General features: G+C 36.5%; 18 protein-coding genes and 3 pseudogenes across 22 annotated transcripts; 8 read left to right on the forward strand and 13 right to left on the reverse strand.

The window, feature by feature from the left end:
* The first annotated feature begins 11,503 nt into the window (after window positions 1-11,503).
* Window positions 11,504-13,384, forward strand: LOC121780375 (trimethyltridecatetraene synthase-like). Its single transcript, XM_042177966.1, has 2 exons — window positions 11,504-12,557; window positions 12,629-13,384. Exons 1-2 carry the CDS (start codon window positions 11,661-11,663, stop codon window positions 13,250-13,252), a joined length of 1,521 nt encoding a protein of 506 aa, XP_042033900.1. The 5' UTR covers window positions 11,504-11,660; the 3' UTR covers window positions 13,253-13,384.
* Window positions 13,385-14,357: 973 nt separating this feature from the next.
* Window positions 14,358-15,483, forward strand: LOC121780225 (glucuronoxylan 4-O-methyltransferase 1-like). The gene has a single exon (XM_042177761.1). It carries the CDS (start codon window positions 14,457-14,459, stop codon window positions 15,321-15,323), a length of 867 nt encoding a protein of 288 aa, XP_042033695.1. The 5' UTR covers window positions 14,358-14,456; the 3' UTR covers window positions 15,324-15,483.
* A 505-nt stretch (window positions 15,484-15,988) lies between these two features.
* Window positions 15,989-17,512, forward strand: LOC121780226. Its single transcript, XM_042177762.1, has 3 exons — window positions 15,989-16,286; window positions 16,830-16,944; window positions 17,243-17,512. Exons 1-3 carry the CDS (start codon window positions 16,056-16,058, stop codon window positions 17,314-17,316), a joined length of 420 nt encoding a protein of 139 aa, XP_042033696.1. The 5' UTR covers window positions 15,989-16,055; the 3' UTR covers window positions 17,317-17,512.
* Window positions 17,513-17,792: 280 nt separating this feature from the next.
* On the reverse strand, window positions 17,793-19,411 carry LOC121780063 (annotated as a pseudogene).
* Window positions 19,412-21,005: 1,594 nt separating this feature from the next.
* Window positions 21,006-23,607, reverse strand: LOC121778431 (agamous-like MADS-box protein AGL12). The gene is made up of 7 exons (XM_042175781.1): window positions 23,245-23,607; window positions 22,823-22,913; window positions 22,208-22,269; window positions 21,984-22,086; window positions 21,713-21,754; window positions 21,446-21,487; window positions 21,006-21,321 (listed from the first exon to the last, which is right to left on the reverse strand). The coding sequence occupies exons 1-7, from the start codon at window positions 23,424-23,426 to the stop codon at window positions 21,199-21,201; spliced, it is 645 nt and encodes a 214-aa protein (XP_042031715.1). The 5' UTR covers window positions 23,427-23,607; the 3' UTR covers window positions 21,006-21,198.
* A 7,254-nt stretch (window positions 23,608-30,861) lies between these two features.
* Window positions 30,862-33,865, reverse strand: LOC121779811 (elongation factor 1-gamma-like). Its single transcript, XM_042177248.1, has 8 exons — window positions 33,763-33,865; window positions 33,558-33,609; window positions 32,714-32,860; window positions 32,553-32,613; window positions 32,424-32,476; window positions 32,205-32,306; window positions 31,596-32,091; window positions 30,862-31,468 (listed from the first exon to the last, which is right to left on the reverse strand). The coding sequence occupies exons 2-8, from the start codon at window positions 33,564-33,566 to the stop codon at window positions 31,089-31,091; spliced, it is 1,248 nt and encodes a 415-aa protein (XP_042033182.1). The 5' UTR covers window positions 33,567-33,609; window positions 33,763-33,865; the 3' UTR covers window positions 30,862-31,088.
* A 3,490-nt stretch (window positions 33,866-37,355) lies between these two features.
* On the forward strand, window positions 37,356-39,684 carry LOC121780290. The gene is made up of 2 exons (XM_042177838.1): window positions 37,356-37,762; window positions 39,243-39,684. The coding sequence occupies exons 1-2, from the start codon at window positions 37,684-37,686 to the stop codon at window positions 39,485-39,487; spliced, it is 324 nt and encodes a 107-aa protein (XP_042033772.1). The 5' UTR covers window positions 37,356-37,683; the 3' UTR covers window positions 39,488-39,684.
* A 2,294-nt stretch (window positions 39,685-41,978) lies between these two features.
* On the forward strand, window positions 41,979-46,374 carry LOC121778496 (agamous-like MADS-box protein AGL11). The gene is made up of 9 exons (XM_042175855.1): window positions 41,979-42,114; window positions 42,773-42,978; window positions 44,507-44,591; window positions 44,688-44,749; window positions 45,049-45,148; window positions 45,635-45,676; window positions 45,776-45,817; window positions 45,910-46,070; window positions 46,171-46,374. The coding sequence occupies exons 2-9, from the start codon at window positions 42,797-42,799 to the stop codon at window positions 46,175-46,177; spliced, it is 681 nt and encodes a 226-aa protein (XP_042031789.1). The 5' UTR covers window positions 41,979-42,114; window positions 42,773-42,796; the 3' UTR covers window positions 46,178-46,374.
* A 750-nt stretch (window positions 46,375-47,124) lies between these two features.
* Window positions 47,125-52,958, reverse strand: LOC121780064. The gene is made up of 10 exons (XM_042177589.1): window positions 52,480-52,958; window positions 52,123-52,400; window positions 51,863-52,027; window positions 50,222-50,320; window positions 49,902-50,114; window positions 48,310-48,520; window positions 47,968-48,239; window positions 47,712-47,876; window positions 47,498-47,566; window positions 47,125-47,421 (listed from the first exon to the last, which is right to left on the reverse strand). Exons 1-10 carry the CDS (start codon window positions 52,955-52,957, stop codon window positions 47,206-47,208), a joined length of 2,166 nt encoding a protein of 721 aa, XP_042033523.1. The 5' UTR covers window position 52,958; the 3' UTR covers window positions 47,125-47,205.
* A 6,458-nt stretch (window positions 52,959-59,416) lies between these two features.
* Window positions 59,417-60,494, forward strand: LOC121780065 (annotated as a pseudogene).
* Window positions 60,495-62,178: 1,684 nt separating this feature from the next.
* LOC121778669 (putative methylesterase 12, chloroplastic) lies at window positions 62,179-65,075 on the reverse strand. The gene is made up of 5 exons (XM_042176060.1): window positions 64,613-65,075; window positions 63,576-63,815; window positions 63,348-63,491; window positions 63,125-63,259; window positions 62,179-62,548 (listed from the first exon to the last, which is right to left on the reverse strand). The coding sequence occupies exons 1-5, from the start codon at window positions 64,877-64,879 to the stop codon at window positions 62,276-62,278; spliced, it is 1,059 nt and encodes a 352-aa protein (XP_042031994.1). The 5' UTR covers window positions 64,880-65,075; the 3' UTR covers window positions 62,179-62,275.
* A 2,752-nt stretch (window positions 65,076-67,827) lies between these two features.
* Window positions 67,828-74,385, reverse strand: LOC121778099 (DNA mismatch repair protein MLH1-like). Of its 3 annotated transcripts, none has more exons than XM_042175382.1 (17): window positions 74,006-74,385; window positions 73,515-73,577; window positions 73,241-73,413; window positions 72,593-72,665; window positions 72,177-72,311; window positions 71,894-72,101; window positions 71,399-71,547; window positions 71,202-71,300; window positions 70,864-70,930; window positions 70,628-70,763; window positions 70,179-70,273; window positions 69,993-70,101; window positions 69,457-69,622; window positions 69,022-69,183; window positions 68,603-68,771; window positions 68,201-68,358; window positions 67,828-68,075 (listed from the first exon to the last, which is right to left on the reverse strand). In XM_042175382.1, the coding sequence occupies exons 1-17, from the start codon at window positions 74,270-74,272 to the stop codon at window positions 68,031-68,033; spliced, it is 2,274 nt and encodes a 757-aa protein (XP_042031316.1). In that variant the 5' UTR covers window positions 74,273-74,385; the 3' UTR covers window positions 67,828-68,030. The 3 variants fall into 3 exon arrangements, with proteins under 3 accessions (XP_042031316.1, XP_042031317.1, XP_042031318.1); XM_042175383.1 differs by having other exon boundaries at window positions 73,515-73,574; window positions 74,006-74,384; XM_042175384.1 differs by lacking the exon at window positions 73,515-73,577 and having other exon boundaries at window positions 74,006-74,384.
* A 535-nt stretch (window positions 74,386-74,920) lies between these two features.
* On the reverse strand, window positions 74,921-77,841 carry LOC121780470 (nuclear cap-binding protein subunit 2-like). The gene is made up of 8 exons (XM_042178108.1): window positions 77,712-77,841; window positions 77,230-77,453; window positions 76,805-76,943; window positions 76,704-76,737; window positions 76,356-76,466; window positions 75,882-75,932; window positions 75,697-75,803; window positions 74,921-75,210 (listed from the first exon to the last, which is right to left on the reverse strand). Exons 1-8 carry the CDS (start codon window positions 77,727-77,729, stop codon window positions 75,136-75,138), a joined length of 759 nt encoding a protein of 252 aa, XP_042034042.1. The 5' UTR covers window positions 77,730-77,841; the 3' UTR covers window positions 74,921-75,135.
* Window positions 77,842-79,284: 1,443 nt separating this feature from the next.
* Window positions 79,285-82,419, reverse strand: LOC121778216 (2Fe-2S ferredoxin-like). Its single transcript, XM_042175527.1, has 7 exons — window positions 82,180-82,419; window positions 81,672-81,727; window positions 80,679-80,746; window positions 80,113-80,219; window positions 79,926-79,975; window positions 79,753-79,835; window positions 79,285-79,684 (listed from the first exon to the last, which is right to left on the reverse strand). The coding sequence occupies exons 1-7, from the start codon at window positions 82,361-82,363 to the stop codon at window positions 79,606-79,608; spliced, it is 627 nt and encodes a 208-aa protein (XP_042031461.1). The 5' UTR covers window positions 82,364-82,419; the 3' UTR covers window positions 79,285-79,605.
* Window positions 82,420-85,489: 3,070 nt separating this feature from the next.
* On the forward strand, window positions 85,490-88,728 carry LOC121778734 (probable polygalacturonase At1g80170). The gene is made up of 9 exons (XM_042176140.1): window positions 85,490-85,794; window positions 86,223-86,354; window positions 86,517-86,687; window positions 86,783-86,803; window positions 87,067-87,274; window positions 87,387-87,468; window positions 87,998-88,106; window positions 88,182-88,298; window positions 88,394-88,728. Exons 1-9 carry the CDS (start codon window positions 85,546-85,548, stop codon window positions 88,685-88,687), a joined length of 1,383 nt encoding a protein of 460 aa, XP_042032074.1. The 5' UTR covers window positions 85,490-85,545; the 3' UTR covers window positions 88,688-88,728.
* An 878-nt stretch (window positions 88,729-89,606) lies between these two features.
* On the forward strand, window positions 89,607-97,732 carry LOC121779880. Its single transcript, XM_042177331.1, has 7 exons — window positions 89,607-89,849; window positions 90,351-90,419; window positions 91,003-91,122; window positions 91,205-91,279; window positions 96,075-96,209; window positions 96,837-96,978; window positions 97,485-97,732. The coding sequence occupies exons 1-7, from the start codon at window positions 89,691-89,693 to the stop codon at window positions 97,643-97,645; spliced, it is 861 nt and encodes a 286-aa protein (XP_042033265.1). The 5' UTR covers window positions 89,607-89,690; the 3' UTR covers window positions 97,646-97,732.
* A 5,687-nt stretch (window positions 97,733-103,419) lies between these two features.
* On the reverse strand, window positions 103,420-105,442 carry LOC121780197 (60S ribosomal protein L6-like). The gene is made up of 4 exons (XM_042177720.1): window positions 105,138-105,442; window positions 104,948-105,054; window positions 103,831-104,012; window positions 103,420-103,742 (listed from the first exon to the last, which is right to left on the reverse strand). Exons 1-4 carry the CDS (start codon window positions 105,380-105,382, stop codon window positions 103,587-103,589), a joined length of 690 nt encoding a protein of 229 aa, XP_042033654.1. The 5' UTR covers window positions 105,383-105,442; the 3' UTR covers window positions 103,420-103,586.
* A 442-nt stretch (window positions 105,443-105,884) lies between these two features.
* On the reverse strand, window positions 105,885-108,055 carry LOC121780198. Of its 2 annotated transcripts, none has more exons than XM_042177721.1 (3): window positions 107,750-108,055; window positions 107,170-107,309; window positions 105,885-106,327 (listed from the first exon to the last, which is right to left on the reverse strand). In XM_042177721.1, exons 1-3 carry the CDS (start codon window positions 107,880-107,882, stop codon window positions 106,274-106,276), a joined length of 327 nt encoding a protein of 108 aa, XP_042033655.1. In that variant the 5' UTR covers window positions 107,883-108,055; the 3' UTR covers window positions 105,885-106,273. The 2 variants fall into 2 exon arrangements, with proteins under 2 accessions (XP_042033655.1, XP_042033656.1); XM_042177722.1 differs by having other exon boundaries at window positions 105,885-106,494.
* A 6,776-nt stretch (window positions 108,056-114,831) lies between these two features.
* Window positions 114,832-117,562, reverse strand: LOC121779991 (patellin-3-like). Its single transcript, XM_042177505.1, has 4 exons — window positions 116,147-117,562; window positions 115,646-115,770; window positions 115,418-115,559; window positions 114,832-115,343 (listed from the first exon to the last, which is right to left on the reverse strand). Exons 1-4 carry the CDS (start codon window positions 117,377-117,379, stop codon window positions 115,092-115,094), a joined length of 1,752 nt encoding a protein of 583 aa, XP_042033439.1. The 5' UTR covers window positions 117,380-117,562; the 3' UTR covers window positions 114,832-115,091.
* A 6,731-nt stretch (window positions 117,563-124,293) lies between these two features.
* On the reverse strand, window positions 124,294-126,706 carry LOC121779720 (protein NRT1/ PTR FAMILY 5.10-like). Of its 2 annotated transcripts, none has more exons than XM_042177111.1 (4): window positions 126,468-126,706; window positions 125,840-126,057; window positions 125,238-125,689; window positions 124,294-125,152 (listed from the first exon to the last, which is right to left on the reverse strand). In XM_042177111.1, the coding sequence occupies exons 1-4, from the start codon at window positions 126,622-126,624 to the stop codon at window positions 124,366-124,368; spliced, it is 1,614 nt and encodes a 537-aa protein (XP_042033045.1). In that variant the 5' UTR covers window positions 126,625-126,706; the 3' UTR covers window positions 124,294-124,365. The 2 variants fall into 2 exon arrangements, with proteins under 2 accessions (XP_042033045.1, XP_042033044.1); XM_042177110.1 differs by having other exon boundaries at window positions 125,238-125,737; window positions 126,468-126,704.
* A 1,271-nt stretch (window positions 126,707-127,977) lies between these two features.
* LOC121779721 lies at window positions 127,978-129,938 on the reverse strand (annotated as a pseudogene).
* Between the last annotated feature and the right edge of the window lie 3,144 nt (window positions 129,939-133,082).

Raw genomic sequence — 133,082 nt, forward strand, 5'->3', positions numbered from 1 at the left:
AGGCAGTCTGCCAGCATGTCCTTTGATTCTGTTTACCTTTTGTCTAGTCATTTTTAGTAAGTTTTGTCTAGTAGCTTCTCAAATACACACTCGTACCCTAATTTACACACGCACGTTAATTTCTCTTAGCACGCAGCATTTAGAGCCCACCCTGACCTACTGGTCAGGAGGGGTATAGGTTCCATTTCATTTTCCGACTAGGTAAAACTCAACCCCAAAAAGCGTGGTAGCTAACCAACCGCTCCCAGAATGTCATCGCAAGTGTATCTCGCCTACATCCATCTCTGTGGGATTCGACCCTTACTCCACTATACTAGCCAGTAGAAGTGGGTTGAGGTATTTTTTTGTTGATAGGGAAGATAGACATAGACCCAACGACACAGCTAGGTCTAGGTACCCTCCTGGCCAGCTGACACACACACACAGAGTCATAGTCTCATCTTTTCCCTCCTATCACACAGCCTCAACAACCAGAATCTGAAGTTGAAGGCAGTTGGAAGTTGGCTCGGGACAGAGTAAGAAGAAATGTGAAGCCTTCTACAAGATATTCAGATGCAGAGTACCTATTTTTCTGTCTATTTGCTGTTGAGGAAGTTGAGTGCTCTGAGCCAAACACCTATGAAGAGGCAGTTGCCAGCAGAGAATCTGAGAAGTGGAGGCAAGCTATGATTGATGAAATTGATTCATTGTTGAAGAATGGTACAAAGCGCGGGAAATAAATAATAAACAAAATGGAAACCCGGAATACTTATAATTTCGGATTTGGATGGGGAGTTCAATATTACGTCTGTAGTGCCTGCTCGTGATATTCCAATATAAGCTTGTATTAAATTGTGGGTTCAATTTAATTAGTAAAAAGCTAATTGGGGGAGCCCATATCCAAAACCTTCCATAGATCCCTGACTGGGCCAAATATGAACTATTATAAATAGGAGAATAAAAGAGACAGAAATAACAATTTTTTTAGTGAAATTTTCGTCCACTCTAAATTGAGAGAGGGGGATGATTTTTCTTAAGGAATTTCTCCTCCGTGAGATTTTCAGCTCCTCCTCCGTGAGAAAGTTCTGTCTTCTTTATTCGAGTCCTAGTGTTTCGATAAGATCAGCCCACCCTGATGTCGGAATACAGTTCGGGACACCAGTCAGAAGATCTGTGGTCTAGTATTGAAGATCATCGTGGAGAAGGCGCGAGCAATCAACGATTCTTTGGAGAATCAACGAGGTAAATTGGCTAACTCCGTAGCAAGCGGAAGCGTGCGGACAAAACGGATCACACGAATTTGATCTATTTAGCAGATTATTTAGACAAAATCTATTCGCGTAATTATCACATGTATCATGCTCATAACTTGAATTAAAACATGCTTTAGCACATAAAATTCCTAAAATATGCTTACTACGGAATTAGCCAATTTACCTCGTTGATTCAATCAAGAATCGATGATGGCTTGCTCCGTCTCCACGTGAAGATCTTCAATACAAGACCTCGGATCTTCTGACTAATGTCCCGGACTATACGCTGATATTTGTGTGGGCAAATCTCACCAACGTACTAGGACTCGAATAATGGAAGACAGAACTCAGCTCACGGAGGGAGCACAATTTTCGAAAATTCTCTCAAGGAGGGGGCGAAAATTTTTTGCAATTAATTGTTGTGTTTTCTGTCTCCTTTATTCTCCTATTTATATAAGTCACATATTGGGCCCAGTCAGGGATCTAAGGAAGAATCTGGAACAGGCCTCACCCAATTAGCTTTTTACTAATTAAATTGAACCCACAATTTAATATAAGCTTATATTGGAATATTACGAGCAGCTACTACAGAAGTAATATTGCACTGCCTTCCAAATCCGAAATTACAAGTATTCCGAGTTTCCTTTAATTGTATTTGATTTATTTCCCGCGCTTAAGATGGAAACATCCATTAATTAATTAATGTCTGCTATAGACTTAATTAATTAACATATTTCGAATTCCAAGAGTGGACTTAGCAAGAAACTCTTGTTTATTATTCATAGAGTAATCAAACTCCAACTAGCTAGGTTCCGAATAATAAAACCTCGTTTCGAGCTCCTCTTGTGGATGTTATCAAACGAGACTTTCCTCGCGCACGTTTCAACATAATAGCAATCCTAGCACCTCTAGATAATGATCACCACTACCCAATATACCTGGATCGTTGGGTTACGAAAAACCCGCACCTTTGGTAAGTCAAAGTAGTGGATACTCAATATCGTATGCTCAATGCTAACGTACATTGATTAAAAAATTAATTATCAAGACCTCGTCTTTCAGTAGATAGCATAAAGACTCGTCTTGCTGTTAGATCCATTCAGTGCTATACCACACCAACGTCATCTTATTTCAATAAGGTTTAGAAATAATCGGACTGACATTGCAACCTTTCGCGATAGGTAGTCTAGGCCTATCTAGGTTGTGAAATTCTTATTTTTCTTTGTTTAGAACTGACCGTGTTACCTTAAATTGGACGACGCCCACAACCGGTCTACTAAAACAAAGACTTAGACTTTGTTACGTTTGCTCATACATTTAAATATGCAATAAACAACCATTAAATGTAAAACATAACAACATTATGACAAAAATAATCTGTTGCATTTATTGGAAAATAACCATTAGAGTTTTACAGTATCCAATCACTCGAAAGGTGATTTCTAGTATACAAAACCCTAACAAAAGCATGTATGTAATTCAAGTTATGAGCATGATACATGTGATAATTACGCGAATAGATTTTGTCTAAATAATCTGCTAAATAGATCCGTATTATGTGATCCGTTAGAACGCACGCTTCTGCTGCCAACCCCTTCAATTGGTATCAGAGCCAGTCTTTGGCTCTGATTATTTGGATTTAAATTTCGCGAAATTCATGTATGCATGCGTTAATTGATTGCGAAGCATGTTCTTGGTGTTTTGTTTAATATTTATGCATGATGAACTCAAGAACTATCGAATCAAGGAACTTGAATTTTTCGATCGTACGAGACGTGCGATCCGTCGGCATTCGCGCCGAGGCGGATCGCGCCACGCGCGATTGAAATAGGGATGTCGAGACAGTGGGAGCAGGGGACCTACGATCACGGGACGACGCGCAGACGAGTGAGGGCTTGTGCGCGCCACCGGCCGAGACCGCACGCCCCAGACGAACCCGCGTCGAGATCGACACGGAGGCTGGCACGGTGCGGCGGTTCGACCGAGAACTGGCCGAGACACCGAGGCGCCGAGAGACCAAACCCTAGGCGGAAGGCCGAGACGAAGCTCCAAGCCACTGGTCGAGACGTGCGCGCCGACTGGCGCGACGTGTGCCGCATGAGTGGGAGCATCGTGGCTCGGGAGAGCCGAGAAGGCGACAAGCTGATGGCCGAGAGGAGCTGCGCCACCGCGGAAGCTCCTGGCCGAGAGCACGCGTCGCCCGACGAGCTAGATAGGCCGAGACGGGTAGCGAGGCGCTGGCGGAGAGCCAGCGCCATCCGTCGAGACGCCTGGCTAGATACGTCGGCACCCGATGGTCGAGACGGCCGAGAGCATCTGCGCCTTGTGCGCGACGCTGGCCACAGACGGAGGCAACGGGCTGGCCGAGTAACCGAGCCACCCGACGCGTCACCTGGCCGAGACGCTAGCGCGCCCCCTGCGCGTTGGTGCCGAGACGCTGGGTGCGTTGTGATCTGACGACGAACTCGTCGGACTTTCGTCGTTCATCGTTCGTGCGAACCTCGTACGATGAGATAACGATGGAGAATTATTTTAATGATTATTTAATTATTTTATTAAAAGATATCATTAAAATATTATTATTTAAGGGAAATAAAATCTTTTTGGAAGATTTGCCTAGATTTTAGGAATATTTATATTATTATCTATATCTATGGAAATTAATAATATTATTTTATTCCTAGATGATATGGATGAGAATAATTTAATAGTTTCCTAATATTCATCTAGATTCCAGATAAATATGGTGATAAGATTTGAATATATCTTTTGTGAATTATATATATTATATGAGATTTGATTTAATATCAAATCATGGATTAATTAGATTCTTTCCTTATTTATTGGATTTATATGGATTTTATTCTTGGATAAAATCCTAGTTATATTTGGAAAATAATAATCTAATCATTTATCTATATCCTATGGATTAATATGGATTTATTCCTAGATATTTCCTAGATGGATTTAGATAATGATAATATTATTTTATTCTTATCCTATGAATTTATACGAGATTTTAGGAATATTTATATTATTATCTATATCTATGGAAATTAATAATATTATTTTATTCCTAGATGATATGGATGAGAATAATTTAATAGTTTCCTAATATTCATCTAGATTCAAGATAAATATGGTGATAAGATTGGAATATATCTTTTGTGAATTATATATATTATATGAGATTTGATTTAATATCAAATCATGGATTAATTAGATTCTTTCCTTATTTATTGGATTTATATGGATTTTATTCTTGGATAAAATCCTAGTTATATTTGGAAAATAATAATCTAATCATTTATCTATATCCTATGGATTAATATGGATTTATTCCTAGATATTTCCTAGATGGATTTAGATAATGATAATATTATTTTATTCTTATCCTATGAATTTATATGAATTTATTCATAGATAAATTCTAGTTGGATTTGGATAGTGATAATATAATATTTTATTCTTATCATATAGATTTGTATGGATTTGTTCCTAGATAAATCTAAGATAGATATGAATAATTATAATATAATATTATCTAATTCTTTGGATTTATATGGATTAATTTCAAGAATAAATCCTAGATGGATTAGGATTAATATTTATATTAATTTATTTTATCCTATAGATTTGAATAGATTTAATTCTATTAAGACAAATCTTAGATGGATTAAAATAAACATTAATCCAAGATATCCTTATCTTATGGATTATATCCTAGATAGATTGGGATAAACATAATATATGAGAAAATCCTTATTTAATTGGATTTAGATAAACTTATTTGTCTAAGAAATCCTAAGTAATGTTTGATATATTCTAGACATCTATTCTAAATAGAATTAAAGATTTGTATAAATCTAGGTTGATTGGATTTTATTCATCGTATGGATTATGATGGAATCGATTCTATCTAGTAATATCCTAGAACGATTTAAATAATGATAATCCTAGATCAACATTATCTTGAGTTGAAGGATTAGATTTTATCGAAATAAAATCTAGAATAATCCTAAGTGGATTTAGGTAGTCAACACTATGTTGATAAATCCTAATTGAATCTCCCTTGAATAGATTAAATAATGTCGTTAATTATCCAGTGTGTTTAAATGCCATGCATTAAATGGATTTATCTGTTTATTTGGTGTTTATCATTTTAAGTGGATTATCTGTCTTATCTGCTTATATGATAATTATGCAAAAACCATATAAAATATCTAAGCGATAATTACAACAAGTGCGTTGTATATGGTCTCCATCAATTGGTCTGCAATTTATGAAGCTTTTTCTAATATTATCGCCACCTGCTCTGTGGGGACAATAATCCTAAGAAATAGCGAGTTCATGAGGGCGGATTTCTCGAAGATAAATAGTATGAACTAGAATGTGGTTTCCAATATTATCGCCACCTGCTCTGTGGGGACAATAATCCTAAGAAACTGCGAGATTCAGAAGTTCACACAGAATTTATGAGATAGCTTGATCTTGTTAGCAACACATGAGCATTGTTATGGAAGTGTGTTGTAGAAATGAGACTCTGTAATGCTAAATTCGATGGTCGTGCTTAGGCAACATTTGGCGGCCATGCCATGCTGCGGTCTCTGGACTATTCGTCGGTGTTGTGACCAGTAAAATTGTAAAATTTTAATGCGTAACTTCCTATGGAGGGTACAAAATTTTAATTTTACAGTTGCAAGATACATAATTGTTTTGTGGTTATTTGCGATTATGTATTGAGCATAAGTATGTGATAATAAGTTTATTTGCCAAATCTTCATTATGTCATTCATATTTTGTCTCCGATCTTTAAAGAAATAAACTCGAATGCCAAAATTATGTAGACTGAAAATGTAAATGGATAAGATTCTCATCGCTAAAACTTGGAGTTTATACTCAATGATTCATGTCCTCTATCTCCTTGACATAATTCCACGAAGATTGTTCGAGAATGCATTTTGCATGTACTTGACGAGTTCTTTAAGGATTAAGGTCAAGCTATTTTCTTTTAAGTAGCATGACAAGTCTTGGTTAGTGACGATGAAAGAAGGATATCAATAGAATCTGTCAAGATGATTCGATTGGAATATCCTAGATGGACAGAATATTTTGAGGAATCTTTTGATCACTCAAATAGTTTCTGACTCAAGTCATCACTTTGAGTAATAAGAAATGACTAAAACAAGGTTTAACCGAAAAGTAGAAAACCTTCAGAATATTAGTCATTATATTGCTGTTGGAGGAAAGTAACATGATAGATGACGACTTCGTATAGGCTATATTTTTCCTATGTCCTAGTTCATTTGAACAAAAGACAAGATATGGAAATGGGAGAGCCTGAATTGTCATCAAAGTTTGTTTAAAGCGAGTGAAGATGCTTTGTAAGTTAGATTGACCTCTTTACAAAAAGACAATGACTTACTTGAAAATGCACTTCTAAGTAAGAGATCTTGATCCAGTTAGGCTCTTTGTTGCAGTGGGAGCTGTTAATGCTCGATTATTGTTTTATGGTTGATGTTTAAGGCATCATAGTATTGAAACAATATAGATGCAACAAAATTGAGTATTAAACAACACATCAACTTCTTAAACAATGAATGATAAAGTATTTATGGCTCTTAGTCTTAAGGCCAAGAAAATACTTAGTTATTGTTCAAACTGATCTAGACTATCAAGATTTTAACAATTTGTTAAATAGCTTGAAAGTCGAAAATGTCTGTCTGATGCACTATGAGTTAGGGTCATTTGACTCAGTTATGATCAGTAGTGGGAGTCCAATCTCCTTTGACGAATCCAAGCATTCTTCTAAAGAATGAGATAGTAATGTAAGAAGGAATCGAAGTCTTTCTAAGACAAGTTTGATTAAGTGATGAGCTGTACTCATGAAAATCTTATCATTGATGGAATAAACGTTAGATATAACGAGATACACCTTAAAGAAACTACCATCATCAGTACCTTCTACAAAACACGAGTTGTGGACTAGAGCGACTCTAGTCTAGTACATCTCAAGGTGTAATGTTGTTCCAACGCATGTTGGAAAGGTATCCAAGTAATTGGAGTTGAGTACTGAGGTATGTTTTAAGGTTGTCCCAAATGATGTAAGATTATGAGTTCTGTAATCTTCAAAGATACAATTCTTGTATGAAGATCAAGAGATGAACTACAAGCCTAACAATGTGATAATTCTCAAGATAAAAAGAGAGATATCAGATTTTCCATATTTCCAAAGAGTCATACCATTAGAAACTTTTGCACTAATAAAATCAACTTCAACACCTAATATTGTGAGAACCATGTCGTAGTGGGAGTGTTCCCAGGAACATAACAAGTTCATGGGTCTAAGAGTGTCGCAAGACTCGGTCTTAGATTAACTTGAACATATTCCCTTTAACTACTATGTAGAATTGGTTCATTTGGATATTCATCCTTGGAAAGGTGATAGATTCCAAACTACAATCTTAGATAGACAACATGTTTTACAAGACTTGCAATACTACCTACAGGTTGTGTCAGTCAGTGGGAGCTAGTGCATTTGCAAGTGTAAATGTGGATCTCAAATGGCTAGACAATGACAATGGGCTATGCCCATTGAGAAATATCATCTTCTCGCTGTCGTTGTGCCAAGATTTGTTTGATCCTATTGTCTATCAGTACTCACATAATTAGAATGTATGTATCATGATTGTCAAGACAGCTTTCTACTAATAGAAGTCTTAAAGAAATCATCTACATGGAACATCCTATTAGGTATGTAATAGAGGGCAAGAAACACATGATTGGAGACTTAAGAAGACCTTTGTGGTCTTAGGCAAGCATCTAAATCAGAGATAAATGTTTGCAAGCACAAGGAAGTTGAAAGTGCATTAAATATGGTATTATTGGTACTCTACGATGATGAAATCTACAAAAGTTGCAAACAACTAAGATTGGCATCTAGCGTAGGAAACTGGTTGTCTACCCAGTTTAAGATAAAGGATTTAAGAGAAACTAATTACATTCTAAGCATCTAAGTCTTTAAGATTGCTAGAAAGAATGTTGAAATTCTCTTAGGAATCCTATATCTACACATAGCTTGGAACATTTTAGCATTAGAATTTCCATGCAAAGGTTTTTACCTTTCAAGATGGAATTGTCTTGTCTCTAGTCAAGTGTCGTTTGACGCTTAGTAAGAACAAGAATTATGAGACTAGTTCTGCAGATAGATGTCTCATGTATGCTATGATGTGTACTAAGTTTGATATTAGTTGTGCTCTTGCATAGCAAGTATATATCATATTAACCATGGCAAAGGACTTTGATTGAGGTAATGAATATACCATAGTACTTGAGAAAGACTAATCGCTATATTCTAGTTTACCAGTCATTCATGTAATGTCCTTAGGGTTACACTGACTAAGTCTTATGACTAATCAGTGATCGAGTAAGTCATCCTCAGTTTATGTGTTTACATTAGGAGTATACTCCTAGTAGCTTTGATCGTAAGTTTGAGTATACCTATGAGTATTTTTACCCTAGCAAAGGTTAACTCAAGAGGAACACGAGATCATAAGCTAAGCAATCACATAGAGAGATGAAATTAATTAAAGATCAAGTACGCAACAAAGACATAGTGGTTGAAAAGATATTATCAGAAAACAACCAAGCAGATTTTTCACAGAAATTGCCTTTGTGGCAACATGTTTGAAACATGATGTGAAATGAGTGGTAGTTCGATATATCTAGCTTCAATACCTGCTTTGTGTATAAGTGGGAGAGTTTTTGGCAGTGGGTATACTCGAAAGCATGTTTTGAGTATAAGTGGGAGATTGTTAGGGTTAGTATACTGAAAAGCATGTTTCGAGCGAGAGTTCGCACGAATAGAACGTTGCATGTATACGTAAAAACTCTACAATCCACTTTTGACCCGATTCAGTATTATTCGAGCATTTCGCACGAATAGAATCAGTATATTATTACATTGTGTTTGCTTGTGCTTTAAGAGATGTTTTATAAACATTTAAATGCATAAGAAGTAAACAAAGCCTAAGTCTTTTGCTTAGTAGACTGGTTGTGGGCGTCGTCCACTTTAAGGTAACTACAGTCGGTTCTATGCAATGCTTTGCAAAAGAAAAAGAAGAATTTCACAACCTAGATAGGCTTTGGCTACCTATCGTGAAAGGTTGTAATGTCAGTCTGATTATTTCTAAGCCTTATTGAAATAAGATGACGTTGGTGTGGTATAGCACTGAATGGATCTAACAGCAAGACGTGTCTTTATGCTATCTACTGAAAGACGGTGTCTTCATAAATATTTAGTTCTTAATCAATGTACTTTAGCATTGAGCATACGATATTGAGTATCTACTACTTTGACTTACCAAAGGTGCGGGTTTTTCATCACCCAACGATCCAGGTATATTGGGTTGTGGTGATCATTATCTAGCGGTGCTAGGATTGCTATTATGTTGAATCGCGCACGAGGTGAGTCTCGTTTGATAATGTCCTCAAGAGGAGCTTGAACAAGGTTTTATTATTCGGAAACTTGCCAGTTGGAGTTTTATTATTCTATGAATAATAAATAAGTGTTTCTTGCTAAGTCTACTCTTGGAATTAATAAGATGTTAATTAATTAAGTCCATAGCAGACTTTAATTAATTAATGGACATTTCTATCTTAAGCGCGGGAAATAAATAATAAACAAAATGGAAACCCGGAATACTTATAATTTCAGATTTGGATGGGGAGTTCAATATTACGTCTGTCGTGGCTGCTCGTGATATTCCAATATAAGCTTGTATTAAATTGTGGGTTCAATTTAATTAGTAAAAAGCTAATTGGGGGAGCCCATATCCAAAACCTTCCATAGATCCCTGACTGGGCCCAATATGAACTATTATAAATAGGAGAATAAAAGAGACAGAAATAACAATTTTTTGAGTGAAATTTTTGTCCACTCTAAATTGAGAGAGGGGGACGATTTTTCTTAAGGAATTTCTCCTCCGTGAGATTTTCAGCTCCTCCTCCGTGAGAAAGTTCTGTCTTCTTTATTCGAGTCCTAGTGTTTCGATGAGATCAGCCCACCCTGATGTCGGAATACAGTTCGGGACACCAGTCAGAAGATCTGTGGTCTAGTATTGAAGATCATCGTGGAGAAGGCGCGAGCAATCGACGATTCTTTGGAGAATCAACGAGATAAATTGGCTAACTCCGTAGCAAGCATGTTTTAGAGATTTTTGTGCTAAAGCATGTATGTAATTCAAGTTATGAGCATGATACATGTGATAATTACGCGAATAGATTTTGTTTAAATAATCTGCTAAATAGATCCGTATTATGTGATCCGTTAGAACGCACGCTTCCGCTGCCAACCCCTTCATTATCCACAAAGTAATCATCCATTAGACGCTGGTGCGCACCGACGTGGTCTCGTGGGATTGTCCGCCGATGAGTAATGGCACGAGGGATCGCATCCTCCGCATTCTCCGCCTCCTCCGCCAAACGGGCCGCTTCCTCCTGGGCGGCCTGGTGTTGCACCTGTTGAATCAGAGCATTCCAGTTGTCTCTCTACAAATTATTCATTTCCGACCCCAAATTGTAGTGAGAGAAATTTTTATAGATGTAGAGTTGAAATGGTGTGAAAATAATGAATGGAGTGGGGTGTATTTATAGGTGAATTAAAATGTAAGAAAAAATTAAAATCGGCTATAGCCGCGGCGGTCGGTGTCGCCACTCTAGGCGCCGCGCCTATAGCCGTGTCCGCCCCCATTTCCCCGCGTCCTCGCCCCGGAGTCGGCTGAAGCCCGTCTGCCCCCTACCTCCCCCATTTCGCCCTTCGGGCAAAACATTTACGACTCTTTGCAATATGTTGACAAAAATTATGTACTTAATCAAGATTTAGTGGGATGAATCTCTAGTGATGAGGTTTTTTTTTTTCTCTAGTGATGAGGTTAGAAGTCCAAGTTCTGCCATAAATTAATTGTGTTGGGAAAATAGTGATAGTTATCAAATTGTATACAGCACCACCATAACAATTCTTTTTTCTTATTTAAGTTATTTTTCCTTTAATACAAACACAGAAATTGAGTTGATATTTTTCTACAAATTCAAGCGCAACCATTCAAAACTCACCAAACATTTATTGCAATTATTATCACCACATTACAACCTTGATAACGAAAACATGTGATATATATATGATGCATTGCCTCAGAATAGTACAATAGGACTGCGACAAATTAAACGTTCTAGTGCATCAGTCCACGTCTATTCACGTGACAAAATTTATCGCATTGTGTATAAACAAATTCATTAAATTAATAGTATAAAAAATATAAAGAAGGTCGAAGTTGAATCCTACCTAGCATGTTACATATACAGAAGCTTAATTTAATCTTTATATACAGGTAAAATTTTCACCTCCAAAACAACAAATTCCACAGCCAAATGGATAGTTCTTGGATTCTTTTTGCCTTACTATATGCAGTTGTAATAGCCTTTGCCTCAAAACTAATCCGAACCAAACCAAACCGGAAAATCCCACCAGGTCCAAAACCATGGCCTATCATAGGAAACTTGAACCTTATTGGCCCAGTCCCACATCAATCCTTTCACCTCTTATCCCGAAAATACGGCGACATTATGCAGCTCAAGTTCGGAAAATATCCGGTTGTGGTTGCATCATCGCCCGAGATGGCCAAACAGTTCCTGAGGGTTCATGATGCGAGCTTCGCCTCCAGACCCTCACTTGCAGCTGGCAAATACACCAGCTACAACTACAAGGACCTAGCATGGGCCCCACATGGCCCATACTGGCGCCAGACTCGGAGGATTTACTCCAATGAAGTCTTCAACAATAAGAAGGTCCAGCTCTATGAGCAAGTACGTATTGCTGAGAGGCAATATTTCTATTCAAACATACGGGCCCTCGCTGGCAAGCCTGTCGTGCTGAAAGACCACTTGTCGCGCTATAGTTTGACAACTACATGGAAGATGCTATCAAGAGATGAGTATTTTAGTGAGGAAAATCCTGTCTTAAATATGGATGAATTGCACAAGATGGTTGATGAGTGGTTTTTGCTTTCTGGAGTTTTTAACGTTGGAGATTGGATTCCATGGCTCAGTCCATTTGATTTGCAAGGATATGTCAAGAAAATGAAGGCCTTGAACAAGAAAATGGATAAGTTTTACAACTATGTGATTGATGATCATTTAGCCAGAAGAGTTGCGGAGAAAGAGGAAGTTGCCCCTATAGATTTTGTGGATACTCTATTGCAACTAGCTAAGGATGGTAATAAGGTTGAAGTTGAGCTCACAAGGGATTGTGTCAAGGCATTGATACAGGTACAATAATTTTGAGTTTATTAACTTTGCCTTTTTTTTTTTTAATTTACAAAAGTTTTGTATAATTGTAGAATTTGATAGTGGGATCCATGGATACATCTGCCACAACGATCGAATGGGCTATACATGAAATTCTAAGACAACCACGTATAATTGAGAAGGCGAAAGCAGAGCTGGACAAAGTGATTGGAAGAGAGAGATGGGTAGAAGAGGACGACATCTCTCAATTGCCCTACTTGGATGCCATTGTGACGGAGACATTCCGGCTTCACGCGGTGGGCACAATGTTAGCCCCCCATTACGCGATGCAAGACTGTAACGTTGCAGGCTACGACATATCAAAGGGGACAACTGTCTTTGTCAACGTGTGGAGCATAGGTAGGGACCCCAGGTCGTGGGACTCCCCAGATGAGTTCCTTCCTGAGAGGTTTCTAGGTAAGGAACCTGAAGCGTGGGGGAGCAACTTCGCGTTGCTCCCCTTTGGCTCGGGTAGGCGGGTATGCCCTGGAATTAACCTCGGACTTAAGGTCGTTCGAACCATGCTGGCTAATTTGTTGCATGGATTTGACCTAAAATTGGTCAATGGCATGAGGCCTGAAGATGTATCTCTCGAAGAGGAGTACGGACTCAGCACACATCCTAAACATCGACTTTCCCTACTCATGGAACCTACTTTGCCATCGCGTCTTTATTGAATTATATGTTATTTCTCGATGAGTGTATCAAATGGTCTAGTTGGTAGAATGGACGAGTATTATATGTTATGCGAAATGTATATTATTTAAAATTTTGTGATTTATAAATATCGAAATGTATATTATTTAAAATTATGTGATTTATAAATATAGAATTAAACTATTAAATTTATTTTTCAAAAGCACAATTTTGATGGTCAATAAAATTATGGGCCATATTTTCAGCCCATAGTTTTAGTAGCCCAAAATACAAAATGAACCTTTTAAAGCAAGATATTTAACTAATATCATTATTTTTCTTTGTTTATATAGAAACTTATATGCATTATTTAAGGATTCACCCATTTATAATCAAAACATATAGACAACTCAGTATTTAAAGATCGATATAGACATTTTTGTGTATAGATGACCGGTTTATGTTGTCTTCTGCCAGTTGTGTTCGCAGGTGCTGAAGTTCTTGTGTATTGGTAGAACTCCCATGGAAAAATATTATCGTGAATACTATATATATATATGTAATCTCTAATTTTTTGGAAATAATCTTATAATTTTTCATGACCTCCTTATATTAATATATTGCTATTTTGTGTTTTGAATTTGAGGATGCCATAACAAAGGAAATTTTCGTGTTATGTTTTGATGATAGTGAAATACTAAATATTGATGATTTGACGATTTTTCTTATAAAAATGAATATAATTATTGAAGAGGAATAAGCATGACATCTCTCATATAAAGAGTGAGATTAATAGTTTAAACATTGTCATCTTACCACCTAATAGTTGCTGAAAGCGTTATGTTAACTAACTAAATACTTTATAAAATTATGTAGCCTGAAGCACCATCCAATTCTCTAATTGTAACATATAGTACTACTTAATATCTAACAATACAACAATATTTTAACACTAGGACTATATAACCTTCGAAGTCACTTGTTAGATAAGAAATAACAACCTCAATGCCATCTAATACCCCACCTAATTAACATAACATCAACCAATCATTATAAGTTCACATGTCCCAATCAACCCACAACAACTCATTGCTTCAACTCCAAGACTAAATAAAGCAAAACCAAAAATCACCCATAAAAATCATATCCTTCTTGTTTCCCCACCAATTAATCTACAAACTCCCACCTTCAAATCTTCTCCCACTTTTTCAATTACTTGATTTTGGTCCAATTTAACCACTAGACATGAGAGGTAAACCATGCTACCCTTACAATCTCAAGACAATCCTGATATGTTTCTTCTTCCTCCTCTTCCTCTTCTTGATCCTCCGATCAACATTCCCCTACCCCCAACCCACCCCCTCCACTCCGGCAACCCTCAGCCTCTCGAATTCATCGCAGAGCTGCCCTTCCCTCTCCAACCCCCCACCATCATGCACCAAAATCCCACCTTCCCTAGCCCACTCACTAGTCCACTATGCAACCCTAAACTTCACCCCACAACAAACACTAAAAGAAATCTCCATTTCCCTCAAAATCCTCGAAAAAAAATCACCATGCAACTTCCTAGTCTTCGGATTGGGCCACGACAGCCTGATGTGGACGTCCCTTAACTATGGCGGCCGGACCGTCTTCCTAGAAGAGGACAAGGAGTGGATCGCACAAATCAAGGAACAGATCCCGTCCCTCAAGGCATACCACGTGACCTATGACACAAAAGTGTCCCAGGCCGACGAGCTTCTGGAGGTGGCCTCCAGAGAAGAATGTAGGGTCGTGAGTGACCCTAGATTCTCCAAGTGTCAGCTAGCGCTGTCTGGATTTCCGAGTGAGGTTTACGACGTGGAGTGGGACCTGATCATGGTGGACGCCCCGACCGGGTACTTTGATGGGGCGCCCGGGCGGATGAGCGCAATCTACACGGCCGGGTTGATGGCGAGGAATAGAGAGAGTGGGGAGAGTGATGTGTTTGTGCATGATGTGGATAGGGTTGTGGAAGATAGGTTTTCAAAGGAATTGTTGTGTGAGGGATACTTGGTTGAGCAAGAAGGGAGAATTAGGCATTTCAATATCCCTAGTCATAGGACTATTTCGGGTAGACCTTTTTGTCCATAAACATAAACTTGGTCGCATTATTATACGTGTGTGACAAACTATATTTTGTGTTTCTTAATTTTTTATTTTTTGAATTTATGGATTCGTATTGATTGTACGAGATTTTCTGGATAATATATCATGAAATTATTAAAGTATAGCATATTCATCATTTTGATTATGGCATGCCTATTTCAATTTTATTACATTTTCCAACCTGTTTTGATTTCATTGGAAGGATTAGTGATTGAATAATATATCATGACTTTTAGGGATTATATCATTTTTATTTAAACCTTTATAATTTATAATTATGTCCCAATTTGTAGCAATTAATTAATGTGTTAATTATATTCCAATATCCCAACTTATTTCCAACTCATTTTCATAATTTTGTCAATTTTAGTTGTGCCATGATGCAAATTGATTAAACAAGTCTAAAAAATGAGGATAAATAAGTTGGGAAGATTGAAATTGAATAGATACAATTTGTTAAATAAGTATTGGAATAAAAGTAATAAGATCATTAATACCGAGATTAGTTTTATATTGGAAAATGAAATTTGAGAAGCAAAAAAAATAAGTTAGTGAGATATCCTAAATTATGAAGAACCTGAAGGGCAAATTTGCAAAAATCTCTGAGAGAACACTAAACGGCGTCGTATAACCCCACTATTCTATCCATATCTTCTTCTTCTTCAAATTCACGACTGCACAAACCAAAGAAACGAACAGCTGTAATCAATCGCAATCATGGCGCAAAAGAAGAAAGAGCTGCTGTCATCAGCGCCATGGAGGATGGGCCCACAAGAAGACGACAAATTCAAGGACGCAAAGTTGAAGGTGTCGTCACAGCCCGGTGCAACACCCAAAATGCACGTCCCCGGAAAGAAGACGTTCGGTTCCAAAAACGACGCCGTTGGGGAGGATTCTCTCACTGAAATCGACCCTGAACTTCGCTACAGCTTCCAGCGCAATTTCCAGGTGAATTGAAATCTTATCCATTTTTACGTTTTGATTTTTCAACTAGTTGTTGTGTGCATTTTGCAATCTCTCCTCTGATTTTAGGTCTGTGTTTTGGAGATTAGGTTTTTATTTGAGTATAGAGTGAGTTATAGCAATGCGCCCGTGGTGTTTGAGAAAATGCCTCTCTTATGTTTGAGAGCAGCTAAAAATGTTAACTAGTTTTTGATGAAAATGTGTTTGCGGAGATGTTTAACATTGAAAATGCTCTCCATTGATGATGATAATTGAATAGGTCTCATTTGCTTTAGTTTTTTGAAGAAGTGAGTTATCAAATAGTCGATGCTGTTGATCGGAATTCATGATTCTAATATGCCAAGAAATGATATCTTGCTTTTAAGATAATTTGTGGCCAAGATGTTTGATATTGAAAATGCTCTTCATTGATGATGTTAAAGTCTCATTTGCTTTTGTTTTTCTTGTTTTTTGGAGGATTGAAAGATTAGTTGATTAATTATGCTTTGATATGCTTGCTGTTTAATGCCAAATGTTGTGTTTTTGCAGTTCCTTCAAAACGTCTTCAGCATTGATACGATTGTGAAGCCCCTTCCTCCAACAATGGCATACAATGTCTCGCGCAATTTATCCTTCTTCACAAGGATCTTCACACAGTTCTTTGGTGAGTTCTTCTTCTTCTTCTTCTTCACACTATCACTTTTCCTAGTTCTATTCCATTTGTTTTATGCATCTATCGCGATTAAAATGATTCATGATTAATCCTGTTTGCCTCCTCCAACCATAGGCGAAAGCTTTAGAAAAAAGAAAACACTATGCTGGCTTGAACTATTTTTTTGTAACAAACTTACAATTCACAAACTGGATGACTCAAACCCCGACCTAATGGTTTGAGGAGATGCTTCTTATCAATTGAGTTATGTGTCATCATGTTTTTAACTTCGTGCCATTTTCTTGCGCAGACCCCGATGGTATAGCGGATGCGCAGAAATCACTTGGATTAGGTCAGGAGGAGAAAGCTCGTAAGGTTCGTTAAAACAACAATACGCTTTTTGGTAGAATGCTTGGCCATAGAGAAAGAGTTCTTGTTTCCTTGTATTCATCTGAATTATTGTACAATTGCTTCAGTTTCAAGGAGTTTTTAAATGATTTAGACACTCACGAATCTGAGCTCTCATATATCTAAATCAATTGTTTATTTTTAAATAAAAATTGAGTATTATTTCTGCAAATTTGGTAAGAAAATATGTGTAATGCTGACCTCCTGAACTTATATGCTAGTATTAAAATACAATGAAGCGCTTCTTAGGTGGCAAGACACGAATATATTGGAGTTCAAGAACCACATGACACATTCAATTGTGAACTGCTTTTCGTCTTAAATCGAAGCGAAAATGTCTAAACCCACACATTCATTAATCAGAAATCAATTAAGCTACTTAACAAATATGACCAAAATAGAAACAACCATCTTCTCTTCTTACAAATTAATTGGCCCTAGAGCCCTGAACTTCATAGGCGAGCAAGTTGCTCTATATTAAACGGATAAGCCACAATACATCAGTGCCCCCATTGAAGGCTTTCCTCCCAAACAAGGCGTTCACAGCCTCTGTCGGGTGAAAAGCGTCCCAGAAAATGTATCGGTTCCTATTAGGGCACGGCGTCTGCATCGGCAAACAACTTATCTGGCCTCTGTTCCTCCCAATTCCACAGCACCCGCGGTTCACCACGCTGAAACCTAATCAATCATTCAATCAAATTTAGTGCCAGACTCTTGAGTCAAAATAGAATCTTGATCAATTCAGGGTACCTACCATATGATCTAGCATTAGCCAGGAGATCTTGGAACATGTTGTGGATGTCAATGTAGGAGAACTGGATTCCGGGAAGATTACAGATGAGGTTGTTTATCATGACCTTCGTGTTCGTGTTGAACGGGACAATTAGCTGGTTAACCTCCTTGGAGCACACACCGTTCCTACTCTGAGCTTGGATGCTTGGAATGCAGCCCAATAGCCCTAATCCGGCGATCACAAACTTCCTAGCTCCGAGATTGTACAGTCTCTGCAGTGGAGGACTCATTGTAATCAAAATCAAAATAACTTAAATAAAATTTTCTTAAATTCAAAATTAGAAAATACTGTATATATTCCACTAGTAATGTTTTTTTTTCACTTACAGTGAGTTGTTGTGAGTTTTGTCGGACTAGAAGATCTGCATATTGTTGGGCATTGTAGTGATTCTTGGTGTCGTAGTTGGGCATGAGGTAGTCGTTGCTGCCCATACCGACGAAGAAAATGCACCTCGAGGGCTCGGAGACGATCCGTGAGCTGGTCGAGTGTGTTCTCAAAGTTTTTGATCTGTTGATTGAATGGGATTCGAGTCACCTGCCCACATGACATTGTCACATTTCTATTAGTAAGTCGAAGCAATTAATTCTATGTACTACTTCTAATCAATATTCGATTGATTGCTACGACAGAATATAAAAGAAATGAATTTGTAAAATCAATTTTTTAAGAATATTTAATCATAATAACAAATACGGAGTATATCAAATTGTCTTTAATTTCTACCTACCTAACATTTTTATTTTTGAACCACTCAATTTTATTTGCATGGTAACAATTAAAAAACTCACAAAATTTCTGCCTGTGAATTCCAGAAGCAGCAGACGCATAATTAACTCCATATATATCTACTCTGATTGCCGGAAGCCTCAGCTGCACGTACAATCCAATGATGCATGAATAAAAAAATGAGTGATTGATAACAATTAGGCACGTACCGAAGGTGTGAAGTTAATATGCAGCCAATATTTTATTTACTTCTTATTCACTCTTGCTTTGTGTGCATCTTATTCTTCTCACTTATCAAATTTAGTCAATCATTTTTAATTTTAAGATGCATGTTTCTGGATTTATATTTTTACTGTTTAAATAGTGTGTCTTCATTGACTACATTAATCTGGAATGGAATGGAGTATTGTATTGTGTGTAAAAACAATTAAACAAATTTGAAATAAATACTTGTTGCTTCCCTTATTAATTTGAACGAATCCTTCAGATCAATCCCATAATTTACTGTACAATCCTATCAATGGAGAAAGTTTGGAAATTCTTAGTGTGCATTTTGTCTCATAAAAGAATGATTCGAAACTCACCACCTCTCCAACTAGTTATGTTCAAGTAACATATTTCTTCAGAAAAATACTTCATTTATCTATAAAAATAGTCGCATTGGTCGAAGATACGGATTTTATGCGAAACTGAAAAATAATAAGAGAAATAGACATTTTGAATAAAATAGCAAACAAAAAGATTTTTATATATATATATATGGGATTTCAAGTTATAGCATTAGATTAATTTTGATAGACAGACTAAACTCTAAAATAGACTGAGATTAATTTTTTAATAGATGGAAGTCAAATATTAACAGCTTCATGGCCTCTATACTTTAATCTTTATTACTATTATTTAACGGTTCAACCTTCATAAATTAAAAATTGAAATATCTTAATTCGTTCATATATTTTTTTGGTAGAACTTTTTAGTGTTTAAAATCAATTTTAATATTTTCTAGGGTATTTTTCTATTTGTTGAGAAACTATAAGATTGAATCAAACTAAAATCGCTATGATTTAATTTTATGAAGAAGTTGTTTGTAAAAATTTTCTAACTAATATTTTTAAAAATATGTATATATCTCAAGACCGTTGAAATTAATAAAAAAAAATCTCTAATTTAGATTTGTAGATGATGTCACGGTTCACCTTTTCATCAAATTTAGTTCGAATAAAACATATGCAATGCTTGTGGTTGATTAAGCCTTAATGAACTAGTAGATTTATTATTAGTAATATGTATAATTTGAATAAAGTTGTGCCACTGCCACCATCTTTTTCTGCATCCACCTATAGGCTACACTGCCTGTTCTGCTTAAGAAAAAAAGTTAAATAGAAGGATTATTATATTATTTTTCATTTTATTAAATTCTGGTGTGGGTGGTTTGGGGATTGTTGAGTTAATAGCCAACTGCGTTTGACATGAATTCGCAACGAATTCCAAAGATGGGCACGCGTTTCCAGTATTTAATTGCATGAAAACAAATACAGAATTTTTTCTAATACAGTCATGAACTTTATCACATACTCCTCTACTTTAATGGTGCATGAATACAATTTATAAATACAGTAGGGAATACTTCGGTTTGCAAGATTATATCCCAGATTAAATATATAGTGTGTTTGGTTAATGAGATTCATTATTTTGGCCATTTTAACCAAGACATTGTGACATGTCTCTTCAAACCAAGACAACATCGTTTTGGCCATTTTAACCAAGACATTGTGACATGTCTCTTCAAACCAAGACAACATCGTTTTGGCCATTTTAACATGTTATCGTAGACTAAATTTGGGTAAACTTTGACTGTTGAAAACTAGTTACACGCTAATATTTTTTTTCACTATATTCAAAATTGATGGTAAAGACCAGAATTAATCTGTGTATTTTCCGGCTATTAACCCTTAACATAACAATAAAAACAGTACTCCTACATTTTTTAAAACTATAACACCCCATTTTGATATAAATATATCTTAAACACAAAGGGTTAATCTAGATTCACAAATTCAAACTATATTCAAATTAAAAAGATACTTTAAGAACGAACAAACTAACACAAACTTGTCATTACATAAAGTGAATTAAAATCTTCGAATAACGGAAAAATAAAAACATGCCATTACATAACATCACAAGTACAAGTTTCACATACACCCATATAATTCCATCACTCACCAACTAAGTCTAGTCAAAGCGAGTGAAAACACCAATTTTATTTTCTTACATCGAACCTTACAATAATATGCCCAAATTAAAAGTAATAAATATATGGGCATATATTTGCTAATTTAAAACTGGTATATCTCTTGATTTGGTATAGTTAGTGGGTACTGATTAATGTTAGTGGTTAGTGGGTATTGAATGTTAGTCAGCATTGGTGTCAGTTCAATCATCCCATATTGCTCATCTATCTGCACAAAATTAAATTAGTTATTAATAAAACTTCTAAATTTTGTGTTTAATACTATATACTCCATAACCACCATATATGAGCACATATATATTTTTATGAATGTGATTTGAAATTACATATACCTTCTCTTGCAGGTGGTTGTATGCTGCTTGAAGAATTCCTTCCTACATTAGACAAGATAAATATAAAGTTCAATTTCAGTTTTGTACTAGAAAATAATGTGATAATAAAAAAAATGCAGATAATTGAATACTTAATTATATTTATATATAAGTATGTGCGAAGGATTAAAAATGAACTAATCATCCAATAATAATTGCATACTTATATTTATATATTATAAATATATCGCAAAAAAATCTAATAAATAATTTTGTAATCAGTCTAACCTTATTCTTCAGCAGCTGGATTTCTTGAGCCATAATATCCATCTGTACCAAAATGTTTATTGTAAAATAGTAATAAAAGTACTACTCCAGTATTAAATAGATAAAGTTACAAAAAGTGTGAGAATATTATTCCATGCATGATTCATGCATGTGTTAAAACAAGTCAATTGTTCTCCTATTTCATTTTATCAATACATGTTATATGTAATTCGAATAACAATGAAATAAAATAAGAGATAAATAATATTGTTTGGGCGTATAAAAAACGTACCTTAGCAGAGCGAACCTGATAAATCCATGTCTCAAGATGTTTCTCAAGAACACTCAGCTCATTCAAAGTCATCGCACCAGGAGCTCCCCCTCCAGAAATATACCTAAAAATTAAGTAATTTTCAAAATTATTCCTTTTTTTTCTAAATAAATCAAAGCAAAATTCATGAATTTGTAGTGTTTGATTATGTCAATAATTGGAAAATATGTATATATATAATTTACCTTATTCCTTTCTGGAGAATCTCTGTCTCGTTCTTCAGCAGGTTAATCTCTTCTTTCAGATCCTAAATGGAAAATGCATTTGACTACTTTAAAATAGTTTTAAGATATTTACAAATATTATTAACACCCTATAAAATTCTTGTAATTTTTTTTATGTCTATCTGATATGAAAAGAGAGTGTATACAATATATGATTTGCATGTTAGTATATTTATATTATATATTTAATCTATGTTAATTTTTTAATTCAAAATTAATTATGTAATAATATATATCGAGTTTAAAAGTACATAAAGGTTCGCAAAAAGGTAATTAATTTATTAAAGTTTTATTTGATTGATCTAAATGGAGTAATATATTCTCATGTTGCCCATGTAGTTTTGTCTCCAAAAAGCAAGAATAACTGAATAAGCGGTCACTTATTTGACAGCTTTGCATTTATTTAATACTCCTAATTACTGTATCTTTTGATCAACACCAGAAAAGGCACCAGATTCTGTCTTACTTATATATATATTCTATTTTTTGGGGTAATTAATTAAGACTAAAACGATCAGAATCTTAGATCTTGTACGTAGAAATATAATTAAGGGTTTTTCTGTTGTGTTCACGTACCATAAATTCGTTAGCTTGCTTCTCTTTGGGTTCCTCAGCTGTGAATTCCTTGCTATACTTTGTATATTTGTCAATCAAGCTTTTCATGCTTCTGCAATTTAATTATAAACAAGAACAAATTTGAAACATGCATGTATATATACAAAACAATTTAATTAATTCATTTGTTGGCAGAATTATGTTTTGGATGACCTAAAATCGAATTTTTCCGACTACCAGCATCATTTGTGAGCATGCGTTTGCTACTTTGTTTCATCTACATAGTTTAACACTAAAAGCTGGATTTGTTATTTTATTCAGAGAAAATAAATAGATCAATTTTTTATTCTTAAGTAATTTATTTAATTAATGACTTCTATAAAATATATAAATAAACAAATAACATAGTAATACATATAGAGAGAGAGAGAGAGATGAAATACCCGTTGGTGGCAAGTTCATAGAGCTTTCCATGGGCAGATAAAATAAAGAGTCCAATCTCAGCATCACAAAGCACAGACAGCTCCTTGGCCTTCTTAAGCAGCCCCGCCCGCCTCTTGCAGAAGGTCACCTGCCGGTGCACCGGATTCTCGATCCTCTTCATCTGCGTCTTCCCCCGAGCCATAACAACACCACACCCAAAAAAACAAATCTCCCTAAGTCACCAAATAATATATTTATATCAACAATTTTTTTAAAAAACTTTGATGAGTGGTGTAATTAAGCTTGCAGACAAGCAGCTCCCACTAGTTTGAACTAGCTTCGAGACTGTTGCCTTTCTCTCACTAAACTCCTCCTAGTACTTCACCAAAAACATACACTCCTCACACAACCTTATATACACACACATATTCTCTCCCAATAAACAAATATTTAAAAAGATATTATAATAATAGTATAAATTAACTCTATCATTTTCATGGTTTAATAACTTAATTACACACGACCTTTTTAGGCTTATTTAGTTTAACACCTTAATTATATATCCATCATTTGACACTTGTTTCTCTTGATAATGATTTGTGCTACCTAAAGACATCACACTGCTTTTGGTGAGAGTGATAAGACGAAGAAGCCCTCGGGCCATTGTGGCGTTCAACGATTGGGCTGACGTGGCGAATGCTCACATGGAGCTGATCAACACATAGTTTTTTTTTTATTATTGTCATTTTAGTTTTGTGGTGGAATATATTTGAAACAAGATCCTTAAAGTTATAGTGTAGTGGGATTAACATTATAGTAGTACAAGTGGCCATCAACAAATGTTGAACTACCAGCTTTTTGCACCCCACAAATAGATCTTGTGATAAAAAGAATTAGTTTAGGAGAATCCATAGTCTCTATTTTTTATGCACGCTGAGTAAAATCAAATTATTGTAGCGATAGCAAAAAATATACTACATGTTGATAATTCACATATGAAGTATCAAACCTTAGATTTTTAGCCTTATATCGATCATTGATGCATGTACTCATTTAATGAGTCGGGTCTCTTTGCCCCTTAATGAGACCTTGTTTTAAGTTTTAACAACATAATTGTATTCGAAACATCATTTTTCGGATAGTTATGATTGCATTTTTGTGAACGAGTCAAAAGTTTTGTTTAATTCGAAACTAAGATGCGTGAAAATGGTTATGTTTATGGACAAGTAAATATATGCTTGCATATACTACTCAAGCATATCTAAAATATTCTAATATCTATAGAGGTCCTATCATGACACTTGAAATTAATTTGAGCTTTCTCAACTTTTAAGTATTAATTAAATATATTGAGAATGTACAGTTCAGACCCTCTAATAATCCAATTATATTCTTAACTTTGAAGCTAAGAATCTTCTCAAATCAAATTTGAAGTTCAATGGATTTAAATTATTTAAAGAACTCATACTCCTTTTCCCTTTCTCTTTCACATCTATTGCATCTTGATCATTGGTTGCATGGCTTTGTTTCGCACGTTGATTTCCTCACCACGTGTCAACATGAACGCCGTTCGTGTCACACAATATAATTCAATTTTATTTAGATTCAAATTTAATACAATATAATATTACTTAGTTTTTATAGTACTCTGTTTAGTAAAAAATCATGACTCTACAGATGGGTGAAATTTGAACGTATTTATGTCTCTCTGTTCAAATAAATTTCAAATTTTAATTCTTCTAATTATGATCGTGTAACACGAGACTCCTCCTTACCCAAAACAAAAGACATCACTTTTGTGAGTAAAATAATCCCTAATTCCAAAGGCAAAAATCTCTTTAATTTGATTGCAATTTCTTAATGTAAAAGGTGCTTCTTTCCCAATCACAACGCATGAAGAAGAAACCAAGTTGCAATATATTTTATTATCAGGCAAAGAAAAATATTTATTGGTGTCAAAATATTCTAGGCATATGAAATAGAAGAAATTAAAAACAAAAATACTTTCGTATCGAAAAAAGATTATTCCGTCTAATTTCTTATTCGTTTCTGCGTGTGGGTGGATTGAATCCCATTTCCATTAAATATATACTCCTGTGTATATAATGTATTATATCAAATAATGCTAACCGTGGACTAAACTATATGAAATACTATAACATAAGACCATCCGCATCCGTGTCTCAATACCGTCTGTTAATCATTTCATTCCTTCATTATTTATGGACCTCACTGCACTTTTTATCTCATCTCTTAACTAAGAGACAGCACATGCATCCATCCATTTCTTAACTATCTCATCTCTTAACTATTCATTCAATTTTATTTTTTATTTTTATTTCCAACAAATTCAATTAATAAAAACACACTTCATTAAATAAAAGAAAATTACAATTTAAAATCCTAAAAAAATATATAAAAATAAAAACCATAATTAAAATCCTAAAAATAAAAAAAACACATAATTAAAATCCTAAAAAAATAAAAAAGACATAATTTAAAAAATGGTGGGGGAAAGAAAGATGGTGTTTGTGAGAGTGTAGTGTTTGTGTGTGGAAAAATGGTGGGAGAATTGGGTTATTTATAGATGAATGTGGGAAAAAAAGAAAAAAAATTCAAAAAAATGGCAGAAAAAAAAGTTAATTTTTTTTTATTCAGATTTTTTTAAAAAAATAATTAAAAATAGCAAAAGCGACGAGACGGAGTTTCTGCAGCGGCATCCCGCTGCGGTCTCGTCTCACCGGGACGAGACCGAGCCCGCAGCGAGATGCCGCTGCGGATGCTCTAATATGGGTGGTTCCAATGAGAATTTTTTTGAAACCATCTCTTAGCATAATATCTTTATATATGTAAATTTATTCTTAAAAAGTTTTTATATGGAAAAGAGAAAATACAGGGACTATTCTTGTTCACTTGCTATTGCACTTTTTCAGTTTTTAGTTATAAAAAATATCTAGTAAGCTGTATACATTAATAATTGGTACCAACAAGCTGTATTAGAATAGACATATTTAAAATTGTTCCCTAAAATATTTATTCTTTAATGAGTACCAACAATTTTTATTAGAAATAGACATATTTAACGTAGTTCCCTAGAAAAAAATATTTTCAATATTTTCTGTGAATTGATGTGCAAAAACCCTTATTATCATGGCAAAACATGGGATTGTTTCAAAATGTAGAATATATAGTCTCTATCAAAATAAATTTTTATGTTAGTCCGCCATGATAATTAAGGTATATATTATTATTTGACCTTATTACTGTTATGACGAAACATATAACTATTTTAAAATGTACTCTATTAAAATAAATTTTTACGTTCCTCCGCCGTGATCAAGGTATACATTTTTATTTGATTTAATTATTAGATCCTATAATAAATTGACGTAATAATTTCACGAATCTTTTTATGCAACTTTTAGACTATTTTAGAGCATTCACGTGGGTTTGGAATTTAAACATGGTCCTCTATCCGATTATTCTAATTATTTCGCAAATGTTTATTTTTTAATTTCGTCAATTTACTCCTCCATTTTTGAATTCTGTATTTAGCACTTTTAACTTATTTTTTTCGTATATAAAACTAGTGAGTTGGGACTAATTAAGGTTGAGTTTGATAGATATATAAATAGCACCGGTTGATGGATCGATTCATTGGAAAGTATTATGTATAGTTCAACTTCAAAATAAAATAAGATAAAGCTCTTTTTTAGGAGTATTAAATTTTCGTCAAATCATAGTGGTGTAGCGCGGAAGCGTAATTTTGATTTTGTCTTCTTATTTTCCTCTCTAAACTTTTGTTTGGTAATACAAATTCTATCTCGCTGTTGTTTTAGATCGAACATTTCATTTAATAAAAAAACACTTACAAAATAAGGGTGTCATATATGAGTGTTACACAAATAAATTGATAAAACGCTTCTCCATAGTAGTATTTTTGCTACCTCTTAAGCATTGTTATATTGTTTAGGGTTTTAAAAAAGATTTTGTCTGTAGAAATCATGGAATAATATATGCTCGGTCAATGGATTTTGACCAAATAATAAAAGTGACGAGACATCTAATTTTGTGAAATTAAATGATATAGCGTCGATCTACATTTTACGTAGATAAATGTAGTATATTCATATTCTCAAATCCGATTTCCGGTGAGTGAGAAATAGTGGATTAAAGTTGGGCATAATTACATTTTAATTAAAGCTTGGAGTTTGAGCTTAGGGAATAATTAACTAGTATTAATTATCCCACATAGGAGAAGTGACACATCTTTTAATGTGTTTAAATTAAGTGACTTTATGTTACTTAATAATTATAGTGGACCAAGATGGGTGAAAGAGCTCACACGCACGCGCGCGCCGCCGCCGCCCGCCTGCCCGCCCGTGCTCGCTGTCTCAGGCCCGGTCTCGGTCTCGGCACGGCTGCCACGTGAGAAATCCACACGCTGCACACGCGTAAGGCACACTCCTGCCACAAGCTCGTAACCGCCGACGGTTACGAATGCGCCATGATGAGCCTTCATGGCTTGGTTGACCCTGCATGGTGGCTTGGCCTATAAATAGGCTAGTCATTCCACTGCATTAGACACATTATTCACAAGCATAACATCATAAGCCCTCTCACTCTCTCTGCATTGTTTTTCTGTCGAAAGCTCTGCCCTCTCCTCCATCCAGTTCGCCGGAGCTCTGTTGATTGCGGTGTTGCTTCACCAGAGACGTAGCCGTTTTATCTTTGGGGACGAAACGCCAACCGAAGAGCACTACCGAGGCGTATCTCGTCTTGCGGAAAGAGGACTCCTCGACTCAGCTAACAAATTTCACGGTTTAGTTGTTTCGATTTTTCAGTTGTAATTTCAGTTCAGTTTTCATTTGTATTCCTTCTTTTGGATTGTATTACGCCCGGTTGTATCTCTTGTAATCCTAGAAACCAACATTGTCTTTCTTATTTTGCTCCCTAAACTTAATTTGCTTTGTATCCCGAATTCAATCTTGTCGTTCTTTTGGCTCGAGTCCTTCATTTTATTAAAAAAAATGTAGGAATCAAGGGTGTCACGTATGAGTGTAGATGCAACTGAATTTATACAACACTTCTCCTTATAGTATTTTTACTACCTCTTAATCATTGTTCTATTGTTTTAGATTTTTTTATCAGAATTTTGTCTTCTTATTTTTGCTACCTCTTAATCATTGTTCCAATGTTGGTTTTTTATTAGGATGTAAGTGTATTTATTTTGCCCTTTTAACTTTTTATTTGTGTAATGAATTTTGTCTCGCCGTTCTTTTGATTCGAGACCTTCATTTTATAAAAAACACTTAGGAAACAAGGGTGTCATGTAGGAGTGTTGAAGTGGTCCAAACCAACCAATTATAAATTAATTTACAAATATCTTTGTAGAATAATATACTACTATGACAATAAGAATATTGGAATTCGATTCAATGCAGTCTAATCCTAAACCAAGAACATTAATAGTAGTACTACTTATTATACATTAGGACAACTAATTAAATAATTATGCTATTGAAGAAGAGAGAGGTACCAATACCTTTAAATAAGTAAGATTCATAAGACAAATCAATCTTGCAGGGGAGCGGTTTAATTAAAGTAAATTATCTTTATTATCCAGCATTACTTAAACAAAAAGTAGTCGTTCTAAGATTTTGATATAGTACCACTAACACTTAAAAATTTGTAAGATAAACCCACTTCAATTTATATGCATTAGTTAGGGATTTCTATTTAACTTTAGTCAATAAGATGATTTTACAAATATCAGTATAATTTGAACTCGTGACATTTTTAATGACACTAACATTTAGGTGACAAGAAATTACATGATTAAACAATCAATAGAATGTTTGGGGTGTGTTATATTGCTAACTTCCTTCTAAATTGCTAATTACAACTATATGATAAACATTAGATCATTAAATTAAGGTACAAGATTATTCATAAGGATTCTAACGAGATCTCACTTGCATATGTTCCGATGTCAAAATTTGATTTTTTTTTAAAATTTTCGTATTTTTTACGTCAAAATATGTCAATATACTATGTATATAATGTCTATGAAAAATTGTTGACATATTCAATGAATCACATTGATATTTTTAATTTACTATATTGACATTTTATCCAAAACCCTAGATTTGGTCATTCTTCTAATCTATTTAAATTTAAATATTAATAAAAGGAAATAACACATAACAATTTATAGGCCACTAGATCTCTGAAAATCTTATGAACTTAAATTAATTGTAGTTAGCAATTAAGAGATGAATTAGCAATTGATCACTCCCCTTGGATTTCTATATATAATTTTAGAATCTTTTTTATTAAAAAATTATACCTTTTCTTCTTTGCTTGTCAGTATCATGTTCATTGTCTAGCCATAAAAGTAATTATACTAGTAATATCTTAAAATGGGATTCTTAGTCTTTGAAAGGATAGGTTGATTCTACAACACCTAAAGCCTCAATTGTTATTAAGAAATGCCCCAATTATCATTAAAGTAAAATTTTTATTTGTATTCAAGTTAAACTCAATTGTTTTTTTTAATGTTAAATCTCATATTTTAAGAAGTTTGTGTTATAGTATAAGGCTAGAGGCCTAGAGCTGTTCAAAATCTCGTGACAGCCCAAGCCCACTGGTCTGATCCAACATATATAGTTACTCAAATATTTTTTAAAGAATGTTAAAATCCAAGAAATTTTAAACTAATTTGAGTACATTTTGACTAGCCCAAATTTGTATTTTGATGATCAAAGATTATACACTTGGCATTGCTTTGAAGACAAGTATCAATTATTGTTAGTTACAGTTTGTTTACTTCACCACTCCACTTTGCAACAAAACTGCACCTCAAATTCCAGTTCAAGTTAAGAAACAAACAGGGAATCATCTGAATCCAACAAAGCAAAGCAAAAAAAATGATGGGTTTTTTATCTCTGCTGATTGTTGTTGTTCACATTCTTGAATTTGGGCAGAGCGAATCATCAGAAGAATATTCTTATGCATGATCCTGCTATGAATTCAAGATTTGCCTTGGAATTTCTGCAATGAAGTTGGATTTGAGGCCCCCAAAATGGGCAGCCCAAGAATGGCTGATTGTGCTGCCCTAAAATTGCAGGTTTTTGCATTTTTAATGTTCCAATATAAATACACTTTGTGTTTTGTTAGACAATAATTTGCACAAATAATTTGATATTTTAAAAGGATATAAATAATGTTTTGTAGATTATTAAATTTGTTGATTTGTTTTTTGTAGTATAACGCATTGCATAGGCAAAGGGGATATTTATGAGATTGTGTATGATGTGATTAGATACACGTGGCGTGGGGCGTGCATGTTTGAAATGAATCCATAACATATTTTTGGGGCGTGCATGTTTGAAATGAATCCATAACATATGTTTGGGTGTTATTTATGAAATAAAAAAAATGTATAAATAAATCACACCTCGTAAAAATAGAAATTTTCTAAAATAAAAAATTTATATTTATAAAAAACAGAGGGTATATTACTCAAATCCTTTTATATGACGAGAGTCATAGATGGAGCCACATGGCAGTTAAGTGGGTAAATAGCAACGAAAATGCCAATTAAGAAACATGCAGCAGCATAACATAAAGCAATATGCATGAAAAGTATATTTCCAAATCATCAATAAAATCAACAATGATTGAAATAAGTCATATCAAACTCGAGGTTTCAAAAAGACAAGCTACAAGACTGGAAAGCAGTCGCTAAATATAGTAAAACATTCCTTAAATCCAAGGATAGAAAATTCTGAGCCTGGAAAGACACAAGTACAGAGATGTAAAGTGAGTTGTGAGTTGTTTACAGTCCTATCGTATCGATCCCTCACTTGAAGCACTTGGCATCCAACAAAGGCTCGCCCTCGAATGGCTCAGCATCTTCAATCATCTGGCTCACGCGCTCCTTCTGTGCCTCGTCGCTGATGTCAACCTTCCTCCACTCGAAAAGTTCCATGTCGTAGCACTCATCCATGACAAACTGAGGGATCTCACGCCCCCGGAACACCCACAAACCCTTCACCTTAAACGGAGGCTCTGCACCAATGATCAACATCTTTCCAAAAGCATACTTCCGGGCCAAGTCCATACGCTGAAGAAAACCTCCCACTTTGTTCATGGTGACAAACGATACCATGTTTTCATCATTGTATTTGTAGTCACAGAACCAAAGGGAGTATCCTTCTGGGTCGTACATGTCCCAGAAACCTACAAAATGGAGCAAATGTAGTTTAGACGCAAGCCAATTACTATAACAAAATCATGCATTCGATAAGGTCATGCACATTTTCCAATGTAAGATTAAAAAAAGGCAATGCCTCAGCCCGGTCCATACCTTTGATAGCAACCTCACGGAAGTTGGTTTTCGTATTAGAGTAGAGTCTCTTCCAGTCATCAAGAACCATCTTACTAGGAGGTAAGAGATCCAAAGGATTTTTCGCCTTTGGCTTAGGTGCTTCTTCTTCCTCCACTACAGCCTTGGGTTCTTCTTTCTTGGCCTCCTTCTTTGGTTCTGCCTTAGGTTTCGCAGCTTCTTTGGGCTGTCCGTGTTTCTTGGTTGAAACAGGTGGAACAGATTTGGCTTGTTCGATGTCACCCAACACTTTCTTGAACTTTGGCTGGTTAACCAAGGTCCAAAAGTACCTCTCAACATGTGGGAACTCTGAGGTGAAGCTCTTTATCAAGATTGCCTTGATTCCATTAGCCAGAATAGACACTGAGATGATATCAGCTAGAGTGACACCATGTCCAACCAAGTAGGTGTTAGATGCAAGATGGGTGTTCAAAGCTGTCAAGCCTCTCTTCAGAGAAGCAATGGCAGCCTCCTCAGCCTGTGCATAAATAAAAATATATACACAACTTCAGTCAAACAGTAACCAGAATATCAAGGAGCTACTGAGCTGAGGTATTTATGATCATTGCAAATGAGTGTAAGTAGTAATACCGGAGGAAGATGCGTACGGATACCAAGTCTGGGGTAGAGCCAGGCTGCAATATGAGCATCAATCTCATTAGTAGAAAAATCAATCCATTGCTCAATTTGACCCTGTGGAATCCAATAAACCAAACAAAAAAACATAAGAATGGGACAAATTATTAAACATATGAAAATTAATAAAAGCAAGACTACTCCATGTCCAGAAGCCAAACAACAGTCCCTTACGTATTCAATAGAGGAAGAGCCAAACAGGTTGTTGTCGGGGTTTAACCGAGCCACTGCACAACAGAAGCAAGAATCAGGACAGGGCAAATAAGCTTTCACAGTCAACACATCTAACAATAAGTTACTTACCATAGCGTGCAATAGCATTGCTCTCAAATATCGGACCATCAGATGTTTCAAGAACAGGAATCTACACAAGAAAAATGTTGAAATAAGGACAAAACTAAAAAGAAAAGGCAAAGATATTGATCATCCATAAACTAAATATTCTGAATCATATCCGAACATACCTTTCCAATGGGATTCATCTTGATGAATTCTGGTGTCTTATTTGTGAGACCCATCTGAAAATCCTTAGCTAGTTCGACCTTTACACCATTGAACTCAGACACAATAAGTGTCTTGTTTGCATTTTTGTTTGCTGTAGAATGCAAAACCTGAATAACACATCAAATAATGTTAACAATCAGTCTAAAACCATAAAGAATGCAAGAAACACTAATAAAATTTAAGGATTTGGTTCAAAAACTTCGCCATTTTAGATTAAAGAGCCTTCTTAAAATTAGGTACATCTTCCCAAAGTGAATATACTTGACAGCCAAATGTCCATTTATGAAATAAAGATAATTTAGCTTATAATCATGAAATAAAATGATACAATACAATAAATTCAAGCAAACATCAAGCATCACAGTATCAACATATGGAAATATTTTTATTTTATGTATAATCTAATTTTTCTTAAAAAATTTAATCAATCTTTCTATTCCAGGAAAAATTTTGACTAGTGAGGGGTTTGCCAATGAACAGATGTGAGATGGCTATAAAAAACATAATTTCCAGTAAACAGTGAGCAATCCATAGTTAACATGTAGCTGAACATCACCTCCTTATTTCTCAATATTATTTAATAGTACATGGTTAACTCAATTACCCAATAATGATTGTATTTCCAGTTTACAATGAAAAGAGTAAACAACAGCAAATGAACATCACAATTATCATTTCTGATCGATCTCAACGCAATCTCAATCACGAAATCCAAATGCAAGCAGTTAACCAGCTCAACACATCACTAGCATTCATCACAAAAGTCAAAGTAAAAAAAATCAACAAAAGAAGCAGTTCACTCACCAGAGCCATGGCTTCACAGGATCCAATTACTCACTCTCTCAATTCAAACAATCTGGAAAAAAAAAGCAATAACAGAAACTAAATTACTACAAATCAATTTTTAAAAAATGAACAAAATCAAGGAGCGCTAGAATCGTGAATTCAGATGATGAATACAGTAGATCCAAAAAGGATTTAGAGAGATAAAAGAGAAGGAAGGGTTTACCAACAGAGTGAGATGAAATGAATCACAGCGCAGCAAAGGATTTAGCGAGAGAGGGGAGGTTTAGGGTTTCTTTTGCTATATATAGTTTGAAATACTTATGGTGCTCCAGGGGTACCCATTTTGCTAGAGAATATGCCGTATATATTTACGATTTCATGGGTATTTTAGGGATTTGAGTTAAGATCGTTTCTTTTTTGTTTTTATTTTGTTTTTTTTTCAAAACTTCATTAAATTGGCAACTTATCTTGTCTCGCAAATCGTGTCGACATAATAAAGACACGATTATATAAACTTAAACTAAAAATACTATTTCTTAAAAATACCATCTACATGAGCCGCTTCATAAGAACTAACTTGCACACGACACAATGAAGACTTAATAATACAAATAAAAACTCAGTTTTACACAATGCAATACACTTACGAGATATAAAATTTTGCAAATTTAAAGACTAACATTCAAATGAAGTATAAATAGTAAACAAAGAATTAAAATATTCATTCTGTCCGGTTCTTCTTGTCATATTTAGAAACAATAATCACCCCTCCTTATTTACATAAATTTTAAAAATGCCATTAAAAACAACCCAAATCAATTCCTTGTCATACTCTTGTCTTTTCACTCATTTGCGCAAATTCAATCTCATTCTTCCCTTCTCTCGCCATCTTTCTTTGGAACCCTAATCATCAGCCACCTCCACGTCCTTCGTATCTAGCCGCATCCTCTCTCTTAAATGGAACACAATCTAGGACTTGTCCCCTATCTTTCTTGGTGAACCCTAATCATTTTCCTCTCCCTCCTACCCTTTGGCGACAATGTTGTTTTGATTCATTTATAAGCTTTAGTGTCTTGTTTATATTTTGTCTGATTTGTGAAATTAATTGTTGTACTAAGTGATATTTTTAGTTGTTAATTTTGCAAAACTTGCTCTTGTGGCCTCTTTGCGCTTTTACTCTCTTGGTCAAATTCAGTGCCATTTTGATTCATTAATCTTGTCTTTTGAATTCAAGTAATAGTGGATTTAAATTGAAATGCGGATTTCGCATTGCGTGTTGTGTTCTACTCAAATCTGATTATAAATTGGTTTTGCTCTTAGGCACCCGCAATGGGGCGCATGATGGCGGCCATTGTTCTCGGGCGCGGACGATGCCTCCATTGTGGGTGCCCGCCATCGTCCGCGCCCTACGCCCACGCCCGATGCATCGTCCGCGGAAGAAGCGCGGGCGATGGTCTATCGTCCGCGCCATTGTGGGCTCGGCGGACAATGGTCTATCATCCGCGCCATCATCCGCTCCATTGTGGACTCGGCGGACGATGGCACACGTTTTTTATTTTATTTTTGTCTATTTAAACCTCGTTTCTCATTCACTTGTTCATACGAACATCTCGCCTCTCTCATTTCGCTCATCTTTCACATACAAAAATGAACCACGACGATGAAGCCACTAGTTCTAGCTCCTCGGAGTCGGGTAGTTTGACCTCGGAAGCCTTGGATGCAGCCGTTGAAGAGGCAATGGTGGAATGCTTAGCCCAAATGCAGCGCGAGGAGGCGGCAGCGGCGGCGGCGGAGCCGATCCACAGACCTAATCGACGTCGGAGGTCTGTCCGACGAGACCACGCGGCAGCTCACCAACGTCTGGTTGCAGACTATTTTGCCGATCAACCACGGTGGGGACCGACTGTCTTCCGCCGTCGATTTAGAATGTTGCGTTACCTTTTTCTCAGCATTGTCCGGACGTTGTCATCACATGATGAGTACTTCACGTATCGGGAAGACGGCGTCGGCAGACCCAGCCTTACACCGTTGCAGAAGTGCACGGCTGCACTCCGTCAGTTGGCCTACGGCACCACGACGGACATTTTCGACGAGTACCTCCACGTCGGGGAGACAACCGGCCGGGAGTACCTGAGAAGGTTTTGTAGGGGAATTGTGGAGGCATACGGTGACATATATTTGCGCAAGCCGACTGCCACTGATTGCCTGGGGCTGATGAAGATTCACGAGACGGGGCACGGCTTTCTTGGAATGCTAGGGAGCATCGACTGTATGCACTGGCAGTGGAAGAATTGTCCGACGTCGTGGAGAGGCCAATTCACTAGTGGATACAAGGGCAGCCACCTGACGATGATCCTCGAAGTCGTCGCTGACCATCGGCTCTGAATCTGGCATGCTTACTTCGGCGTAGCCGGGTCGAACAACGACATTAATATCCTCAACTCAACCACCCTCTTCACTGAGCAATGCAATGGCAATGGCCCGGCCATCGAGTTCACTGCCAACAGGCGCCAATACCACATGGGGTACTACTTGGCCGATGGCATATACCCACGATGGCCTATTTTTGTGAAGATGATCAGCTGTCCAATTGGTGAGAAGAGGGTTTTATTTGCGCAAAAGTAGGAGTCGGCGCGGAAGGATGTCCAGTGGGCATTTGATGTGCTCCAAGCACGGTGGGCAATTGTGAAAGGGCCGAGGAGTCTTTGGTTCAAGTAACTCCTCGCCGATGTCATGTATGCGTGTATAATTGAGTATGAAGGTGGGAGCATCACCGACTGGAACGATGATGACGGTGCATCTAGCTCGTCCAGCACGGCGACCGAGCCCCCCGCTAGAGGATTACCGTCGGGCTTCAGTGAGGTTCTATCTAGACATGCATCAATACGCAACCAACAAGACCATGCTCAGCTCATGAACGACATGATTGAAGAAGTGTGGGCCCGTAACTGTCGTCGCTGAGTTTGTGACGTTTTTTTTAATTCGTATTGTAATGTATTAATTTTTATAAATGAAATGAAGTTTTTTCCCAATTTTTGTACTTATTTAAATATTCAAATAAATGAAAATACATAGGGCGCGCCTTAGGGCGCCACATTGCAGGTGGGGATAAGAGGATATAACTGATGACGTGGGCGTTTTACGGCGTCCCATTGCTAATGGACTTAGTGTTTAGTTCTCTAAATTTGTACATGACTGCAATTGGCGTCAGTTGTGCTTGTTGATTGTGCAATACTGTATAATTTAAAATTTAAAATTTTAAAATAGTAATAAAAAAATTATTAAGGTATAAAAGCTGAAATTATAAATCAAACACTTTACTTGGACCCAAAATCCGTTGTCGCATTCCAATATTACACGCTTAAATTAATTTTTAAAATTGAGCGCATATTTATTCCGAATGGATGGATGGAGTATATAATTAAACTAATACTATATTCATTTTTTTTTATTTGTCCTATTTTGATTTGCATAGATTTGAAAAATTGATACATTTATATTTAAATTTTATAATAAGAGATACTACAATACGAGATATTTTTATCAAAGATAATAAAGTTTAAATAACATTAATATAAAATGCCCAAAAATTAATAAGTGAAATACATGATAAATCGCGAATGAAATAATATTATTGATATTAGTAATAGTTACATAAACCTTAACACATAATACAATATAAACACTTGAATTAAGATTTAAATATCGTGTATATTGCGTCGGTGCTTAGAATAAACAAGTATTGTCTCATTTGGGCAATTTATAATTATTAATATTGCATGAAAATATTATTTTAGTAAAGTCGAATCAATAAAAATCACTTCTAAACCAAATCTGGTCGATAATTCGATTACAAGCAATCAAGAACAAAAGAAATCGAGGAGGCAATAACGACGAAAGATCTAATTCCCATCGCCGGACTGTTTCAGACGAATGGAATGAAACACCAATAAATAAATAAACGGAATTATTTTCGGTAGATAAGTGGGAAGAGAGCTGAAATTACAAGTTGTTGAAGGTCGCATTCAACTCCTCCCAATTGCAGCCCAACGATCCCAATTAGCCCCACCAAATTAATTCGGTGATAGGATTCGTGTAAACGCAGAAGAAGACGAAAAGGGGAGATTTTGATAAGCTTATTGAGATGATAAAGATCATAGATCGGAGCTCTCTGCTGTTTCTCTCCTGTTTATTCTCTTCCTTTTCAGTTCTGTTTATTACAGGTATGCCCTTTTTTTTTACTTTTTGTTTTGAGATTAAAAAAAGTTGTGATTTTGCAGTTTTGTGTAGCTAATTCTTTAGGCAGTTCATGAAAAATTTAGGATTTTGTTTGGGAAGGCATTTTTTGAGGTTAGATTTGTGAGCCTTTTTGTGGGATTGAGAGAACTTAGGGATTGAGTTGATTTTTTGGGAAGAATATGTGTAATTGAAAAGGGGAAATTGGGATTTTGATGGCAATAGCTCATATTCTCTTGAGATTTGTTGTTCATTTAACTGTTGTTGTGTCTCTGTTCCATGTTTGATTGTAAATGTTTTTGTTGAGCTAGTTTAAAGTCGGTGAGGTTGAACCAAATATCAAAATCTTGGGCTTATGGTGTGGATTTTTGATCATTTAGTTCAAGAATAGTGTTTTAATGCTAATCTAAGCATGCTCGTGTATTTCGGGGAAGTGTGTCTGTTGGTCGAGTATTGTTGCTCGATGAGCTGGATTTTTGGTGAAGATGATGATTTGTTTCTGGAATGCTTGTTAGATTTAGCTGGGAATGAGTGAAAACCCGATTTAATCATGCGTCGATCCTAGTTGGCATGAGCCCTACATTGGCTTTGCAGGCTAGCTCAGAACGAGTAAAAGGCTCGATCTAATCGTTGTTGCTTTTAGTTGGCACTTGGCATGAGCTCAACGGTGGCTTTCTGCGAGCTTGGTGGATGCCATTAGTTGTTGTATATGGCGATTTAGTTCTTGAATGTCAGTATGGCTAGCTGAGACATAGTAAAAGTTGGACTAGATCATGCGTTGCTCTTAGTTGGAGTCGAGATCGGCATTGGCTTCGTAAGATTTTGGTAGAGATTGCTACTGTTTAAACGTCTATGAGATTAGCTCAGTCATAGTATAACCTAGATATGATTGTGTGTTGGTTTTACTTGGAGCTGAGCTCGATGTTTGTTTCATAACAGCTTGGTAAAGATCGTTAGTTCTTTTGCCTTACATGCGTTTGTTAGGCTAGCCCAGATCTAATAAACAATGTATAGAATTAACCCGTATTTTTTAAAGTTGTAGTCGAGCCCAGTGTTGGCTTCATAAAAGTTTGCTAAAGATCTTAGTTATCTTACTATATCATGCTTGAACATGAAAGTGGTGCGGACTACGTTTTCCAAAATTTATACCTACTCGTATAATTGATGTGGGGATTTTGCAATTTGCACAAAATTCAGATAAATTTTAAAATCATATAAGGGAAAAAAATTAAAAGTAGGTTTGGTGGGGGCTTAAGGCCCCCTCTTCGCTCCAATGTGTGTTCGCCTGTATTTACGTGGCTAAGCTCAGCGCTGGTTTAACAAGAGTTGATCCTAGGCAATATCTTTCGTCCTGCGTTCCATCTACACTCCCTATTCGTTTCTTCATCAATATGATTTTCTGTGCATTAATCGTCCTTAGTTGGGATCGGTTGTTTCTTTTCTTGAATGTAACTGTTGTCTGTGTAGGATTGGCGGACACCTCGGCAGCATCAAATTCTTCTGACCAGAAGGATTCGAGCAAGAAGTCGTCTGGAGGTTCCACGTGGCAGGAAGTCCTCCTCATATGCCTCGGTCTTGTAGCCGTAGGGGCGTTTTCTGTCTTCTTATTCAAGCTGTGGCAAAGAAAGAAGCGGGAGGAGCAACACGCTCGCCTCCTGAGGCTCTTTGAGCAGGATGACGAGCTTGAAGTCGAACTTGGCATCCGGGATTGAGCTTCGATCTTTCCTCCTGGGTGTCGGAAAGACCCGAGAACGATCACAGCTGTCGCTCGACCTCTCTTTTTATACTCGGAACATAGTGATTATTATCTGTGTCTTGATTCTTGAGGTGTGATTGTCAAATAATAACATTTGTAGCATTTTCATTCTTGATTTTGATATTTATACAGTGATTTATTATGATTTTCAAAGCTGCTGGAATTTCATTGTGGTGATAGTTGATGAAATGAAATACTACGAGATTATAGAATCAGTTTGGTTGGTGAAATGAAAATGCTGCATTGATTGATGGAATAAAATACGAGATTATAACTTAATGACTTTAATGATTCGAGTAATATTACCCGATTTTGGCTGATTTTGACTGCAAAATTGCAATTTGATTGTCGAGTTAAGTCTTGTGATGAAAGATCAGCCCGACTCACTTGACAACTCAATTCGAAATACTAACGGCTAATACGATACATTTCTTGGGTTAATATAAAACTTGGCCCAAAATTTGTAGTGGGCTGACTTATCAAGGCCAAGCCCAACCTAGATGAAATTATAATTTTTGGGAAAATCTTTATTACAGGATATAATTACTCAATTAGGATTCAAGCTTCGACCTTAATTAAAAATCTTATTTAATTCCAGTTTCACATTCATATATTTCTGTGATTCTAATGATTTCTGAGATTATATTAATTCCCTTTACTACGTGGAATTTAAATATTTAGTATAATTTTTATACTTAAGGTTATGAGTGTAATATTACTAGTATTTCTTAATTTCATAGTTAGCATAATTGTTTTAGCTGGATGAGCAATAGTTAATGTTATTGAAATTGAAATTATATAAAATAACTCAGTGAACCGATCGAAAACCTTTTTAATCTAATTAAACTCCCAAGTTCAACAAAACATATTTATCAAATAAAAGTAAAAAAATAGCAGTAACAAGGAAAGTAAAAAAATTGGTTTGAAATTAATCGTTTCAAATATCATATTCACATGGTAGAAATGAACTCGAAAGTGATATTTGAAAACGACAATGAAAATTACACATAACTTCAGTCCACATTAGGACCACAAAGCCACTATTCTATTAATGGTATCAAACTTGAATTAGTGAATAATGTACCAATTTGGAGTTTTGATTTCGATTTTGATTTTCTCTATTTTATATTTGTATTAAATCATTTTAAATTATAATTTGTTAAGCTTTATTAGTCCATATATGGAGTAAATATTTCGATAGCCACGGAAGGTCATATGTTTCAATATTTTAACCAAATAATTTTGAAATCGAACTTACTCAATTATTGGTCTCTCTTGTGTGTTTCACTTTCAATTTATTTAATTTCAAAATTGTTGTGTTTTTTGTTTTAATTCTTATTGTTCAGCACATTTTAAATAAGCTGGATATAATTTTGAGTTTATGGTGATATTTATTCTGAATAAAAGTTGAATATAAGATCAAGGGTTTTAGTATCTAGAGAAACAAGTCACACAACCTAAAAAATATGAATCCTTATTTTGTGGACATATATTTTGAAATATTTATAGTGCAAAGTAATGCTTTTCCATTATTTCTCTGCACCTGGTCAGGACATATATTCTTTTTTCTTATCAAATACTTCCAATAATCTAAAAGCAGGCCATTAATTCAATCACTATTTCCAAACTTGATAGGAAAATAATGGTACCCTACGAAAGATAAATAATAACTAAATTGGAAAAACTCAATCGGCAATATCTCCTAGTATAATGAATACTTTGATTTTGTCACTTTTTCTTCAAATTTCATGTCTGAATCCTCATACTGTGAGATTTTGTCATAGTGTCATAGTCCAGTCAAACTACTTCACTACTTTTTTTACAGTAATACTTTTAGAAACTATTTTAAATGTAAACTTTATGATAACACTAGTGGCACACACTTTATATTGATGAGATTTTAATTTATATTATTATTTCAAAATAATTTTAAAATTTTCAATCAAAATTGACTGAAATAAATTTAACCCAATATAGTAAATCAAACATATAAAAATGGTAATCATAACATGAAGATTTGAGATTAATTTCCTATTAGTAGTCCACGGACTTTGTGATATAAGAAATCCACTCAATAATGCAATTAGCTGAATAATTATAATTAAATATTGTGTCTGTCACGTGGAGTGCATCAAACCCTAATGCGCTTGATTTAATAATTAATAGTCTCATTTCACTTCTTTTACTATGAAGAAACCATCATTAACTATAAGTATTGATCATTAGCATGCAATAATGATTTTAAAAATCCGACACACGCACTTTCAAATTCTTCTTTATTTCATTAAAAATATAAATAAAAAAAGTCTCCTCCATTGCCATTTTTGGTGAATTTGTTGCTGCAGAGCTGATATTCATCACCAAGCCACAATTTCACGCTTGATGTTTATATAGTAAGCATGTCCTTTTCATGCTCAGCTCTCTCTCTCTCATTTACAATTTACAAACAAAGAAAGAGGTATATATGTATGATGATTTCATTTAATAGCCTTAGTTAAAGAGGTTTTTTCAAGGGATTGTTGGAACTCGTGTAAGCTTTTGCCAAACCGAAGCTTTCGCCGGAAAATAGCAATTGTTTTCCAGGTTTGTAGAATTTTGCTTATATTTTCTCTCCATGCATTTGACACAGTTTCCAAACGTTTTATTTATTTATTTTTTCTTAGCTAATTTAGCATTTCCTGAGATAGATCTGCAGCTCAAACTAAATAAATCGTGTTGTTTTTACATTACTTAATTTTTCATCCTTTTTTTCTGTGAATAGAAGAATCTCTCTCTAGAGGAACTGGTTTGAAAGAATTTATGAAAATTTGTGATGTTGTTGAAACAGCTTGGATTTAATTTGTTTACTTCAATTTGTGTGATTTTTGCCTTTTTTTTTCAAATAACAACTCATTTTTCAGATAAGAGAGCTAGATTTACTGTTTTATTAGAAAAACAGTACATGTTTTTGTTAATTTGTGTGTGAAGATCTGAAATCAGCCTCTCATCTTTTAGTTTTTTTTACGTGATCAAATAACAAAAAGTTTCTCAAAGCTAATTTCTCCATGGAGAAATCTAACTCTGTGTGTGTGTGTGTTTACCTAAAAATGTATAAACGCACACATATACATACCTAGATTTCAAAAAAATTGTTGTGATTTTAGGACTAAGATCTTAAATTCAACTGAGCAAAGAGCATGTCTGGATTTGAGCAATTATTTACAATTTTATTTTGTTTTCTCTCTTTCTCTCCCAATTACAGGGAGGTAGCTAGGGTTGTTGAGAGATGGGGAGGGGTAAAATCGAGATAAAGAGGATCGAGAACAACACGAGTCGACAGGTGACCTTCTGCAAGCGTAGGAATGGCCTTTTGAAGAAGGCTTATGAGCTCTCCGTTCTCTGCGATGCAGAAGTTGCCCTCATCGTCTTCTCCAGCCGCGGTCGCCTCTACGAATACGCTAACAACAAGTAAATTATAACCTCTTGCAACCTTCTTCAACATATATTTGAATTTGATTTTCTTTTGGCCTAGGTTAATTCACCTCTCTCTTTTTTCTTTTTTTTTACTGTATGATTTAGCTAAATTGGCTGTCCTGAAAGAGATTGTAAGTATGCAACCAATTGATAGTAAAGGGAACTTAATTTCAAGTATGTTTTAAAATATTTAGAAAGTATAAGAGATAAGTAAACCCAATAATGATCAATTTTAGAAGAAAATAAAAGTGTTCATATATATTTATCCAAGACAGCTAGGTTTATCATAATAAAAGAATCTGACACCATCACAGCAGGCAAATAAGTAGTGGTAAAAACAAGTAGTTTATGATTCTTTCACAAATTTGTTGTTCAGGACTTCCAGTTTTGCTTTCTGCAGGGTTTTGGTTTCCAAGGTTTTCTCATTCTATCATTACATAAATCTCCACAATATTTTGGTGATTCTTGTATCAAATTAACTGAAAATTTTGTCCAGTAGTACTGCTGCAGTGTTTCAAGATTAATACATGAACATCTCTATTGTCTTAGGTTGTTTGTCTCTCCAATTCTGGGACACACAAAGATAGAAAATAAAGTACCATAAGAAAAAAGGAAATTTGGATAGGGCTTGTGTAGATATCTCCTGGTCTTGTTAGATCATATAAATATAGGAGTAGCTTTTAATAATTAGTACTCCTATTGGATAATTTAGTTATGCACTTGAGGATTAATTGTATGTCTTGAACAATTTGTTTTTACTATTTAAGTAACTAGTAGAAAATAAATATGGAGAAAGTGAATCATAAGAGTAGTGTATTTCTGCATATAATTCTTGTATTACTATGAAATATAATTATAGTAATTAAATATTCCTATTCATATTGCACTGTTTGTTAATATAAATGTAAATTAATTTTTCATTTTTATAATTTTGTATGTGGAGACATGAATATGTTGAGAATGAAATTGTATACATTCTTGAAATGAATTTGCTGTCACACGTAGTATGTGTAGTCATGTCTTGTTGCTTCAACATTCCTAGAATCAATAGCAATTTATTCCTTTTCACATATTTATCTTTTCCATTTTCAGCTTACATGATTTCACCTTCTGATTTCACATAATGTGTGTGGATCTTTTCCAGCAATTCACATATAAATTCTAACTGTTCACTTCTCATTTTCCACTTCTAGTTTTCAAGATTTTATCTTTTTCTCTCTCTTGCCTTTAGGGATGAAGTGTTAGAAAATTTACATGAACTTGTGTTACACTTTTTACATGCATGAACGTGCAAGTGAATTAATTACAAAGACACTGCTTTTGGAATATCTTGATATACCATGTGTTGAAGAATGGTGTAGCTAGGAGTGTTCTATTTATTAGTTTATTTTTTAATTAGTTTTTATAAATTATGTCCTTTGTTTTAGTATTTATTAGTTTTTTTTAATATTTTTTGCAACACCATATTAAAATGGAGACTGCATTTGAAAATTATTTAATTAGTGCTTATATATAATTGTAGCTGCATTAGATCAATCATTGAGAGATACAAGAAAGCAACTATAGATGGTTCAAATGGTTGCACTACTCAAGAAAGCAATACCCAAGTAAGATTCTTTACTAATACTAGTATTAAACTAAGCAAAATATAACAGAAATTAATACATGAAGAAATACGTTTAACTTTTCCTGCGTTGTTGCAGTTTTACCAACAAGAGTCCAGGAAGCTGAGCCAGCAAATACAGATGCTCCAGGACACAAACAGGTAATAAATATTTACTTGAAAAGACAGCAATTTGCATGCAAATGGTGCAACACCAAGAACTGATGTCCGAATATTGAGGAACCACCTTTGTGAAACCTTATAAGTTCTCCAATTTACCCAAATTTGCTATTATATCTTATAAACTGCTAATAGTTACTATGAAAATATTCCACCCATCAACAAAAAATTATTAGATAACACTAGTTTGAAGTAATGATCTCCTTTAAATTTTAAAATAACTGAAATTTGTAAAATTTCTTAGAACTAATAGTTGATTAAATATGGTTTAATTTCTGCAGGCATCTAAGGGGTGAAGGGTTGAGCTCTTTAAATGTGAAGGAGTTGAAGCAGCTGGAGAGTAGGCTTGAGAGAGGCATCTCAAGAATCAGGGGCAAGAAGGTAAATTCACCATTATATAATAAATTAATTAATAAATAGATGAACTACTAGTAGATAATCTCATAGTAACATCTAAACCTTCTTATGTCACACTACCTTCTATTGAAAATACATATCATTCTGGAGTTTTTCAATTTGTTGAAAATTAATATGGTATTGGACTTTTTTCCTCTCTTAATTTCATTAGCTCACCTCAATCTCCACATTTCTCAATCTTCATTAATTACAAATTCATACTATTATATTAGGGATAACTTTTGGCAAAAATATATTTATGTATGCACAAGGTAGAATGACATACAATATATTTAATTGTTATATAAATATTGATTCCAATTCCTCCATTAAGGAACCTAAGGTCTACATGTGATCCAGTTTGTTAGCATTTCTTTGTTTGAGTAATAAAAAAGTAGTATTTATTTTGTTGCTGTGATTATACATATAGCATTTGATAATTGTACTGAGTTTTTACAATGTTGAGCACAGCATGAACTGATCCTTGAAGAAACTGAGTGTCTGCTGAAAAGGGTAAAGTTCTTACACTACAACCAGCCAAATTATAACACAAAATCTATGCTTTTCCTTGACTCTTTCAAAGATTCTATCACGGCCTTATTTTTACTGCAGGAAGCTCAGCTCGAGCAGGAAAATGCATCCCTCAGAGCCAAGGTAAGTGACTTGAGCGTCGCAAAATAAGACTTCTAATAGGGTACGGAGGTAATGTACGTAAATGACACATGTGATTTGTTGATGATTTACAGATTCAAGAAAATGAGAAGCTTCAGCAACTGAGCATGATGCCAGGTGGGCAAGACTTTGCCTTACAGGCATACTATGCAAGAAATATGCTGCAACTCAACATGATGGAGAGTGGATCTGGCTATGAAGCAGCTTCTTCAGACAGGAAAACCGTTCATCTTGGGTACATACTTACATATTCTCTACTTTTTTTTAATTATTTTTTAAGAATAAGTTTAGGGGTTTTTAATTAGACATCCTTTTTCTTGGGATATTTGATGCAGGTATTAGTTAAGTGACTATGAGGCTGACTGCAAGTATGGGGGTAACAAGCTTAAGGAAGTAAAAAACTTAGTATTTCAAGTGTTTAATTGGATTGGATCTAGTATAAGTAGTAGTGCCTGCCGTTTGATGATGATGATCTCAAGACATGAATTTGCTGATTTGTTTTGTTAATTTGTGGTCGGATAATTTCTTATCTTATGTCAGCTGGAAATGCAATGGAACAAGCCATCAAAATTTTAAAGAAAAATACATCAAACAAAGTCATTTTGAGTTTTTTTAAAATTAAAATTAATCTTCCTCAACGTTTATTCACTTTAAACTACAAACAATTACTAAGCATTCTAATCAACGTATCTACTGATTTTTATTAGCCACTGCTCAACATATACTACTACGTATCATTAATAACAAAAATAGAATCCATGTTTAAAAAATGTAAACTATTTGTATGAGTATTTAAAGTATTTTTTGATAGATACGGGTTTAGAAAATGTGAAAAGAAATGAAAGAAAAGTATGGGTAGTAAATCAGTTTTTATAAGCTCCACTATAATCTAGCCATTTTATTTTTTTTGCATATAGCAAAAATGAGATATTAATTCTTTAAAAAGATGAAATAAGTATATCACATGAAAGGTTTGATCAAAAATCAATATTTTATAATCACTGTTACTTTAATAGAGTTATACGTATTAAATAGGATAATTAAAATGTCATTAACAATTTTATACAGATTAACAAAATTATTCTTTAATGGTAAAAAACAACTGTGACTTTGTTGCTTTATCATATTATTATATATCCAAAATACAAAAGGGAAATGTAAACACTCGCACACAACCAAAACTTGAAACAAACATAAACAACACAACATACTAATTAAACTTTCTCGAATCAGTCATAAGAGAACGAAAGCTAAAAAGAAAATACACACACTGTAAGTGCATAGCAAAGTGAAAACAAAAAACAAGACAACACTACATAACATAGCAAAAATCAAAACATAGAGTTCTTTCTTTCAATCACATAATTAGATCACATTACGATACAATTAGGCTTGCGATTAAGCTCCTCCTGAAGCTCCCGGCTCCAATGGTCAGCCCTGCTCAGGCGCTCTCTCAGCTCGTGCAACTCATGTTCCGCCTTCGCCTGAAGTTTCAGTGACTTCTGATGTGCCTTCGCTCGAGCAGCACTCTCCTTAGCCAACACCGTCTCCAGTTTTGAGATGCTCTCCTTCATCCGAGCCTCAATCTACAATGATCCATCAATCCCATTAAGACATGGATACCACAAAATTATGTGCTGAGGTAAAAATTATTCACATTACTTTTTCAACCAAAAGATCATACTGCTCTCCACCAACAATAATCTCAGCAGCTTCATCAATCTGATCTTTCTGCAAGAAGGAAACATCAAAACCAAACAGCATTCATAAGAGTAATTGCAGAATCATTATCATTATTATTATATTAATAACAAAGGAAAAACTGTGATATTGAATGGCAAGAAATAGTAGTAACAATTTTGATAAGTTGACACACCTTGATTTGTTGGAAGAGTTCATTGGTGTATGGACAACCGCCATTGTCCTCCACAACAGAATCAACAAGAGAGAGAAGTTTCTCCCTCTGCCTACAAATCTTCTCTCCATCTTCAGTCCAATTATTAAACACAATAGTTCTATTCCCACACATTTTCAGTGTATTCTGAATCAAATCAACAAACAACAAAACCATGATAAAATCATCATCATTCATTCAGCTTCAATTCAATAAGAATGAAAATGAGAGGAAATACCTTCAACTGTTCAGGGCAATTTTTTGACAAGTATTGATCCAAAGTCGTTTTCATCAGAGCATCGCCATTAGTGAAAACAACAATCATGTAATCTGCAATTTTGCTACCAAATATTTGGCAGAGGAATTCAAAAGCCGAGGCTTCCTCTTCAGAAAAGCGATTTCTGAGTGAGAGAACGAACAGCACAGAGTGGATTCCGTCTCCGGCGAGATTGATACATTGGGCAATCTCGTTGGCCATGGAGTTTGATTGAACAGCAGGATCAAACAATCCTGCATAAAAATTCGATCTTGAGATGGAAACCAAAATTGAAAAATGAAAATAAGGAAGAAATGAGGTCACCAGGGGTATCAATGACGTTGAGAATGCGTCCATTTTGGAGGACGGCTGTGTGGAGCTTGCAGGTGGAGGTGACGCCACCTAAGCTAGGCATTGATTCAAACACGTCGTGGCCAAGGAGGCTGTTGGCGGTTGCGCTCTTTCCGTTGCCCATTTTTCCGAGTAAGACAATGGTTCTAGCGGAGGATGAATCGCCGTTGCTCATTTTGACGAGTAAGATTTAATTCAGGATACAATTGTGGAGTGGAGATATGGTTTTTATTATTACTCTACTACTGCTGGTGATGTTAATCTTAGTCTATTGGTGTTCCATATTCCGAGAGGATTTGGAACAATTTTCGACATTCTGCGTCTCTTTATCTCTCCACTTTTTCAGATGAAGAGTCGGTTTGTGACAGTCGATGAGGCGAAAACATGAGAAACAGATAGAAATAATAATTTAATTTCTGGAAGGAATATCATTTATAAAAGAGAGGACATTAACATATTAACAGATGCAAATAAATTTTCGATATTTTTTAAGGGAAAAGCTATGTGGCACATTATGGCCGGCCATAATAGGGCATTATGGTCATTATAGGCAAGAAACATATTTAATGTTTATGTACTCTTACTAAATAACCCTTTACCACTAATAGAATTCTTCAATGTACTTTTGCAAAATGGAGATATAAAGTTAGTTTTAATTAAAGTTTTAATTTTATCATAATTTATTTATTTTAGATACTTTCATACAAACATTTAAAATAAAAAAATAACTTAAACTTAACTATTTATATATTATTGATATCCCCACCTCCCGACACTTCATTCCCTGCCACTATGCAACTTACCGTCTCCATCCCTCCAGCCATTACTCTTAATTGACGGCTATCACCACCATTATTAATCAAATCTCTTATTTTCTTGAAATTAGATTTTTTATTTTCTTGTCTTCAATTTTAAGTTGGCCACTTTTTGCTTTTTAGGAGAAAGGGAGGGGAGTTGAGAGTCACCGGAAATAAGGAGGAGAGCGAAGAGGAGGTTGGAGCCAGATCTGATCAATTTTCCGGCGAAGTCGGGAGAAGCAAACCGGAACTCTTGGTTGAACATAGATGTATTATTTCTGTTAAGACATGTTCACTAGAAGTAAATGCACAATAGAATACAAAAATGAAGTATTGGTGTTTTATAGATAATAAAAATTGCAGTAAAACTAAAGGGTATGATCGTCCAAAACATTTGATGACTTTTAGGGGACACAATTAATACTGAATCGGTTCGATTTTTTTTATAAATAAACCAATTTATGGCCAGCCACATTATGGTCATTTAGCACCACTCATTTTTTAATGCGTTCTTACTAATAAGATTAAATTTTAAAATATCCGTCCACAGTCTTTCATGTTTTTTTTTCAATATTAAGTCTAAAAAATATGAAAAAATGTGGTATTATAAAATAAATACCAATAACATTATAATGTGACAACAATCATAATTAATAGAAAAAGAAATATCCAGTTTCAGTTTAACAAAACACATCAAAAAAACGAGTTGCAACATAACATTCACACATAAAATGATAAGTGGAGTAATAGATTTCTTCATCACATAACAGCACAAAATCCTCCCTGCTTGCTGTTGATCTTGTGTTGGAGCTCACCGCCAAATGCCTCAGCTCGGCCCAGACGCTCTCTTAGTTCGAACATCTCGTCTCGTGCTCGAATCTGTGCTGCCAGCGCCTTCTCCTCTGCCTCCGCCCGAAGAGCCCTCTCCTCAGCCAGCTGCTTCTCAAGCCTCAAAATGCACTCCCTTAGCCTCATCTCAACCTTTTAACAAAACAACAATCACAAAAACAAAAAAACAGCTTCATTTCAAGTACTAATTCCTTTGTATTTAGGAAATATTCACTTCTTTCAATGAAATCCAATATTACCATCTGGATGAGCCGCTCAAACTTCGCTTCATACAAAGACACAGATTTACTTGCAAAACCGAATTCCATAGCTTGTTCAGTCGTGTCCATTCCTCCCTTCTATAAACACAAACAACAGCACCACATACAACCAAAAACATCAATTGCATTCATAGAATTACAGTATTTATACGTTATTTGGCATAGTTTCACAGAGTGTGCATGAATTGACGTTTATATAGAGCGTGGTTCAAATAAAAACTTCCTATTGTGATAACTCTAATCCGAACTTAGTAGGCTTATTATACGATACTCTAGATTCAGCAAATATCGTGAATTCAGTGCAGTGGCATAAAAAGACCTTATGCAGAAATCTCACAATTCTGTTTGAAGAACAATCTAAGTTTAGTGCAAATTAACTAAGAGCGTCCACTATGGTTAAGCGCGGCGGTAGCCGGGCGGCGCGGCGGTGGGGCGGCGGATTATAGTGGAGAAGGTAGATAGCCGCGGGCTGGACGCGGCGAGGGGTGGGAGACGCGGCGGACGCGCGATCGCCGTGTGCGGGGCGATGTCGCGCCGAGGGGTGTATAGCCGCGCCTATAGGCGCGGCGGCTATAGTGCATTGAACCGCCGCGGCGATTTCGCCGGCAACGAGAAATTTGACGTTTTTCACCATCCCCTCTATAAATACCACACCCCCTCTACTTATTTTTCACCATTTTCACAAAATCCATCCACTCACTATCCACACAACTACTCTCTAAAAAAATGAATCGAGGAAACAACGACTCACCCGACTCTGAGGAATCGGGATATGACACCAATCCATCACAGCCGTCGGGTTTTGCCGGATATGGCGGGACTCCGTCCCAGTATTGGAATTGGAATCAATCTCCCCCACCGTGGGCATCGAGTCCACCCCTTCCTCCATCTCAGCCGTGGAGGTCTTCTCCAACGCCGCCTCCTTTACAGCGGAATCTGAGTCGTTCCGCATTTGGGGATTACAGACCCAACCTAGACGCGCTTCACCAGCCGCGGCCGGGTTCCCCTTTCCAAGCCAGCCAATCTCCGATCACCGAAGCAGATCAAGACGCATTTGATACTATGATGGGTCTGCTCAGTTCTGGCGGCATCCCAGACACGCCGGCCGCGCGGGTGGAAACGCCCGTTCCGACCCGAGGAGGTAGCGGCAGTCGGGGCCCTGGTGGCGGTAGGGGCGGAGGCCCTAGGGGCGGAGGCGGCAGTCGTGGCACCGGCGGCAGTCGAGGACGCTCGGGCAGCTGGGCCGGCATTGCGAGTAGCTCGGCCAGTGACGCCGGCGTTAGCCGTGGCGAGGGGTCCAGCCGCGGCAAGCGATTATTACCTAGTTTTCTATTTATTTATAATGCGATTATTTTATTTATAAAATTTTGGGGCTATTGGAGGTGTCCACTATAGTGGCGGAAATAGAATTTTGGGGCTATGGACAACAAAACTGGGGCTATAGACAAAAACTGGGGCGGGGCTATTGGGCGTGTCCACCTTATAGTGGACACCCTAACATTCAGTTCATCAAATAGATCAATAACGCTGATGGATACTATGTTTAGTGCAAATTAGTTCTCACAATTTTCATAAATGCATGAAGATATCAAAATCATGAGGATTAGCATATTCACTCACAGTCAGTTCATCGAATAATTCGTTAGTATACGGCTTCCCACCATTCTCCTCAACAACATCCTCCACAAGAGAGAGAAGCTCCTCCCTCTGCGCAAAAATCTTACCTTCATCTCCACTAACATTATCAAATAAAGCAACCCTATTCCCACATATTGCTATAGTATTCTGCATCAAGAAACACCAAAAGCAAGAAGCATTTAGCATCAACAAACATACATCACAACAAAGAACACAAAACAGCTGAAATCATAAATAATCACCTTTAATTGCTCAGGGCAATTACAAGCTAAGAAAGCATCAAGAGTGAGATTTTTGCTTCTCAGAATATCACCATTTGTAAATACAATAATCATGTAATCCTGAATTTTGCCACCAAAGATTTTGCAAATGCTATCAAATGCCAACGCCTCTTCTTCAGAAAAACGGTTTCTCAACGACAGCACTAGAAGAACGGCGTGAATGCCATCCTTGGCTAAGTTGATGCATTGAGCAATCTCATTGGCCATGACTTTAGGTTCAACAGATGAATCAAATAAACCTGACGAATTCGAGCAGTAAAAATTTGATCTTTGAGTTGAAAAATGAAATTGACAAATAAAATTAGTGGAGGACCAAACCAGGAGTATCGACAACGTTGAGAATTCGACCTTCGCCTAAGTCGGTGGTTTCCAGTTTACAGCTGGAAGTGACGGCGCCTAAGCTAGGCATTGATTCGAACACCTGGCGGCCAATGAGGCGGTTGGCCGTGGCGCTTTTGCCGTTTCCCATTTTCCCGACTAAAACGACGGTTCTAGCGATGAGAGGAGGGACTTCGACGCAGTCGGCGAAGGGGGGACGATAACCACCCATTGCGAAAATAGGGAGCAGATGATGAATTGAGATTTTCTGTGAGCTGAAGAGAGTGCAGAGGCGGATTGGTTTGAAGAATTTGAGCTTGTATTGATTGTATTTTGCTGCTGATATACGTGAATCACTTATTCCGAGGTAATTGAACAGTTTCCAACATTTGAAATGAGTGGATTTCTCTCTCCATCTCTTCGATTTGAGACGGTGAAGATGAAGAGACGAGAGTCGGTATTCAATGTTTGCATGCATATATCAGAGTGACGTTATGACTGTCGTCATAATTGTTCGTATAAATTCATAAGGGCACCCGCAACGCTGTGCCGTTGCGGTTCCTATGCCGTTCCGGCGGAACGGTTCCGCGGCGGCACGCGTTGCGGGGTGCGTTCCGTCGCCGTTCTGTGCCGTCGCCATTCCTACGCACGCGGAGGAACGCGGAACGGAACGTTCCGCCACGCGCCGAGGCGACGTGGCGGCCTCCCATTCGACGCGTGAAGCCCACTAGCTGCCCCGCGAGTGGGCTTCGTCCGGTGACGCAATAATTAATTTTTTTTTTAAATTCGAATTTAATAAAAAAAAAAAAATTTTGCAACGGTAATGAGACCGTTTTTTTTATATCCGTTTTTTATTTTTTTTTAATTTTTATTTTATTTATTTACTCTATAAATACTCCTATTTCATATTCATTTCAATCACAAACACACATCTATTCCTCTCTATTTCCACCCCAATTTTCATCTCAAATCAACTATATTTTCCTTCTCCCAAATTTAATCAAACTAATGGATCCTTATGAACAAATGCGTCAAATATTGAAACAATCACTTGAAGAAGATCGACGACGGAAGGCGGAAGAAGCCGCGCCACCCCAACGACGCTCCCGTACGTACATCCATCGTAACCGGGAGGAAGCCGCCGCAAGGTTAGTACGCGACTACTTCTGCGATAACCCGGTTTGGAGAGATACGTACTTCCGTCGCCGTTTCCGCATGGAAAAACCGTTATTTCTCCACATCGCGAATACTTTGGCAGCCCGGGAAGAGTTCTTCCAGGAAGGGTTCGACGCGGTCGGCCGTCCCAGCCACACGACGTTGCCGAAATGTACTGCAGCAATCCGCCAGCTTGCGACTGGACAAACGGCCGACATGTTCGACGAATACCTCCACATCGGAGACAGCACTGGGCGAATGTGCTTGCTCAAATTCTGCCAAGGCGTCCGGGCAGCCTTCACCGACGAATTTCTCCGAAGGCCAAGTACGACCGATTGTCAGTTCCTGCTCAACCTTCACGAAACAGTGCACGGATTCCCCGGGATGCTCGGCAGCGTCGATTGCATGCACTGGCAATGGAAGAATTGCCCGGTGGCGTGGAAGGGGTCCTACACGAGCGGCCACAAAGGCACCCACCCAACCGTTATACTTGAGGCCGTTGCCGACTACCGCCTTTGGATCTGGCACGCGTACTTCGGGGTCCCCGGGTCGAACAACGACGTAAACGTGCTCCACCAATCCGACCTCTTGACCGAAGTTTTGGATGGTAAAGCGCCGGCCATCAACTTCGTCGCCAACAACCGGCTTTATAAAATGGGGTACTATCTCGCCGATGGCATCTACCCGAAGTGGCATACCTTCGTGAAGACGTGCAGTGGGTCTGCGAACGCAAAGCAGACTCTTTTTGCGCAGAAGCAGGAGGCTGCTCGCAAGGATGTGGAGAGGGCGTTCGGGGTTCTTCAAGCGCGCTTCAACATCATCAAAGCCCCGGCTCGTACGTGGTTCATGGAAAACATGGTCGACATCATGTATACGTGCATAATCTTGCACAACATGATTGTCCAAGACGAAGGACCCGAGGCGGGAAATTGGTTCGACGACGAATCCCCCGGAAGCTCAACCGCAAGTAGTCCGCCTCGAAGTGGAGCGCATCCGTCTATACAAGAACGGTTATCTATTCGTGCAAGGACACGCGACTCTAGTGCCCACACCCAACTCCAACATGATCTAATTGAGCACATTTGGGCAAATTTTGGCGGATGAAATTATTAAAATTGTGTACTTTTATTTTTTTAGAATTTTAATTGTGTGCTTTTTATTTTTTTACGTTTAAGTTGTAATTTTTTTTAATGTTGTGTGTTTTTTTAATAAAGTGTGTTTGTTTTTTAAAGTGTGTTTATTTAAATTGAATTGGGTTGGAAATTAAAAAAAAAATGAAATTGAATGAATAGTAATTTAAGGAACGGTTAAGGAATGGTTAAGGAACGGAGGGTTGCAGGTTCCGTTCCTTAGTTAAGGAATGGAGTAAAAAAGTACAGTGGGGCCCTCAAATAGTGGTTTAAGGAACGGTATAGGAACAACGTTGTGGATGGCCTAAGGCATCCACAACGTTGTTCCCCCACCGTTCCTAAACCGTTCCTTAAACTATTATTTGCGGGCCCCACTGTACTTTTTTACTCCATTCCTTAACTAAGGAACGAAACCTGCAACCCTCCATTTCTTATTCGTTCCATAACCGTTCCTTAAATTACTATTAATTCAATTTCATTTTTTATTTTTATTTCCAACCCAATTCAATTAAAACAAACACACTTCATTAAAATTAAAATAACATTACAACTTAAAATTCAAAAAAATAGAAAAAGACATAATTAAAATCCTAAAAAAAATAAAAAATGACATAATTTAAAATACAATTTTATAGAGACAACCAAGAATAAGTTTGTCCCACATCGAAAGTGGAACATAAAACATTCAAGGATGTCTCTATAAAATAGAGACAACCAAGAATGAGTTTGTCCCATATCGAAAGTGGAACATAAAACATTCAAGGATGTCTCTATAAAATAGAGATAACCAAGAATGAGTTTGTCCCACATCGAAAGTGGAACATAAAACATTCAAGAATGTCTCTATAACATAGAGATAACCAAGAATGAGTTTGTCTCACATCGAAAGTGGAACATAAAACATTCAAGGATGTCTCTATTAAATAGAGATAACCAAGAATGAGTTTCATAAATTCGCAAGCCCATCAAATATATATGGGCTAATACGAATTTATAGTATTCATTTATTTGTAAAAATTGTTTTTAAATATAAAAAATAATTTTTATAAATAAAAATATTTTTTTTAAAATTCATTTTTTTAAAAAAAATGAATTTATTGCGTCAGCGTGACGATGCCCACTCGCGGGCCGGCGAGTGGGCGTCACGCACGACGCAGGGCGAGCCACGTCGCCGAAGCGCGTGGTGACACAAGCCGTGCCGCGTCTCGCGGCGACGGCACCCGCGACGGCAAGGGCACGACACGGAGACGGAACGCACCTCCGCAACGCGTCGCGCGCCGGTTCCGTTCCGCCGGCACGAAACGCGGAACGCGGGCGGTGCTCTAAGAGTATCCACCGTAAGAGTGTCCACGTGAAAGCGGACACCCCAATAGCCCGTCCCAGTTTTTGTCCACAGCCTTAAAATTATTGTCCACAACTCCAAAAATTTGTTTCCGCCACTACGGTGGACATTTCCAATAGCCCCTAAATTTTATAATTAATTTTTATTTTAAAATGTTTTTAGTATCAAGTATAATTAAAATTATCGCAATGTAAATAATTAGAAAACGAGGTAATTAGGATCAAATATTCGTTGTATTAAAAATTGTAAAATTATACAACGAATATTTAAAATAAAATACAAATAAAAACTCTGCCACCGTCTACTCGGTGTCGGAGTCGGCTTCCTCGTCTTCTTCTTCTTCTTCTTCTTCTTCTTCTTCTTCTTCTCCTCCTCCTCCTCCTCCTCCCTCTCTGCTGCCGGCCACGGTTCCCCTTCGGCTTAATCTCTTGGTAGGCCTCGGTGACCTTTTCCCAGAAGCACTTCTGGGGTTATTGATTCCCGACGATGGGATCGTACGAGACGCTGATCCAGGCGTTGTACACAGCCAGCGTTTCTTTGGGGTCGTACGGATGCCAACCTAGATCCTCCTCCTCCTCGTCCGCCTCCGCCCTGGAGCTTCCACCGCCTCGGCCTCCTCCCTCGCTTCGACCTTCTTCTGGAGTGAGATCAACGGAATAATCCTCCTGAATCTGGGATAATCCCTGCGAATACCTCGGGGCGGAGGGACGGACGTATGCATCCACATCAAAATGGAGTGGTTGGAACCCCCGACGTCGACAAACCCTGGGTGCCCGGCGTCGACGAACCGGAACCACCACTGAGGACATTGAACATGCCCCTAGTGGCCGAACGCGTTGGTGTCGAACCCGCCAGAGCCGCCACCGCTAGAGTTTCCGTCGCCGGACATTTTGTGATGAGAGGTTAGATGAAAATTGGAGAGGAAATGGAGATGATTTGAGAAGAATAGATGTGTATTTGTGTGTGAAATGAGGATGAATTTGGAGCATTTATAGAGTAAAAAATTGAAAAAACGGTAATATAACGGTAATATTACCGTTTTTCATTTTTTAATTTTTTAATTTTTTATTTAATTCAATTTTTTAAAAAAAATGAATTATTGCGTCAGTGTGACGATGCTCACTCGCGGGCTAGCGAGTGGGCGTCACTCATGGCGCCGGAGTGCGCCACGTCGCCTCGGCGCGTGGCGAGACGTCTCGCCATTTGTCACGGCGGGGTGAAACGCGGAACGGGCTGGGGACGAGACGGGGCGCTGCAACGCGTCACGCCGTCGTCTCGTCCCTTTGTGACGGAATACGGGCCACCCGCGTGACGCTTTGCGGGTGGCCTTAGAAGCTTGGGCATCCCTGGCGTCTGCTATATATATTACTCTTCGATACTCGCAACATTTAATTTAAGAGAGAGAAATCAGAAATTGGATTGAGAGGAAATTGAGGGTGTCCACTATAAGGCGGACACGCCCAATAGCCCCGCCCCAGTTTTTGTCCATAGCCCTAGTTTTGTTGTCCATAGCCCCAAAATTTTGTGTCCGCCACTATGGTGGACACCTCCAATAGTCCCCAAATTTTATAATCAACTTTCATTTTATGTTTCAAGTAATTATGAACAAATTTATCGGGCTATACATAATTAGAAGAAGCCGACTATACGAATTTAAAATAAAAATAAAAATAAAAATAAAATACAAATTAAAATTAAAATTAGAATTACACACAAAATTAAAATTAAAATTAAAATCACACCCTACATTGAATCTAGTACAAATCACTACCAAGTTTAAACAACGCCCCCACCTCCCCTACGTGCGCACACTTCTTCAATCAAATCGGCATGCAGTGTGTTATGTGATGTGGTCCTGCGCATATCAGCGAAGCGTTGGATCAAATATTCATTGCTCCGTGGTACGCCCATCTGGATCGGCGCGGAGGCGACACCGTGACTTGTACTTGCGCCCTCTTCCGGCGCCCATCGCTCTGCCGCAAATCCTTCATCTTCTATTATCATATTATGCAATATGATACAGGCTAACATAATATTCGCGACATTATCTTCGTGCCAAACTCGTGCCGGACACCGTATAATAGCCCACCGCGATTGGAGGACACCAAAAGCCCGCTCAACGTCCTTCCTAGCACTTTCTTGTTTGCGCGCAAAATATTGTTTCTTCGGTCCTACCGGTTGACGGACAGTCTTCACGAATACGGGCCACCGCGGATATATTCCATCTGCCAAATAGTAGCCCCTACTGTACTGCGTACCGTTGGCTACAAAGCTGATTTCTGGCCCCTCCCCCCGGCACTCCTCGTTGAAGAGCGGTGACGACTGAAGAACATTGATGTCGTTGTTCGAACCTGCCACGCCGAAATACGCATGCCAGATCTTCAGACGATAGTCCGCAACGGCTTCCAGTATCATCGTTGGATGTTTGCTTTTGTAGTGAACTGGCCTTTCCATGCCACGGGGCAGTTCCTCCACTCCCAATGCATGCAATCGATGCTTCCTAACATTCCTGGGAAGCCGTGCACCGACCCGTGCATATCCAGTAGGCGCTGACACTCATCCGGGTTGGGCTTCCGTAGAAACTCCCCACCGAAAATTTCCCGGATCCCCTTACAGAACTGCCTAAGCACCGTGAGGCAAGTCGTCTCACCCATCGGTAGGTATTCATCGAACATGTCCGCTGGTCCGGCGTAGGCAAGCTGTCGGATTGCAGCGGTGCACTTCTGTTGTGTGGACAGCCCGATCCGGCCAGCCGCATCACGCCGGAGGGTGAAGCACCGGTAACGCTCCGCCAAATTCGCCGCTATATAGTTGAACAGCCGCTGCGACATCCTGAATCTCCGACGGAATATCTCAGATGGATAACGGGGGTTATCCACGAAGTAATCATCCATTAGACGTTGGTGAGCACCGACGTGGTCTCGTGGGATTGTCCGCCGATGAGTAATGGTGCGAGGGATCGGATCCTCCGCCTCCTCCGCCAAACGGGCCGCTACCTCCTGGGCGGCCTAGTGTTGCACCTGTTGAATCAGAGCATTTCAGCTGTCTCTCCACAAATTGTTCATTTCCGACCCCAAATTGTAGTGAGAGAAATTTGTATTGATGTTGTGTTGGAATGGTGTGAAAATAATGAATGGAGTGGGGTATATTTATAGGGGAATTGAAATGTAAAAAAAAATTGAAAATCGGCATAGCCGCGGCGGTTGGCGCCGCCACTGTAGGCGGCGCGCCTATAGCCGCGTCCACCCCCCATAGCCGCGTCCTCGCCCTGGAGTCGGCGAACACGCGTCTGCCGCATACCACCCCCGAAATGGTGTCCGCCCGCGGGGCGGACAACTCCGCCACTATAATGTGCCCGCCTACCGCCCCAACCCGCGGCTATAGCCGCGGGCGTCCCATAGTGGACACCCTGAGATTGTTGTGCCTACCAGCGGCGAAATCATCAAGAAACAACTCACTGCAAAATGGCCGGAATCTGTGCTCCAAAAAATGGACCTTGTTTTCGCCGACGCCCCTTTTCCTTGCCAAGGAAAATCCGATGTTGAAGGGATTTTTGATCCTCCTTATTATGAGTGCTTCCAATTCAATAAGGTCGATCTCACTTTCTATTTCTTCTTCTTTTTCTTTACTATTACTCCTATGTAGTAGTAGTATATTTTCAGCTATATGATTGAATATCCAAGTATTTTCTTAAAATTTCAATGAAAATTCAACAAGTTTTACTAATATACTGATTTTCCATGACAATTATTTTGAAACGGGAATGACTCTTACGTATGACTAATGGATAATAAGCCTTTAAGTACGGCGTGTTCAAAACAATTTCGTCCATTAATTATCATTCAAATTTTGAAAGTTATGGGATAGATTTACTATGATTTTAGTGTCAAGTATCCATTTATCCTTACTTATCAAATATTTTTACCTTTTGATTGGTTAAATTTTTAGGAATTTACGGAATATGTGAACTTTGATGAGTGCCTTGCGTACATAGAAGATTACATGATCAAGCATGGCCCATTTGTATGTATGTGTCTGTGTGTTCTACTATTTATTTTTTTGTGATTTTGAAGTTTTGAATAATTGTTTATAGAATTTGTTTTTATAATTATAATAACATTTTCCATACTTATACTATCGGCTGAATTGGCCGGAATGCAAGCGCACGTAAGATTTCTCTCCGATCCCATGTAGTTGCCTACTGAGATTTGTTAGTAGAAACGGTTTAAACAATTTTTTTGTGGTTGCAGGGTGTGGCTCTCACGAGAGTGCCCAAGATTAAACTCGTGGTGATAATAGCAAGCGCCAAGTTTAGAAATCCATCCGTCATAGAAAAAGCTTATTCTTCACCAATTCGATGTCGGTCTGTTCACGTCATAGGTGCGTGAGAAATCTGCCAGACCCAGGAAGGGAGAGCAATCACCAAGGCAGAGAAAATAGAAGAGAAAAAGTGAAGAAAAAGAGCGAAATCCTTAAGGGCAAAATGTCAAATTACGAAGTCTGTTGCCCTAGGGATTTGAGTCACGCCTATAAATACAAGGAAGCTAAAGAAAAAGGAAAGGCACTTAGTTAGAAAATTTCCTTGGGTATTCCGGCTCACTCTAAAAAATTCACTCACTTAGTTCACGCACTTGGTTTCATGGGAGATCTGGGGTAGTTTAGTGTGGTGTTTTGTTCAGTTTGGAAATGTAACACCGCTCCTATAAGGAGGAAAGAAACAATTTACTTTTCGCACGTACTCTATCTCGTCGATTTCCTTGCCGGAAATTCAGCGACTGTTTTGTGACTTGATTTGCAATTTATGGTTAATCTAGTTTCGTTTTCAGTTTGTTTTGGATCTGATGCTTACTGTTCTGTTTACTGAGTTGGATGATTTTCGCAATTGAGTTGTTGATCGGAGTTGAGGTCGTTGAGATCGGAGTGGATCTATTGAATTGGAGTTGAAATGGTGTTGGAAGTTGTGGATCAGGTTTAGCCGGTGGTGAATCTGACAGATTTAGCTTAGATCTCTTTTACTTGCTTGACTCTGAAGTACGTGTGTTTAGATCTGCATGGAAAACTCTGTTAATGCTGATTTACTCGGTCCAGTGAATTAGATCTGATAATTTTTAGTTTGATCACAGTGTTCATCGTTTGATTTGGAGTATGCTCTGTTTTCATGTTCTGTTTGGTTCATTTCGTGTTTGTTTGTTGAAGATGATGAAGTCGATCGGTAGTTATAATCGAGTTTACTTTAGTTTGTTAGTTGCAGCTTTCTGTCAGTAGCCAATTAGAGAAATCTGTTTTGTCGCTTACTTTTACGTGCTTTGTGTCTGGCTACTTTAGGAAACTCTTTTACTTGACCCAAGAAGTTTGGTGAATATTCTCCAGTTGCATTTGGTTCGAATCATGCATGCGTTTATATTTTAAGTGCTTCCAATTATCCAGGTCTGGTAGTTAGAATAGACTAAATTTAATTTCTCTGGCCTAGTAGTTAAAACTCAGCCCTCATGTTGCGTGGCAGTAGCCGAACCATCCAAAAGTCCTCTCAATGCATTCTAACCCTTCCATCCTCGTGGATTCGATCCCGACTTCCCTATACTAGCTAATAGTGTAGAGGGTTGAAGTTTTGAAGTTGGGGGTTGTTGTGACAGCGACTGCATTCTGAAAGTTAATGATCTCATAGACCATGTGCTCTAGCGAATCCTCTGAACCTAAGAATTCACCATCAAAAGAAACACAACAGTCACACCCTTTAAAAAACCAAACTTCACATACCATACCGAGATTCAATAACAACCTACACCGCAATATATTTACTTTAAGAAATGTCTTACCAATTGAGTTGCGCGGACGAATTGGCATTTGTTTTGTTATCCATGAGGAAGGTTTGAAGAGCATGCTTAGTTTTCTTGAGAGGGTGCAGAAGGAAGTTATTGAAGAAAAACAAGATATTATTATACAAAATGATGTTGAAGAGTGTTTAATATGAGAACCATAGCCTATTTAAAATAGTTATTTACAATTATTATTATCCCTTTTAAGGCAATGAGACACATATTTCAAATTTAAAAATAAATAATTCTCAGCAGAAATCACTAAAGCTGAATTCAATTTCTATATGTATTTAAGCATTTTCTTGTATATTACACTATAGCTATACATCAAGTAATTTTTAGAAAATATATTTCTAAGCAATTTGAGCTATTTCAAGCAAGATCTTATGTAAAGCTTGAGGCTTAGAGAAGAAAGGGCAGTGATCACTGCCTTTGATCTTGAAAACTCCTTCTGGAGGGTTTTCTCTTACCAGCTTTTCTTGGACATCGGGCGAAAGGGCATTATCGTCCAACGTTTGAACGTAGAATCGCCTGCCCATCCCGTATTTCTCGGCCGATAGAGACAGCTTCTCCATCATTGGACCAAGAGGGATAGGCCTCATGGAAACCATTGCCAAAGCTACATCCTAAAGCAAGAAGACGAAATGTCAATTAAACGACGAAATATCAGTTTATGTCCCGACCTTTCAGTTTTTATTAAACAATGTCTCGGTATTTAATAATTTACCCCCTTCGTCCTGTTCAAAGCGAAACATTGTTTCCGGACGCGAGATTTTACACATTGTTGTTTAGTTTAATAAGTGAGAAACTAATGTAGTAGAGATAATGGTGTTTCGATTTTTAGAAATGTGTTAGACTTTGACTAGGACGAAAGGAGTGCTATAAATATTCAACCTTTCGATATTTCCATGATAAATATCTTGAAGGTGCTTTCTCCGGCACTTGAGATCTCACATTGCACGATGTGAGATTTGAAGTGCCGGAAACATCGCCTAGGGACATTATTGAGAAAATGTTCCGAAAGGTTGAGCATCGATTTGTGGTTTATTAAACATTGAGACATTATTGAAAGCCTGACATGTTAGCGCGATTCAGCTTGCATCTAAACGAGAGCACTCGTTTTGCAGAACTAAACGCTAGCTTATAAAAGGCACGAGAAAGAAAGGTAGTGAATACATAACGAAAAGTATGTTTAGGTTTACCTTTGTAGGAGAATGGTTGAAATACAGCCCTTGTAGATGCTGCTTCTCGAACATGAATCCAGTCGGGGGCTTGTTTTGACCATTTCCGTATATTACATATTTTGAATCTGGTGAAAAGAGTTCCGCGGAACCGAGCTGCATGAGAACAAAACTTCGATAAGGCACGAAGTGTGAAACATTTCTGAAAAAAACGCATACGTTGGGCGTCCCGCTCACAAAGTACCTCTTCAGCAAACACATCGAACGGTCTCTGCCCATCCGCTATCATCGTGCCACAGAGGTAAACGGCTTTTGAGATCTTGTCGGGAAGGTGCTCTAATGCGTAGGAGATGCAAGCGCCTCCGCTACTGTGGCCGACCAATATCACCTACATTCACATATGCGTCGTGTCAGAAAATATCAGGCTCGAGACACATTGCCTAGAGGGACTGCATTCTGAGGCTGTTCATACCTTTTCGTCCTCGGGCAAATTCTGCAGAAAATCGATCAAAGGCTTGGAGTACTCTGCTAGTGTCGTAACATTCTTGGCATCGGTTGTGTCGATTCCACATCCAGCTAGATCCAAGGCAACTGGAAGCAGTCCGGATTCCTCAAGCAGAGCAATGCTTTTATACCAACACCAAGCTCCAAATCCTTCACCGTGCGCCAAAACAAACTTCTTCGTCTTGATATTCTCCAAACACTCCGGCAACTATTAAAACACCATAAGTTTATAAAACGAACAAAACTACTACATGACAATCGTGTAAAGAAATGAAGTGATTGCAATCCCTTTACTCAACTACGAATTCTCCTCCCATTCGAGGCTTTGTTTTCGTATGATAATTTAAACCCTCCTTTTGAAAAGAGAAACTACCAATTATACGCATCCACACGCGCACACACACAAGAGTGAATGTAAAGCTAGCAACCTAATCCATGGAAACGAGGCTTAGTTCGATGAGCGTTATAGCATCTACTATATCAAGAAACATCAATGAACTCAAATATAGCAATTGTTCATAAAACCAACTATCATTTGCATCGAACATCTAAAGAAAAGATTTAACTTTCGCAAAATAAGTTCCATCAACACTCTAATCTTTGAGTCAATGTTTTCCCCAAATTTCGATTCAGTGTTTTGAGTTTCAACACTCAGATTATAGCAATTGCTCACAGACGGTTAAACACCCTATTTCCTAACACAATTTATCATCTACATCAAGAATCAATTAAAAATTCTAGCTAAATTAGAAGGAAAAAAAAGAGATTTACTTTCCTAAACAAAAAGGTCCAACAACACTTTTCAATAAAATCATCACACTTTTCCATCAATAAAGTAATCCACAAAAAGCATTTCATACCACTCAAATCAACAAATAAACTACTCAACACACACACACACACACAAAATCAAACCTCTTCCCCCAATTTAGATCAACAAAATCAAGCAAAAGTGCAGAATTTTGTAACTTTATGGTATTTTTTTTAAAAAAATGAAAAATTTACTGGCTTAGCATCAGTGGCAGCAAAAGGGTCGGACAAAGTGGTGGCGCGGCGGCGGGAGGAGGTGGATCCGAGGCGGCGGGACATGGAGCCATTGTCAAATCTTTGAGAGAGCTGATGCTGGTGAATCGCCATAGCTAGAGCTTGCTTGTGGAGCAATTCCTCATCGATTGAACTCCTCCGCTTTGAAAGATTGCCCCTTTTGCTTCTTGATCCAATCCCACCGCTCTTGATATCTTTCTTGCTCATGCAAGTGAATTTATTCCCCATTTCTCAGCTACAAAAATTGAAAAAGATTGGATTTTTATTTAACCAGAAGTGTTGGGGGAGGATTGCATTTGAGAAATAGTAGGTGGTGGCGGCGCCGGTGGTGGTGGTTTTGGGATTAATTTATTGCGGCGAGAGAAAGGATGAAATTTTGTAGGGAAGAAGAGAAAGACAAAACCAACTCAACTGAAAATGTAAGCAACCATTTACTACAAATATTTTTCTCAATTTTTTTTATTTTGTCTCAACTCATCTTATGTCTTCTCTCGGTATTTTTGGTCGACGAGCTACAGTTGAATTAATTTTTGAGAAGTGATAAACGTACACATAAACATTTTTTTAACACGAAAATCAATTCATAAACATTAATTGATTTAAAATAAATTCCATACTAATCATTTTGCAACACTTTAAAAAAAATTAAAATTTTAGCTTATATATTTGTAAATTTAAGAAAAAAAATATATTTTTACTAAATATTGTATAATTAATTCAAATCAAGCTCGAAATTATGTTACAATTTGATATAAAATTTCTATATCACTTATTTCTTTTTTGCTACATAATAATCCAACAAATAGCAAAACTAATTTTAGTTAACTTCAACTAAATTTTTAAATTCAAGAATATTATGTACATGTACAATTATGTACATTTATCTTTTCTCTTAATTTTTTTTATTATTTATTTACTTACTTAACTTATTAAATATTTAATTTTTCAATTACTAATACTTAATATTAATGGGATAGACAGAGAGAGTACTACCAATAGATTAAGGGAGTGATAAGTATAAATGAAATTTATAAAAAAGATTCAGGGATTATAAAAGGCACTACTTTATTTGATTTCTCTGTTTCATGTCAAAGAAATATGTCCATGTGTTTAAATTAGAGTAAAAAGTGATAAGAATATAATTCAATATTTTAGCCACATTCAATAATAAAGCTATCAATCCTATTAATTTGGAAGAGGACAGCTTGGTCCCTCTAATTGATTACTTTAATAAAATTTTCAAATTTACTTTCGAAAGATAATAAAATAGTAAAATAAATCCAACTCGTGATAACAAGATTTTAATAGTAAAAAAAATGCATTTCACTCAGAGTACACGCACTGAGCGTGTTCAACCTATTTTTCCTTCCCTTTTATAATTGTGGATACTATTCTCCTAAAAACTGACACCAATGAGTTCCAACTTATTTTTCCTTCCCATTTATCATTGTGGTTACTATTCTCCCAAAAATGACTTTTTTTAAAAAGGTAAATAAATTCAAATTTAAAAATTATATTATCGAAGATTCAAACTCACTTTAAAAATATTTAACCTCGCGCATTACCACTCTATTTAGGCTCATACTACTCTTGTACACGGTATCATTCACCTTAAAGTGGTAAAAAAATCTTCAAATCTACGATGATATAGAAAAATACACCTATACATTGTATTACCACTCTAATAAGTAAAAAAAAATAGTTATTGCAATGATTGACAACTTAGTCAAAGAAGAGTTATTATTTCGTGGTCCAACAATTAATCTTGTTATACAGGTATACTTTTCTTAGGATTATCAAAATTTGTGTTTGATTTATTGGTAACAAAAATAATTAATAGAGCATAATATGGATCACTATCAATTTGTGCTTAGAGACAATGAAATGATAATGATCCAATGTAATATTTATACGTTCTGAAAAATTGTGTCATTTTTCTAATTAATGGAGCATAATATAGGTCACTATCAAATTGTGCTCAGAGAGAATGAAATGAAAATCCAATTTATTGTTTATACGCGCTGAAAAATTGTGTCATTTTTCTAATTTTATCAATCTATCAAACCGAGTCTCATTTAAATTTTGTATAAACTCTTACTACATTAATTTTTTTTTCTCTTTTATCTATTTTTATTTCATCTCTCATATTTTATTAAAGATCTTGAAACGAACTTCAATATTTTTTTATTTATCTTCCAAAAAATAAATTATCTTTAAATTAGCTGAGGTGATTGCCAGAAATGCTGCCATAGAAAAAAGCAAAAGCAACATATTCTAGATTTTTTTTCCAAATTTTGAGATTTACTATTTTTTTTTCCTACGATAGATTTTGTAAAAATCATTTAATGTCCTACCCTTTATTTTAAATTTAGGCATGCTATTAATTTGTCTATTTAAATTCAAAAATTAAAGTTAGGAAGTAAAATAAGAAATGTTGAAAGTTTATTTATAAGAAAATAACCCTTAAATTAATTAAGTCTAGATAGAACAGGCTTTTTAATTAGAAATGGATAATACAAAAGCTTTTATAGAAAATAATACTAATAATAATTTTTTTTATCCATGCCAAATTATAATTTGAATATTTTAGTGCAGTCTATTTGTAAATAAACAATACATCTAAAGCTTTATTTAGGCCAACAAAATTCTTTGGATACAATCTTAACATCATATTTTTAATTGCACAAAAAATGTACTACTTGTTATATTTAATAAGTGAAAGTGAACAGGACTATTCCAAAATTATTTAGAACTCAAGATGACAGCTGCATGTTAGATGCGGTCCTAATCATAATGCAGTCCATATTTCAAAGTAATACTAATACTATTATTCAGCAACAATTAGTACTATTTCATAACCACTACAGATTCTGTATTGATCATGTTTACTTATATGCCATGGAAGCTTATGTCCCTACTTTACCAACGGATTACAAGAAAAATTCCTTGTACATCCTAAAAAAGTTGCAAACATGGCACGAGATGAAATTTTCAATCTCGGAAAGATGCGTTGGACCATTGTCTATACGGCACAGGAAAAACTTCCACCAGTCCAGCTCATCTTTCCGAGAGGCGAAAATCTTGCATAGCTTTAGATCCATGTCAATTTTGCAACTCGATGAAAATATTATCATAAAATAAAATGCAGAATCAAAACATGATAACAAGCATAGAAAAGCTGAAAATATAGATTCATTTTTCATCAAAAATTCTACAATACAATTTATCTCCCAAGTACATATATTTACACAAAAGAGTAGCAACTATTCAAATACGCATGCTAAAGATGCAGAATTCGAAAACAGATAAAGATGGTGAAACTTGCAAGCTTACGACATCATGTACTGCTGACGCAGCAGCGAGAAGACTAATGCTCTGGTTAGCATCTTTCAAAAATTTTGTAGAGTTTCTCCAATGAAGCCACCTGGAACATCAACAAATTTTACTTTAAAAACTGAAACTTGGGACATAGTGATTGGAAGTACAATATGGGCAAAACAAGATTGCACAGAAAGTTCAAGGCGGAAACGGATTCACAAGGTTGAGTACCTTGACAAAAGTTCCATCTGTAGCCATTGATGTAGGAGGCTTGAGGAAAAGCCTCATGGAGGGGAACAAAACATGCTGAATCGACCATTCACGCTGAGACCAAGCTCTTTCAGCCTCCAAAAATAGTTCTTGCTCAATTTGTTCTTCCGGTATGACATCTGGTTACCAAAGGCACAAATTTTATACACTTAAAATCAGAAACATGCAACTGAAAGAGGAAAATATGTAGCATATTCACGAATAAACTATGTAATGTGCTCAACTAGAGATCATAATATAAATCTGTAATTAGCCTTTTCCTTTCAGAGTACAAAGCCCGGCAGACTTAAGTCATATGATATGAAATTCAATATGCAATAACCAAAATATTGTTGCATGGAGTTCGTGGCTCTGCAGACTTACCACCACTGTGTGACGTACTTCCTTCTTCAGGATCTCCAGAAGGAGATCTTTTATAAAATTGTAAGCTCTCACCTGATGGATTTGGCAACAAAGGGGGATGGAAGGCATAGAAGTTCGCAATAGCTGCAGCGATTGTTTGAAAACAGTCCTTCTCATCATCCCAATTAACCTGTTAAAAAAGAAATATTAACAAATGGTGTATTGTAAGATAATACTATGGAATTCCTTGAAATTAGGCCTCTATGTAACACCATAGACTAAAATTGTCAAAATGAGGTGAGAGTAGATAAATGTTCTCAAAGGGACAGCATAATGGAAAACCTAAACCAGCAATCGAATAATAAAATTAGTTTGTCTTGACGATAATAAAAAATCAGCTATATCAGAATAAGATATTTTTCTAAATATGTGGAGCTTACATCATTGCCCAAACAAAGAATGAGCTCTGGAACACGATCCATGTCAGGTGTGTATTGGTCAAGTACAATAGGCAGCCGGGACAAATTACCATCCGGGTCAATATGAATGCCAAAGTATTCCTCCAACATCTCGCTCTTCTGCTTTATCACCTTTGTATTCATCTAGCAGCAAAACACAATAGGAGTTAGAAGGAGAAGAATGACAAGTGGAACATATATGAAATGAATCCACAGACATATCTTAAGCATGTTGCATGAATTGCTAAACGCTGTCATTTCATGCATAGCCATTGCACCAGTTAATCACAATACGAATCCCCAGACGCTTCCCCAAGATTAACAACGGAATGAGCGTATTTAAGCCTAGGACAAATCAAAATCATGCTAACAATCTCTATACATTATAGAAAGGACAGTCAGCAGTAAGAAAGTTACTTCTGCTATCTTTTCTTTCAGGTTTTCATGTTCAATGCCTTCAGGTTCCAACTCGTCCTCCTTTAGGGCCAGCATTACTAATTCCCACAGAGGAGCGGGAACACTCAATTGAATTGCGCTAAACTGTGCAAATCGACGTAAAACTTGCTGGTACATGAGCTCTTTGCTGCCAAAGCATCAAGAAGGAAGAAAAACTTATCGATAACTCAGACAACCAAGAAAAACTGATAAATACAGTAATATGAAGCAGGACTGACAATGGAATACTGCATGATGTAAAACTATATTCATGGATCAGAAAGAAGAAGACAGTCCTAGTTTACACAGATCTCATCTGCTAAAAGAGTTTACTTCAAAATTCCAAAAAAATATCTGAAGGTCACTTGATAGCTACATAATCACTTGCAGGAGTCACAAACCAATAAAGATTATTCTCATAATAGTTTGAGCCACATGCAATGTTTCATAAGATACAAAATCCACTACTTCTCTACCCTCGTCATACACTCCCAAGCCTGAAACGGAAAAACTTCTACCTCAAGTTGACCACATTAGCTAGATACAGATGAGTGTTGTGCTGCAGCAGAGCAAAAACATCGTCTGCCATCCCAAGGTACGTGCAGTGTCCAACAAGGTCCAGCAACTCTATAAGATCACAAGTCAGCACACATCATTGACAAATTCATCAAAATGGTTCTCAATCAATAAAGGCGTGACTTAACCAGTGTGGCAGCTAGAGTCAATCTCTCTGATAAGTTCCTGAATGCTAGTAAGGTCTGCAGTCTCCCTGGAGTTCCTCCTTTCTTTGATTGAAGACCTAAAGTTGAGAAATGAGTAAGGATGGGAGTCTGAGAGAAACCAAAGGCTACAGGCTTGGACGTCATGCGATGATTTCCTTTAAATCAGAATGTAAAAGTGATGACTATAATAATCACACTGCTAATTGCACAAGATGCATGAAAACTTTCGTCCCACATAAATCATTGCAGAGAAATAACTGTCACAAACCCAATAGGTCATAGGCAATATAATTTCATGATCTATTCTAAGAACCATCAATCCAGCACTTATACGTATGATCTGCTGTTTACCCTACAACCATTAGATACTGTTTCTTCATGATCGAAAACCTGTTATAGATGTAAGTACTTCAGGAGTAGTAGTCTTTTACCTCATGGAGGCCAAGCAAGAATTTCGTTGCATTTGACTAGACTGTGTGCTCTGCAGGTATGCATCCAACCTTCCTGCAGGATCCTGGGAATCTGTCCTTACCATTTTGTGCACGGGAACTTTTTGGGGCTTTGTTCCTAGAAAGTTTACAAATGAAGACTAAAGATTTAAAAGGAAAAGGTCGACAACAACATATTCTGGGTTTGCAAAAAGGCTGAGAGGAGAGCTTTCACTTACCAAAAGACGAGGGAGGAGTTGAGGCAGCCTTGCTTGTAGAAACTGAAGTATCTAAAGGATCCACTTTCTGCCTCAGAAAAGGAGGATTTTAATGGAAAGCCAGACAACGGTTTGTGTCATCAAGTAGCAAAATATAAACAGTATGCTCATACTTAGAAGACATGAAACAGAACAATACAAAAAAGTTTCACATGAAAGTTAGTTGAGTGTGAATTTAGTTTCAGAATGCTCAGAAAATATACTACGGCAAAATAACAATGAAAAAAAGCTGAAGGTAGAGACAAATCTACAAGGAGAAACATGAAATCAAGCTTGTGCGGTACATTTGTTTAGAGTACCTGTTCTCGAAATGTCCTCGACTCATTGGAATTCCTCAATTTTGACTCAATAGCAGATTGTATCTTCTCAATTATAATTTCTTGGTTCAGGAGGGTTACCTGTGCATACAACAGAAGAATATAAAATAAGTAATATAAAGTGCACCAAGGAGTTTTAGTTAGCTTCTAGACCTCATTCAATGAAGTGTTGTGTATACCTCTCTCTTAGTTGGGTGCACATTTACATCAACGTGTTCAGGTGGCAACTTGATTGACATGTAGATGAAAGGTTTGGATGCCTTTGGCAATGTAGCAGAATAAACAATCTCGATTGCTCTCTTTAGAGCACCACACTCCACGAGTCTATCTGAAATAGGGAATGTAACATGAGGAAGAGGGAGAAACCAAAACTTTCGATCAAATTTGAGAACTCCAATGTAAGAATTTTCGATTAAGTGCTTCAAAACCAGAAAGCAAGGAGCAAAAGTAAGTTTCAACAATACTGGCAGAAATATGAGAGATTGAGGAAGCTACATACAAAAGGAGCCATTTGCTGCAAACAAACGCACCACACAAACATCAAGTTATATTCATTTAATAGCTATAACTGAAATAACTAAGAAACAACTCTGATCTTAAAATGAGGAAAATATATAGGATAACAGTACAGTACTAACTATATCCCTATGTGTTAGGAAGTAAAAAAAAACAACCATTGATGAATAGCACCATAGCTATCTTCTTTGCGATGTAGTTAGAATTAGAAATAAATCCATCCATCTCGAAACTTGAACTCGATGGATCATCAGAGACTTCTATCTTCAAAAGGTTTTGTGCAACTGATACCCCATAGACAGATCTTATTGCGTCAAGCCTTGAGGATTTAGAAGCTGATTGAACATCTGCTCGAGCAGCTCCATGCTAAGAGAAACATACATCTCAGAAGTCTTGTACAGAAACAGACAGAGCAGAAGTGAACCTAGTCAGTGGACATACCTTTCTGCAAGAGAAGCTTATGCTCGTGTGATGGATGGCAAACTGGCAAATTATATCAACTATCTTTGGGTAGTCATCAGCGGAATTCTGAAGTGTTTTCTTCCTAGCAGCCATGTTATAAAATAAATCCTCTATCTGCCAAAGAGAAGCATATCATGAAAAAGCAATCATGGTCATCAAAAGGAACATTAAGTTTTAGCAACCACAAAAGGATGTCCACTTTGTAAGAGGCCACTCAGATACATACAAGTAAACTATATTAAGTCAAGTATCATGTTCATTCAACTTTGATTGGATTATTTTCTCTCTTGGCTTGACTTACCTATTTTTTTGTTTTAATATCATCAGCCCCGGAATCCAATTGTTTTTTAGCACTCAAGTTTGGAAAAAGCATGTGATCAAAGTAAGATGCATACCATAACTTGAGTGCCTTTAACAGCTGCACATGCTTTTGGTTCACACCCCATCACACCATCTTTATAAGTTGCCCTATCAAATGAGGGTGCACAAGAGAATAAATCAATAAATAAGAATTAAGTTTATGCTATACAAGCGTAATTCATGAGAAGTATATGGAAGAAAAAAGAAAAAAAAATCCAAAACTTAAAAGAACTACTAAAAAAAAGAGAAACCAAAATGTGAGCACTTGTTTTCCTAAAAAGCGTTGGATATAACAGGAGTTGAGATCTGATATAAACATTCCAACCTAAAAATAATAGGTAAAGCCCCAACAGAAATGAGAGTATGATGAAAGTTAGGACATCAGCAAGATGAGAAGAAGATAAGCTTAGATGAGTATAGATAATAAAAATAAGAGACATTGTTCCTCTTTATAAAAAGCAAATGTTACAGCTCCCTTTGGTAATATAACTTTAAAAAGATTGAAGATTTAATAGAAGAAGTTGCATGAAGGAATCCTCATCTAAGTGCTAAATACAAGAGTGCATTTACAATGAAAACTACATTATAACTTTATAAGACGCATGCCAACTACTTTAGGCTTCCCTAAATTGAACATAGTACCAAATTGCATAAAGAAGTAGAAGAAGGTCAGCCATCAATACCTGTATCCATGTAATTGATCTTTAGTTATGGTGGTAACTGTCACATGACCAACATATGTCATACTTGCTAACGCCTCGCCTCTAAATCCCATGGATTTGATAGATTGTAAGTCCTCATATTTACTTAGTTTAGAGGTTGTATGCCTTTCACATAAAATAGGAAGATCTTCATACTACACGCAAATTGAAACAATCAGAAAATTAAACTCAACAAATGAAATCTTAATATAGCACTACAAGTTATAGCAGCATATAGTAATATACATTGTCCTACCATATAAAATGCACGAAGCCTTTCATCAACAGAACATGCAAGTGATGCGTTCAAAATTCTCTGCTAATAGAAAGATTCAAATATCAATAATATATACTATCATAACATCATGTCAACATGATACTCAACCACCACAAGACAAGTCTCTTCTCTCATCTACAATCACGCACAGATCGAACTAGGGGAGCTCGATCAGGTTGCAGCCTGCTTCAAGCTTGGACTAGCTCCATATATTTTTTCGAATTTCATTTTTTAGCTGAGGTTTTATTTTTCCAATTCATGCTATTTAATTAGCATATCACAACGTACTACCCTAATTACATATTCCTCCTCATTTCCCCAATTTCATCACAATATCTAAAACTCCAACATCCACAACAAGAACAACTGTAAACTAACACAACACACTACACATAGAGACGCCAACTACACGCACTGAGCACACAATTATGACTGCGCAGGAAAGGGGGAAAAAGTGAGGAAGGATCTACTCGAATTCCATGACCGTCGTCGGAGACTTGGATGAGTTTGAGGCCACCATCTTTCACCACCACGGTGATGGAAGTTGAGCCGGCGTCGATGCTGTTCTCGACGAGCTCCTTAACGGCGGAGAGTGGCCGCTGGATGACCTCACCGGCGGCGATTCTGTTGACCACCTCCTCTTCCAAGCGTCGGATTACCGGCGGCTCCCTTTCAAGTGGAGTGGGTGTGCATTCTTCCATATCCATTCCATCGGAGGGTTGAGCTTCCAACTCCATTTTTGAAATCGAAGATGAGATTTTGGTTGTGAAATTAGGGATTTGGCGCCAAATGAGCTAATGTTTTGCGTTGTTAAATTGGGAGCTTTTTTCATCAATGCTTGAAATAAAATAAATTCCACGGTTTATAAATAAGCTTATTATGGAATTGTTTATTGAAATGATCGATAGTAGTACTACTTAATTAGTGAAAAAAAATATCTCAAATATGGACCCTGGGAGTATTATATTGGAGATGGGTAAAAAAAAGAAAATTTGCAATTTTTGTGGATTTTGAAAATACCCAATCATAAATAATTATTGTATACTACTCCTCCCATCTTCGAATAATGGTGTTAAATAAAGGGTATAAACTCCCTCTATACGCAAATAGGAGTCCGTTTTTTCATTTTAGCCCATTCGTGAATAAAAATTCCGATTCATTTTTACTATATATAATAATAGGGTCTCACATTCCACTTACGTTTCATTTATTTTATAAAAAAAGATAAGGAAAATAAGAGTACGCTTTGAAAATGATCATTTTGATAATTTGTCATTTTCATTCAAAAGATATACTATTACCAATAAAATGATGGTAAATTTTGATGCATTTATCAATCATGGAATCGAGACTGCACCTTATCAAATTCATCACACAAAAAAGAATGTGCAGAAAAAATAATACTAGTACGAATATAATTATGCATAACTACAAGCCTACAACACAAACAAAAAGTTTCCGCTTAAAATCCACAGTAGCTTAGCTTTGAATAATACTTCAGTTTTACAAGAAAAATACATATACCAATTAAGCAGTAATGATGCATAGAGAGTAGCATATATTTCTAAATCTAAAGTAACCAACTGGCTGATGACATTGCCTACGACGACCGCTTCCGATCATCACCATCCTCCTCGTCCGAATCGCCGCTCTCCCGAAATCGCGGATTTTTTTCCTGTAAAGAAAAAAAGAATGGAGGAATGTGAATAGTCATGAAGAAATATGGGCAAGTCGCTTCCGGTCATCAATCAACAGAATGGCGGAAGTAAAACAAACAAAATCCTCGGTGCGTTGCAATTTCTAAATTTTGACTTCAAGAGAGTAAATTTCTACAATTTAGTTTGGTGGGGCGTCGAACTTTGAAAAAATGTCCAGTTAGGGCTAACGCCTCTCCTTACCCCTGTGGCTTGGGCAATAAGGACATAAGAAATCAATGCCTACACTTAGATATATGTCGGTCCTCTACGGGTGTGATCCTAAAGACATTATATAGAAATCGAGGACCTCAAACAACTAAAAGTGGCTTCAAATACAGATGCTTATGTATAGAGCAGTGAGGGAGGTGCAGGAAATCAGAACTCAGAAGTGGTCAATTTGAAAGGTAAGTAAACAACTAAAATTGGCTTCACATATGATTCTTGTATAACCATCAGAAACTTACAGGTCTGGGTTCATTATCTGGATTTCTCCGATACACGAAGTCCGACTTTCTCCTTTGAAAATCTGACCCACGGCGGTCATCTTCTCTATGTCGCTTGCGTGGGTAATCTGTTTTTCCAAAGAAAGTCATCGGATTAGTGAGTTCCATGAGAAGAATCACATGGCTAACCTAAATGAGAATAATACCTCTGCTGCGGTGGGAGCCCCCTTGACCGTAGTTTCCACCTTGCCTACCATCTACATGAGTAGAAAGTCAATGACAAGTAGTGTAAATACCTCAGCCAACATGTGTTAATAACTTAATATTTTTACCTATATAAGTAAAGATCATTTATGTATTAATTTATTCAACTAACAGCTATAAATTAATAGCCCCTCATCGGTGATAAAAACAAAAGGCTTACAGACCAAAGAAAAGCAAAAAAGTAAAACTACAAAAAAACACAATTAGATATCCCTAAACAATTGTATGTAAGATTGTTTGTTAATGTATTCAGCAAGATTATCAACCTTTGGCAATTGGCATATAGACATGTGCATCAATAATATTAGAAGAGCTCAAAGGTCACTCATAGAAACAGAAATTCAAGTAACAAGTTCTAGTCTTTAAGAGCGACATGCAGAAAATGCAAGGAAGGCTAAAGGTGTTTAGTGACTTACAGTTTGGTTGCATGACAGGTGCAAATGAATCTAGCGATCCAGCACCATAATCGACTAGATGCCTCTGCGCTTCCAATTCTTTCTGGACTATTTTTCCATAACCACCTCTACGTATGACAGTTAAGGAATTTGATATTCAGGTAGCTTTTTATACTTAGAAACTAATAGCTTTTCATAATGGCATCGAATTTGGCCACTTGTAGTTTTGTATTGATGGTATTCAGTTCGGTTTAGTGCATTTTTGAGATACATACGAGAGCCCATATCACAAGGACAGGCAAAGAACAACAAAACAGTAAAGTTGAACAAATTCAATTGTGTAATTGAAAAATGGTGTGAAAAGGATATCTGGGTCATAGTCGGTACGATATTCATCCCGCACCTGATACAGAACATAAATTTGATCATTACTAGATTAGCAAGGAGAAACGGAACTAATGATGCCTCACCTGCCCACCACTCCGCCCACGGCCCCATTGCCTGCCTTCTTGAAACCCCCAATCAAAGTCAACACGAATAGGACGGTCATCGAGAATAGTCCCACTGATATATTTCACAGTATCTTCAGCATCTTCTCTGGAGTAGTACCTGATATGTATCAAACTCCATAATGAGTGGATGAGTGATAAAGAAATATTTTGGTTTTTGTTGCTAATTTCAAGATTATGAGCATTAGAAACATAAAGACGAGATCAAATATGATTTCAGATAACATGAAATGCTCGAGGACAATACAAGATCCATCCCATGGTGTCGAGCAATCAAGCAATGCTAGAAACTTTAGCTAACTAAATCACTTGAAAGCCACTATTATCCGTTAGCCTCTAACTAGCAACAAACCAATGCTCGTCTCAAACCAATCTGTAAAGCTTACATTACGAAGCAGAATCCGCAAGGAGTCTTGCTGTTCTTATCCAAACCCATGACCATCTTCTTTATCTCCCCCGCCCGAGAGAACAGCTCGTAAACCTGCTCCTCCGTCGTGTAAAACGACATATTTCCCACGTAGATGGTGGTCGAGGTCAGTAGCGCCTCCTCGTACTCTTCCTGCATCCCGGAAAACCTTCTGTCCCTATACGCCGACAATTTGGTCGGATCCTAAGCAAGAAAACTCAAATGCATAAATTCATCAAACAACAAGCTCAAATGCATAAATTCATCAAACAACAAGCTCAAATGCATAAATTCAGTATTTTCTTATAGCAGTCAGCTCAAATTACTCTCCCATTTACCTAGGTTAGCTGAAAACAGAATACGAATGCGGAATCAAAAGTGAAGTCAACAATTCGCATTTAAATCGATTACTTCTAATCCAAATTCAAACAAATTAGAATGAAAACTCATACTAGAATTTACCTTGAAGAGTGAGGCCATCGGAGACTCCCACCAGAAAATTTTGATTTTTCACATAGAAAAATTGGGAGGAAACGAAGCCCTAATGAAAGAAAAAGCAAATTGAAATAGAATAAATGGGCCGGGCTTTTAGTATTCGGGCCGAATGTTATTTACATCGGGCCATCAATTTATCGGGAAATTTCAAAAAGATAATTATTGTATTACTCCCTCAGTTCCAACTTAAGAGTCATAATTAATTAGGGCAAGAATTTTAAGAAATATAAAGAAAAGTGGATTGAATAGTCTCACTTATATATGTTACTTTTATAATAAAAATATGATTGGAATAAGTAGTTGAAATGTGGAGACTATTTACCATTTATGGTAAAAGTGAAATAGGGCTCTTAAGTTGGGACAGACGGAAATGGCAAAATAGGACACTTAAACTGGGACGAAAGGAGTATTTATTTAGCAATTTGGACATTAATTACTTCTAAAAATGTATTAAAAAATATGACTATGTCTTTTTCGAGAAACTAGGGTGAGCCGTCGTGCGCCGTCGTCGCTTCACCGTCGGAGAACAAGGGTGTCGTCAAAGTGAGAGAGGGAGGGTGAGAGAGAGACGTTTCGATTTTTTGCAAAAAAAAAAATGGCTAAGTGTTGTGTGAATCGTTGGACATACGCTTCATTTTCTTTGTTAATATTATTTATTTTATATTTTAAATGATAACATATTAAAATAATTAAGGATATAATTAGAGAGTTAATAATCACAATTAACAGTTTAATTTGGTCAAAATCGGGATTAAAAATGTTGACCGTTACAATTTGACGGATCAGTTAGTTTTGGACAGATTGTGATCCGAATTGAAATTTTGGAATGTGAAAATTCAAAAGATAATGTGTAGGACCAAAATCGTAAAACGGACATATGTTCAGACCAGTTTTGACCTTAACTCTAGCATAAATTAAAACATATTGATTTTTGTGAAATTTTATTTATTTTAATTGCGTGCTTTATTTGTGATTCTTAATTTGAAAAAAAAAATACTACAATAAATTTAAAACAAGCAAAATAATTAAAAGACTGAGAAATTGCAGTAAACCAAAGTGCAATTTTTTTTTATTAAACTGTAAATAAGAATATCAATTTTGTGTTTTTAAAATTTAAAGACACGCTTCAATTTTAAGGTTACTACAAAAGAGGCATCACTTCAAAACCGTAAAAGTTGATTATTCAAATCTAAAACTCTTCTACTATACTCAGTTTTCAATAGTATATTTTTTTATGCTCTGATAATATCTACTCCATTTCCTTTACGCTCTATCTTCTTTTCAGTTTACAATATGATAAACTGGTCGAGCCGTTTAAGCCTGCTTAGAAAATTATCCAACTGAAATCGAAAAAAATAGAATTTTCTTTTCAGATAAAAATGAGCTACCAAAGTTTTCAATCTTTTGACTTTCTCGTGCAAATAAAGCAAAATTGAAGTCTAAAAAAGTGATAATAGTAGTATTAATTATCTGATCTAGTAATTTGGGTCTGATCGGAAAAACGAAAACAAAATGAATATTTTTAAAAATAATTTCTTCATGCTATTAACTTAATTTTTTAATTATAAAAACAATAATTAGGATACCACATAACGTAAATCAATTACTCGAATCATGCTACACAGCTACAGTGATAATAACAATTATACAGCACTACGAAATAAATGGCTCATACTACAAAAATTGAAGAATATTAGGCAATCCCTGAGTTCCTATTATCCAAAACGCCACAAAACCAACAGAGTATTGACTCATGGTTTTAAACGAATCACAACTGCGAAAAATATGCTCCCGACTTCTTTCATCATCCGTATAGAACTCTACTTACAGATGGCTCGAGGACGCTGGGGTACCTACATGATCATGAAGTAGCTGACGGAAGTGCTAGACGAAGTCCATCAAGTTCGCGTTTTGCAATTACTTGACAGCCTAGGCGAGACCTGAGGAAAAGCATCATGCATATAAGCTTCCAGAAAATAATATGATCAGTATCAAGCAAACGACCTACGTTTTTGTAAGGCCAAATGCAAGATCTAACATGTCCAATTCCTCATCGACTGGATCTGGTAATTTATTATATTGGTCTACATCCTGCCAAATACAACAAAAGTTATTTGGATAAGTGGATAAACATCTGAACTTCGGCTGTGAGATAACTGGGCATTTTTGGGGGTAGCTTACCATGACGATAACATGGCAAGTGGAACAAGCCATTGTACCTTCACATGCTCCTGCAATCAATTGATGAGATGTAAACTTAATCACTTAGAAAATACTAGGATGTAAACATAGTTGCAACAAATTCAACCTATCAACTATTGCTAGTTCACAACTTGAGATGCAGAACAGAAACAACTTGCAAATTCACCTTCAAGATCTATATCATTGTCATGAGCAGCTTCTAGCATTGAAAACCCCTCAGGGACACTGATATGCTTCTCCTCTCCGTCTTTGTCCACAAAAGTTACATTTATTCTGCAAGAGTCCACACAAATGCATCAGATAATTGTTACTCCTACTATAAAAAATAAATCACGTGCCAACTTTTGACCACTGATAACTTCTCCAAGTTAAGAGTTTTTGCCTAGTGAGTCACCAGTTCTCAAGTCAGGTTCTTTGCCGTTTCAACGAATATTATAGTCTCAAGCGAAATGATAATATAGTGTTCAGTAAACTTTGCCTTTACTCTAAGTATGCTTTTCTTCCTTATAAAAATCTAAAGGGTAAGACTCATTTGGATGATGTATTAGTGCGTGCACGGGAGTAACAATTTTCCTCTCAGACAGAATTTTTCCCTTATTAGATAACTGCTTCGTTGCCTCTCTCTCTAATAAAATGTAGATAAACCTCACCACCATGCCACCATGACTCACTCCCTGGGACATGACTTCCTTATCTTAAAGGGAAAAAAATGAAAAGTTACACAAGAATAACCTTTGTGGTTCTTCATCGCCTTCCTCTGAGTCGAGTTTGGCTGCAGATGTGCAAAACGATGCGTGGCTCTGAATACAGAAGAAGACAAACAGGTTAAAGCTACCACATATAAGCAGGAGATACAACAAAAATGAGGGGAAAAGCAAAGCAAATACATCAAGTTACATGTTAGCATCAAAAGATAATAAAAGAGAATCATCATCTGCATGAGTGAGACAAAATAATAAGAATAGCACCATCCAATTTAAATACTTGTGTTAATCAAGAAGAAGAAAACAGAAAAACTGAATGAAGTTGCTAGTTCTCTAAATGTTCTTCATTGCGACTATTTCCCCCCCCCCCCCCCAGTCGAGAAACGGAAGAACTGAAAGTCGCTAAGTCTCTAAATGTTCATTGTGTCTTTTTTCTTCCCCAAAGTCGGCCAAAGCTATAAAAAAGCAAATACACATGCTCATTAAGTAGAAAGCACAGATACACTTGCATTTCCTGTAAGGACCTAGGTTAACAATGAATTTGTAGAAATAGAGACTTGCAGAAAACCCAAAAAAACTCATGCACCTTAGATTTTGATAGAGATGCACCTGGATAACAGGTTTATAACTTTATATGAGGCACAAGGGTTGTTTATTTTGTTAATTGTGGGTTTATAACTTTATGTATTTTGTTAATTGTAGGTTATTAATAAGCATTTCTAAGCTAGATTAGGTTGTGTTTTCTGTAGAAACTTTTGCAGTGTGGCTGTTGGCTATGCTTACCTCTATCAGATTTGCTTTTTCATACTTAAAAAGATGGTATATCCATGACCTTCAAATTTCCTGGGCAACTGAGTCAATTAAGTCTAGCTACATTAGGATCTAGCGTTTTTTACCTTAATTATATCAAAACACCTATATTATGTATCATATCTATTGGATACAAAAAAAAAAAAAAAACTCCAACTGTTTGACATCTGAATATACGCAAATGGAGTAGAGTTTTGCATGGAAAACAAACCTGTGTTTTTAAATAGTACTGATTATGAGCCATGGAGTTTGATGAAAATTTTTGAGCTGTTAAGAAGACGGGCAATGAGTCAACAGAATTTAGTGAAACAATCATTAGGATTTGTTGGTAAAAATATTAGATGAAACTTTAAATTTTGTACTAACACACTAATACACTATCACTTGATATTTGATCAACATCCAAAAATTTGTAAGAGAAAAGATTGGAGTATATCATGATTCCTAGAATTCATTCACAGTACATTAAAGTTTTTGAGTAGAATCCAGGTCCGAGAAGTTTGTATCATACACTATAACTACTTGGTCTTATTTGATCATATAAAGTTAAACATGATGAATCTCATATATTGATCAGTAAACCTTTATAAGTGTAATGATCTTAAGCAAACTGCAATCCTTTTCCCTATGGTGTTCAAATGATGCAGCTAAACAAAGAATTATAAGAGCTAATTCTAAATCCATTTTTCATCAATCTAACACAAAATAAATATCTAGACCTGCAGACGAATCTCGAGGTCGAGCTTGCAGGGATCTGCTATATCGTTCCGGCGACAAGGCTCGTCGGGATACGTATGGGACGACAAATTCAATAAGATCGCGAATGAGCGGAAGGAGGAGAGCAGCACCAGCACCCCCGCGCCGGCACCGGACAAGAGCGAGCCTTGCACTCCAACCGTTCATACTCTCTCTGTGAAATTGAAAATGGAGGAATTAGGTCGGAGAAGATAAGGGTTGGGCTTATTAATTTTGGACAATCTGATTTTATTTTTGGACTATAATAAACTAATGATGCACTTGGGCTTGGGAGAATTGGAATTAGAATTTAGTATAAAAATATTTTTATTGGTTAATAAATTTATTCATTTGTGAATATATATTATGAAATTTATGAACTCAAAATATTTGAATAAAATGAACATGTAAACATCAAATAGAGACAATCTAACTAGAAATGTATATCTTTGTAGCATATATATATTGAAATTTATGTATGAATTTCCGAAAGGGAATAGTCATTTTTTTCATCCGTATCTCGAATCTTGGGAAACTAGGGGTGGCAAATCGTGCGTGTCGTGTCGTTATCGTGTCGACACGATAACGACACGAACACGATAACAACAAACACGAACACGACCCGTTAAGAAAACCTCAAACACGAACACGAACACGACACGAAACCCTCAGACACGAACACGACACGAACACGACACGAACCCATTAACGACACGAACCAATTCGGGTCAACACGACACGATAACAACACGTACACGAGATGACACGATAACGACTCGATAACAACACGACCTGATAACGGTTAAACCTATTAAAAATGAAAATAATAAGAATTAATAATATTAAAATATTATTTCTTAACGGATAACACGAACACGACACGGACACGACACGGACACGTATTGTTAACGGATAACACGAACCCGACACGAACACGACACGAACACGACACGAAATTTTCGTGTCCTTAACGGGTCGACCCGATAAGGACACGAACCCAATAAGCTCTGACCCAAACCCATTATTTTCGTGCCGGTTCGTGTCGTGTTATCGTGTCGTGTCAAAAATTGTCAGCCCTATGGGAAACTGAATAAAAGTCTTCCAATTGCAGAAGGCGTCACTAGCGATGAATTATGAGATCTATATAGGGCAGGCAACAAGGTTGGCATTCTGCACGCGAAAGCTGGACGAAGATCTTTTGTGTTGTGATTACTTTTTTTATATGTTTACAATGTACACAAAATATGGGCATTTTTAGTTTGATTTTTTTGGAATTGAGTCAAATAGGGTTTTTTATTGCTACAAATTATTCAATAAACCTTGCGTAATTGAATAAACTAGTATTTTTAACTCCAAGATGAACAAACTATTATTATCTTGTAAAATTATTTTGATTAGTTACATGTAAAATTATTAGAGATATATTGGTTTTAAGAACTACGTCATCCAAAATGGCCGGAGCAACTATCTTCGTCAGCGATGCGGGTCTAGTGCGCATATTAACCAACCAAAGGTGTGATCTACACGTGAAACAGCTGACCACCGCCAAGATTTATTCAAGTTGGCAAGGGAATCTCATCGGAGGAGGCCCTAATGAAAGTATCATATAAGTGGGCAAAGATTTATTCAAGCTGGCAAGGGAATCTCATCGGAGGAGGCCCTAATGAAAGCATCATATAAGTGGGTAAATTCATATAGAAAATTTTTACTATTAAAATAGGACTAATTTTCGTTGTTGTATTTTGAAGGCGCGCTACTTACCTTGTTCTATTAATTTTCATAGGCATTTTATATTAAATCATAGAGCATCAACTTTCACAATATTATTTTAAAATTAATTCTTCCATAGATTATTTTTTTCTATGGTAGATTGTACATATAGTTATTGAATTAATAAATTTCGAACTCTAATATAGTATATTAAAATTTTAATCAATAACAGATTCAATAATCCCATCTGCAATTGATCATGGACGAATTAAAAACGAGGATTGTGGTCAAAGAATATGGTTTCTTGGAATGAGATAATAAGTTATTTATACACAGTAGTTATCATTATGTGTAATTATTTCAAGAATGATGACTTTTGTTATAGAATATATTAGATTTTTCTTTAATAGGAGTATGTTAGAGTTCGCATTCTTTCTAGTATATATAATTATAATTACAATTAATGCATGCACTTATTTGTTTTATGGGTAAAAAATTAAAAAATTTAGTCAAATTCTGATTTGTAAGGTAATATTAAAATTTATTTTAAAAATTATGAAGTTTGAATTTATTCTCAATTATTCCATTGCGTAAAAATAAAAATTCAAGTCACTCATGCATAATACATTGTTCATATTTTCCACCAAAAAATCTCGTTTATTTATCAGTCGTAACAAGTACGTACCATTTTTGGCTTCTAAATCAGATATAACGTACGACTTTTAAAGAGTATACAATTTTACAAGAAAAACCATTATGAGATAATTGAAAATAAATCAAAACTTCATAATTTTTTTAGCTATTTTTAAATTGTGCAACAAATCATTATTTTACTAAACTTCTACTACATCCGTCCTACGTTAAGTGTCACATTTAGTGTGGCGCGAGTTTTACGAAATGTAAAGAAATATGAGTTTAATAAGTTAGTGGATTATGAGTTTCACTTATATATATTAGTTTTATAATAAAATGTAAGTAGAATTGGTTGGTGGAATGTAGGTCTACTTACCATTTATGGTAAAAGTGAAATCTGACTCTTATTATGGGACGACCCAAAATGGCAAAATGTGGTACTTATTATAAGACGGAGATAGTATGTTTTTTCTTCGCAATTTGCCTTTTTTTCTTGATCAGTTCAATCCACCAATCACATATATCACGAAAAATAGGTAATCATGAATCATTAATCATTGAATAACAAATCTTTCTTTCTTCTACGTGTCGGTTCCTACAATTATATTAATTGCATATATCTGGTCCCAAATTAAAATTAAACGCAAAATTGATATCAAATTGTTCATCATTAACTGTATGAACAAGAATGCCTAGCTTAATAAACTTGAAAAGCAACATATAAAATCTTGTAAATTTTTGTTGTTATGTCACCATTAATTATTCCTTTCTTCGAAGATTTCTCAATAACCACCTCTCATGGAATCAGTGTTGATTAATAAAGGGGAACGTATGTTTTTATAAGCAGATTAAAGAGTAACGCAAAATCCTTCTAATATTTAAATTTTCTTTTCATGTACTTTTTATTTTTTTATGAAACCCTTATATTAATACCAAAATGCACTCATCCACATAATTATAGTATTAAACTAACTCAAAACTCACTACAAGAGAACATCCTTAAAATCATGAACACACTACACTTGCTCTGCTTTCTCATCTTCCTGGCTCTTCCCCTTAGACTTACAAGCAAACAATATTCCGGAGGCTTGAACGAAGACTACGATGGCCCTTTTGAGGTGCAAGAAACATACGAAGAAGATGAGTTTGATGAGTTCTTGAACTTGCCAAATTGGGAAAGTGGTGGTCGGAAGAAGGATGTCTCAAACGTCGATGCATTTGGTGCCGTTGGAGATGGAGTTTCTGATGATACTAAGGTAATAGATAAGGTTGTAATCAATAACCATTTTTTTTGCTTTTTCTTAAAAGATTGTTAAAATCAATATTTTGTGCAAATTGCAGTGCATTAAAACACAATAATGTGAACTTTTGAAATCTCAAACTCGAAATATAGAAAAATCAGCCTCCTCTACAACTTTTTTCCATCTAGCTACTCCCATTATTGGGCTTAAAGGGAAACTCCACTCCTCAAAATACATAGGGCTGGAAAAATTGCTAAAAAACGATTTAAGAAAGAAAATGTCAAAATGAAAAAATAGAAAGTGAAAGAAAAAGAAAAAGGTTCAAAAAAATTTCTTCCATAAACATAGTTTTAAGTTATTAATATGATTATTTATACGATTTATTATTTGCAATTGAATAAAGTCTGTGCCAATATCTTTGTTGATTCCATCTATGTATATAGGCATTTGTAGGTGCATGGAAGAAAGCTTGTTCTAAACGTGGAAATTCAATTTTCTTGGTTCCAAAAGGGAAAAAATATCTAGTAAGTGCAACCAAATTCAAAGGGCCTTGTGCTGGCAAGTTAGTAATTCAGGTAATTAAATATAAAGACATTACATTTTTTTATTTTGGAAATTAAACGAAAATTCAAAGTGTTCAATGCAATGAAATAAAGCCAATAAAATGGTCGAGAACGAGGTTGTTATATGTGGATGAAACAAAAATGCTCACTCTGTCTATATGCATGTGTACATAGATTGATGGAACTATTGTAGCACCGGATAATCCAAAAATATGGGACCCGGACCATCCTCGAATGTGGCTTGGATACTACAATTTGAGCAATGTATTTTTTCAAGGGAAAGGAGTCATTGATGGCTCGGGCAGCAAATGGTGGGCAGCTTCTTGCAAAAGGAACAAATCCGATGTAAGAATTTGAGATTGCCTTAATTAGCTAATTTTATCAAGAAATTACACCCACATGACTAACTAGAGTTTCTGCTTTTGTCTTTTGTTACTCAGCCATGCTTAGGAGCTCCAACGGTGAGAATTTTTTTCAACCTTACAAATAAACTCTGAGGCGAAAGCAAATAAAAACATTTTCAAAATTTTCTTCCATATATTTTTCGAACATTTTGAGTTGATTGGTGGGAGCTTTTGCATAATTTTCTATGTAATATTCGGATAGATTTAAGAATTTTCTAAAAGTAAATAAATTTTAATAAAAAGACTTTGCAGGGGCTCGAGCCCCCTCCTAACTACATGTGTGTCATCCAATGACCAAGTGTGTGCGGATTGTTGTGTAGGCATTTACCATAGATTCTAGCTCGCGTGTTAGGGTGAGAGACTTGACCGTGCAAAACGGACAACAAATGCACTTTACTATCGCGAGGTCCGAAAATGTCCGAGTATCCGGCGTGACAATTTTGGCCCCGGGGAACAGCCCCAACATTGATGGGATCCATGTCACTACCTCGAGAAATATAGTGTTGCGGAATTGTGTGATTGGAACAGGTTGGCATCTTACTTTGTGTCACTTCATGTTGATATTTGAGTTGAAGGGCGAATGTAGTTTTGCACTATCATAGTTGTTTTGCACTATCATGGTTTTTGTATTGATATTTAGGTGATGATTGCATATCCATTGTGAGTCATAGCTCGAATATCAAGATGAAGAATATATATTGTGGGCCCGGTCATGGGATAAGGTAAAATTAATACAAAGGGCAAATGAATAAGTACGATCTTTATCGGTATTTTCAACAAAATGTTCTAATGTATGACTTATTACAATTGAATCGATGGCTGACCGTTTGATTTCACACAAATTAGAAACATGAGTTATTGAGATGTCAAAATCGGCTCAGCATAGCCCGATTGGTTTCGATCCTAGGTCAAACCCGAACACAACTTTCTAAATATAAAGAGATTTAGGCACGGAATCTCCATCTGTTCCGTGGGTTTGGGACGAGGCAACAAATATGAGATGACTTTGATCATCAAGAGGTTCATACAAGTTCAATTTTACAATGGGATTGGTCTGAACTCTAGTTAGTAGAGACAAGCACAAGACAATTCTGAGCAATTTTTATAGAACTTTCTATTATATACTATATAATTGTAATTTAATTCGTCCAAATCCATCTCTGTTATATGTAAATTTTGTTTTATTTTAAAATTCTAGCTTCGCCTCTAAATTTGACCGTGTATTAGATCGCTCACTATCACTTTCTTCAGTATAGGTAGCCTCGGCAAGAACAACTCCATTGGCCAAGTGGAGACAGTCACACTCGACAATGCCTTCATTCGAGACACAACAAACGGATTGAGGATCAAAACATGGCAGGTAAGACTTATTCTTATAAAATGGTTAAATTATCATCAACCAAATCACATGAAAAACGGGTTTCTTGTCTAGCAGGGAGGCTCCGGCTACGTGAGGGCGGTGCGCTGCCAAAATGTGAAGATGGAAAACGTCTCAAACCCCATCATCATTGACCAATTCTATTGTGATTCACCAACAAAATGTGAAGATCAGGTACGGCATACTAGCTCATGTTTTGTGTCATTGTAAATCAAACTTTAATTTTGCTTCTTTTTTTTTTCTCTCAAATTAATCCTAAATGTGTCAAGGCTTCGGCTGTGGAAGTGAGTGAGATATTGTACAAGAACATAACCGGGACTTCTGCAACGCGAATCGCAATGAAATTCGCATGCAGCGGAACAGTTCCCTGTAGCAAAATAGTCCTCAACAACATCAACTTGCAGAGTGAAAGTGAAGATGGTTATGAGGAGACCTATTGTAATAATGCATCTGGTTCCTTTCACGGCCATGTTCATCCACCTGCAGATTGCCTACTGCAGAAGAGAGAAGGTGTTGTTGAGGAGAAAATTAGCTATCAACATAACATTCATACGGAATTATGAGACAACGAGGTAGCATATGTTTAAGTATGCGTGTGTGTTTTGGAGACATGTAGTTAAAACATGATTGGATTAAGAAATTCCAGTTTTGGAGAAATTAGTAAAAAGATGAAAAAAGTACAAATAAAATAGTATATTATTTACTACTAATATTTATATAAACTGTAAAATGAAAGATTATATCTACTAATTTTATAAATCTTACTCCTAATTTTTGAAACAAATGTTTCATTCAAGTAAACAAAATTATCATTATAATTGGATTTAATACGCTCATTATTTCCGAAATAGCATTTATATGTGAAGAAAAAATAAGACGAAAGAAGAATACACAAATAAAAGTAGAAAAAAAGGAAAAAAGAAAATGAAAATCATGACAAAGATATTCAATTATTTTCTAAATAATGGATATAGTTAATTAACAAAAATATCACTAGAGGCAAAATGTTAAAAGAAATAGGGAAAATATCATAAAATTGTGCAAAAATCTTTAAATGATAAAACAATGTACGGAAATGAATGATGCTAATAAAATTTATTATGGACAATAAAGATGGAAGCAGCAATATCCAATTACTAAATCTGCAATTCTACAAAATTAATCAGTACCCCGTCCGTCCATGAAAAATAATCTTATTTTAAGATGTCAATAAAAAAAATAGTCTCATTTTTAAAAATAGAAAATTTATCTCTCATATTTTACCTATTTTTTTTCATATTTCTTCTTCTTATCGATATTACTTTACTAATTTATCTTTTTCATATTTCTTCTTCTTATCCATATTACTTTACTAATTTATCTTTAAAATCTCTTATCTATTTTTTAGGATTGGGAGAGAGTATTTTGGGATTAGGGGTGTAGAGATATATACAGTAACAATAGGGACCAAAACGAAATTAAAAAATTCCAAAATCTAAAATGAGTAAACTGCATTGAATTTGAGCTTAGCTGCAAAAATCTTCCCTTCCCACCATCAACGCTGAACAGATTATTCGTGTTGCAATTATGATAGCCATAATATCAAATCCGCCCCCATTAATCTCCCTTTTATCTAGACCTAATCCCCATTCCTCATTTGCTTCACCTCTCATTTGCCGCCGCCTCCGATTTCAGATCCGCGCTTCCTCTCTGGAGCTCCCGCTCCTTCCTTTCCCGATCGATCAGGTGATTTATTTATTTTTTTCCGTTTATTTTCCGGTTTTGATTCGCTCGCTGTTTATTTTGTCGATCTGTGTAACCGTCTTCGAAAGTTTGGAAAGTTTTCAGTTTATTTTGAGTTTGATTTGATTTGGAAATGGATTCAGTTTGTTGTTGATATGTCTTGGGGGTTTGGAAACTGCATAAATGTATGTGTGTGAGTATTTGTGAGACAGACTTAACTGAGTGAGTGTGCACAAGGAGTTACATGATTACAATTAATGGCTACATTTGAGGGAGCTAATGAAGTAGATCTGCAATTTTGGGGTTTTAGTGCTATGCGATTAAGAGATTGTCTTTTATTACCAAGACAGAGAGATAAACGTCATTGGTCTAGAATTTTGGCTGATAGCGGCGAACTCGATTTATTTTCAAGCGTGTTAGTTCAGTACAGAAATTGTGGTTGTGGATATTCTTTACAAAGATGATGATTCTTATTTCTTTGTGCCTTTTGTTTTGTATGTGTAGGTGCTCATTCCGTCTGAGGTTAAAAGCCTTCATCTATATGAAGCAAGGTATATAGCGCTGCTGGAAGAGGTATAGAATCTATATCCAAGGAAAGTAACATAACGTTGCCTATCTTTGTTCCCAATTTCTTTTGGGTGCACTGATAAGGTAAGGAGTATGTAAGCTTATTATATTCTCACTTGTGGCTAGCTCTTTTTTTAATTCAATTATATTAATATGTTATTTGCATAAGTGATAACAACCAGTTCATCCCACTTGGTTGCATTAGTGTTTAATGAGTTGAAATTTTTGAAAAGGTAATTCTACATGTTAAATGTTGGAGTACATCATGGTCAGATATCAATACTTTGGTTCACAGTTAGGAATCACATCTATATCCTCAAGAAGTCTTGGTGTCTTTATTGCATTGTCCATAAGAGCTGAAATAGTATTGAATTCTGCATCATAACAATGGTGCAGTAGCTTCACGACCACTGTCCCAAGCATCAATGCATGTTCTGGTCTTTGTTTTTCTTTGCTGGATGTGGCTTGATGTTAAAAGGGCTTCAGCATCAGTTGTTTTATTTTCATGGCCAAAACTAATACAAGTACATTAAAGAATACACTTCCAACTCGTTAGTAATGTCTTATGTAATTCTATTCTGTTATGCAGTCTTTGTTTCAGAAGAACAGGTCGTTTGTGCACTTTGTGCTGGATCCAATAGGTCTTGGTGGTACGTCAACAGAGGCATCCTTTGCTGCTAGATATGGTTGTTTGGTCACAGTTGAGAAAGTGAGGTTTGATGCTTCAACATACTTGTTGTATGCACTAAGTTTATGTTTATTCATTCTACATCCACTCTCGTTTTTTGCAGGTCGAAAAATTAGATATCGGAGCATTGGTTCTGATAAGAGGTGTAGGTCGAGTAAAACTGTTGGAGTTCAGAAAGGTAGGCCATTTTAAAATTCTTAAGACTACATTGTTAACATTTCTTGTGCAAATGTTTCGATTCCATTAACTTGGTTGTGTTAAATACATTGCCTTTTTTATGTTAGTTTTATATGATTAAAAAGGTTGTGTACAAGAATTTGAAGCAACATTAGGATCATCTGGTCAACACCGTAAAAGGTGTTAAATATTGAATAGCAAGGTTTAGGTTGATTGATAGCCATACAAATGTCAAGTAGTGTAACTTGTAGTATCAATAATTGGATGAATAACTAACGAAAAGGTAATTGAGTTGATGATGATGGCTCTGTTAAATTGATGCACGAGTCTAGTAGTCATCATACACCTTTTAGTTATTCTGTTCTTTATTTATAGGATACTATCATTATGGTAACATGTGCTGTTTTTATATAAGATATATTGATTTACCATATAAAATATCGTAGAGTCGGATTATTTATTGGTGCGTACAGTAATTAATGACATTTTAGTAAATCATAGACACCCATGGACCTAGTGATAGCTTTCTTAGTTTATGTCATGAAGTGATGTTATTGACCAACTTCGGGGCCTATAGGTTCTTTTTGCTTGATCTTTAGGAGAAAAGATATTAGATTTAAAATTTCTTTTTACATATATGAAAGGTACGAAACATAGTTTAATTTGATTTCGTTAATAGTGGTCATTTAGTGAAAATTTTTACAAAAACAATTACAACAAGCTTATTGTTCTTGTTACAAGTCTATAGTTGTAATTTCTATTGAGACACATCAAGGTGTAATATAGTGAGTCATCCCTGAATCTCTATATTCTAATTTAGGGGTCAATATTATGCGAATAGTATTTCGGTGGATATATAAGTTGGTAACGATGATAATGCATCATGATATTAACGCATATATTGTCATACATAATACCTTTTTTTGTTATTTGTTATCTCCAATTCCTTACAAACTTGAAATTCTTTATCGTCTTTTGTAGCTTTAAATAAATTTACCATGGTTCGTTCAAAGATCAAATACGAGCTAATTGCTGATCCTCGCACACGACGTGAGACATTTAAAAAAAGAAAGTCAGGTTTGCTTAAAAAACTAAATGAACTGAAAACGTTGTGCAACGTTGAAGCTTGTGGCTTTGTCATGAATGAAGATGGGAGCCAATCTCAAGTTTGGCCTTCAATGCCTGTGGCATCGGAAGTGGTACGAAGGTTCATAAGCTTACCTTCTTCTTCCAAAACAACTAACATGGTAGACCAGTCTGGCTTTCTTAGGCAAAATTTGTCTAGGATATCCAAGAACTTGGATAGAGAGACCAGGAAGGTTCAACACCTAGAGAAGGAACTACTCTTAGTGGAGTGTCTGGCCAAGGAGCAGGTGGATATTAGCAATTCTAAGGAATTGCATGAGATGCTTCGCCTATTGGGCAGGAAGATTGACCTAGTCGATCGTAAGATTGCTGATGTTGGGCCTTCTAGTTCTGTTAAAGCTGCAAGAGCAAGGGGGAGTAAACTTGACCTTCATCTTGGAAAGGGGAAACAGCCCATTTGAAGAATCCTCATGGAATCACATCTCAATTTCAGTAGTACTGCTACTTACTTAATTACTTCAATCCCTATTTTTCAATCCCTGCTTGAAGCTCTTTTAAAGATGCTTTTTATCATAACGCTATAGTCGCTAGTTTGTTATGAATTATTTCTTTTCCTTCGCTATTTTGATTTTCTCAGTACTTTTAGTCGATTTTCTCAGTCCTTTTAGTCGATTTTCTCAGTCCTTTTGGTCGATTTTCTCGGTCCTTTTAGTTGATTTTCTCAGTTCTTTTAGTCCATTTAGATAAGACATAATAACATTTATCAAATGAGAAGAGAAAAGATACATACCATAGACAAGCGATCTCCCCCAAATGTATGGAATCGGGGCTACAATTAGAAAGAGCTGATTTCCCAATCTTAAATGTAGTTTGAAACAAACAAGTGCCTAAGTCGGTATGGTTTTGAATTGATGAACTATCCTAAGCTGAGTTCTAGCCCATTGCTAGTTACATGGCTACATGCCCCACCTTATGTAAAATTATCAAGTTCCTCTCCAACCATGTAGACTAGCAAATAATGGCCACCATGGGTCTCTAGAGCACCTTGTGATGATTCCTAACGAACCACTCTATGCCAATTGTCAATTGTAACTAGATCCAGACATGATATTAGTGTCCCTATCAAGCTCAAGTTTTATTTAGACTTGCTCCAAAGGTTTTGTGCAAGAGAATTGGTCATACCATATTTAGAGTGATATTTCGCTAGCATTTTCTCCTCATTTTCCAAAGTTGCTTCATCTTCTCCATGTGGACTCCATTCAACATTGATTAATGTCATTTGTAGATTTTTCAATTGATATGCCTTCCTATTGAGTACGACATCATCTTTCCCATAAGTCAAGTTTTTATTGGTTTGTACCTTCTCGTGGCTAATTGCATAACTTGGATAGTACAAATATTTTCTTAACTTGAAGATATGAATGAAGATATGAATTATGACTGAGGATATATTAAGTGGTTGACCTAGTTGATAGGGCTACATCCCTAATTCGGTCAAGAATTTTAAAAGACAAAAGTTCCAATTAATTGGGGTCTTAATTGCTCGAGTTTGGTGAATCAAACACGCCAAGTAAGAGAAAGAGGAACATAAGAATTTTCTTAGTTGTGCTACATCATGAATGGAAAATATAAACCGCGGAGCAAGCTGTACCTCAGTGGGAACCGACATCTTTCAAATGGCTTCAGACGATGAAAATGAGCAAGAGTAGTAGATATACGAAGCACAATAGGTTTTGCAATAACAAACATTCTGAAAACCTTAATATCTGAAACATCCTCCACCAATCTCCATATATTCTTTTTGTGGGGAAAATGCATATTACTCCCTCCGTCCCACTCAAGATGTCCACCTTTCCTTTTTAATTTGTCTCACTCATAATGTCCAATTTCTATATTTGGAAATAAATCCCATCTCCTCTCTTATTAAAATATTCAACTACATTTTTCTCTCTACTTACTCCACCTAACAACTCCCACTAAAATCCCGTGCCACTCAAGAATGTGGACATCTTGAGTGGAACGGAGGGAGTATTTCCTAAAGAAGCTAGTCATAATTTTCTCCCAATATTGGTTGATTAACAAGTATGGTTGTTTCATTATGTTGGATAATCTTTTTCTATGCACACTGAACATGTGTGGTTGTTTTCCATGAGGCGTAGACTAAATGTTGAGCAAATATCTCCTCTAGTTATCATTTCTTAAATTTTCTTTTGTTATCATTTGGTTTAGCGTTCATATACCAAAGTTTGAAAACTTTGGTATGCCAAAGTGAATGGATTCCTTTACTTTATTACATATTGCATGGAGTTATATAAGCTAGCCTACTTTCTCTTTCTCTTTCCTCTTAAACTGCTTTCTTAATTTTCCATCTTTTCAAGCACAAATTCTAAGGTTAGTAAATCATAAACCTAGATGCCAATTAGTATATATTTTGGTAATTACCTTAGGTGTACAAACATGACGGTACTCGCGAGTTATGTCCACTCAATATTGATACATGTGAGTTGACTAGCACTAAAGGTGGAGCTGTTTTTTTTTGCACAAATAATTTCATTTGATTGGTAGTATTGTGTTTTACAAATGAATTCTAGATAAGACGAGGCATATAAGGCCATTAGGATTTCTATTTTCTTTTTCCAGGTGAACCAAACACTTTATTTGGGGTAATGACTAAATCATTATTTAATTTGATTCTATTGTATGTCAGGGGTTCTGTTAGCAAAGGTTTTGTTAAATAAATATTAGTTTTGTTGATTTGGTTTGGTTGTGTTCGGCAATGTGCACCTGTAGATGCTTAGGGTGATATGGTTGTACAGTTAGTCTGTGATCAATGAAAAGATAACTCGGGATCAAATCCATTTATTGTGAAGGATATTTGTTTTGTTGATTTCATGTGGGTTACTTCAATATTTACTTAGTGTCTTAAATAATTGGATTTGTTCTGTGGATATAATTAATGATTTTGGTGACTAATTGTATATAGAAGTTATTGAATGCTACAAGAGTGAAATGTTTTCATTCTCGCATTAATATTTATTTCTGAATTTGGTATAGAAATCAAAATAGTAGGTTTTTAATGTATACATGAAAAACAATCTAGTACTCCACTTTTTTTCAAGTTTTAGTAGAATGAAAAAAACAAATTTATGAACTTATAGAGAAATAAAGTACTTAGTCTTCCCAATTTGGTTGATGCACAAACCTTATTTTTTCTTTATGCCATTTCATTTGTTTACCTGGTAGTTAATGGTATATCATACATTTGTGAAATTACTGGCTTATAGTTTTACTGCAGGAGTTTTAACTGACCAATTCAAGCAATTTTTAGTTGTTTTACTATATCTGTAGGAACAGTGAACTAGGATAAGATGTATCATAATTTATCAGCATTTAGTATTTTTAATATCTTAGAACTGGCCGCGTCACATTTCCTTCTAGGTTTTCCATACTGGATTGGATTTAGAAGAGTTTCTTTTCCAAATGACTCGTTTATGATATATGATGTTGGTTGCTGCTGCATGTTATTTTTTGTGATTTTCCCAAGTCCAACATAATGATGTAAAATGGCCCGAGCTTAACACAGTACAATATTTCAATAAATATTGAAAACGTTTTCCTGGGCTGTTGCTTTTACCGATGATATTCATAAAAAAATCAAAGTTAGTTATATGGATTACATTCCTATTGCTTACTTGTAATTTCCATGACAGGCTCAACCGTACTTGACAGGTGAAGTTACACCGATGCAAGACAATGTTCCTCTCAACATGACAGAAATAAACTTTAAAGTTCTGAAGTTGAAGGAAGTTCTTCACAATTTGAATAGGTTAGAGATAAAATTGAAGGTTAATTCTCTATCCATCTTTCTGGCTCGCATCAACATTGTGCACGTGTAAGTAATTTTGACTATCTGTGTATGTGGTATGCTTGAGCTGTCACAGCTATTGTGTAATTGAAAAAATATATGTATAGGCAAAATAATTATCTGCCTCTAAACATATTAAATCTAGTCATTTTATTCGTTCAATTCAAATTTGAACCATTCAGCCCCTCGAGCTTAATGTAAATAAAGTTTGGCCATTCCCCCTTTTAATGGGCACTCCCTCAACTTGGTGAGAATTGAAATTGTGTTGTCGAACTATTTAGTTAACAAATTTTGATATATAGAATTTCGGAAGCATAAACAAATGACTAGGTAAATAATGGAAGAATATTCTTTTCAGTATGTTGCTTTACATAATTTACTAAATTGGATGGTTCTTTATAACTTAGACTTCAATAGAGTTTTCAACTGGAACTAGTTTGAAATGTTTGGAACTGATAGTAGAAATTCCATTACTTATATTTCATATGTGAGAGACATTTTATTAAGTAGTTTAGAAATGCTGCCTATATAGAAAGAGTGACATGTTATTGGTGAGCTTGAATTACCTGAACATATTCTAATTACTATTCCGATCTATCTATGACAGACACCAAGGGAAGCATCATTGCAAACTCAAATTACAAATTCTCTTGTTTGGGCTGAAAAGGAAATAACTTTGGATTACATCAGAGATTTTGTTCCATCCGTTGCTGAACGTGTTTCTTTTGCTGCGCTTCAACCTGTTTCAGGTAAGACATTTAAAATGGCCTTAACTTGCAAGTGTCTCCCCAACCCTTGAACTCAGTTATCTGATACTATCTCCGAATTAATTCCACTAATTAATTGGTAAACAATCCCACTAATGAGTACTGCTGAGCATGGAAAGAAAAACAAATAAAATACACCAACACTGACACACACACGTGTGTGTATGATATATTCATTGCACCTGTGATCCTTGCCATGAAGAGATTTCCAACACTTGTGTTTCTAGGTTTACAATCCCATTTATATGCATATCAAACAAAGTTGTTTTGATACATGTTTTTATGCATAAGCGGAAATGAACTCTAGAACAATAAAGAAGGCATTAGATGATTTGAAGTTTTTGCTCTTCTTTATTCTGCATCACTTAGAAGTATTGCTGTTCTTTGAAGTTATTTTTAAGTCGCTGTAAATCACTTAGAAACCAGACAGCAGCATTTGTGCATACATTGTTGTTTGAATTGAGTTTCTTTATCCCCTCAAACTTCAGGTTCGAATCAATCAGAACTGGCAAAGTTGCAGAAAGAAAAACTGGTGTCAATGGAAACAAGTGATACACTCCAAAGACTAGAGAAAGCTGCCCAATTAGCCGAAGACAATATCAGAATGCTTGCTGCCAAGCTTGCCATTCAATCTCTAGATAGGCAGTGAGGCTTTGCACAAAATTGCAAAATTTGCATAGTATGTCAACTTACTTATTTGTTTTGTTTATCAATAAAAAGAAAGTATTTCAGTCCACTTTAGGTGTTTTAGATGAAGCAGGAAGAATGGGTTTCAAAAATATGGTTTTGTTTGGAAAAGGATTGATTTATGTCTTGCTTTTTATTCAGGCGCAGATGATGACTCAGTTTGTCGTCTGCTTAGAGCATCTCCAACGGGACGGATCCGTCCTATTGGACTTTCCAAAAACACTTCCTGTCACGTCATAAGGATATCCCACTGCATAATGACAGACATCCCCAAGGACTTCCCGCGCGGACTTCCTGCAATAAAAAAAATTCACAAATTCACAAATATGCAATTTACGAAATTAAAATTTCAACACGAATACGGACGGAGGAAGTGAAATAATAATTTCATTAAATAAAACAAAAATAAAAAGTACAATTCAATCAAAAGAAAATTAAAATATCAACGTGCACCCCTCTGCGTCCATAGCTCTTCAATGATATCATTCTGAAGTCGAATATGGGCTTCTGTTTGGCGCATGTCGGCAAATGCACGGACCCGATCGGCCTCTCCATGGGGTATCTCCATACGTACATTCGCGGTGGCCACGTCGTGGCTTAGACCGGCACCGGCAGCATCTTCATTGGTCCACTGAGTCAGTTCAGGACCTTCACTTTCGACAATCATGTTGTGCATGATAATACATGTGTACATGACATCAGCGATGCTGTCAATATACTACAGCTGTGAAGGACCCTTCACTGCTGCCCATCGACTCTGGAGCACACCAAATGCCCGCTCCACATCCTTGTGCACTGATGGGCATCTGATCGTCTTCACAAAGATCGGCCAGTTTGGGTATATCGCATCCGCCAAATAGTAGCTCATATTGTGCTGGTTGTCGTTGGCGACGAAACTCACTGCCGGACCAACGCCCATGCACTGATCGTTGAACAGGGGCAACGAATGAACGACGTTGATGTCGATGTTCGACCCGACTACTCCAAAATACGCATGCCATATCCACAGCCGGTAGTCAGCTACAACTTCAAGGATAATCGTGGGATGCTTGCATTTGAAGCCGGTAGTGTACACCCCTTTCCAGGCGGCAGGGCAATTCTTCCACTCCTAAGCATACAATACAATCTATGCTGCCCAACATCCCGGGAAACCCGTGCACCGTCCCGTGCATATCTATCAGAAGTTGGCAGTCGTCAGGGCTGGGCTTCCGAAGATACCTATCCCCGAATATGTCCCTAACGCCCTCACAAAAAAACTACAGAAACTCACGGGCAGTCGACTCGCCGATGTGGAGGTACTCGTCGAACATGTCGGCCCCGCCTTCGTACGCCAGCTGCCTGATTGCGGCAGTGCACTTCTGTATGGGCGTGTGACCGAGTTTACCAACTGCATCCTCCTGAACCTGAAATACTCGTATCTATGCTCTAAAGCGCTCATGATACGCATAAATAGCGGACGATGCATCCTAAAACGTCGCCGGAATAAGTTCTCCCCAAAACGCGGCTCTGGAGCGAAGTAGTCCGCATACAACCGATGATGTGCAGCGATGTGGTCCCGGGGTACTATAGCTCGATGAAGGATGGGGCGAGGTACCGCCGGCTACTGCTACTGCTGCAAGGCGGCTCGTATCAGGTGATTTACCTACCGTCTAGTAACGGCCCGCACCTCTTCGTTAATTCGCCGGCGCAAGTCACCAGCACCCCCACCACTACCACCTTCACCATTATCACCTGCACCAGCCATTTTGGAATAGAAGCTTTAGAGAGAGAAAAAAACTCGTTAAAACAAGTGGTGCGAAATGAAATGACGTTCAACGAGCCGTATATATAGAGTTTTTTTTTAAAAAAATATATAAAATCGGGACATCCGCGTCGGCGACACAACGGCGGACGTCCGCACGGACGTCGCCGGAGAGGCGCAGATCAGCGGCATATTGTTACGAAGCTCGAAAGATCGTGGATCCACAACTATCCTCTCAAGTGCAACACCGTGTCGCACCAACCGACTAATGATTTGAAGATGATTACGCACTCCACGAATAGCCAAAAATGAAAAAACTCTAGTTCCTTGATGTGAGAATAAGCCCGTTGAACTTTCTTACTGCGGTTAATCTCCGAAACATCATACTTACTACTATTAATCAAGTAATCCCTTTTCTGACCCCATAGCGTCTCATCTTGGTGTGACGCCTATAAAATCATTAATAAACAAAGTAATTCATCTTATCTATCATTATATAAGCACACTGAGTAAATCAAAAGATATTGTAAAGGGAAAATTTTTTTTTAAAAAACCAATCCCCTACTTTTAAAAAAAAATGATTAATTATATCATAATTTTAATATTTTTTCTTAATTATTTATGATAAGAATTGGGACGAAATTTAGTATGATGTAGAAGTCGTGATATCATAACTTTCCCATTCTTTTAATTCCCATCATTAGTTTGTGACCCAAAAAATAAATAAATAAAAGACCAGCCACCTTTATTTCACTATTACTTCTACATCATACATAATTTCGACCAACAAATTTCCACAATTAATGAAAATGTCAAAGTTATATGATATATATTTTTATAAGTTACAAAATTGATCAGAATTTAACTAAATTTCATAATTTTTTGTGCAATTTGAACTTAAGAAAATGAATAGGTAGTTATCTCTAGAACAAATCTTTGCAAGCAACTATCTTATGATTGGCATGAGAGAACACTTGTCACTATAACCACCACGACCAATTCCTTAAGTTAGGCATCATCTTCTTCAAAGTGTCCTGCATACAATATGTATATCATCTTAATTAGCATGTTATTGAAAATCAAATCAATGATGAGTTGGAGTATATCTTGAGCGTGTGTAGTTGTGGAAGCACAGAATCAAACATGTGTATAATGCGTCTGATGTTCATAATATAATACAGCATCTCCTGCCCATGCGCGGTCTGAATCCAGAGCTGAGTAAGATGAGGAACACCGACGAGCTTGAAGCGACAATATTGTGGTCTGCCCAGACCGCAAAGTAAGCTAGTTCTTATAGCTTCTTTCAAGCTCAAAGAAGATAATATTAACAATAATATATCATCAGGAAGCATGCTAATTCGATCACCCTGAAAGTGAAAACTCAACATTGTCACCTATGTGTCTATGTTTTGCATATGTTATATATATAGTCGATCTGTAAAAAAGGATCAATACCAATTGCCAAATCTTTTTTTTTTATTATCGATCAGTTACAAAGAAATCTATAAGGTTAAATTAAATCTTCTTTTTCTAAAGAGATAGTATCTATTATCTATCTACATGTATATCTATATCTATAGTATCGACATTTGTATGCATATATTTATTGCAAGTATTTATTTTCAGAAATTACCGCAATCTGTAAAAAGCCTACATAATTCAGAAATTAAACCATCAAATAAATTGGATGAGAGCTTCAATTTGTTATTCGATTTAATGTCTGTTAGGACATGGAAAACACATCAACTTGCAACACTATAATAGTACATGTTAAGTAAATACTAACTCTTTGGTAGCTAAACACTTTTCTTAAAGCTAATTTTTTGATTGATTCAAGATCCTAAGGATGTGCAAGAAACTAAAACCAATTACTATGCGTTCAATTCCAACGAGTCCATTTTCAAACTGTTGTCGAAACAAGTCACGTTCAATAATTTGCCATCTGCGTTATCCGTCTAATCCTGAGTTAAAAGACACATTAGGAATGACTAAAACAATCAACAACAAAGACGCACATGACGACAAAGACAATGAATGAAAAATACTCCCTCCGTCCCAAGATATTAGACTCATTTCTTTTGGCACAAGAATTTATGAGGTGTTGCTTAGTGGTGTTAGTGGAGTTGGTAATAAAGTAATTTTTTTACCATAAATAGAAATAGCTAAAGTATGTTGGGACATCCCAAAATGGTATACGAGTCTAATATCTTGGGTCGGAGGGAGTAATAATTTGAGGCAATTCATCCAATCAATCGTCTAATTACATGCTTCGAGCAACAACGAGAGAATTAGCAAGCCATAATGAACGTAAGAACACTTGATACACTCGAAAACTTGTAGTAGTTCATAGTGGTCTTGTGTTTGAGATGATGACACGTTTATTTCACGGCGGCTTCCACATCATGCGTCCAAATTTCTCGCCATAAACCATTAATAAAAATGTCAAAGTTATGATATAGTTGACCATTTCTGAATTGACAGAACTTGACCAGCCTTGGTGGTTTTTCTATGACAAATCTCTCCAAGTAAGGTGCCACACTAAACCAGCTTATTATTGGCATGAGATTACAATGAAGGTGTCCTGTACAATATATGTATATCATCTTAATTAACATGTCATAGCCAATTTATTGAAAATAAAATCAATCACAAGTTTACATTACATCGCGGTTAATTTTGTAGTTGGAGTATATCTTGAGTGTGTGTAGTTGTGAAAGCACAGATCAAACATGTCTATAATGCCTCTGATGTTCGTAATATAATGACGGCTCCCCATGAATCCAGAGCTGAGTAAGGCGAGGAACACCTTCGAGCTTGAAACGAGACTGTGGTATACTCGGACCAGCGTACTTGATGCAGACAACATTTGATGCAGTGGCTGATTTCCAGGCATTTGAATGCCGGTGACGTTCCAACAACCTCCAAACATGAAAGCATGTATCCACACCGGGACAGAGACAGTTGCTCGACGAGACTACAGTTCCCCAACAAAAATGCCACTGCCATATCACTCACATTCACACAATGCAAACTAAGTTTCTTCAGCAGCTTCACATTTTCAGGGATGTCGGGGATCAACCCATCTAACATACTCGCGTCTTAAGTCGTTGATACTATAATTTCTCTGCTTGTATAGTAATAGTATTGCTGTGGAATCGAGATCGAGATCTAGATCTAGTATGGGTGTGATGATCCACAAGTACCTCCATCGAGAGCAAAGTATGCTACTCTTTATAGCTTCTCTCAAGCTCAGCGAAGATAATATTAACACTAATATATCGTTGGGAAGCATGCTAATTCGATCACCCTAAAAGTGAAAACTCAACACCGTGACATATGTGTCTATTGGTTTAATTTATTACAAGGATTACGTTCATAACAAATGAGTATAAAGGAAGCATAAATCAAGATTGTACCAAGTATTTTTGTTATGGTTGAATTGTATCAAATGTAGAACATAATTTAGGAAGGTTTTTACCATGTAGTCATCTTCGAGTCGCGTCCGTTGCTTTTTCGCCATTGTTAGTTCTCTCCTCAACCCTACATTTATTTCTTGGGTTGTGATTAATTTCTTCTGTAAAACAAGGATCAATACCAAATCTTTTCTATTATTGGTTGAAAATATACCCAACAAATATCTATAAGGATATACTAAATCAAATCTTCTTCCTATTTAAATTAATCTCGATGAAACAGATTACTTCAATTTTATATTCTAAAATTATGAAGTCATCTCTAATATTTATATCTATATAATATAATCGACATTTATATTCACAAATTTGTTTTCAGAATGTGTTGAAGTGTATATAGTGAGTGTTGACAAACCTGACAATACATGTGATACGACTAAGCTTTTATAATTTCTGGGTTTTGTCTAGACTTAGGCATGTAAGCCTAGACTCACATTCATCGAATGTAAAATGGTCCATAAAAAATGTCTTACTAATTCTAAGTAACTTTAGAGTCGAAAGAAGCTCATAACACTCTCCTGATTATTGGTAAAATTTCATATAAAAATAAAGTAATATGACATACAAAACTTTCATAAAGTTTATACGAGAGAAATATTCGTCCCAATACAACCCTTAAAGAGATTAAGTTCAAGTGACAAAAAGGCAGACAATAAATAACAAAATAGTGACTACGACTCAAAATTAGTCTAAAACACCAACTCATGTGGTTTCGTGCCAGCCTTCAACGAGAACCTTGCTCCCAAATAAGCCTTCAGATCCGGGACAGCTTCCAAAGCCTTTAACAACAGAGCATCAACAGCCTTCTGGTCATCCTTCTTCTCAGCTGGGAGTGTGTTCTTCTCCTGCATTTTTACAGCATGCACCATTGGAAGCCGAACAAAACAGCTCAGAAACCATTCATGTGTTGTCAATATGATGTGTGATACAAACCTGCTTATCAGCCTCAAAGAACTCGGTCTCTCCCTTCTTCTTTTTCTTCTCGACTTTCTTTCCAAAGTACTTGTCATCAAACTTGGAAACATCCACGCCTGAAATGTCAACCTTGGTGGAGGTTCCAATGACGTAAGTCTGGTTGACACGTCTTAAGGGAACTCCATTGACCTTGTAGGGACCTGTAGCAGCAATAGAAAGAAATAAATGACCACATTCAAGATTCTGGCTCAACATCTACCAAGATCCACATTATCATCAAATAACACAATCCAATGAAAATGGGCTTGGTGTGAAATATAATTGCCTCTAGACGTGCATAATTCCCTTAACACTACGTAAGTAAAGATGTAATAAATGTATCTCTCATGGCAAGTCCCAAGAGGTAATTGTGGCAACCCACTACCCAAGGCAATAGGATATGAGAGCTCCCCCTCCGGATAAGATGTGAGAGGTCAACCGAAACAGAGGACCAAAACATGGAATCAACAGAAGGGGATTGATGTCTGGTGATTAAATCACTTGGGCAATACAAGAATTTAATATAGCTTGCCCCAAAAAAGGTGAATCACCACATGAGATACAGACATAGCTGAGTCAAAACATAGAAAATCCAGTCTCCATCCACAGCATCAAACACAACTACGGTGATGATATATGATTACTACAATAACTAATACCTCAACTCAAGACTGAAAAAAGAGCAAATTGAACCAGAAGGGCATAATAACAATTACTAATCAATTTCTCATGGAAAATTCAAAGAGGTAATTAAGTTAATCCACTAATTACAATGCACTATGGGGACAAAAACCAATTTGGATAAACTCACTAGAGCATCAACAGAAAAGCTTGCTGTTCAACAATTTCAATTACTAAAACAACTGAAAATATCTGCGACGAAGTGAATACACTAAGGGAATAAAAGACAACATCGTCATAATTTACACCTTCTTCGAAGGCAAACAGATCAATTATACACCAAACATTTCAACACAAACAACGAGTTTAATATGAGCTCTGCATAAACAATGTACATTTGGATAATAAATCAAACACCTAATATCTACCTAAGCAATCATCCAATCAAATCTGGCATAAAATATAAAAATCTCACCAGTGACAAGGAGCAATCCAGAAGTGAGCTGCTTCAAAAACACAACTCTCTTCCCCTTAAACCTCCCGGTCAAAATGATCAACACAGTTCCCGGAGTAACACTCGCTCTACAGCAAAACAATTTCACCAAAAATCAGATAAAATCCAAATTAAAAAATCACCAACACAAAACCCTAGCAAAATAAAAAACCTGAGCTTGGTAGGCTTCGCCGTGCGCTTGTTGGAGAGAGGCTTTTTGATGTCGTCAGCGGGATAAAACTTAGGCGGCTTCTCCTCGACGGCGGCGAGTGTCTCCTGCTTGGCGTGGACGGGGAATTTGCCTCCGTTTTTGGCCTTGATCGCCCAGAGACCGCGCTTGTGGTACATCTGGGAGCGGGAGACCTTGCGGACGCCGGGAATGAGCTCCGGATTGCGGGTCTTCTGCTTCGGCGCCATTGCAGCTCACTGTGTGTAGTGTGTGAAGAGATGCAGGAGAGGTTGGAAATGGGGAAGAGAAACCCTAGCTTCATTTATATTGGGGGTCTAACCTAATTGAGCCCTCTTCTTAGTGGGCCGGTTATTTAGGCTTTTTTTTATTATAATTTATGGGCTTTATTTGTAATGTATAGTTAATGGACTCATATGTGGGCCTGGTGTGAAAACTATGGAATCTATGTACTCAAAAAATGTATGGAGTATTATAGAGCAATGGATGGAGCTAGCCGGTTCGAAAAGAAAGCTCGTGAACGAGACGAGTCTGAGTCTGAGTCTGAGCCTGATTTTAAACTCGATAGCTTTATCGAACCAAGTTTGTGTTTATTAGTGCTTAGTTAATTGGGATAGTGAAATGTATGAAGATTCGTTTGTTGTAAACATGTTTGCGGACTATCAATCGAGCGAGGCAGTACGTTAAGTCTTCAATGGAGTTTGTTTTTGATGAATAGCACATTTTATAGTATTTAAAAATAAATTGAGAAGTTGAACCTCAAAAACAATTTAAACTAATGGAGTATCATACAAGCCGAAGTTGAGCTCACATCGCCCAAACTCAAGGTATGTTGAACAATAAGATATAAGGCGGAGTGGAGCTCGAATAGCCCAATATTTAAATGAGTCGGGTATTGCACATTTCCTTTTTCATTTCTACTTCAAAGCCTAGGTGATTTCTCATAACCCTTTACATTAAAAGTAAATTATGAGCCAACATTCGTAAACAAGGATCATCGCAATCTCTGACTAGGGTTGAGCATATTGTTAGTTCATTCAACATCGTAAACTCGTCTGAAATGCAGAGTTATTTTCACTCAGGAGGGAAATAAGATCCTTAACACACAGGAAACATGTCAATTACCTCAAAACAATACTGGTTATTCTCCTCTTTGACTTGTGTTTAGCTTCTCCCTGACAGAGATTCAGTAGATAAGAGATAGCATTCGTGAAAACAATGCAATACATTGTTGTGTTATTGAGTGGCCAGAACAATAATCTTGGAAATGCATCCTCTAAGTCAAGAAGATGAAAATATAGGGAAAATATGGCCTGAAGTTGTTGCTCTATTCTTCTATGCTCTGCAATGATTAGATTCATTGTTCAAAATGATAACAAATATGAGACGGGCAGGGGAAGGGGTGAAGCTGTTTCGACAAATAAAGAAAAACACATTTCAAACTCACATCAGAATACCGACTGTCTAAGCTGACGCATTCTCATCTACGTACCTATACCCCACTAATCTCAAATTTATATGACAACTTTTAGTTTGTTTCATCATCTCTTATCCTTCAAATATTCAATCCTATGTTTAATCAATCAATCATATGACTCAAATAAAAAAACACCCTTAGGGATTAACATGCATCAAAACATTTATAGCCAGAGGCAGACGGTTAATCTGATAAGAAAGATAGCAGAAAGGCAAAAGCATGGGGAATTGGCCTCAAGGTAGACTACACAAACTCCCTACTATCACCAGACAAACACGCAACGATAAAATCTTCATATACCACCTCTGTTTACTCAATAGCTCAAAGTGTATATTATGCTAATCAGATACCAGAAAACCACTAACACATTCAATCAAAAGTCCAGAAAAGGAAATACTAGAATAGTACAACCACACTCTTATTAGCAAGAAATTCATGATTTACTACTCGAATGGAACGTATAAAAGACAATGTGACCGTCATATCTCCAGATGAAAGCAATATAATACAATCCGTGATGTCACTGACTCATTTACTTACCTCAGGCAGAGGAGTCTCAGGAACGTTAGGAGTCAATTTTCGTGACGAAGTATCGAACTTATGAGCACACTCTGAATATGCAGAGCCGAACCCCAGCCCGGCACCAAACGCTACTGAAGCCCAGCGCGTTACAGGACTTCCTGATGCAACATTTGACATAGCTGACTGATTGGTTAAACTGATCGATAAAAATCGAGTAAATATGCATTCAACAAATTGGTATGAAAATGCAGAAAGAAAATCTCATCATGATAGAAAAAACTCTGCTAATCACAACCAATCTATAACAAAAAGTTGAATTGTAGAAACAAATTCAGCACACATTCTGCATTCTACATTTACAATCATTCAGCAACAATTCAAAAAAAAAAACACAATCATTCAGCAACAAATTTAGCATATGATACAAATTGCAAATCACAGCTCGATCTACCCCCAATCACATACATTCTCTTCCTCTCCATAACACAAAAACCTAAATCCATAAAATAATCCAGCTCAAAACACCGAAACCACAAATTCCGCAAAATGTCGATTCACAAAACTGAAAAACAAATTAATCTGAGAAAGAAACACTCACGGAAGAGAAGAAGTCCGGCAAAACCGCCGGCGAAAGAGGAGTAGACGAAGCGGCGCACGCTTAAATCAACACAGGCATCCCATTTCGCATTCAAATCGTACTTCTCTGGAATCTCAGCTTTGTTTTCCACCATTTTGAATTGTTTTCGACAAAATTGCTACAATTCCTTTCCACTTTTGACTCCGGAATCTCTCTTTCTCCCAATCAACAAACAAATTCTCTCCGATTTCAACCGATGGCTACGCTTTGTCTTCGATTTCTAAATTTTTCCTCTTTTCCTTTTTTCATTTGCTTGTGCAATTTTATTTTTTCTTTCATATTCGTTAGTTAGTTTTGAAATCGTTTGGGCCATAATTTATTTATTTTTACAACGTCGTTAAGAGTCCAAAAGGCCCAATAATAGTTTTAAATTATTGGGTCCTTTTTCCTAAATCTAGTTTGCCCATTCAAATTTTCACTTACTCTCAAATAAATGAACTTTGCATGTTAGTATTGAAATGACAAATCAACATATCAAAACAAATTAAACTATGTCATTTTGGTGATTAATAGGTGAATTTTTTTATATGCAATTTGATAGTATTTAATACTTCATACGTCCACTAATAAATGTCTCATTTTGACATTTTCATCCGTCCACCAATACAAGTCTCATTTGTCTTTTACCATTTTGGTAATGGACCACACATTTTTTCACTCTCTTTTTATTACATTTTAAAAACTTGTGCTCGATTAAATATGGCCGTATAATGATAGACAGAGGGAGTATTTTTGACAAAAATAGCATCAATTTGGTTTAGTTAGACCTTCCAACATGCAATCTTTAGACCAATAAAATATCGTGTTGGTCACTCCGGCACCACATGGATTCAATTTGGATGGAAATAAATTTTGTAGAAATTTAGAGTTCTTTCAGCACATTGAAATTTCGTTGTAAAGGTCTGATATTTAGTTTGTGTGTATTTTTCAGGTATTTGCCCTTAAGTTTTTATAACTTACATAAAATTCAAAGTTCTGATTATTGTTTTATTATTTATTTGAAGTTATATGGAAATGGACAACGAGCTTCATTTGTATGTAATTTCAAAATTTTAAATGACATCAACGATGGCTTTTATGTTATTATAATCTAAAAAATAGATTATGCTTAAATAAAGTATATATAAAAGAAATTAAAGATTAGTCATATGAGAAAAGCTAATGTAAGCATTTATTTTCTCAACATAGATGAAAGACTCAAAGCAATTTTATGTACATATTGCTAGTACTGCCAATAAATTAACCCATTTATATAATATAATTATAATTAATAACTCAGTTTCCACCACAACTTATAATTTATCACCCCAAAAGACATGAAATCGGTTGATAGGAACACGAGAATGTGCATAGAGCTGAAGCACCAAACATTTGCACCTTGCAAAGTATTTAATGATCATGAAATTGTCAGAGAATTATTGTACTTTTTTTCACGTAAGGTGACATAAATAGGGCTATCTGGTCCTTTTCTTTGGACAGCAAAATCCAAAAAATGACAAATTTATATATAAAAACAAACATAATGTAGTATACTTTTAAAAGTATATATACTATCAAAGTTTACTTATGAAAATATCCATATAGTTTTATTTTTTACTCCATTATTAACATTTTTTTAATTACCAAGGGTATCTACCTGCGGGCTCAATGACTATTTCCCGTGCTGATTTGTAGGCACATTGATGGGTGAGACAAGGATTTAAGACTACTCCATACCCAAAGGCAGGGATCGATCCTCTGAACCCACTACTCAATTAAAGATAGACGAGCTCATAGCCATCGACCACACCCATTGAGTTCCATTATTAACATAATAATTTAATAGTAGTATGCAATAATGAGTTTTAATAGTATGCAATTATGACTTTTTAAAAAAAATAAAACACCATGAGGAGAAATATATCTAGAAGGAAGAATGCAAGCCACTCAATGAAAACAAAGATACAAGACAGCCTTATAAGATAGAAGTATAAGTTAATTTTAGCATAGTTGACTTAGATATAAGCCAGTTCATATATGCTATAAAATATTATTAATATTATAGCAAAAAAGTTGAGTAAATAAAAGAATGTTTGTTGTATGTGTAAAGAGTAAAGATTAATGTTCCTTTCCTTTTCTTGATGGAGAAGAAGTAAATACTGATGTTAATCACACAGCACAATTGAAAAAATAAAACTACAAATGGAATATAATGTCATATCTAAGTTTGTGTCTAGTTTTCTTCGAAAAAATCATTATTGTTTGGTAAAACATCAGTTCATGATAAAATTCAGATTCTTTTTTAGGGCCTAATTTAATCTAGATTCTGTAATGAAAGAAACAAGCGCACAAAATAATGACTTAAATAAGAAGACTTTAGAGCATCTCCAGTGGGCGGATGTCCCACTCGGATATCCACTAGGACTAGTGTTGCCCACGGTTCGGAACCGCCGGTTCCGGTTCGGAACCGCCGGTTCCGGTTTTGTCGAAGGTGGAACCGGAACCGAACCGTGAGGCTATTTCACTGTTCCGGTTCCGGTTCGGAACCGCCGGTTTTTCCGGCGGTTTAGGCGATTCCGGTTCGGAATCGGCGGTTTCGCGGTTCGTTTTTTTTTTGTTTTTAATTTGAAATTTGGATTTATATAACAAATTGGAACAAGACAATGTAAAATTCAAATAGAAATACGGTGAATAAGGAGAAAATGATATCAATTTTATTGAGTTTGAGTTGTAACGGACAACGATACATTACAAATTACAATACATATACATAATACATCTACAAGACTACAACTACAAGTATACAAGTATACAACATACAACAATGTAATATAATTTACATTGAAAAAAACATGAAATGGGGGAAGAAAAAAAATTGAAAAGGGCTTGAGCTCAACTTAAACTTTCAAAGTTAAACTTTTCAAATTTAAGTTGAGTTGCCTACATATCCACAATTTTATTGAGGAATCAAAGCCCACGTAGTTCTCTTACCTTGCTTACCTATTTGGTCGGCCGTGCTCGCCGTTCACCGCCCCCTGTCATTGCTATTGTTGAGTGCTCTCGCTTCTGACCTCGTCATCGCCATCGGAGGAAAATTCTTCACCATCACTCTCTACACGGAAGTCGAAATCCGGCTCTTGTGCCCTCATGTCCGCCTTTGCCCAATCATCAAGTAGCATAGTGGCTTCCATGTTCTTGGCGGAGAGATTGCTCCTTTTATCGTCTAGGACACAACCGCCGACACTAAAAGCTTGCTCAACGCGACGGTGGAAGCGGGAACGGCGAAAATCTCCTTAGCCATGATGGATAGTATCGGAAACTCTTTGTCATGTGTTCCCCACCAATTAAGGACGTCAATTTGTTGCGTATGAGGACCTGCATCTTGAAAAATAGAGCGCGATTCCAAATATATATCTAACTCACTAGTCGCTCTAGTCCTATTGGTTGTAATACCGTATAGATCTTGCAATTGTGATACTACGTCTGGATCAATTATGACATTGCTAAACTCCCCGCTACTAAAATCAAATGTGGAAGGACTAGGAGGAGCACGTACCTGGTGAGCGGTGTTGTAGCGCATTTATAGATAAAAAATGGGGGTTGAGGAGGTTGTCCACGACCACGACAACGACCACTTCATGGTCGTAGAGGGGGGTATTTATAGATAAAAAATGGGGGGAAATGGAAGAATTGGAATTTGAAATATGAAATAAAAAAAATTTTGAATTTCGGAAAATCGGCGGTTTCGGCGGAAAACCGCCGGTTCGGTCAACAAACCGTCTGCCAAAAGTTGCGCCACGTCGCCTCGTGACCCGCGCCGCCTCCGACAGCCCCTGAACCGGCGGTTAACCGCCGGTTTTCACGGTTAACCGGCGGTTAACCGCCCAAAAACCGCCGGAACCGACCGATTTTTCCGCTGAAAAGCTGCCCCCTCCACCCATCCCCCTGCTGCCTTGATTTGCGTGCCCGAACCGGCAGTTCCGTCGGTTAACCGGTGGTTCCGAACCATCCCGAACCGCCGGTTCGGTGACGGTTCCGGTTCGAAAAAACTTGAACCTGAACCGGACCGCGACCCGATTTGTAACAGTTCCGGTTCAGGAAATTTGCCGCGGTTCCGGTTCGGAACCGGAACCGCCGGTTCCGGTTTGCCAGTTAACCGCCGGAACCGGTGGGCATCTCTAACTAGGACATCCCAAAACCACCTCCTGCCACGTCACTAGGACTTCCCATCCCACTGCCACGTCACTAGGACATCCCCTGCACAATCCGCCCTTCTCATCGCCCTTCCCACTAGGACTTCCCGCAATAAAAAAATCACAATAATGTAATTACGTAAAAACGGAATTATAATTTTGACACGGAATACGGGAAAGCAAAATACGGGCAAAAATACATAGTCATAAAACATAAAAAAAAATATAGTTAGAAAAAAAACAAATACATAGTCATTCAAAAAAAGAAAAATACATAGTCCAATATCCCCGGCTCATTCAAAAAAAGAAAAATACGAGAGTTTAAAAAAAAATTAATTACCGGACGTCCGACCCGGACGTCCGACCCACTCCACAATGGCGGACGTCCGCCCGCCCGTCGCCCGCACGTCCGAGGACACCCGACGTCCTCACGGGACGTCCGTATCCGACCTTCGACGCCACAATGGCGGACGTCCCGGTCGCCCGTCACGGACGTCCGACCGGACGTCCGCCATTGGAGATGCTCTTATAGAAATCAATAGCTTCTAGAAAAGGGAAAAGTTTTAAATAAAAGATGGATGAATAATTAAAGAAATCAAGCTGGAGATCATGCGAAGGAGAAATGTCTTCCCACTATTAAAGCCAAAACAGCTCAAACTATTATTATTAATTTATACTTTATGAGTTTTCTTTTGTCAACTTAATGATGTATCCTCACATAACAAAACATATAATAAAATAATTAAATATAAATTAAAATTAATCCAAGAAATCGTGTGCCCATGTAAGGATGAGGAAAGACTAATGAAAGAATTACAGAATTCATTCAAATATAATTAATAAAAAGAAAATCTTCCGTCGATATTTCCAGCTAATAAAGATAAATTAGGGGAAAGAAAAATCCCAGTAATATTTTGGGGAAAAGAGGATGATAAAAGCCTAGTTTGTGGGGTTGCAAAATTATTGGTGGAATCCATTTTTTGTGATTATTTTATAAAATGTGGGCTACAACGTGTGCTGATAATTGATGATGAAACATTTTATATTTAATTTAAGTAGGTGGGAAGAATGATTAGAATCCAAACTTTATTTTAAGCCAAATTCAATTTCATTTGCAGGTGTTTCTACAATAAAATATTTGAATTTCAGAAAGAATCTTAACTGTTGTCTAAATATTTGTTTTTTTGTTTCAAATAGAAGTGTGCTTCTGACAAACTGATTACAAATTATAAAACTGTTGAAATGAAACCATTTTTGTCTGTAAAGTGCCTAACAATATTTGCTTTCTACTTTCTTGATTTATTTTAACTGTTCTATTTAAATATTTTCAAGATTATGACTGTCAATCTCATCTTTTTTGATCCCTTAATGCTTTAATCCAATGGCTTTAAAAAAATATTTTACTATAGTGACTGTATAATTTTGATAATATATCCCCAAGTCTTATGCTACTCCCCATGTGCATGGTTTTGGTGTATAAGAAATAACACAATGATGTTGCCTACATTTTTCTTGACATATCATTCCTATACATTCAAACTAAGAAGTTTTCAATTGTCGAACTATCAGTTCAAGCCGTTCTAAAAAAAATTAAAAATTTTCAACTCCAACCCTTATTTATTATTGGTATTTTATTGTCATAGTCAGTCTAATCTTATTAGTTTTGGATAAGATTAACATCTTTGATTCCAAGTTCCAACCATCACCAAATCATTTCTTATCTAGTATGATGCCATCATGTATGTCATAACTACAAATGAAAATTGAATAGATGGACCAAAAACATCTCTTATTCCAACCACCACCAAATCATCTCATATCTAGTATGATGCACAACTAGTACAAAAGAAAATTAAATAGATGGACCAAAAATACATGTTACATCCCAATGGTACAAGTGTGTTCCAAATTAGCATATGGTCCCATTTCTAGGGTATATTTGTTGGGAGTTGGATCCCCTGCGGTGCACAGCAGTGCTGTGCACCTCACAACATAATTTTTTAATAATAAAAAAAAATATTTTTTTATTGTGGTGTGAGGTGCACAGCACTGCTGTGCACCGCACTGCTGTGCACCGCACTGCTGTGCACCGCAGGGGATCCAACTCCATATTTGTTGAGATACAAAATAAAAACATCCACTTGGACTTTGCATTGAATGACTAACACATGCAAGAATTTGACACATTGGCATATTCTACCATGTACTGCCCCACACACAGTTTTATAGACATCAACATCCATGAAAAAAATTGGGACAAACATCGAGAAAAACACCAACAAGAAGGTAGTAGTAATAAAAGTTGCTGCCACATTTCTACTCTAAGGCCATCAACGATAGGAATAGCTCAGCAATAGCCCAGCCACAAACTCCACCTGCCACATCATCAACACTAAAAATCCTCCTGCCACATCATAAATAGCCCAGCCATAGCCTAGCCACATCATAAATAGCCCAGCCACATCAATAGCCACATCACTCAAAATTATATAAAACAAATAATTAACAATCACACAAAATACGCAATTTATTTTACAATACATATACGAGAAAATTCAATAATATTATTAAAATTTAAAAAGTACATTAATTAAAAAAATTACATAATTAACAAGTGGTGCGAATGAAAATGACGGGCAAGTCGCGTATATATAGTGTTTCGGAAACAAAAAAAAATTTAAAAATTCCCGCTAGGCGGTGCGCTAGTCGATCCGGACGCTGCAATAGCGCCTAGCGCACCGCCTAGCGCCACGGAACCGCCGAGCGCTAGGCGGTTTTTTTTCGCGAAAATCGCTGGGCGGCTGCAATAGACCGCCTAGCGCCGGCGCTCGGCTAGGCGCTATTGTGGATGCTCTAACAAAGAGGCAAAAAGGATAAACATTTCTGTTTCATATTAATTTAACCCATTCCTTAAACATATGTACTTGAATTCCAAGTTTTTGTTACACAGCAATCCAACAACCAAAAAACTTCAGTTTGTAATAACAACCAACAAACAAATATAGAATCAACAACATTTCCCAACACCAACTAAGTTTTCCTTCTCTTTAAACACAAATCAAGTAAAAAAGAATTATGTGACTGAACAAAGGAAAGAAAAACCACCCTCTTCCTTCTCTTCATTCTTTCATTCATTCAGAGGGCTTAGTCTTGAACCTGAAGAGAAGCTTCTTCTTCTTTGATGTTTGGTTGTCAAATGTAAGCACAACTTTGCCAGTCTCACCAATCTTGAAGCTGCCACTGACCACCTGCTCGTCCCCCGGCCCAATCTTCCTTGACTTGTGCACGATCCACGTGTATCCCCCCTCCACCGAGGGCACAAACTCCGCCCCGTAGCAGACCTCCCAGCCCACCACCCTCACCTCCCACACCACTGTGCAAGCCTGCATACAAAATTCAAGAATCACCATTAGACATCGGGTTTTCATTGATTTGAGATCGAATAAACGAAGCCTACCTCAGTGACCGGGATCTCAACCGTGTGCTTGCCCGCTGGCTTGATGGTGTCCTCTGTTGCAGAATCAGCAGTGGCGAATTCTGCCTCACCCTCCTTGCTTAGGCCACCATATTGAACTGGGACTTGCTCAGGTGCTATGTACCTAATAACAAGTAGAATTTTTTCAATTATTAAAACTATATGAATTCAAATAATCATCAAAATTGGTAAATAAAAAAAGTTACTGACTTGAAGAGGGTCTCAGTAGTCTTAGTAGGGCCAGCAAACTCAAACTTGCTCTTGGTTCTTTGAGTCAAGAATGGACTGATCAACCTATTGTAAGCCACATACCACCATGGAACATTGATGAACACCTTCACAACAAAACCAATTCTAGTTAAAACACATTAACACACACAAAACCACCAATCCATCAATGAAACTAAATCAACCAAATTAAAGAACAAACATAAAGACAAGTTAAACAGCATCCCAAGTCATAAAAATTGAATCTTTACTGTAGGAATGTGTGTGTGAGAGAGAGTACCTGTTTAGCAACAAACTCATGGTGGTAATACCCAAAACACACAATCAAATTGCAAGAAACACACACAAAAACACCATTCATCAATCAAGACTAAAGCAACACATTCAAGAACAAGCATACAGACAATTTAAACAACATCCCAAGTCAAAAAAATGAAACTTCAGTGTGGGTATGTGTGTGTGAGAGAGAGAGAGAGAAAGTACCTGTTTGGCAACAAACTCAGGGTAGTTATCTTGGAGAAGCTGAAGTGCCTCATTAGTAGCCTGCCTAAAATCTTTCTTGAAGAGAATCAAACCAGGCAGATTCTTAAGATCAGTGATTTGAACAATGGTGCAGATGCTATCAGGGCTGAAATCAAATTTCCTGATATTCTTCTCCAACAACAGAATATACCACCTCAAGAATTTACCCCTTTTCTCAGCATCACCAAAGGTTTTGTTATACAAATCCTTATCCTGAAAGGCCCCAAAAGCATTGTAGCAAACGGGGTGGCCCTCTTTGTCAACACCACTCAAGAACACAACTTTCTCAAGCCCTTCAACAACGGCGGATTCCTCCTCTTCGAGTAAAGATTCCATCTTGAATTCTTTCCTCCACGCTACCACGTTTTTCAGCATGGTGAAAGCCTCCTTCACTTTGAAATCACGAGCCCTCAAGAATTTGAGGAGGATCACGTCGCTCCTCTCGTCGGCAAGGAGAGGGACGCCCCAGATCGAGATCTCCTCCGGCGCCAGCGGCGGGGGAGCTTCTTCCTCCGCCGCGGGGGCGGTGGCGGGCTCCTCGCAGGGGGGTGGGGTGGGAGCGGTGACTTCATGGACTATGGTTTCCTTAATCTCCTCCGCGGCCTCGCAAGATTCGATCTTTGCTTCTTCCGGCTTCTTCTCCACCGCCGGCTCCTCCGCCGCAGGAGGCGGCGCCGGAGTTTCAGCAGGTGGGGCTTCGCAAGATTCGATTTTTATCTCTTCGGCTTCTTTTTTCTCTTCGGTTTTGGTCTCTTCTTCTTTCTTTTCTTCTGGTTTTTCTTCTGCTTCTGTTTCTGCCTTCTTCTCCTCCGCCATGGCCGGCGGCTGAGGCGGCGGCGCGGTGAACTCGTGCTTGTTGAGGGCATCTTGAATTAGGAGCTTGAGTTCATCGAGAGCTTTCTTCTCGGGATCGACGAGATCGTCGACTTTGTTGCTCTCCTCTTTAAAGGGGGCGGATTCAGCAATTTTCTCATCCTCCGCCGCCGGCGCCGGCGCGGATTCATCTTTCTCCTTCTCCTTCTTCTCTCCTTCATCGGCCACCTTCTTTTCGGGCTCGGGCTCGGACTCGGGCTGCGGGGGAACCTCCTTCTTCACGGCGGCGGGCTTCTCCGCCACCGGCACGTCGGATACCGCCGCCACCTCCTCGGCCGCACACGCCGCCTCCGGAGCCGTCTTCTTGGTTTCCTCAGCCATTTCGAAAGAGCAGAATTTTTAGCAAAAAAGGGGAAATTTTGGGGATTTTGATTGTAGGGAAGTTGGAAAAATTGATTCTTTTTGAGATATAGAGAGAGAGAAAGAGGGAGAAGAATGAATTGAAATTAGGAAAATTGGTGAATTTGAAGAGGAGGAAGTATGAGTGTGTGTAGTGTGTGAAGAGAAACAGTCTGTCTGAGAATTTGCCAGCTCGTTACCACTCTTGAAATGGGACCCATCTCCACCACACAAACACACATAACCTTTTTCTTTTTTTCTTATACGAAATAAAATTAAATACTCTCTCTTTTACGGAGTATTTCCTATAAATTAATAGTATTCTAGTTTGTATTATATTTTTAAACGATGATGTTTTACCATTTTCAATTGTCTCAATTATTTTCATTTTACAATTTCAATGTTAAATTGGCAAATTTTTTGAAATTTTGTAGTAGCAATTTGTTATTCAAATCTTTAAAAAGTAAATACCAAATCACAATTTAATCGAAATACTTTAAACTGAGTATAGAGTCAATAATATCATAGTAGTAGTTACTTATTATAATATGTAATCTGATTTTATTATATTTACAATAATGAAATAATTTAAACTGGTTTCTGTTCATGTTTTCATGATCCGATGCATGAATAATAAAATAATTAGGGTGTAAGTGTGTAAATTATTGTAAATTGCTATAATTAATCAAATTAAATTGACTGTGCAATCCAATTATATTAATTCGGCCACTTTTACCAATTAAATATTGATTTCGGTTGATTTAATGGAAATAACATTTAAATATAAAAGGCAATAAAATTAGGTTTCACATTTCATACCTAATACTTGGAAATTTGAAGGATGATAATTCACCCATTGGAAGAGATTTTTGTCATTATATGAAGAAGGAAAAGAAAAATAAGCCATGGCGTAAAAGTCAATTGATACAAGCAATCCATAGATGTCAAAATTATGTGTATGGAGTACTAATAATTATTATTATTATCATCTTGTGAAACTTGGGAAAATTTATTACAGCTTCTAGAACAGTCTTGTAATTTTATAAATCATTGACATAGAAAATAAAATATTGTTGACCTTTGTGGATATCATTTGTGCCAAAATATCAGCTAAATACACTTTGGATTACCATTGAAATATCATGACTAAATAATAATAATAATAATAATAATATAGTAATAATAATACAAATAAGAAGTGAGACAAATTTATAACATCACATATAATTGCGCCAAAACAAATTACGATGATATTTATGAATCGAAATTCCACCAAAATTCTAAAAAAAACTACACATCAAGGCAGTGAATTATCAGGAGTAACAATTTTAAAATTATTTTTTCCATGCTAATAGGTTTTAAATCAATATATCTCCCTATATTTCAAGCCAATTTAAATAAATAATTTAATACTCCCTAGTTTCTTTTTTCTTAATTTGAAGTGTATACACACGCAATATTCACTTTCGTCATGATTCACTTCCAGTAAAATTATTTAATTTATTTTTCGAAATAGTATTTGAATAATTATTTATTCTTAATTCGAGGTAAGTATAAATGTATAATGAATGTACATTAGATTCACTTTCGTCATCACCAACTTCATTCGTCTTTAAACAAAAAAATCCTACGAACTTTTTTCCAGCACGACAAAAGTTGCCATAAGTATACAAAATCAATAAAGATGGCAATATTATTTTTACCATAAATATTATACACTCCCAAAAATATTTAATTTATTTTCCAAAAAATAAATTATTTTAGGACAACTTGTTAATCTATAGGCTGTCCTATGATCCCACGGTCCCACCATAAACATAATAATCATCGTCTCGTTTTAAAATAAAGACCAAATGCCAAAATTAGTCCTGAACATATGACTATTTTACGATTTTGGTCTTAAACTTTATCTTTTGGATTTTTTGATCCTGTACATTTCAAATCGGATCACATTTGGTCCTGGACTAACAGTTCCGTTAAAAACTAACTGTCAACGAGTTTAATCCCGATTTTGACCAAATTAGACTTTTAATTCTGATTTTTTACTCCCTAATTAATTCCCTAATTATTTTAGTAAATATTCATTTAAAATATCATAAATAAATAATAGATTAGGGCTTATTTCATCTTCCTCACATCGCTCCTTTTCTTTCATCTTCTTCCTTCCTCTAACCTTTCATCTTCTTCCTTCCTCTTCCTCTCAAACCCTAGTTATGGAAATCAGAAACAAGTGTTGAGAGAGAGATCATAAATGCTACGACACTTTAGCTAGAAGAATTCAGTTACTGGCTTCGAGCCGATCAATTTCACGGCGGCGGAGGCTGAATTTGCCCCTCTGCCCATCCCGATACTTTTGCTCTAGTAGTGTACTGCCCGATACGCTTGACCGGAACTCCGACTCCTATGCCTGCAACTCTGAAGCCATGGAAAGCCTAATTTCTCAACTACACTTGTTTCTGACCATAAAAATAAATTTGCGCTGGTGTCGCGGCCGGAGCATTTCTCTGGGAGCCCGGTGTACTTGACAAAGGCGAGATTCAGCGAGGGCGGCGGCGTGCACGATGTCTCAATCTGGTGTGGCGGAGGGGAGATGGAGCATAATCTGATTTTGTGGGTGAGCGTGGATAAGAAGACGGTGATGAAGGTGAGGATGGTGCAGTGGAATTTCAGGGGAAATCAGACGATTTATGTTGGACGGAATGCTGGTGGATTTGTTGTGGGGCCCTAATCTATTAATTTATTTATGATATTTTAAATGAATATTCACTAAAATAATTAGGGAATTAATTAGAGAGTAAAAAATCAGAATTAAAAGTCTAATTTGGTCAAAATCGAGATTAAACCCGTTGGCCGCTAGTTTTTAACGGAACTATTAGTCCATGACCAAATGTAATCCGATTTGAAATGTACATCAGTACATGACCAAAAAATCCAAAAGATAAAGTTTATGACAAAAATCGTAAAATGCTCGTATGTTTAGGACCAATTTTAAACCTTAACTCTAAAAAAAAGCCGGCTCAACAAATAGATATTCCGAACATTGTTTAACCTCTAATTAATTATGCTAATTATATGTTCAAGTAGTATTTAAATGTAGTATTTTCAGTGCAACTTTTTGAATAAGTTGATGCTTTATTTAAATAGCAAATTAATAATATATCTCCATGTAATGATAAAGTCACGTTTATTATTTATATATGAATATACAAATTTACAAACGTTTAACAGTTTTTATTTTTAATATTATTATATAGAACTATAAACCGAGATTTAGTACATTGTGTTTATTGCATTTAAGTATTTAATTTAGGTTGTTTTTATTTTATTTAGTTTTGCTACACTAATTTGAAAAACATACTTCTATTTGATCTTCCAATGAAAAACATGATATAACTAATTAATACGTGCTAACATTTCAGTGATGTTTTTAACAATTTGATACTCCTTAAAAAAGCACATAAATATACTTCCACATAATTAGTTGATGTAGCTGAGTTTAATACTCCTTTTATTTTGAAATTTTATTTATTCAATTTACAGGGCTATTCATATTAATTGGGGTTTGGGGGTAGGGAATTAGAAGATGAAAATTATTATTAGTAGTAGTACTATTTATTTGTGAGTACTTTCATACAATTTTTTATTAATGTCATGTTACATTTCACTGTCATATTTTATTTTAACCAATCTTATACTCGTATTAGAAGCGAATGTCAATTAATATCATCTAATAAACCTTGATAAAGACTATTTTTGGTCAATAAAAGAGATATTATAGGTCCTAATTAATTATATGTCGAAATATTTAATTAAAACTTTATTAAAGTCAAGAGCTGTACGCCTGTACTAATCTTACAAATAAAATACTAAAAAAAGATAAAAATTAATCTTAACCATACCGTTATAACGGATTAACGTTCGAATTTCGCCGCCAAAGTAATATATATTCATAAAAGTGAAATGTATCAAAATCAAATACATTACTAATATTCAAATGTATTAATATTAACTAAGCCGCAAACATTGACTAAAATGAAATTCAGCTGGTTTTAGCAATTACGTTTCGGATCATAGTAAAACTAAAATCAGGAGTACTCCAATACTTATTGATTCGATGATTACTAATCGAATTATTTTATTAGGAAAAATAACCTAGTCATTGCTAGTAAATGCTTCCAAATATTTAAAAAATTCCAAATAAAAATGCTAATAATTATAATTCGGCTTAATTAATCAGTGAAGATATCGTACCCTAATTCCAAGCAGTAAACAGTGTGATTAAATATTAGCTTTTGGAATTTAGTGAAATTAATTAGTATAGTATTTAAATCTGTATTATATATCGTCGCTAAAGACAATTACCGCTTTTAACGTTCCTCTTTTTTGTTTGTACTATAACGTCACTATCTTTATGATTCCTCCTTCAAGATTCTCCTTGATGAAGTGACGATCAACTTCGACATGTTTGGTTCGATCATGCTGCACCGGATCCTCTGAGCAACTGATTGCTGCCTTATTGTCACAGAATAGTTGACTTTTTCTTGTAGGTGGAAAGCCAATCTCTGTCAACAACCTCCTTAGCCACATTATCTCCATCAGTCCACTTTTAATCCCTCGAAACTCAGCCTCTGCACTGGATAGAGCTACAACCATTTGCTTCTTACTTCTCCAAGTAACTAAGTTCCCTCCAACGAAGGTGAAGTATCCTCTAGTGGACTTTCTGTCAATAGGATTTCTTGCCCAATCAACATTTTTATATCCGTCGATCTCCAGATCATCTCCTTTTGCTAAGAACACTCCGTAGCCAACAGTTCCCTTTAGATAACTCACAATCCTCAAAGCAGCTTCCATATGATGGATTTGAGGTCGATGCATGAACTGACTGACCACGCCTACTATATGTGATGTCAGGTCTAGCATGTGAGAGGTAGATGAGTTTTCCTACTAATCGTTGATATCTTTCCCGATCATTCGGGTCAGCTCCTTCTTCAATCTTCAGTCCGTGGCTAGGAATCATTGGGGTTTCTGCAAGCTTGCAGTCTAACAATCCAGTTTCTGCAAGTAGGTCCAAAACATACTTTTTCTGTCTCAGGAATATTCCGTGCCTAGATCGCAACACCTCGATGCCAAGGAAGTACTTCAGTGCTCCTAAATCTTTCATCTCGAACTCTTTGAATAAGTTCTCCCTCAGGCTCTGGATTTCCTCAGTATCATCTCCAGTGATAATCATGTTATCCACATAAATAATCAGACACGTCACTTTTCCATCTCTCCTTTTTGTGAAAAGAGTATGGTCTGAATGGCTTTGTATAAACCCGTGTTTGAACATTGCTTGACAGAACCTTCCAAACCAGATTTTCGGAGACTGCTTCAAACCATACAATATTTTCCTGAGTCGACATACTTGCCTTGTTCCAAACTCCCCTGAACATCCAGGAGAGACTTCCATGTACACTTCTTTATTCTTCTCCAGTTCACCATGGAGAAGATGGTAATCGAGAGAGCCGATATTAATCATCTTGCTAGGCATAAGAACACAGAGAGAATTGGGAGTAGAAGATCGTTTATTATTCTAAGATGTATTTTCAATGTTTACAACCTCTAATTATATAGGGAAGACTAATTTCTATCTACGGAAAAGATGCCTCAATCAATTACAATATTCTCTACATAATTTCAGCCAATCAATTATTCCCACAGTCTTCTCCTTCTTCTTCCGCTAATATCTCGGTTGATATGTTTTGACAATAGATATCTTCAACCGTTGTGTTGCTTCTTGGTTGATCATGCTAATACCGTTGGCGATGCCCTAATGCTTTACCAAAATTTAATGTGAAGTGTGACATATCCATGTAGGCGAAATATAAATGTCATAAATTGACAAATGATGGGGACAAGGAACTAAAATGATGCGGAAATTGCATTTGGCATAAATAGAGTGAATATGACCCAAATTATGGTACACAATTTCATCATTAAGCTATTATATTTTTAATGATAATGTTTTCTTGTAATTATAATTAAAATTAACAAGGAGGATTAGACTTCTAAGCACAAATAGTAAAAAATTTAATAGCTAATTAAGATTAAAGGGAGAGATCATTGAAAAAATAATACAATATATGTAATTATGAATTAATTTGTTTTTGAATTTGATATGCAATTTAATCAATAAGTACTTTCTATAGTTATTAGGTATGACACTAGTCCAAAAATGCAGTTAGTCGGTCTATTTATTGGTCCACTTTCCCTTTTTATTTCAATCATGCTATTCAAAACTATTAAACTTTAGTCAATATAAATGAACTATACACCAAAGTTAAATTTTTGCAAATGAAAATTTAAGGCATCAATTAAAAGTTAATACGTACTATTAAATAAATTAATAATCAGAAAACATTCAATTATTTATTAGGCTTAGAGCTAAGATTGGCCTCCATAATTCCATTCATCCCCACATACAACCCCCAACTAATAACAAATACATTTTCATTTATTAAACGATGTCCAAAATCAAATAGAAACCCTGAAATATATAAATTTTATACTGACCAACTTTAAAAAGAAATCTTAAATATGCTTAATTTCAACGAGGGAAGTTGGTGGATAAGATAAGGCTTTTCCGGGTGTAATCCATTATACTTTATAGTCAACGATCCCCAGTTACTAAAATAATTTAGTTATATATAATGTTTAATTTAAAATTTCGTTTATAATCAAATAAAAAGACATAATAAATTTCGTATTTTAATCATATACGTATATGATTGGGCTTAGAACTAGGTGTTTACTATTGTCATATGGGCTGTATTTGCCATTGGGCCCAAAATTGTTTGGGGTCAGAGCCTAATGAATGATGAAGAAAGAAAGAAAATCCATGCTATGACCAAATGAAATAGTGGAAACACAATAATATGTCATATACTCATACGAATTCTTGACTAAAATACAAATTCGACCATCCACTATTAACAACATACCAAATCTCTTCCCCTATAAACGTAGGACTTTGCAATGAAAGCATAAGCTAACATCACAATAGCACTAATACCAGCTAGCAACCAATAGAAATAATCCACGTGGGCTCGATTCATGTTGTTGTCGAACCAACTACCATGCCCCCCTTGAGTCGTGATCGACTCGAGCAGAGCTATTAAAAAACTACTCAAAAAGTCACCTATTCCTAAAATACTAAGGTATAGTGCAAGCCCTATACTTTTCAAGTCACTAGGAACTTGGTCATAGAAGAATTCCTGAAGCCCAACGAGCACAAACACATTCGCCAAGCCAAATAGCACGTACTGGGGTGCCAACCACCACACGCTCATCGGGAGCGTTGCCCCCGCCTCGTCGACCAACCCCCACTTGGCCGCAACGTCCAGACGCCTTGTCTCGACAAGCGCGGCAACCACCATAGAGAGCAGTGACATGAACAAGCCTGCCCCGATTCGTTGGAGCATGGATATCCCTGCCGGTCGCCCAGTCAAGGACCGAGCGGCCGGCACCAGGACCCAGTCATAGACTGGCATAATGAAAATTACGGTGAAAAATGACAAAGACTGCAGCGAGGCGGCTGGAATCTTGAGACCGCTGAAGATCTCTCGGTCCATCGTCTGGCCCTGTTTGGTGAACAAGGTCGTGCCTTGCGAGAACACGACCGCAAAACCCAGACTCGTGAACCAGATGGGGAGGAGGCCGAGGAGCGCCTTGGCATCTCTAATGTCGCCTTCACTGCACCCGGCCCGGTCCAAAAACCTGCCACGTGTACGAGCATTAACTATATCCAAATCTACAAACATAACATCAAAATTCGTCATCCACTACACAACAAACTACTTACTTAGTTCTTGGTTGCTCTGCATCTGTGTCAGAGCAGCCGCGGCAAGGAATCGCCGTGTTCAAGAAAACACGACCGATCCTTGCGAACGGATTGTTGGCATGTGTGTGTAGGCGGAACCGGTAGGTCGGGGAGCCGAGCAAGTATAAAAGGAGAACGACGAGCATCACGATGCAGGGGATCCCAAACCCGAGCTCCCAGCTAAGATTATCTTGAATGTAGTTCAAGATCAAGATGGCCACGAAAGAGCCAGCCGACATTGCAAAATACCACCAGTTGAAGAAGGAACTTTTCGATTTCGACTCATTGACGTCGTCTCCATCGAATTGGTCAGCTCCGAAAGCCTGTATGCAGGGCCTCATTCCCCCTTCCCCAACTGCAGCTAGGTACAAAGAGAGATAGAAGGCGACGAGTTCGAGCGGAGGAGGAGCGCAATCGAAGGTATTATCTTCGGCCTTGCAGTCGGAGTGGAGGGAAGCCGACAAAGACAATAAGCCCAAACTCTATTTGTGTTCATCAGAAGTTAAACGTGACAAAATCATAATAGTTCAATTGAAAGAAAGGTGGCGTATTTTCATAAATACTAGGTAGGTAGTGGTACTAACCAAAATGTAGACCAAAACCGAAATAATAATGGTACGGAATCGGCCTAAAAATGAGTCGGCTACGAAAGCACCCAATAACGGCAAAAGTGAAGCCGTGCCGGTCCACGCATTGACACTCGCAGCTGCATACGCCGTCGACTGTCCTAATGGCCCCGTCAAATAGGTGATGAGATTTGAACTTATACCGTTATATGCAAATTTCTCCGCCACTTCCACACCTTAACAAAATAATTATAAACGAATTTAATGGAATTTCTTCGGCCCTCATGGTCATGGCCCACCTCACCATAATTAATTTATATGGAAATTTGCTTAAATAACCATGAATTTTGGTTAAATTATGGTGTTTTTCCTACCTTTTAATTTGTTCACAATTATTACTGGGGATTTTTTGCTGAAAATGTCTCTAATGTGGTAGTTGGAACATCATATGTTAGCATATCATTGGTGATTTAACTAATGTCGTCTATTGCAGGTAATGTAATTGCAATTTCATTGTTTTTTTGTGCCAAAATTTTAAAACTACGGAACATATCATAATTTCACCTAAATTTATAATTTTTCCTACAATTTACTCTTTATTTAACATTACTACAAATTGAACTCACGAAAAAATTACATATCGTACCTATGATGAAATAAGCGGACTTCCATAGTCCGGTTTTCGATCGGATGGCGCGACGGCCTTTAAAATCCGCGAAGCCGGCCACGACGTCGTCGTCGTCGTCATCGTTGGCTAGTAGCTGAGTTTTAATGGCTCCTCCATTGTCTACTCCGATAACCATTCTCTCTCTCTCTCTGTCGGTTAGAGCATGCAATAAGCAATTAAAAGATTTATGGAATTGTCATGTTTTATAGAATGCTACCAAAAATGTGTGGTGGCATTTAAATTTTAAGTCAAAAGATTTAAATCACATATTTAAAGACAAAGACGTTTGTTATATAGTTCAAGCAAGTAGGTGTTGACGGGTAGTTGGGGCGATTCAATATGGTCCAATACTATATTTGTAGTTATATATTTTTAATTGATTATATATAATTTGCTTATTTAAGTTTATTTGCACATTCTACTTTTCAAATTCTTGTGCATAGCAGATTTTGGTTTTAGGCTAATTAAGACCTGAATATTACTTTCTATATGCATTATTTATTGATAGGAATTCATGGTTTACATATATACATGGATAATCATGTAATATAAATAACGTAACAACTAATTTACAATTAAAAAAAATACTCCATTTACTAATAAAATGAAATAAAAGATGGTATATTTAATCAATTTAGATTAATTAGTAATTATGTTTAGGTACTGTGATTTTTAATTATTTTACTAATCACTTTACTTTATATTCTATTTGATACTATTATTATCTGAAATATTCGATTTATTTTTAGACAAGAAAATATGAAAAATAAGTAAATTTTAGCTGGACTCCAAGTTTAATTGGAGTAAACTACCTCATTTTCATACAATACTTGCAATATCATAATTATAGTGACTAATGCGAAAAAATTATTTGTATTAGTCTAAATTCTAAATTCTAAATTCTAATAATCAATATCAATATAAAAACACACGCATCTTGAATTATAGTACTCCATTTTTAATGGTTCCTTCTGAAGTTTACTAAAAAAAATACAGTATTTGTTTGGAAGTAACACAAGAATAAAAAATTTGGCCGCGATATAGCATAAGATATTTCAGAATTGCAATAACTCAAATAGCAAGAAATATGACTTAGCTTTCAAAATACTTAATAAGTAAATAGCACGACATATAACTTAGCTTCTTGGTCTCAACTTAAAATTAGTGACGCATCATTTTTGTGCTGTCCATTTAGTATTTTGAATGGTAATATTATTGAAAAGATGTGACAGAATTATTATTTTCCGGATTTTAATTCAATTAATTCTATAAATAATTATGATGATTTTATTTTCACTTTTTAAAAATATTTCCTTTGGCTTTTATGGTTTATTTAAACATTCTGTTTTCTTATTATAATTATGATAATTGAATTATTCACATATGAGATTTGGTCTATGTTTATACTTTATGTAATACCTCTGTATATAATTGCAAACTAGGAGTATATTTTTTTTTTAAATACTAGACTCTGATAATTGTGAAGAAGTGCAGTTTATAGACAAGATTTTACTCAAACATACTTCGTATGATTTCTCAAACATTGGAAAAGCAGAACCTCTGTGCAATCTCAAACAATGCTTCTCTTGCTACAAACATAAGACTTGGCAAAGTAGACAAACAAGACAACAGACAATGCATTGAGCCCTGCCAGCAGCCAATAGAAGTAGTCGAGATGAGCCCGATTCAAGTTATCCGACAACCAGCTATCTTGGCCGCGTCCACCCGTGGCCTTGTCCACAACAGACACCAAGAAACTGCTCAAGAAGCCACCAATCCCGGCCACACCAAAGGACAGAGCAAGCCCCATGCTTTTCACCCCACCGGGAACTTGATCGTAGAAGAATTCTTGAAGGCCAACGAACGTCAACACATCAGCAACCCCCATAATTAGGTACTGAGGCACCAGCCACCATATGCTCATCGGGACAGTCTCCTTAGGAAAGTCGAACAGCTCGTGTTCAAGAGCAGTCTCCAAGCGTTTTCTTTCGGTGAAGCCTGCAACGACCATGCAGACTATGCCAAGAACTAGGCCGGTGCCTATTCTTTGGAGGAGTGATGTGTCGGTTGGTTTGTGGGTTATGGATCTGGCTAGGGGGATTAGGACGCGTTCGTAGAATGGAACGAAGAGGATGATGGAGCTGAGCGTGAAGGCCTGGAGGGCGGCTGCTGGGATCTGGAAGTTGCTGGTTAGGTGGCAGTCCATTGTGGCTCCTTGCTTGGTGAAGAGTGTTGTGGATTGTTGATACTCAACGGCGAAAGGCAAACATGCTAAACATATTGGGAGAAGCTTTAGAATCGCCTTTGCATCTTCGATATCACAAGCTTCGTCTCCATTAGGCTCTAACGATGTGGGATCAAGAAACCTAGCACAAACACCACATAATCGTAACAAACAACAACGACAATGCGGCTTAATCTAAGAGTATGCACAATTTGACCCATTTAAAACTTGAACAAGTTTACCTAAAGTGAGCTTCCTCCTCCCCAATAGCCAAACCTTCCGGGGCAGCAGCACACCGGTTTTTCAGAGCTCTCACGAGGACACGAGTGATTTGCACAAACGGATTCCTTCCATCACTCTTCACACGGAACCTGTATGTCCCAATCCCAAACAGGAACACAAACAGCGCAAACGAGACAGGGGATTCCAAAGCCGAGTTCCCAACTCAGATTGTCTTGAATGTAGGTCAAGACTAACAGACCTAACACAGTGCTAATACACAAGCAAAAATTCCACCAGTTGAAGAATGAGCTCTTTGATTGAACCTCTTTCACATTCTCATCATCAAACTGGTCAGCTCCGAATGCCTGCAAGCAAGGCTTGTGGCCGCCTACTGCAAATGCGACTAAATACAGCGCGAAGAAGAAGAAGATCACACCAATCAGAGTAGGAGATGAGGAATCGGATGGAGTGAGAGCTGATGATACTGACAGTGAACCTAATCCCTGCAATGATCCAAAATTTCAACACTTTTTTGAATCACAAAATGATAAAATCGATGATAATCAAATGTTCAACAAGCATATGAGTAAATCATAAAAACACAACTCAATTTCAAAAATCAGCATATTTGATTTGATCAAAAAATTCAACATTTTTTAAATGCTCAACTGCCGATTAAAGCTAGGAAATGATAAAAAAAACACAATCCAAATTCAGAAATCAGCTAAATTGATTTGAATTGAGAGCTGCTGATACAGATAAAGAGTAAACCTAGCCTCTAAACATGATCCAAAATTTTAGCATTCGCTTAATCGCAATGTAAATCGATGATAATCAACCGATTGCAGAACATAAATCGCAAGACATAAATTTAGAGCTCAGTAGCTGAACTTGCCGCCATTGCAAAATAATGGAATGCGAGCGTCTCTCTCACCCTCTCTTACGTCGGCGATCTCTTCAGTTCAGTTCAGAGCTCAGTGATAGCAAAATAATAGAAGAGTGTGACCCACTTTCATTATTCAAAAACTTTTCATTGGTTACTTATATAAAATCATCACAAATAAATTAAACTTTTATATTTAAAGAAAAGAAAAATATTTATGAAATTCTCAATTCACTAGTAGTACTTCATTTGATACACAAATATCATCAATAGTAGTAGTAAATTTTTAGGTTATTTGGATGTAAATTTATCAATAGTGATTTTGGATGTAGTTTGAAATTTCCCACAAATTCAAACAGTGGTTTTATTTTTTTTTATTCAATAATTTTTGGAAATTAGACATAAATTTTTCCAATTTTGCCAATTCGACATTGATGATAGTGGGTTACATAATACACGGTCCAAAATTAAAATAGTTGAGCTCATGCAATTTGCAAAGCAGATAAAATCAAGTGGTTAGAGTTGTAACTGGTTTTTTTATTTTATACTATGGAAATAAATGGATAGTGGTGTTGGATTAGCTTTAAAGTTTTCCTGGAGAAATTTAAAAGTTGTTTTAAAATTTAAACAATAAGTTTGATGGTTCAATAAATTGGAAGACGATTTGAAGCTAATCAATCAGGATCAGCATTAAATAAGTAAGCCTTATTAACCTGTTAGATCAGCTCTAAATAATATATTAATAGTACTATTAGAGCATCCGCAGCGGTGGCGAAAGACGCCACCGCCGTCCGCGCCGTTGGCAAGGCGCAGGACCGCCGCCGCTGCAGCCGCGCCGCTGGCACGGCGCTGCTCGATGTATCGAGCACGTCCGTGCCAGCGGACGCACACGTGGCGCGCTCCCATTCGTCAACGGCATAGCCGTTGTGTTTAAACTTTTTTTTATTTTTTTTTTAAAAATCGGTATTTAATTATAAATAATGCTAAAAAATAAAAAAAAAATATTTTCCAAATCCCAAAAATATGGCCGTTTTTTTCCCGTTTTTTCTGAATTTTTTTGATTTTTTTTATTTTTTTTCCCCAAAATCATCTATAAATACACACATTCATCATCCATTTATCACATCAAATCATCTCTCATTCATCTCTCATTCATAATTCTCATACAAACTATCAACACATTCATCCCCCACTCAAATTCTCAAATGGATTTCACCCATATTATGGCGGAAGCGGAACGCGAAGAACAAGAATACTACGAACAACATCGTGCCGCTTACGAAGCATATGTCGCGGCGAATACCCCTGCTCCTCCTCCTCAACGAACCAGATCAAATCGACGGTACATCCATCGTGACCGGGAGGGAGCCCACGAAAGGCTCGTTGCCGACTACTTTGCCGACCAGCCGCGGTTTCCGGCAGATTACTTCAGGCGCCGTTTTCGCATGTCAAAGCGCTTGTTCATGCGAATTGTCAACACATTGTCCGCACGTGTTGAATACTTTCAAACAGGTGTAGATGCAGCCGGCCGGCAAAGTATCACGGCGTTGCAGAAGTGTACGTGTGCCATCCGACAACTCGCTACTGGGCAAACGGCCGACATGTTCGACGAGTATTTGCATATCGGTGAGTCCACTGGAATCCTATGTTTAAAGAATTTTTGCGAGGGCGTTCGTTCTGCTTTTGGGGATGAATTCCTTCGAGCACCCACCACTGATGATTGCCAACGGTTGCTTCGTCTTCACGAATCAGTCCATGGCTTTCCCGGAATGCTTGGCAGCATTGACTGCATGCATTGGAGGTGGAAGAATTGTCCGACTGCTTGGAGGGGGCAACACTTGAGCGGTCACAAAGGCGGCGGCCCAACGCTTATCCTTGAGGCGGTCGCCGACTACCGCCTATGGATTTGGCATGCATATTTCGGCGTTGCTGGATCCAACAACGACTTGAATGTGCTATATTCGTCACCACTCTTCAATGATGTGATGAATGGTGTAGCACCGGCGATCGACTTCACCATCAACGGAAATATATACCGCATGGGTTACTATCTCGCCGATGGTATCTACCCAAGGTGGTCGACGTTCGTGAAGACGCTCCACAACCCGCACGACCCGAGACGGGTTCTTTTTGCGCAGCGTCAAGAGTCAGCGCGGAAAGATGTCGAAAGAGCCTTCGGGGTCCTTCAAGCTCGATTCAACATTGTGAAGGCCCCGGCTCGGCTGTGGTACGTGAATAATATCGCCGACATCATGTTCACGTGTATTATATTACACAACATGATTATAGCCGACGAAGGGCCGAGGGCGGCTAGCTTCTACGACGAGGACGAAGCCGGAAGCTCAACAGCGAGGTCTCCCCTACGCCGAGGCGAGCATACGACGGTTGGCCAGAGGATCGAGACAAGACACACAATGCGCGATACTCGAATCCACAATCAACTACAAGAAGACCTAATCAACCACATGTGGGCGAAATTCGGCAACGAGTAGTGTCATTTTTAATTTTTAGGATTTTAATTATGTAATTTTTAATTTTTAGGATTTTAATTATGTAATTTTTAATTTTTAGGATTTTAATTATGCAATGTTTAATTTTATTTGTCATTTGTAATATTTATTGTGGGTTTTAAATGAATTTTAATATTATGGAAATGTTTTTGTGTAATTGAATTTTATATTAATTGTGCTCGTCCTTGCGGAAGAGCACAGTTGTGGGTGTTGTGCTCTTGCCAGAGAGCAGGCATGAATAGTACCGCCCGGGCCCACAACCGTGCCGCTGGCAAGAGCACGGTTGTGGATGCTCTTATTTAGAACTATAACTTATGTATATTTGCTAAAAAGAAGCTTGTGTGAGTGTGATCAGATAATGGTTGCATAATTTTACTATTTAATTAAACTATTTAGTTGATAGGTTGACAAATACAGGTAAAAATTGGAAAATGGAACTATCCCATGAAATGAACAATTCAACTAACATTCATTCAATATTTGATGTGTCTTCTTATCAAAATATATTGAAATATTTGGCAAGAAGATGGCGATGGGATCATAGACTACTGGAATGAGTTAGGTAATATTGTAAATAAGAAAAATTATTCCATTACAGGTTCGTGCATGTTGATTTTTTTTACTTACCAAATAATTTGGAATTAAAATAAATTTTATATCATTTAGTTAATTTTACTAATTATTAGTACAAGATTTGGAGTTGAATCAAAACATTATAATTTCAGATTCAATTTCATAAAACTACAATTGCAATT

This window comes from Salvia splendens, chromosome 19 (genome assembly GCF_004379255.2).
Source record: "Salvia splendens isolate huo1 chromosome 19, SspV2, whole genome shotgun sequence".
Classification (NCBI taxonomy): domain Eukaryota; kingdom Viridiplantae; phylum Streptophyta; class Magnoliopsida; order Lamiales; family Lamiaceae; genus Salvia; species Salvia splendens.

Coding starts and splice junctions, on each gene's coding strand:
- LOC121778669 (XM_042176060.1), bottom strand. CDS start 64,879: ATGGGGAATAAATTCACTTGCATGAGCAAGAAAGATATCAAGAGCGGT. Junction 63,816..64,612: donor CTGCCACTGATGCTAAGCCA/GTAAATTTTTCA, acceptor GTGTTTTAATAG/TTGCCGGAGTGTTTGGAGAA. Junction 63,260..63,347: donor TCGATGTGTTTGCTGAAGAG/GTACTTTGTGAG, acceptor GTTCTCATGCAG/CTCGGTTCCGCGGAACTCTT.
- LOC121778216 (XM_042175527.1), bottom strand. CDS start 82,363: ATGAACGGTTGGAGTGCAAGGCTCGCTCTTGTCCGGTGCCGGCGCGGG. Junction 80,220..80,678: donor GGCGATGAAGAACCACAAAG/GTTATTCTTGTG, acceptor GGACTCTTGCAG/AATAAATGTAACTTTTGTGG. Junction 79,836..79,925: donor CTTGCCATGTTATCGTCATG/GTAAGCTACCCC, acceptor TGTATTTGGCAG/GATGTAGACCAATATAATAA.
- LOC121780375 (XM_042177966.1), top strand. CDS start 11,661: ATGGATAGTTCTTGGATTCTTTTTGCCTTACTATATGCAGTTGTAATA. Junction 12,558..12,628: donor GTGTCAAGGCATTGATACAG/GTACAATAATTT, acceptor GTATAATTGTAG/AATTTGATAGTGGGATCCAT.
- LOC121780064 (XM_042177589.1), bottom strand. CDS start 52,957: ATGCATGCAAACATTGAATACCGACTCTCGTCTCTTCATCTTCACCGT. Junction 52,401..52,479: donor CAACGTTGTCGATACTCCTG/GTTTGGTCCTCC, acceptor CGAATTCGTCAG/GTTTATTTGATTCATCTGTT. Junction 47,877..47,967: donor ATTGCCCTGAACAGTTGAAG/GTATTTCCTCTC, acceptor GATTTGATTCAG/AATACACTGAAAATGTGTGG.
- LOC121778431 (XM_042175781.1), bottom strand. CDS start 23,426: ATGGCTCGGGGGAAGACGCAGATGAAGAGGATCGAGAATCCGGTGCAC. Junction 22,087..22,207: donor ATTCTCCAGAAAGGAATAAG/GTAAATTATATA, acceptor CTTAATTTTTAG/GTATATTTCTGGAGGGGGAG. Junction 21,755..21,983: donor ATCAGGTTCGCTCTGCTAAG/GTACGTTTTTTA, acceptor ATTTTGGTACAG/ATGGATATTATGGCTCAAGA.
- LOC121780198 (XM_042177721.1), bottom strand. CDS start 107,882: ATGGTGGAAAACAAAGCTGAGATTCCAGAGAAGTACGATTTGAATGCG. Junction 107,310..107,749: donor TGCCGGACTTCTTCTCTTCC/GTGAGTGTTTCT, acceptor ATGTTGCATCAG/GAAGTCCTGTAACGCGCTGG. Junction 106,328..107,169: donor CTGAGACTCCTCTGCCTGAG/GTAAGTAAATGA, acceptor AATCTCTGTCAG/GGAGAAGCTAAACACAAGTC.
- LOC121779880 (XM_042177331.1), top strand. CDS start 89,691: ATGATAGCCATAATATCAAATCCGCCCCCATTAATCTCCCTTTTATCT. Junction 91,280..96,074: donor AACTGTTGGAGTTCAGAAAG/GTAGGCCATTTT, acceptor TTTCCATGACAG/GCTCAACCGTACTTGACAGG. Junction 96,210..96,836: donor GGTTAGAGATAAAATTGAAG/GTTAATTCTCTA, acceptor TATCTATGACAG/ACACCAAGGGAAGCATCATT.
- LOC121780197 (XM_042177720.1), bottom strand. CDS start 105,382: ATGGCGCCGAAGCAGAAGACCCGCAATCCGGAGCTCATTCCCGGCGTC. Junction 105,055..105,137: donor GCGAAGCCTACCAAGCTCAG/GTTTTTTATTTT, acceptor GTTTTGCTGTAG/AGCGAGTGTTACTCCGGGAA. Junction 103,743..103,830: donor TCTTTGAGGCTGATAAGCAG/GTTTGTATCACA, acceptor GTAAAAATGCAG/GAGAAGAACACACTCCCAGC.
- LOC121780225 (XM_042177761.1), top strand. CDS start 14,457: ATGAGAGGTAAACCATGCTACCCTTACAATCTCAAGACAATCCTGATA.
- LOC121778496 (XM_042175855.1), top strand. CDS start 42,797: ATGGGGAGGGGTAAAATCGAGATAAAGAGGATCGAGAACAACACGAGT. Junction 42,979..44,506: donor TACGAATACGCTAACAACAA/GTAAATTATAAC, acceptor ATATAATTGTAG/CTGCATTAGATCAATCATTG. Junction 45,149..45,634: donor CAAGAATCAGGGGCAAGAAG/GTAAATTCACCA, acceptor TGTTGAGCACAG/CATGAACTGATCCTTGAAGA.
- LOC121779991 (XM_042177505.1), bottom strand. CDS start 117,379: ATGGCTGAGGAAACCAAGAAGACGGCTCCGGAGGCGGCGTGTGCGGCC. Junction 115,771..116,146: donor CTGAGTTTGTTGCCAAACAG/GTACTTTCTCTC, acceptor TTTGTTGTGAAG/GTGTTCATCAATGTTCCATG. Junction 115,560..115,645: donor ACTACTGAGACCCTCTTCAA/GTCAGTAACTTT, acceptor ACTTGTTATTAG/GTACATAGCACCTGAGCAAG.
- LOC121778099 (XM_042175382.1), bottom strand. CDS start 74,272: ATGGAGTTGGAAGCTCAACCCTCCGATGGAATGGATATGGAAGAATGC. Junction 73,414..73,514: donor GGCTTCGTGCATTTTATATG/GTAGGACAATGT, acceptor ATTTGCGTGTAG/TATGAAGATCTTCCTATTTT. Junction 72,102..72,176: donor TAAGCTTCTCTTGCAGAAAG/GTATGTCCACTG, acceptor TGTTTCTCTTAG/CATGGAGCTGCTCGAGCAGA.
- LOC121780470 (XM_042178108.1), bottom strand. Junction 76,738..76,804: donor GTGGGCGGAGTGGTGGGCAG/GTGAGGCATCAT, acceptor GTTCTGTATCAG/GTGCGGGATGAATATCGTAC. Junction 75,804..75,881: donor GGGCTCCCACCGCAGCAGAG/GTATTATTCTCA, acceptor TTGGAAAAACAG/ATTACCCACGCAAGCGACAT.
- LOC121778734 (XM_042176140.1), top strand. CDS start 85,546: ATGAACACACTACACTTGCTCTGCTTTCTCATCTTCCTGGCTCTTCCC. Junction 87,469..87,997: donor GGGCCCGGTCATGGGATAAG/GTAAAATTAATA, acceptor CACTTTCTTCAG/TATAGGTAGCCTCGGCAAGA. Junction 88,299..88,393: donor CAACAAAATGTGAAGATCAG/GTACGGCATACT, acceptor AAATGTGTCAAG/GCTTCGGCTGTGGAAGTGAG.
- LOC121779720 (XM_042177110.1), bottom strand. CDS start 126,624: ATGGTTATCGGAGTAGACAATGGAGGAGCCATTAAAACTCAGCTACTA. Junction 126,058..126,467: donor GTCCGCTTATTTCATCATAG/GTACGATATGTA, acceptor TATTTTGTTAAG/GTGTGGAAGTGGCGGAGAAA. Junction 125,153..125,237: donor GCAGAGCAACCAAGAACTAA/GTAAGTAGTTTG, acceptor TACACGTGGCAG/GTTTTTGGACCGGGCCGGGT.
- LOC121780290 (XM_042177838.1), top strand. CDS start 37,684: ATGATAAAGATCATAGATCGGAGCTCTCTGCTGTTTCTCTCCTGTTTA. Junction 37,763..39,242: donor TTCAGTTCTGTTTATTACAG/GTATGCCCTTTT, acceptor TTGTCTGTGTAG/GATTGGCGGACACCTCGGCA.
- LOC121780226 (XM_042177762.1), top strand. CDS start 16,056: ATGGCGCAAAAGAAGAAAGAGCTGCTGTCATCAGCGCCATGGAGGATG. Junction 16,287..16,829: donor GCTTCCAGCGCAATTTCCAG/GTGAATTGAAAT, acceptor GTGTTTTTGCAG/TTCCTTCAAAACGTCTTCAG. Junction 16,945..17,242: donor GATCTTCACACAGTTCTTTG/GTGAGTTCTTCT, acceptor TTTCTTGCGCAG/ACCCCGATGGTATAGCGGAT.
- LOC121779811 (XM_042177248.1), bottom strand. Junction 32,477..32,552: donor CAATGCTATTGCACGCTATG/GTAAGTAACTTA, acceptor TCTGTTGTGCAG/TGGCTCGGTTAAACCCCGAC. Junction 32,092..32,204: donor TCCGTACGCATCTTCCTCCG/GTATTACTACTT, acceptor ATTTATGCACAG/GCTGAGGAGGCTGCCATTGC.